The 116993-nt window shown below is 34.5% G+C and overlaps 2 protein-coding genes across 4 annotated transcripts; both read left to right on the top strand.

The window, feature by feature from the left end:
- The first annotated feature begins 31984 nt into the window (after positions 1 to 31984).
- Positions 31985 to 65671, top strand: LOC148944461 (stress-associated endoplasmic reticulum protein 2). Its single transcript, XM_089099747.1, has 3 exons — positions 31985 to 32141; positions 52667 to 52739; positions 65467 to 65671. Exons 1-3 carry the CDS (start codon positions 32058 to 32060, stop codon positions 65502 to 65504), a joined length of 195 nt encoding a protein of 64 aa, XP_088955873.1. The 5' UTR covers positions 31985 to 32057; the 3' UTR covers positions 65505 to 65671.
- A 1590-nt stretch (positions 65672 to 67261) lies between these two features.
- LOC148944460 (DGAT1/2-independent enzyme synthesizing storage lipids-like) lies at positions 67262 to 115758 on the top strand. 3 transcript variants are annotated; one of them, XM_089100351.1, is made up of 7 exons: positions 67275 to 67333; positions 83777 to 83881; positions 87036 to 87272; positions 89043 to 89210; positions 91611 to 91804; positions 113074 to 113277; positions 115544 to 115758. In XM_089100351.1, the coding sequence occupies exons 1-7, from the start codon at positions 67276 to 67278 to the stop codon at positions 115625 to 115627; spliced, it is 1050 nt and encodes a 349-aa protein (XP_088956477.1). In that variant the 5' UTR covers position 67275; the 3' UTR covers positions 115628 to 115758. The 3 variants fall into 3 exon arrangements, with proteins under 3 accessions (XP_088956478.1, XP_088956477.1, XP_088956479.1); XM_089100352.1 differs by lacking the exon at positions 83777 to 83881 and having other exon boundaries at positions 67262 to 67333; XM_089100353.1 differs by lacking the exons at positions 67275 to 67333; positions 83777 to 83881 and adding an exon at positions 76374 to 76410.
- The last annotated feature ends 1235 nt before the right edge of the window (positions 115759 to 116993 follow it).

Here is a 116993-nt window from a genome sequence, read left to right as displayed (position 1 = left end):
TTTGAATGTAATAATCTGAAACTGGTGCAAGACTTTGGAAGTAGAATAATCTGGAACTGGAGCAAAAGTTGCATCAAACAGTTCGTGGAAACGAACTGTATAGTAAGAGTGACTCATCTCAATGGTAACCGAAACTTAAAAACGGAGTTTTAATATCAGTAGATACATCAAAAGAATCGTATTTTTATGCTGATTTTAAATATATAAGTGTCATCAAGTTTACTCATATCCATCAAAAGTTACGAGCCTGAGAAAATTTTATGCTGATTTATCATCAAGTTTACTCATATCCATCAAATGTTACGAGCCTGAGAAAATTTGCCCTATTTAAGGGAAAACACCCCCTAAAAGTCTTAGAATCTTAATGAAAATCACATCATCAGATTCAGCGTATTAGAGAACCTAACTGTAGAGGTTTCAAGTTCCTATCTGCAAAAATGTGGAATTTTGTATTTTTTGCCAGAAGAAAGATCACGGATGCGTATTTATTTGCCCTTTTTTCTTTTCCCAGGAGTGATCAGATCGACCCAGAGGTCCTAAAATTTTGTGAGAGGGCTTATTTGAACAGAAATTAAAAGTTCTAGAGCCCTTTTAATCAAAAACAAAAAAAATTAAAAATAGTATCACTTTTTACAAGAAAACTGCATTTTAGATGTCTTATATTTTCAAAGATATTTTATTTTTTAAGCAATCATAACCATATATGAAGTAATAAGTGACCTGAAGTAAGATCTAACACCGATTGTGTACTAATAACCATATACGATGTAATGAGTGACGTTACGTAAAAATTAAACAAATTGGTTTTTATTTTATTTACATTAAAAGACGATCATTGGAATAACAAACCATTGCATACATTGGACTTAGATAGCTACTTGATTGTTTGAGGTTCGTCTCTTACTATTTCAAAGAGGAAAAAGGCGTAGGCTTTTTCCTGTTTGTAATCAGATTATTATTAATGGTTATTGGTTCAGTTTATGATAAAAGATCCGGGTTGCAGCGGTAGCTAGCAACTTAGTAAGAGACGATCACGTCCAATGTTAAGAAATATAAAAACCCGTAACTCCTAAAAAAGAGTCAGATCAAAACAAAAAGTACACCATTAGAACCACCTTGTTCAAAACCCCTATATATGAAACTTTCCGTCCCTTGGCTTGAACAGCAAGGGAAATATACTTGCTTGAAAATCAAGAAAAGTGGAAGCTACTACAGCATTCTGCCTAAACGGCATCTTTTTTTTTCTTTATTTTTCTCCACAGATAGCATGGCACTGGGACATATTAGAGAGTTGTTCAATGGCTCATTTTTAAGGAAATTAATGGGGTTAAAAACTTTTGTAATTTAAACAAATAATTTTTAAAATAGAATTAATTTTTCTATGAAAAACTGCATATTTCACGTTAAAGTACACAAAAGATCGATACAGTTCAATATAAATGGGCACTATATAAGTTTTATCGGATATAGCTGAAACCTAGTAAAGAACAAACCACGGAACAGAGTAGCTAAAAGTTGAGATAGTGCAAGCATCGCCTCTTACTATTCCAACTAAGAAAAAGCCACAGGTTTTTTCCTATTTGTATCCAGGTTGCAGCGGTAGCTAGCAACCTAGATAGAGAAGATCACGTCCAATGTTAAGAAATACAATAACCCATAACTCCTAAAAATAGTATCAGATCAGAATAGAAGTACACGATTTGAACCGCCTTGTCTGAAAAATACAGGAAACTTTCTGTCCCTTGGCTTGAACATCAAGGGAAATATGTAGTGGTAGCTACTACAGCTTTCTGCCTAAACGGCCTCTTTTTTCTTTTTTTTTCCACAGATAGCTTGACACTGGAACATCGCAGTGAGTTGTTCAATGGCTCATTTTAAAGGAAATTAATGGGGTTAAAAACCTTTTGTGATTAAAACAAATAATTTTTAAAATAGAATAAACTTTTCTATGAAAAACTGCATATTTCATGTCAAAGATTGATCAATAACGTCATAATTATAGGTTGTAGCCAGGGCGTCTGTTACTATTCTAATTAAGAAAAAGCCATAGGCTTTTTCCTGTTTGTCATTTCATTCAGTACAAGTATACATTAAAGGACGACTTATATTAAAAGACGATCATTAAAAGAGCTAACCATTGCATATCTCTTACTATTCCAAAGAAAAAAAAGCCGTAGGCTTTTTCCTGTTTGTAATCATATTGTAAAGAATAATACTTATATTAAAAGACGACCATTATAAGAACAAGTATCAATTAAAAATCATCCCTGGTAATTATAAAAGTTACATTAAATCAAACACAGAAATGATGAGGCTTATTGTTTGAATACTATCAAGTCTGCATCAATCTGGAGAAATATCATCAAATACAGAAAGGACAAGGCTTATTGCCTGAATACTATCAAATTTGCATCAATCCGGAAAAACATTAAATACATAGAAAATGAAGAGTATCATCAAAATTATATCAAATCAGTCTCTTGGAAACGAAGAAACAAATACACAAGTGATGATTTGTATCGCAGAAATTATATTGAATAGGTTACTGTTTACAATATATCCCAATAAAACAAGCCTCCTCTAAAGTTCGCAGGACCACTTCTTCCATAAAAACTTTATATTTCTCCGTGGCATAACTTACAATCTTGGCCCCGAGACTCTGGGGGGCTTTGTCAACCCGAAAGGTCGTGTTGTGTGATCTCTGCACCGTTTTTGGAACAGATGGATATCTCAAATTTTCAGATCAGAATAAAAGTACACGATTTGAACCGCCTTGTCTGAAAAATACAGGAAACTTTCTGTCCCTTGGCTTGAACATCAAGGGAAATATATTGGCTTGAAAATCAAGAAAAGTGGTAGCTACTACAGCTTTCTGCCTAAACGGCCTCTTTTTTTATTTATTTTTTTCCACAGATAGCTTGACACTGGAACATCGCAGTGAGTTGTTCAATGGCTCATTTTAAAGGAAATTAATGGGGTTAAAAACCTTTTGTGATTAAAACCAATAATTTTTAAATAGAATAAACTTTTCTATGAAAAACTGCATATTTCATGTTAAAGATTGATCAATGACGTCATAATCATAGGTTGTAGCCAGGTCGTCTCTTACTATTCCAATTAAGAAAAAGCCATAGGCCTTTTTCCTGTTTGTAATTTCATTCAGTACAAGTATACATTAAAGGACGACTTATATTAAAAGACGATCATTAAAAGAGCTAACCATTGCATATCTCTTACTATTCCAAAGAAGAAAAAGCCGTAGGCTTTTTCCTGTTTGTAATCATATTGTAAAGAATAATACTTATATAAAAAGACGACCATTATAAGAACAAGTATCAATTAAAAATCATCCCTGGTAATTATAAAAGTTACATTAAATCAAACACAGAAATGATGAGGCTTATTGTTTGAATACTATCAATTCTGCATCAATCTGGAGAAATATCATCAAATACAGAAAGGACAAGGCTTATTTCCTGAATACTATCAAATTTGCATCAATCCGGAAAAACATTAAATACATAGAAAATGAAGAGTATCATCAAAATTATATCAAATCAGTCTCTTGGAAACGAAGAAACAAATACACAAGTGATGATTTGTATCGCAGAAATTATATTGAATAGGTTACTTTTTACAATATATCCCAATAAAACAAGCCTCCTCTAAAGTTCGCAGGACCACATCTTCCATAAAAACTTTATATTTCTCCGTGGCATAACTTACAATCTTGGCCCCGAGACTCTGGGGGGCTTTGTCAACCCCAAAGGTCGTGTTGTGTGATCTCTGCACCCTTTTTGGAACAGATAGATATCTCAAATTTTCAAACAGATGCATTTGGGGAAAATATGACGTGTAGGGAGGAGAGGTGGCTTCCCTCCGATCCCTTTGACCATTAAGAAGGGCACTAGAGCTTCCGATTACCAGCCGAATGAGCCCCCTTCAAAGTTTATATGACCACCTTTTCAATAAGAACCCTATATTCCCTCAGGGCACAGCTCACAAAACTTTTCCTGACAGCTATGGGGGGGGGGGTGCCATAAATAATCCAGGTTGCAGCGGTAGCTAGCAACCTAGTAAGAGACGATCACGTCCAATGTTAAGAAATATAAAAACCCATAACTCCTAAAAAAAAGAATCGGATCAAAAAAATAAGTACACCATTAGAACCACCTTATCCGAAACCCCTGAATAGGAAACTTTCTGTCCCTTGGCTTGAACAGCAAGGGAAATATATTGGCTTGAAAATCAAGAAAAGTGGCAATGATAATGATAGTGGTTATCATTGAAGTGATAGTTGAAAATGATAGTGATGATGATTGGGTTTGGGATTTTGATTTTTTAAAATGTCATTAATACTTACCAGGCCTTTGTTAAGAAAACAAAGGTTTGATCATATGTGTTTCATAATGACAAAAGACAAGCCGAGGCAAAAGAAGCAAATTCTATAGGACCAAAGAAACAAAGAAAAGAATGTTTTCTATTATTGGATTTACCAAAAAGGACAAGAAATGAAGAAAGACATGCAATGCCTGACAGGCAAGATGAGAAGAGATACAAACCTTGCTGTGGAAGGGAGTTGTTTCATTAGAAAGAGATCTACATAGAGAATTGGCAGCCCAAGAAACAAAAAGAAGGGTAGCCCAGCCAACAGAAACAGTACCTGTCTTTTCAGAACATTTTTCAATTTTCAGTTAAACCGGGTTACAGCACATCTACAGACACCATTGACAGCCCAAGAAACAAGAAGAAGGGTAGTCCACCCAACACAAATAGCACCTGTCTTTCCGGAGTATTTTCAATGTTGAGTTAATCCGGGATGCAGCGGTAGTTATATTAAAAGTTATTCAAATTATTTACATGAGACAGAAAGAACAAATTATGGACTTAGTTAGCTTCCTGATTCTTTGAGGATCGTCTCTTTCTATTCCAAAGAAGAAAAAGCAGTAGGCTTTTTCCTGTTTGTATCCGAGTTGCAGCAGTAGCTAGCGACCTAGTAAGATTATTATCCATTATTATGTAAAATGCAGTGATGTTTGGGAGATTTTAACAAAAAATTTATTTGTTAACTGAAACTAGAATAATTCCTGGAAATTTTAATCCGGGTTGCAGCGGTAGCTAGAAGCCTAGTAAGAGACGATCACGTCCAATGTTAAGAAATATAAAAACCCATAACTCATAACAGCATTCTGCCTAAACGGCATCTTGTTTTCTTTTTCTTCCACACAGAGCTTGGCACTGGAACATCGTAGAGTTATGCAATGGCTCATTTTGAAGGAAATTAATGGTGTTAAAAATCTTTTGTAGTTAAAACAAATTATTTTTAAAATAGAATCATTTTACGAAAAACTGCATATTTCTTGTTAAAGCTTGATCAATGTCGTCATAATCGCTTACCAGCGGTAAGATTTTAACTCGCGCGTCCGAAGAGACTGTTGGCTAACACCAGCGCCTTGTACCACTCGGCCACGCTGCCTCTCATAACTATGTGAATCCGGGTTGCAGCAGCATTATCCGGTTTGCAGCGGTAGCTAGCAACCGAGTAAGAGTACAATAAAGAAACACTTCTTGCCTATATTAATTTATATAAAACAAATTATATTTAGCTAGGAGGTAGCTAAACTGAGTTTTTCTTTTAAACTTTAAATTTAAGAGATATTGATTTAAGTTCAATATATTAAAAATTCTCTCTGACGGGGAATCAAACCCTGATCTTCCGCGTGACAGACAGGGATACTTACCACTGTGCTACAGGAGACTTGTAATATATAAGTTACATATATAAGTCACGATATTAAATTTGTTAATATATATTTGTACATGTTAATTTTTACATTTTAGTAACCGAAAATCTACAAAATGGAGTTTTGATACCAATACATACATCAAAGAATTGGATTTTTATGTTGATTTTAAATTTATCAAACAGTTTGTGGCAAAGAACTGTGTAGTACGAGAGACTCGTCTCAATAGTAAGCGAAACTCTAAAAAACGGAAATTTTAATATTAATAGATACATCAAAAGAATTGAATTTTTATGCTGATTTTAAATATATAAGTTTCATCAAGTTTACTCATAATCCATCAAAATTTACGAGCCTGAGAAAATTTGCCTTATTTTCAAAAAAGGGAAAAACACCCCCTAAGAGTAATAGAATGAAAATCATGAAAATCACTCCATCAGATTCAGCGTATCAGAGAACCTTACTGTAGAGGTTTCAAGCTCCTATCTGCAAAAATGTAGATCTGTTTATTTTTGTCCAGAAGAAAGATCACGGATGCGTGTTTATTTGCCCTTTTTTATTTACTAGGGGTGATCGTATCGACCCAGAGATCCTAGAATTTCGCGAGAGGGATTCTTATAATCTTATTTGTCAACTGATACTAGAATAATTCCTGAAAATTTTAAATAAAATAATTTTACTTAAGTTTACCTAATATATAAATGATATAAATAATTTACATTCACCACTCTTTTATTATTCTAATAAAAGAGCGGTGAATGCAATATACAAAACGGTATACATACCAATAATATATAGATATGTATGAATGCACGTAAGCTTTGCTTCTTGCAAAGTGCAAAAATATTTCTGGTGTCTGATCAATAATTTCTATTTTTTAATTCAAACCAGAAAAAACCTGAAAATTTTAAAATCAATTTGGCTTTCCTTTTGCTTCAATTGGATCGCTACGCCATTTTTTTACGCCATTAATTTTATTTCATCTTAGTTAAAGTTATTATTGTATCCTGGAACCAAACTTTTTTGGCTTAACCCGTAAAGTACTCTATATTGCTGTCCTATATTTCCAATGAAAAATATTCAAATTTTTTTTTTATTTTAGTGTTTAGTTCAGAATCGCTAAAGTTACGTATTATGTAAACTGCAAAAATATTTATGATGTCTAATCAATAATAATAGTTTTTTAATTCAAACTAGAACAATACCTGACAATTTTAGAATTAGTTCTGTATTTTGTCTCCTGGAACCAAAATTTTCTTTTTTGGGTTAACCCGTAAATTATATATCTCTATATTGTCGTCCTATCAATGGCTCTGCCTTTTTCTATAACACTATAGTAGAAAATGTTACTTTTAATGTTATAAAAAGCATTTAGATATAGGTATGTAAAATGCAGTAATTCTTTTAGGGGTTTTAAGAAATAATTTGGTTTGTGAATTGTAACTAGATTAATTTTATATTAAAAGACGATCATTAGAAGAACAAACCATTGCATACATTGGACTTAGTTAGCTGCCTGATTCTTTGAGAGTCGTCTCTTACTATTTACTCCAAAGAAGAAAAAGCCGTGGGCTTTTTCCTGTTTGTAATCAGGGTTTACATAATATTTGCTAACAAGACCGGCAATTATTAGCAATAAAACTGTGAAAAAACCTTCCCCCGCCTGAACTAAATGTTTTTCTTTCTGTTTTTATAATAAAGAATCATAATAAATAATGAACTCTTGCCTATACTAGATTAGATACTGAACTTAATTATAGGTAATGATGTAGTAATGATATGGTTTTATTGATGGCTGAATTACAAATTAAAAGAAAACGACCCCGGCTGGATTTGAACCACCAACCTTTCGGTTATCGACCAATATTGCTAGCCACTTAGACTATGACGCCATTAATAAAAACTGGTAAAATTAACAATTTGATACATAAATCCAACAGTTAGTAGTATTTCAAAAAGTTCATGGTAACGAACTGTATAGTAAGAGCGACTCGCCTCAATAGTAACCGAAACTCTAAAAAACAGAATTTTAATATCAATAGATACATCAAAAGAACTGGATTTTGCCTTATTTTCAAAAAAAGGGTAAAACACCCCCTAAAAGTCATATAATCTTAACAAAATCACACCATCAGTTTCAGCGTATCAGAGAACCTTACTGTAGAGGTTTCAAGCTCCTATTTGCAAAAATGTGGAACTTTGTATTTTGTGCCAGAAGAAAGATCACGGATGCGTGTTTATTTGTCTTTTTCTTTTTACCAGGGGTTTATGTTAAAGAACGACATTATATACATAATGACGCAACACACATCATTACATTAAGGACAAACTGGGTGAGAGTTTGCTATCCCAACCACTAGGCTATGAAGGATTTATTATTACATTATATAGATGATGAATTTTTCTTAAGAAATCATCATAGGTACAAAATTTCATATACCGGGAATCGAACTCGGTTCAAAAAGGTGAAAGCCAGCTATCCTAACCACTAGACCATATAAAATATATTAAAAAATCTGATGAATGAAGTTTGTGTTAAAGTAACTAACAAGAATAAGGTGCCATGGCTTAGTTGGTTAATTACATTAAGGAAACAATCAATTAGCTAACTAATTCCAATATATGCAATGGTTTGATATTCCAATGATCGTCTTTTAATGTAATAACCATTAATAATAACCTGATTACAAACTGGAAAAAGCCTACGGCCTTTTCTTCTTTGAAATAGTAAGAGACGAATGTCAAACAATGCAGTAGCTAACTAATTCCAATGTATGCAATGGTTTGTTATTCCAATGATCGTTTTTTAATGTAACTAAGAAGTACGGCTCCGTATATTCACTGTGTTGTCGAATATTTTCCATTGCATCTATAAACTGTTCCGCAGTTGCCAATCCCTACCTTGGAAGCTTTTCATTAAACTGACAATATTTCTTTTGGATATTACTATGGAGTTTTTCCAGAGCATTTTTAGCCGACTTTTCAACAGCCGCTCTTTCAAAGAGAATTTTAATCTGTAATTTTGAATGCTTTTTGTGATCCTGGTTAAACATGCGTAAAATGTTTCTCAATTTACGACGATCACCCTTCATTTTTGCCACCTTCTTGTATTTCTGAATGTAATTTTTCCCTTTGTCCTTATGCGTTTTTCGGTACAACCTCGCAGAGAATTTGATTTTTTCATTATAGCTTTTGTTACCCCAGCCATTACCCATTATTCTAGTAGCAATTTTTTTCTTATGTTTGTTTCGATAATCTTTATCATTATCATACTGTTCCCTGCTCTTTTGTTTGGCTGTCTCAATTTTTACTTCTCGATACACCTGGTCGGTTGAATACCTTTGCTTTTTTTTCTTATATTTGATTGGGTGATCTTTATCATTGTGATAACGCTCCTTGATCTTTTCTCTAGCTTGCTGAATTGTTGCCTCTCTATAATCTTCATCATTGTGATAACGCTCCTCGATCTTTTGTCTAGCTTGCTCAATTGTTGCCTCTCTATAAACCTCATCATTGTGATAACGCTCCTTGATGTTTTGTTTGGCTCTCTCAATTTTTACTTCTCGATACGCCTGGTCGGTTGAATACCTTTGCTTTTCTCTTTTCAAGACGCTATTTTTGTTTTTTGTGTAGTACTGTTTTTTTAACTTGCGTGTAGCTTGCTTTAATTTAACCGTTATGTAATCATGAATGAGATCATTTACATCTTTGTCGCTGACTATATAGTAATTATGACGTCATGGCGTAATTAAATTTCATGACGTCATGGCGTAATGATATTATTTCATGACGTCTTCAGAAAAAACAACAACATAATGTCGTGTTTTTCTATTTACACCATAGCTCTAATAAAACTATGACGACATTCATTATTTATCTAGTAGAGTTTCAGACAAGGTGGTTCTAATGATGTACTTTTGTTTTGATCTGACTCTATTTTTAGGAGTTTTGGGTTTTAGTTATGAGAGGCAGCGTGGCCGAGTGGTCAAAGGCGCTGGTGTTAGCCACCAGTCTCTTCGGAGGCGTGGGTTCAAATCTTACCGCTGGTATATACGATTATGATTTATGTACAAAAATCAAATAGATTTATACTGACGTCATGGCGTAATGATATTTCATGACGTCATGGCGTAATTGAAATTTTATCCGCTCTTTTAAAGAGAATTTTAATCTGTAATTTTGAATGCTTTTTGTGATCCTGGTTAAACATGCGTAAAATGTTTCTCAGTTTGCGAAGATCACCCTGCGTTTTTGCCACCTTCTTGTATTTCTGAATGTAATTTTCCCCTTTGTCTTTATGCATTCTTCGGTATAACCTCGCAGAGAATTTAATTTTTTCATTATAGCTTTTGTCACCCCAGTATCTACCCATTATTCTTGTTGCTATTTTTTTCTTATGTTTGTTTCGATAATCTTTAATCAATACCTTTGCTTTTCTCTTTTCAAGATGCTATTTTTGTTTTTTGTGTAGCACTGTTTTTTTAACTTGCGTGTAGCTTGCTTTAATTTAAATATTATGTAATCATGAATGAGACCATTTACATCTTTGTCGCTGACTATATAGTAATTATGACGTCATGGCGTAATGATATTTCATGACGTCATGGCGTAATGATATTATTTCATAACGTCTTCAGAAAAAACAACAACATAATGTCGTTTTTTTCTATTCACGTTACAGCTCTAATAAAACTATGACGACATTCATTATTTATCTAGTAGGGTTTCAGACAAGGTGGTTCTAATGATGTACTTTTGTTTTGATCTGACTCTATTTTTAGGAGTTCTGGGTTTTTATATTTCTTAGCATTGGACTGATCGTCTCTGAATAGGCTGCTAGCTACTGCTGCAACCCGGATTCACATATATATAGTTATGAGAGGCAGCGTGACCGAGTGGTCAAAGGCGCTGTTGTTAGCCACCAGTCTCTACGGAGGCGTGGGTTCAAATCTTAACGCTGGTATACGATTATGATTTATGTACAAAAATCAAATATCTTTGAAAATACTGTAGTATGAAAAGACATACAAAATGCAGTTTTTAGTGTTAAAATTTATTCTCTTTTAGAAATAATTTATTTTAGTTACAAAGGATTTTTAACACAATTAATTTCCTTTAAAATGAGCCATTGAACACTCTACTATGTTCCAGTGCCAAGCTATCTGTGGAAAATAAAAAAAAGAGAAAGAAAAAAATATGCCGTTTGTGGAGAATAACGTGGTTAAAGTCAATTTTCTTGATTTTCATGCCAATGTATTTCCCTTGCTGTTCAACCCAAGTGACAGATAGTTTCCTATACAGGGGTTTCAGACATGGCGGTTCTAATGGTGTACTTTTTGTTTTAATCTGACCTTTTTCTTAGGAGTTATGGGTTTTTATATATCTTAAAATTGGACGTGATCGTCTCTTACTAGGTTGCTAGCTACCGCTGCAACCCGGATCCCTATTTATGTTTCAGTTAACATGGGCTAGGTGTCCTTTTTTATTGTAAAATATAAAACCCTGATTACAAACAGGAAAAAGCCCACGGCTTTTTCTTCTTTGAAATAGTAAGAGACGAACTTCAAACAATCAAGTAGCTAACTAAGCCCAATGTTTGCAATGGTTTGTTATTCCAATGATCGTCTTTTAATGTAACGTCTCTTACTAGGTTGCTAGCTACCCCTACAACCCGGATTGTTTGTTCTTTAGTAATTTTCAGATCGATCCTTTATGTAAAAAAAGAAAAAAGAAAGAAAAAAAATTGCCGTTTAGGCACAATGTTGTAGTAGCTGCCACTGTAGGAAAGAGTTCGTTCTTTAATGTAATTTTAGAAATAATTTATTTTAGTTACAAAAGGTTTTTAACCCAATTAATTTCCTTTAAAATGAGCTATTGAAGAACTCTCTACGATGTTCCAGTGCCAAGCTATCTCTGGAAACAAAAAAAAGAGAAAAAAATATCCCGTTTAGGCAGAATGTTGTAGTAGCTGCCACTTTTCTTGATTTTCAAGCCAATATATTTCCCTTGCTGTTCAAGTCAAGGGACAGAAATTTTACTATACAGGGGTTTCAGACAAGGCGGTTCTAATGGTGTACTTTTTGTTTTGATCTGACTCCTTTTTTAGGAGTTAGAGGTTTTTATATTTCTTAACATTGGACGTGATCGTCTCTTACTAGGTTGCTAGCTAACGCTGCAACCCGGATATGGACTAAAGTTCGTTCTTTAATGTAAAAATTCGATGATCGAGCCTTTATGTAACCCGAATCAAAAAATTGTTATCATATCTTATATGTAAATTTTATTTTATAAGTGTTCGATAGTCTAATGGTAAGTATGGCCACTTGTTACCTGGGAGACGGGGGTTCGATTCCCCGTCGGGTAGAACTTTTAATATGTTGAATTAAAAGCACTATCTTTTCAATTTAAAATTTAAAAAAGAAACTTGTTTATTTACATTCTAGCTAAAATAATGAAGATAATATGAATTAACCACAGTGTTCAGTTTCTTTGGACTTGAGTTCGTTTTTTAACTATAAATACAAACAGGAAAAAGCGTACGGCTTTTTATTCTTTTAAATAGTAAGAGACGAAACTCAAACAATCAAGTAGCTAACTAAGTCCAATATGTGGAATGGTTTGTTATTTCAGTGATCGTCTTTTAATGTAATTCTTTATTGCAAAACTAGCAAAACAGTTTTTAAGTCTGATGAAGATTTAACTGATGTGTCAAAATTAAGGTTGCAATTCGACGATTTTGTATTGGCCTTATTATAATTGGTATGGTGAAATAATAATATGCATGTGGTTCTTAAATCATACTTGTTTTTGGTCCCATTTGGTCTAGTGGCTAGGATAGGTAACTTTCACTTAGGAGAACCGGCTTCGATTCTCGGTGTGGGAAAATTTTTAACTCTATAATCTTCGAACATTCGAACCTTTTATAATTTATAATGATGTATAATATAAATACTGTAATCTTCACTATAGTGAAGTTGCCTATGCAAGTTAGTATAGGGAAGAGTTCGATCTTTATTATAATTACAAACCAAAAAAAGTTTGGTTCCAGGATACAATAATAAATTTGAACTGAGATGAAAAAAATTTTCTTCCAGGAGACAAAAAGCAAAACTTATTTTAGAATTTTCATGTATCTTCGAACATTTGAACCTTTTATAATTTATAATGATGTATAATATAAATACTGTAATCTTAAGTATAGTGAAGTTGCGTATGCAAGTTAGTATAGGGAAGAGTTCGTTCTTTATTATAACCGGATTAGGAACTATGGGTTTTTATATTTCTTAACATTGGACGTGATCGTCTCTTACTAGGTTGCTAGCTACCACTGCAACCCGGATTATAATTGGTATGGTGAAATAATAATATACATATGGCTCTTAAATCATACTTCTTTATGGTTCCATATGGTCTAGTGGCTAGGATAGTTAACTTTCACTTAACAGGCTCGGGTTCGATTCCCGGTGTGGGAAAATTTTTAACTCTATAATCTTCGAACATTTGAACCTTTTATAATCTATAATGATGTATAATATAAATACTGTAATCTTAAGTATAGTGAAGTTGCGTATGCAAGTTAGTATAGGGAAGAGTTCGTTCTTTATTATAATTCTCTTTTAGAAATAATTTATTTTAGTTACTATAGATTTTTAACCCAATTAATTTCCTTTAAAATGAGCCATTGAACAACTCTCTACGATGTTCCAGTGCCAAGCTATCTGGGGAAAAGAAAAAAAGAAAAAAAGAAAACAAAAATATCCCGTTTAGGCAGAATGTTGTACTAGCTGCCACTTTTCTTGATTTTCAAGCCAATATTTTTCCCTTGCTGTTCAAGCCAAGCGACTGAAAGTTTCCTATCCAGGGGTTTCGGACAAGGCGGTTCTAATGGTGTACTTTTGAATTTGATCTGACTCCTTTTTTAGGAACTATGGGTTTTTATATTTCTTAACATTGGACGTGATCGTCTCTTACTAGGTTGCTAGCTACCGCTGCAGCCCGGAAAAATTCGATGATCGAGCCTTTATGTAACCCGGATTAAAAAATTAATATCATATCTTATATGTAACTTTTATTTTATAAGTCTTCGATAGTCTAATGGTAAGTATGCCAACTTGTTACCTGGGAGAAGGGGGTTCGATTCCCCGTCGGGGAGAACTTTTTATATGTTGAATTAAAAGCACTATCTTTTCAATTTAAAATTTAAAAAAGAAACTTGTTTATTTACATTCTAGCTAAAATAATGACGATAATATGAATGAACCACAGTGTTCAGTTTCTTTGGACTTGAGTTCGTTTTTTAACTATAAATACAAACAGGAAAAAGTCTACGGCTTTTTCTTCTTTTAAATAGTAAGAGACGAAACTCAAACAATCAAGTAGCTAACTAAGTCCAATGTATGGAATGGTTTGTTATTTCAGTGATCGTCTTTTAATGTAAAAACATTGAACAGCTCTCTTCGATGTTCCAGTGCCAAGCAATCTGTGGAAAAGAAAAAAAGAAAAAAAATATCCCGTTTAGGCAGAATGTTGTAGTAGCTGCCACTTTTTTTGATTTTCAAGCCAATATATTTCCCTTGCTGTTCAAGCCATGGGACTGAATGTTTCCTATACAGGGGTTTCGGACAAGGCGGTTCTAATGGTGTACTTTTGAATTTGATCTGACTCCTTTTTGAGGAACTATGGGTTTTTATATTTCTTAACATTGGACGTGATCGTCTCTTACTAGGTTGCTAGCTACCGCTGCAACCCGGATTCAAAATTCAAATATCTTTGAAAAGACTGCAGTATGAAAATACATCAAAAATAAATTTTTTTTGACAAAATTGATTCTACTTTAAAAAGTATTTTATTTTTAATAACAAAAGGCACTAGATGTTGCAATTTCCTTTAAAATGAGCTATTATACAGCTATATATGATTTTCCAGTGCCCAGCTCGTTGAGGATGAAAAAAAAGCGGAAAGAAAAAAATATCCCGTTTGTGGAGAATAACGTGGTTAAAGTCAATTTTCTTGATTTTCAAGCCAATATATTTTCTTTGTTATTCAAGCCAAAGAGTGATAAGTTTCCTTTATAGGGGTTTTGGACAAGGCGGTTCTAATGGTGTAATTATTGTTTTGATCTGACTCTTTTCTTGGGAGTTAGGGGTTTTTATATTTCTTAACATTGGACGTGATCGTCTCTTACTAGGTTGCTAGCTACTGCTGCAACCCGGATGATCGTCTCTTACTAGGTGACTAGCTACCGCTGCAACCCGGATTTTTAACCCCATTCATTTCCTTTAAAATGAGCGATAGAACAATTCTCTACGATGTTCCAGTGCCAAGCTATCCGTGGAATTAATAATCTATACTATAATTAAGTGACGTATAAAATTTAGTATTGGCAAGAGGTTGCTCTTTATTATAAAGTTACTATGAACTGAAGTTCGTTCTTTACTATAAAATCAAGACATTACATTGTAGGGTACTTGTCAAATATTCAATTACTATAGGCTATAGTTTATTCTATAATGTAATTTTTCATAAGTCTTCGATGGTACAACGGGAAGCATAGCTGCTTGTTACGCATGGAATTGGGGTTCAATTCCCTGTTGGAGGGAATTTTTAACAAATTAACTTTAAATAAAACTGTACAAGCCTATAATATAGTTGGCTATGCAAGTTAGTATAGGCAAGAGTTCGTTCTTTATTGGAACCAGTGCCCAACTAGCTTAGGAGTAAAAAAAGCGGAAATAAAAAAAGATACCGTTTGTGGAGAATATCGTGGTTAAAGTCAATTTTCTTGATTTTCAAGCCAATATATTTTCTTTGTTATTCAAGCCAAAGGACGGTAAGTTTGCTGTATAGAAGTAATAGAGATGGCTGTTCTAATAGTGTACTTTTTGTTTTGATCGGAATCTTTTTTCAGGAGTTATGGGTTAAATTAGTATTTACTATAGGGCGTGATCGTCTTTTACTAGGTTGCTAGCTACCGCTGCAACCCGGATACAGTTCGTTATCACGAACTATTTGCTTTGATGTATCTGTTAATATCAAAATTTCGTTCTTTAGAGTTTCGGTTACTATTGAGACAAGTAGATATTATTACTATAGAGTTCATTACCATGAACTGTTTGATTGCTTCAAAATTCAAATATCTTTGAAAAGTCTGCAGTATGAAAATACATCAAAAATGCAGTTTTTTTGACAACATTGATTCTACTTTAAAACTATTTTATTTTTAATTACAAAAAAGACTACATTTAGCAATTTCCTTTAAAATGAGCCATTATACAGCTCTCTGTGATTTTCCAGCGCCCAGCTAGCTGAGGAGGAAGAAATAAGCGGAAAGAAAAAAAGATGCCGTTTCTGGAGAATATCATGGTTTTAAGTCAATTTTCTTGATTTTCAAGCCAATATTTTTTCTTTGTTATTCAAGCCAAAGGACAGTAAGTATGCTACAGAACTTTTGGACAAGGCAGTTTCTACAGTGTACGTTTTGTTTTGATCTGAATCTTTTCTCACGATTTTTGGGTAACATTAGTTTTTACTATGGGTCGTGATCGTCTCTTACTAGGTTGCTAGCTACCGCTGCAACCCAGACTTATAATTTTAATTTATGACGTCGTTGTGCAAATGGCTAGCACGATGGGTCGTTAATCAAAAACTTGGTGGTTCAAGCCCACCTGGGGTTGATTTCTTTTGTTCGATATCCAGCTATCAATAAATCCTATTTATAGTATCGATCCTTTATGTATTTTTAAACTTTAAATTTAAGAGATATTGCTTTAAATTCAATATATTAATATATTCTTTCCGATGGGTATTCAATATTCAAATTAATGCATTCTTTTATATTCATATATTCTCAATATATTAATATATTGAATTTAAAGCAATATGTCTTAAATTTAAAGTATAAAAGAAACTTAGTTTAGCTGCCTCCTATCTAAATATAAAACTTTAAAATAAATTAATATAGGCAAAAGGTCGTTCTTTATTATAATTTTCTTAAATCCTGGATCACAAGACATCTTAGTAGCAATCCTTACGCGTGCTCGAGCTTTATTGCGTTTGGTGGCATTTTTATCTCTTTTAAATAAACTTTTCTTATATTTCAGGATGTTAGCTTTATTTTTTGTGTAGTAAAGTTTTCTATTAGTAGAAATTTGGATTGTTCTATTTTGATATTGTTTTTGGTTATTCTTTCTTTTTTTCCACTCGCGTGAGACCATATTTTTTCAAGATTTAAAATTATTAAGCACACAAAATCCCGTGTCGAGTATCTAAAACCTAGCATAAAACAAAACTAATTTTAAAATTTTCAGGTATTTATCTTGTTTGAATTACAAAATTAGTATTATTGGTTAGACACCATAAATATTTTTGCAGTTTAAATAATAAGTTTAGTGATTCTGGACTGAAAACTAAAATAATTGCAATTATGAGACAATAATATGGAGATATGTACTTTACGGGTTACAGGATACAATAATAAATTTGAACTGAGATGAAAAAAAAATTTCTTCCAGGAGACAAAAAGCAAAACTAATTTTAGAATTTTCATGTATTTTTGTTGTTTAAATTAAAAAATTACTATTACTGATTAGGCATCATAAATATTTTTGCAGTTTACATAATAATTTTAGCGATTAAGCCAAAAAAGAAAATTTTGGTTCCAGGAGTTTCGGTTACTATTGAGACAAGTAGCTATTATTACTATAGAGTTCATTACATGGACTGTTTTATTGCTTCAAAATTCAAATATCTTTGAAAAGACTGCAGTATGAAAATACATCAAAAATGCAATTTTTTTGACAAAATTGATTCTACTTTAAAAAGTATTTTATTTTTAAATACAAAAGTGACTAGATGTTGCAATTTCCTTTAAAATGAGCTATTATACAGCTCTCTATGATTTTCCAGTGCCCAGCTAGCTGAGCAGAAAGAAAAAGCGGAAAGAAAAAAATATCCCGTTTGTGGAGAATAACGTGGTAAAAGTCATTTTTCTTGATTTTCAAGCCCAGCGCTGTTCTGTGTTATTCAAGCCACAGGGCGGTAAGTTTCCGTTATAGAGGATTCGGACAAGGCGGTTCTAATGGTTTACTTTTTGTTTTGATCTGACTCTTTTTTTAGGAGTTGGGGGGTTTTATATTTCTTGACATTGGAGGTGATCGTCTCTTACTAGGTTGCTAGCTACCGCTGCAACCCGGATATTTCATGACATCATGGCGTTATGATATTATTTCATGAAGTCTTCAGAAACAACAACATAATGTCGTGTTTTTCTATTCACGTCATATCTCTAATAAAACTATGACGACATTCATTATTTATCTAGTAGGGTTTCAGACAAGGTGGTTCTAATGATGTACTTTTGTTTTGATCTGACTCTATGTTCAGGAGTTTTTATATTTCTTAGCATTGAAATTAATTTCTTTTAAAATGAGCCATTGAACAACCCTCTGCGATGTTCCAGTGCCAAGCTATCTATGGAAAAGAAAAAAAAAAGAGAAAGAAAAAAATATGCCGTTTGTGGAGAATAACGTGGTTAAAGTCGATTTTCTTGATTTTCAAGCCAATTTATTTCCCTTGCTGTTCAACCCAAGTGACAGATAGTTTCCTATACAGGGGTTTCAGACATGGCGGTTCTAATGGTGTACTTTTTGTTTTGATCTGACCTTTTTCTTAGGAGTTATGGGTTTTTATATATCTTAAAATTGGACGTGATCGTCTCTTACTAGGTTGCTAGCTACCGCTGCAACCCGGATCCCTATTTATGTTTCAGTTAACATGGGCTAGGTATCGTTCTTTATTGTAAAATTTTACGAATGTTTTACCGGGATTACGAAAAATATTCAAAATTAAAGAATAAAATTATCTCTGAAAGAATAGATTTTGTTGAAAAGTCAGCTAGAGATGCTTTCGCAAAACTTTCATAGTAATATCCAAAAGAAATGTTGCATGTTTAGTGAAAAGCTTCCAAGGTATGGACCGGAAACTGTGGAACAGTTTACAGATGTAATGGGAAATCTTATGCATCACTGTGAATATATGGAGGCATAATTGTCCTTTACTTAGTTTTCAGCTTAAATTCGATGATCGAGCCTTTATGTACTAACTACATCCAACGACTATGACGTCATTGGTCAATATTGTATATACAAAATTAAGTTTTTCGTAAAAAATAATTAATTTAGAAATAAAATTAAGTACAAATAGCACTAGATCTAGAGATTTCCTTTAAAATGAGTCATTGAACAACTCTCTACGATGTTCCAGTGCCAAGCTATCTATGGAATATAAAGTTTAAATACAAATTTACCACGAACTGTTTGATTGTTTTAAAAATCAAAAAACTTTGAAAAGACAGCAGTACTAAAAGACATCAAAAATAGTTTTTAGTGGAAAAATTTATCCTGTTTTAAAAATAATTTGTTTTAGTTACAAACGGTTTTTAACCCAATTAATTTCCTTTAAAATAAGTCATTGAACAGCTCTTTACGATGTTCCAGTGCCAAGCTATCTGTGGAAAAGAAGAAGAAGAATGAAAAAAATATCCCGTTTGTGGAGAATAACGTAGTTAAAGTCAATTTTCTTGATTTTCAAGCCAATATATGTTCTTTGTTATTCAAGCCAAAGGGCGGTAAGTTTCCTTTATAGGGGTTTCGGACAAGGCGGTTCTAATGGTGCACTTTTTGTTTTGATCTGACTCTTTTTTTAGGAGTTAGGGGTTATTATATTTCTTAACATTGGACGTGATTGTCTCTTACTAGGTTGCTAGCTACCGCTGCAACCCGGAAAATATAAAAACCTGATTACAAACAGGAAAAAGCCTACGGCATTTTCTTCTTTGAAATAGTAAGAGACGAACCTCAAACAATCAAGTAGCTAACTAAGTCCAATGTTTGCAATGGTTTGTTATTCCAATGATCGTCTTTTAATGTAACGTCTCTTACTAGGTTGCTAGCTACCGCTACAACCCGGATTGTTTGTTCTTTAGTAATTTTCAGATTGATCCTTTATGTAAAAAAAGAAAAAAGAAAGAAAAATATATGCCATTTAGGCACAATGTTGTAGTAGCTGCCACTATAGGAAAGAGTTCGTTCTTTATTATAAAAATAACATTTTCATCTAATTAACACTTCTTATAACTCGTATCAGGTATCCATAACCTAACAAAAAATAAAACTAATTTTTAAATTTTCAGGTATTTTGTTAGTTTGAATGAAAAGATTAAAATTATTGCTCAGATATCATAAATATTTTTGCAGTTTACATAATAACTTTAGCGATTCTAAACTGAAAAATAAAATATATATTGAAAAATGTAATTTTTTGGTCTGAAAATACATAGTCAATCCCACATTGGGTAGTTAGAACCTAACCAAAAATAAAACTAATTTTAACATTTTAAGGTATTTTTCCAGCTTGTATTGAAATATTCAAACTATTGCTCGGATACCATGGATATTCTTGCAGTTTACACAAGCTGCAAAGAACGCACAGGCTGATCTTTGTAAACTGAGAAAAATTTTACGAATGTTTTACCGGGATTACGAAAAATATTCAAAATTAAAGATTAAAATTATCTCTGAAAGAATAGATTTTGTTGAAAAGTCAGCTAGAGATGCTTTCGCAAAACTTCATAGTAATATCCAAAAGAAATGTTGCATGTTTAGTGAAAAGCTTCCAAGGTATGGACCGGCAACTGTGGAACAGTTTACAGATGTAATGGGAAATCTTATACATCACTGTGAATATATGGAGGCATAATTGTCCTTTACTTAGTTTCAGCTTAAATTCGATGATCGAGCCTTTATGTACTACATCCAACGACTATGACGTCATTGATCAATATTGTATATACAAAATTAAGTTTTTCGTGAAAAATAATTAATAAAAAAAATTAAGTTCAAAAGGCGCTAGATCTAGAGATTTCCTTTAAAATTAGCAATTTAACAACTCTCTACGATGTTCCAGTGCCAAGCTATCTCTGGAAACAAAAGAAAGAAAAAAATATCCCGTTTGTGCAGAATAACTTGGTTAAAGTCAATTTTCTTGATTTTCAAGCCAATATATTTTCTTTGTTATTGAAGCCAAAGGGTGGTAAGTTTCCTTTACAGGGGCTTCGGACAAGGCGGTTCTAATGGTGTACTTTTTGTTTTGATCTGACTATTTTTCTAGGAGTTAGGGGTTTTTATATTTCTTAACATTGGACGTGATCGTCTCTTACTAGGTTGCTAGCTACCGCTGCAAGCCGGATATTTCATGACATCATGGCGTTATGATATTATTTCATGACGTCTTCAGAAACAACAACATAATGTCGTGTTTTTTCTATTCACGTCATATCTTTATTAAAACTATGACGACATTCATTATTTATCTAGTACGGTTTCAGACAAGGTGGTTCTAATGATGTACTTTTGTTTTGATCTGACTCTATGTTTAGGAGTTTTTATATTTCTTAGCATTGGACTGATCGTCTCTTACTAGGTTGCTAGCTACTGCTGCAACCCGGATTCACATATATATTTATGAGAGGCAGCCTGGCCGAGTGATCCAAGACGCTGGTGTTAGCCACCAGTCTCTTCTGAGGCGTGGGTTCAAATCTTACCGCTGGTATATACGATTATGATTTATGTACAAAAATCAAATATCTTTGAAAAGACTGCAGCATGAAAAGACATCAAAAATGCAGTTTTAGTGGAAAAATTTATTCTCTTTTAGAAATAATTTATTTTAGTTACTAAAGATTTTTAACCCAATTAATTTCCTTTAAAATGAGCTATTGAACAACTCTCTACGATGTTCCAGTGCCAAGCTATCTGTGGAAAAGAAAGAAAAAAGAAAAAAAAAAATAATCCGTTTGTGGAGAATAACGTGGTTAAAGTCTTTTTTCTTGATTCTCAAGCCAATATATATCCTTTGCTTTTCAATCAAGATGACAGAAAGGTTCCTATATAGGGCTTTTGGACATAATGGTTGACTTGGTGTACAGTCTGTTTTGATCTGACTCATATTTCAGGAGCTATGAGGTTTTTCATTTATTAAGATTGGACGTGATCGTCTCTTACTAGGTTGCTAGCTACCGCTGCAACCCGGATGAGCCATTACACAGCTCTTTATTATGACCACGAACTGTTTGATTTAATACTTCAGTTACTATGGTTTACAGTTCGTTCTTTAATGTAATTTTTTGTAAAAAGTGATTCTATTTTTTATTTTTATTTTTGGTTTTGATTAAAAAAGGCACTAGAACTTTAAATATCCGTTTAAATGAGACCTCTTGTGACTTTCTAGGACCACTAGATCGATACTATCACCCCTGGTATAAAAAATAAAAAAAGGCAAATAAACACGCATCCATGATCTTTCTTCTTGCAAAAAATACCAAATTCCACATTTTTGCAGATAGGAGCTTGAACCCCCTACAATAGTTAGCTCTGATACGCTGAAACTGATGGTGTGATTTTCATCAAGATTCTATGACTTTTGAGGGATGTTTTCCCCTTTTTTCGAAAATAAGGAAAATTTTTCCAGGCTCGTAAATTTGATAAATAAGACTAAACTTGATGAAACTTAAATATTAAAATCCCATATGGTCTCATCATAATTAAATCATAATTCATAATTCATAAAATCATAATTAAATATCCCATATGGTCTAGTGGTTTTGAATAGTTAACTTTCAACCGACCGGCTCGGGTTCGGATCCCGGTTGGGTAACCATTTTTAAAACATAATCCGAAGAAACTGAGTAGCTGATTTGACTAGACATTGGTTACTAAGGGCAAGAGTTCGTTCCTTACTATATTTCGGACAAGGCGGTTCTAATGGTTTACTTTTTGTTTTGATCTCACTCTTTTTTTTAGGAGTTATGGGTTTTTATATTTCTTAACATTGGACATGATCGTCTCTTACTAGGTTGCTAGCTACCGCTGCAACCCAGATATATTTCATGTACAAAATTGATCAATGGCGTAATAATCGTAGGTAGTACCCAGGTCGTCTCTTTTATTAAAACAATATATAAAAAAAAAACTCGGAAATTGTAGGAAAATTTATGGTGTTTGGGTCGTCCTTACGTTTGATCGTTTCATCAGACAGCGGGGCACTGGAACACCGTAGAGAGCTGTTTAATGGTTCATTTTAAAGGAAATTGCCACATCTAGAGCCTTTTGTAATTTAAATATGTTTTTTAATACAATCAATTTTGTACAAAAAACTGTACATAAAGGATTGATAAAGTTCATTACAGATGTGACATATGTTAGTGTCATCGGATATAGCTGAAACCTAATAAAAAACAAACCACTGCAAATAGTAAATATAATCAATTTTGTACGAAAATTGCATTTTTATGCAACACTGTAATAGCAAATGATATTAACATCATCTTGCGTATTAAGATCAAAAAAGTATTTTTAACATAATCAAAAGCATTTAGATATAGTTATAACATGCTTACTGCTTACATGCTATAACATGCTATATGTAGATATAGTTACTAATAATATTGTTGCTGCCAATGTTGACATTGACACATCTGACACCGACGCCGCCAGGAGCCCTAATATTGACGACCTGATTTTTGTCAATTGTTTTCTTTATACTTTTTTTCTCTGTCTTTTGTCTTTTTTTAAGACTTTCTCTTCTTTCTTTTTTCTTACTTTTTTAATCCTTAAATAAAAGAATTTTTTTATAGCGTTCATTGATGATCTAATCATATTTAATTAAAACCTCACCTTGGATAAAGGATATGTCTGACGAACCAAGTCTCATGAATGTTCTAGATTTTACTCAATCGAATAAAAAAAACCTATTCCAAACAACTTACATTAAATACTGGATTTCCATAAATGGCCTAACGGAAATATTTTTGGTATTTTGAGTTTTTGAATTTCGATATGCTTAATACTGAAGACTTAAGGAGTAATTATGTAACAGTAAAACCAATATGTATACAAGTACACCAACAAACAACGAAGGAATAGCTATGAGGTGACCCATAGCCCATAGTAACTAAAAGTTAAAAATAAGTTTTGTTAAAAGCTATCAAATGAGAAAAAATTGCCACCAGACACTGATTCAGAAACGGTAACTATTATTTCGCGTTAATATTAAAAATAAAAGTTTATTGCGAAAACAAATTTATGGTGATTTAAAAAGACCTTAAAACCCTGATTAATGCCATCTGATCGGAATAAAAGTATTTCATTGGAATCACCATAATCGAAAGTCTTCTGTAAGAGGATTAAAATTTTCCACATTGAACCGCGAGGATGTTCACTTTTTGGCACTGATTGTCTCCTTTTTTCTACCATGGCTAATGGGCTACCAGAATATCCTAGCAAGACGTTTATGGCTCATTTAAAGTGAAAGTGCTACACATAGAAAGAAAGAAAGAAAGATTTATTAAAAAAAAAACATATCAACAAAAAATTTTTACTTCCTCTCCTAAAAAGCAAAGCTTGTCCGTGGGGGAGGTAGAGAAAACAAGATCCTTAAAACAAAGAACACTTGGCCACCAATACCACTAATACCATCACACTAAACAATAAATACAAAATAATATCATATATTATACTTCCTCTGGGAACATCATATCAAAAACACCCCCACAATCAATAAATCAATCGATCAATCAAAACTCATATTCAGCAAAAAGCAGTTCGTTAATGATTTTTCTGAAAATATTGGGGTCACCAATAGTCTTAATTCAAACTATTCCATTTCCGTGTACCTCTATAAAAAACAGAAAAACTTGAACGGGAAGATATACCTCTAGGTACACAGAAGTCCGCGCTACCCCTTGTATCACGAGAATGAACAGTAGACCTAATGGACAATAAATCATCAAAACAAAGAGGTTGAACATCCTGCTGCAGTCCAAAAATAAACCACAATACATAGAACTCACGAAGGCCTGCAGCCGGCAAAATTTTTAAAGTTGAGTAAATTTCTCGAACAGACATAAGTGGAGTAATACCGGCTAAAATTCTTACGGCATGATTTTGTAGAAGTCTAATTGGTTTTAGGATAGAAGAAAAAGTAGAGAGCCAAATACTCGAACATAAAGTATATACGGATGTATTAAAGAAAAATAAAGATGGCGAAGGACAGACTTGGGAAAACAACGTTGGAGTTTCTTCATTATACCGAGATTTTTTGCCAAAATTTCGCTATTTAAAAGTTACATGTTCCTTAAAGGATAGAGTTTCATCTATTACAATCCCAAGGTATTTAAAAGACGCAGTCCGTTTTACAACGCCATTGGGCATATCTAATTCCTTGATCCATGGTAAAAGTTTGATGATAGCGAGAAAATAATAAAGTTAGACTTAGCCATGTTAATCCTTAGTTTATTTACCCTCAGCCATACTATAACTCTATTAACTGATTCCTTCATGGAAATCTGCAGCAGCTCCTCTGTCTTAGCTGTGCTAATGGCTGTTGTGTCATCAGCAAAAAGTGAAACTGTTTCATTAGTCGGGTTTATCGTTAGTTCATTTATTCTATAGCAAAAATTATTCAGACAATTTGGTAAATCAAATTTGGTAAATGTCCTTTCAGAATTCAAAGTCTTTCCCATTACACTAACTGATTCATCAGGTACACTATTTATTTTTAATCCAGTCACTTCTTTATTATTCCCCAGGTTTTCTTAGGGCATCCTTCGACCTCCATAAACTTTTTCTCTAAATATTTCTTTTTTTCATTTCTTAAAATTGTATTCAACCTATTTCGATAAATATCAAGAATAATATAGGACCGAGAACTGATCCTTGCGGAACACCTACTTCAATACGCTTTTTTTCTGAAGAAGAATCATTTAGTTGGACATACTGATAACGATTACTTAAAAAACTTCTTTAAAAATTTAATGATTTACCCCTCAAACTATACACCTCACACTTCTTAAGTAGAAGTTCATGATCCACAGTGTCGAAAGCTTTCATCAGATCTAAAAATATAGCACCTATTTTAAAACCTTTATCTAATACCTCATTAATAATAGTTGTCAAATAAATCATCGCCTGTTCCGTTGTCCTTTTTCTACGGAACCCAAATTGTGTCTCTACCAGTAACTTATGATCCTCCAAAAAACTCATCATTCTAATACTAAAACACTTCTCTAAAACACGGGAAATGATGGGTAAAACAGATATCGGTCTATAGTTTCCTTGGTCATTTTGAATACCACCCTTATGAATTGGGGTTATACGGGCAACTTTAAAACAGTCTGTGAATTTTCCTAGACGAAAACACTCATTAATTAACCCACATAAAACTTCAGCTATAACAGGAAAAATACATTTAAGTGTTTTTAGAGTAATATGATCGCTACCAGATGAATTACTGCGCAACCTATAAATAATTTTTTTCCTTTCACCAGCTGTTACAAGTCTAAGGTAAAGAGATACATCAATTGGGTCCCTCAGTAAGGACTCGAACGTTGGATCACCACTATCAGGTACAACTGACATAGCTAAATTCAGACCAATATTCGAAAAATAACTCTGAAATTCATTGCATATGTCCTTTTCAGAATTCAAAGTCTTTTCCATTAAACTAACTAATTCATCAGGTACACTATTTATTTTTAATCAAATCACTTCTTTTATTAGTCCCCAGGTTTTCTTAGGGCATCCTTTGACCTCCATAAACTTTTTCTCAAAATATTTCTTTTTTTCATTTCTTAAAATTGTATTCAACCTATTTCGATAAATTTTATATAATTGCTTATTTTGCTGTGTCGGGTTAATTATTTGAGCCCTAAACAATTTATCTCTTACATTTATTTGCTTCAAAATCCCAGGACTAATCCAAGGTTTTTTACTTGAGTGCTTTCTATTAAATGGTTTCAATATGACTGCTTGACTTATCAAACTCCGCAACTTTTCATAAAATAAAACAAACTTTGAATTTGCGTCCTGAACTTCGCCTAAAACATCGTACCAATTCACGTTTTTCTGTATCATTTTTCAACACGTAGTAAACAGTAACCTTTGATTACTGTAAGCATCATCTATATATATATATATCATAATATGAATGCTCATAATATGAACGCACTGTAGAATCCGCTATTGAAATTATTATAGATGACGCTGTTTTGCTTCCAAGCAAAGAGCATAAATTAGTAATGATGTTATAAGGCAACTCCAGGTAAATAAATCTATTCTTCAACACAAATTATATGAGAAGAATTGAAAACTATGTTTTCTTACTGTTCCTGGGATCACAGAATCCAAATCGAGAGCAACCTTGGTTAAAGAATCATGGACGCTCCGAAAAGCGGATGAAGATTTGCTAGATGTTTTCCAGAGAAATTTCTTAAGGATTGTTCTGGGTACCCGGCTGACTGACCCTATTTCAAACAATAGGCTATACGAAAAATGTGGTTGAATACCGCTCTCCAGGGTTATAATGAAAGAAAGGTTGAGGTGGCTAGGGTACGATGTGCGGATGAAGGATGACAGATTGCCGAAGATTGTTCTTTTCGGCCAACCATCTAGGGCTAAACGGAAAGCAGGTCGTCCCCGTCTGGGGTGGGGGGACGTCATAAAGAAAGATTTAAAGGAAAAGTGAACTTTGTGGGCGGGTGTAAAAAGGGAGACTTTGAATAGATTGGGGTGGAGGAAGAACGTGCGTAGCTGTTTTGGCCTCATACGGCTTGGTTCTGCAGTGAGTTGTTAGTAGTAGTAGTAGTATTTCCATATAAATTTGACTTATTTCAAACTTGGTATTCTATTCGCTTTCACTGATTAGAAAGTTACAAAGTTACTATACATATTATGCTCTTTTATAATTCATATAAAAACGTTTGAGGCCCCTTTAAGGGCTGAAGAAGCAATTTCCAACAGAAGCAATCATTGAATTATGAAAGAGCATAAAAAGGCATCAAATGATGTTTTCACTTTCATCCTAGCTAAATTATAATGCTACCTAGAAACTAACCATCTAATGGTAGGCTACAAGGGTAAAATTACAAGCAATTAAAAATTGTGTCTCTATCTTCTTGAATTGTGCACTTTTGGTTAAGAGCTCTATCTTTGCAGTCTGGACGTCAAAGTCACACCTATCGATAAAGAAAGCCAAAAATTACGAATGACATGGCAATTTTCTCGATTTCACCGTCAAACTGGTATTGAAAGCAAAGAATTAAAAATGCAAGAAATTAGATTAAAGAGTTTCAAGGGTAATTTGTGCCCAACTGTTCTTTATTAATGCTAAGTCTTCTTAAGTTTTGTCAAATTCCTCTCCCAGATAGAAAAACCGCTGATTCTAAGTTTCCATCTTTTCTAGTTTCAAAAAGTACTGAAGATGCAATTTGCGACAGAAGTGATTATTGTATTATGAAAAAGCATAAAAAAGGCATCAAATAACGCTTTCACTTTCATCCTAGCTAAGTTATAGTAACACCTAGAAATTTACCAGATTTTTTTCACTATTTACAGCTTCCTTGTCTTCTCTGTAGTAGTCCCCGAAGCCGCGCCACGCCGAAATGACGGCGGCGAATGTGTGATTCAGTATCGGCGGCGGCGCGGCGCTCGGCGCCCTAAAATTTTTTGGCGGCGTGCCACCGATTTTGGACCGGCGGCGCGCCACGGCACGCCGATTTTTCTGATGAAAAATAATAATAAAAATTCCACTTCACCAAGCACGTTCAACCTCGATTTTAGTAAGGATTTTTAAATGGTTGGCTAAAAATATACAAGAACAATATGACAAAACAGGAATTCGTTGGGCCGTGCGGAAAGTGTTTATGTTCACCGTCGATCAGACCAAGTAGAATTCCCATTTTTAGCCACTAGACCCAGGGAAACCTACGTTGTGTTTATGTTTAACATCTCATTGTTCCTATAAAATCCCGTGTTTAGTCATTTCCTTCTAGTTAATGATTTCGGCTAATGTGTGTATAACTTTCAAAGTTTGAAGTTCAAACATCTCCTGTTCATCAAATACATACGAAAAGTAAGTAAAAAAAAAAAAAAAAATAAAAACATCGAAAAAAAACTGTATAAAACTAAGATACCATGGCTTAACAACACCAACAATTTTAAATAAGCGGTTACATCACTTAAGTTAAAATTGATTTAACAAAAGTGGATTTATTCAATCTGCTCGGAGCCATTAATCTTTTTCAGTCACTATCAGTCCTGTCGTGCTAAAAAGCCGTTTAGCTGGGGCACATGTGGCCAGTACAGCCAGAACTTGACGAGTGTAAACTGCCATTCGCGGGATCTCATACTAGTATTGGACCTTGGGATCCCACAGAATACCACAAATGGGCTTCTTCTTTGTATCTGCTGAAATAAGTTGTTTTACAAGGGAGAACAAACCTGCACCTTCCCCATAGGGCTCCTGCGCCCTACACTACAGGAGGAACTAAACTGCACCTTTAACCTCTTTTCTTATCGACACGAAATAACCCTCCTAAATTATTTTCTGAAAGAAGTGGTCAAGTTATAACGTTTCAAGTAAACGTTTAAGGCTACTTCAACTTCAGTGTGCTCTGCTAACTGTGCAAAAAAAAAAAAAATGTAATTCATTTCTATAGATATATTTCTATACTAGCTCTAGATAATCTACCAAGCGGGAAACTACCGCAAATCAGCATCGATAAATAAATGAAACCCAAAATGAACAAAAATAACAATAAATAACTGAGTCAAACTCAAAACGAGCAGAAATTAGCATAAGTTGGGCTCAAGACCCCTATGCCTTCCCAAGGCTAGAACATAATTTTCACTTTACTAAAAAAATATAAATTTTTTTACTTTTATAATTTTAATAAATCAAATAATATTAACATTTTGATTACTAAATATCAGTATATGCATATTAAACTGACAATGCATATTCATTTGTATTTTTGTCAGTAAATTAAAAATTGTGTTCTGGCCTTGGGAAGGTATAGGGGTTTTGAGCCCAACTTATGTTAATTTCTGCTCGTTTTGAGTTTGACTCGATTATTTATTGTAATTTCTGTTCGTTTTGGGTTTCATTTATTTATCGATGCTGATTTGTGGTAGTTTCACGCTTGGTAGATTATTTGATTTTAATTTTGCTCATTTTTGGTTTAATGAAGTTCTTTATTTTTCTTTGAAAACACTTATTTTTTGGAAACAGTTTTTTTAGTTAATTTCTGTTCGTTTCATATTGACATAGTCTTTTCAGGGAAAAAGAAAAATACTTTAAATCTTTTCGTTTTTTTAAGAACTTATAGTTTGGCCTGCTATTTGTATGCTGGAAAACAATTTTCAGCAAAATTTAACAACCCAGACCCTTATAAAAATCTGGACACAAATAGTGGTGTTTAATTTAGTTTCATACCTCCTCTAGTTGACCTGAAATGGAAAACTTGATAATATTCGCCAAAAAAATATTTTACTTTCTTTGATAGCTTGGATACACTTACGCTATTTTGATTTGGTCAATTTTTAAGAGCAGAAGAAGCCCTGAAAGTTTGAACATAATACTCTAAGTCGTTCTTGGGATACTGCTGAGATGCCTTATTGGGAATAGGCATAAACTCAGTGCATTTTGATTTAATCTTAAGGCAACATTTACTTTTTAAACATAATGAGCAAATGGGAGGGTGGGCGTGCGAGGGGGATTAGTTTCCCTCCAATCCCTTTCAATTATTAAAAAGGATATCAGTCCTTTCTATTTTCAATCGAGTGACCCCTTTTCGAAATTCCTACGACAACTCCTTCGATACGAAGTGCCCTGGTCTAAACAACAACAACAAAAAAATGATACATTATACCCATATCGATCTCTACCATAAAAATGTCAAGCCTTCCAATCACTTTCGATTATTAAAAAGGGCACTAGGCTTTTCGATTTCCAAACTAATGATCCCTTTTTGAGTTTCTACGACAACGCTTTCTATAAACACTGTATATGCCCCCCGGGCATAAACAACAACCCTTACCCGAAGGGCTGTGAGGGTGGTTGTCATCCTCTAAGACCTAATTTCCAGAACTTTCAACTACGTTAAACAAAATGGCTATCTCAAAAATTTTGATGTTAGGTGTTTCAAGCTTTGAGCAGCGCTGAAGGGGTGTTAGGGAGCTACAAGACTTTTTTGACTACTGAAAAGGACAAGCGTAGCCCTAATTACCAGTCGAACGAACCCTTATTAAAGTTTTTTAAACAATTCCCTTGTTCCGACATGCCCATGGCCCATGGAAAAAAATAATAAATAATGCACTGTGCCAACATCGTTCTTATATACCTCCAGGGCATAACTACAAAACCCTTGCCCTAAGGGTTGTGGGGGAGTAACCTCCTCAAAAAACATATTTTTTCTCTGGAAATCAGTTGCTCTGAACAAAATGTCTATATCGAAATGTGGATCTTTTGTGCTAAGTGAAACGGGGAATTTAGATGGTTTATCAGATGCTTTACAATCGATTTTAAGTACTAAAAAGGTCGCTAGTTATTCAGACATCCAATTGAATTAACCCTTTTTGAAATTTCAGCGGCAACTACTTCGTTACTAGCTGCCCTAGTATGGAAAACAAAAAAAAAAAAAATAATACATTTTGCCAACATTGTTCTTTACTTAGACAGCTCGATGGCGCTGCCTATGACAACATCCTGAATTGCCTAATGCTCTTTTACCTATCTCTTTTCATCCGAAAAATCAGAAAGAAAAATTTACAGAATTTTAAACTGGAAGGTAGAATTTTTGTTTCAAGAAAAATTTCTTCTTCTCCTTCCTATGAGCCGATATACATGGCAAGCCCAAGATGACAGTATTTATTTTTAAGAAGCAGATTAGCCGGGATGACGGTTGAAGCCCGGAGGTCGATATCGATAACCAAAAAAGAGAGAAAAAAACCAAAAAAAAAACACGGCGGCGTATTAGTGACGCCGCCTCCGATAGAATCAGCGGTGGCGTCAGCGCGTTGATGCAAGCTCGGCGGCGCGCCGCCGCTTTTTTTTCGGCGGCGCGCCGCCGACTTTTTGGCGCGGCTTCGGGGTCTATTCTGTAGGCTAAATGATTTCGCATTTTCTCCCATTTTAAATAAAGTATACAAGAATAGCGTCACTTATCCTCAAGCAATCCTGCTTTTTGTGGGGTTAGCAAGTGAACGTCCTTAGACAAGTAATCCTGAGTGTGTCATTACTTATCGGACTAACCTCTGACGTCACGTCCATCCTCAATCAACTGTAGTGAATGCTCGTGAAACGCTTGGACTGGTAATCCTACTTCTTCAGATAAGTAATGGAACGCTCTATATGATGAAACACTAAATTGTTCCAATTACACCAGCAACTAACAAATTCCTCACATTTCTGAAAGTATAAAGAATGGTTGCAAGCCAAAGAATGAAGGTTGCTAACGAAAAAGCTAGCAAATTCATTACACAACGAGGCAAAGTACCAAAATCTTCTGTAAGTTTTTGTTACTAATGACATTTAATTTGAATTAGAAAGGTTTTCCCTGCTCTGGTCCTCAGCATGGGTGCCCAAAGAGCAGTGGTCACAAGCATGTCTAGCCACCTGTCTAGCCAGAATCCAATGTCTAGGTAGTAAGTTTTTACCAAATCATATTATTGACTTACAAATAAAGTGAATATACCACTTGATGCCTTTTTTTATGCTCTTTCCAAAGATAATAATCATTTTGTCAGAAATGAATTTTACCCCCACCCCTATATATACCAATTCAGAGTATATATTTGCATATTAGGGGGGGCAAATTTTATTTCTGATGTAAATGAGAGGTAAGTTTAAACTTTACCCCTAACCCCCCTAATGTGCAAATAGGCTATATACCCGGAATTGGTATAGGGTAGTCCGATTCACGTGTCCGACACCCAGTAGTCGGACACTTTAATCACTTTGAAAACTTTTTGACATTTAAACTATTCTAATTACTGTATTATACCACCTAGAAACTTAATTTTTGTATCAAAAAATTTCTGAAGAATTTCTGAACAAGTAGATTACTAATTTAAATAGTTTCACTTGTACAGCGCCTCCTATTTTTGAATTTACTAACAAGTGACAATTCTGCCTAAACTCGGACATACAAACGGGTCATTGTAAATTGGTCATTAAAATAGTATAAAAGATTCTGTCCAAGAATAGGCAGGTGGCCGACTACTGGGTGTCTTACCCTATAAGGGTGGGGGTAAAATTCATTCCAACAAAAATGATAATTATATTTAGAAAGAGCATAAAAAAGGCATCAAGTAGTATATTCACTTTATTCAGAAGTCAATAATATGATCTGGTAAAAATTTACTGAATTAATGTTAGGGAGTGGGGGGGGCACTGAAAATTTTAGCTCCCTATTGGTATTTTCACCCCTTCAACCCTGTAATTAGCACAACTTTTGACCTTCTGGGGGATATGTGTCCATAAAACCCTATCCTGGAATCACCCTGGATTGAAGTGTAATTCCTCTCAGTCTATACAACTTCTATTTTACTTTAAGACCAAACATAAACTACAGTCTATTTGACCTGCCATGTCAGAAATTCTGGCTGAATCTAGTTTTCTGTTTGTACTTACATATTATGCTAACCACACTCAGGAAGATAAGTTTAGATAATCATAATGAATATACCAAAAATCTGGTGAACATAGTATACTTTAGGCTAGTAACAAAGTACTTTTGCTAAAACAAAGCAAACATTTAATTTTTATTGTATCTTATTTAAAAAAAAACCTCTGAATGTCTTGAGAACAAATTATGATAGGAAAATTCAGTGGAACTTTTTAGCTTGAGATGGTAGGCCAGTGTCTTCAGCAATTTTCAGTCAACAACAATTTCAAACAACTTTTGAATTACTGCAGCCAAATTGCCCACATGATGATTAGCCTAGTCTATACACATGTCTTCTACACAGGGAAAGGTAGCCTAATTCCCATTTTGAACTCAGCATTGTAGCTTAATATCAAAATAATAGTGGTATAACATTCAATTCCTTAGTTTTATCATGCCAATTATGTCCAAGTACCCCCCCCCACCCCAATTTTGCAAGATATAGCTCTAAGATATATTATGAACAAAGTAAACATGCCACTCAATGCCTTTTTTTATGCTCTTTCCTAATAAAAACAAAACTATGTTTTTATTTTGGTTTGTATCTCAGGTTGCATAATTTTTTTGTAGGCTGCTTATTCCTCATTGACAGTTCAGTTAGGTAATATGCCTACTAGCTCAACAATGCCTTCCCCAGGGCATAATTTAAGCTCTGAACCAACTCCTGAAAGTTTGGTAAATTTTTTGCAAATCACATTATTGACTTACATATAAAGTGAATAAACCACTTGATGCCCTTTTTATGCTCTTTCCAAATACAATAATCATTTTTGTTGGAAAATGAATTTTACCCCCACCCCAATATATACCAACTCAAGGTAAATTTTTGCACATTAAAGGGGGTGGGGAGAATTTTTATTTCTGGTGTTACTTGGAGTTAAGTTTAAACTGTACCCATACCACGCTAACTTGTAAACATATACCCTGCATCAGTATATAGGGGTGGAGGTGAAATATATTTTCGACAAAAATGATAATTATATTTGGAAATAGCGTAAAAAAGGCATCAAGTGGTATATTCACTTTATTTGTAAGTCAATAATATGATTTGATAAAAATTTGCCATCTAGGCAACAACCATTCACAAGTAATATTTGGTGCTTAGCTAATAGGTAGGCCTATAAGTTTAGAATTGTGGCTACTGATAAGGAGACATGTTAAGAAAACAATTCTTACTTTAAAATATGTATAATGATCCTAGATAAAATATTATCCAAGGGGAGAACCATTATCATCAAGTCTTTCCTCTAAAATTCTTCTTTTTCCAGCTTAAAAGAAAAAGTCAAAAATAAACCTCCATGCTAATGAAATGCATAAATCTTTTGAAAATTGCCACTATAATAAATTGTTTTTATAGATACTGTTCATTCTGGCCAAGCTCAACAAATGAGTTTTTTTTGCCACTGCTAATTAAAAACAGAATTAACAATGACCAGGATGAATGAATGCTACCTCTGGAACAACTTATTTGGCAATTCATAGCAGCAATTTCAAAAGATTTACACATTTTGTCAGCATGGAGGTTTATTGTTGACTTTTTCTTTTAAGCTGGAAAAAGAAGGATTTTTAGAGGAAAGACTTGATGAAAAAGGTTCTCCCCTTGGATAATATGTTAACTAGGATCATTATACATATTTTAAAGTAAGAATTGTTTTCTTAACTTGTCTCCTTATCAGGAGCCACAATTCTAAATTTATACCAGCTACAACTACAAATTAAGTTTCAAATTGTCATTTCTAGCCAATCAAGAGAGCTTATGCAGGCAAAACTTTCAAAAAAGAAGGGCTAGGGCAAAGTGATCCACCAAGTTAGATGTTCATGCTATGTCTAAGAGAAAAAATTGTCTGACTAGTTGGATATTATCACTAGTTTGCATGAAGAATTTACTTATCTGTCTAGTTAGATACATATCAGAAGCATTAAGTTAAAGTATTATCCACCTAGTAAGAGTTACTAAATTGGCTCTTATGCTTTATTGTATTTGGCTAGCAAGATAAAACTATTTTTCTTTTAAATTTTAATTATTTTCCAAGTTGGATAATTTCTTATTTGCTTAAAAGGATTTTTCAGATAGCTAACTAGTTGGGTAATTTTGGCAATAACTAAGTATGGTTGGATATTATTTTTACATTCTATAGAATATAAATTTTTGGATATTATCCATTGGGTATACTCCCATGTGGTATGTTTACTTCATTTGTAAGTCAATAATATGATTTGCAAAAAATTTACCTGAAAGGCTTCTTGTTACCTTGAAAAGTTTTTGAGCTAAGTGAGGGAAACTTTCAGGAATGAATCAATGGCCTAAAATGTACCCTGGGAAGGTGGTGTCAAGCTACTATCTTTAAACTCCTGGCAATTTTTTTGTTATTCATATTATTGACTCAAGCATAAAGTAAACATACCACTTGATGCCTTTTTTAATGCTCTTTCCAAATATAATAATCATTTTTGTCAGAAATGAATTTTCCCCCCACCCCTCAATATACCAATTCAGGGTATATATTTGCACATTAGGGGCAGGGGGGGGGGGGTTTAAACTTACCTTTCATTTACATAAGAAATAAAATTTACCCCCACCCCCCAAATGTGCAAATATATACCCTGAATTGGTATATATAGGCAAGCTTGTACCCAGGATTTTTTTTTTGGGGGGGGGAGGGGTTACACACAAAAAAACATCCAAAAATGCATACAAAATTTGTTTATATCCATTTTTGTTACATTTTTACAAGTCAAACAAACATTTCGAGGGGAGGGGGGGTCAAACCCCACTAACCCCCTTTGGGTATGGCCTTGTATATAAGGGTAGGAGTAAAATTCATTCCTGACAAAAATGATTATTATATTTGGAAAGAGCATAAAAAAGGTGTTAAGTGGTATGTTTACTGTATTCAAAAGTCAATAATATGAATAACAAAAAATTTACCAAAATTTCTTTATTTCTAAGCTGTAGAAGACTGTATTGATTGTTAATATTGAGCAGTTCATATTATTGAACTACAAATAAAGTGAACATACCACTAGATGCTATCTTTTTGGCTCTTTCTGAATATAATAATCAATTTTTGGTAAATTTCTAGGTAGCCCTATAATTCAGCTAGGATGAAAGCAAAAACATCATTTGATGCCTTCTTTTATGCTCTTTCAAAAGTCAATAATTGCTTCTGGGGCTAATTGCATCTTGAGCCATTATAGCCCCAAAGGTATTTTATATAAATTATGAAAGAGCAGTAAATATCTAGGTGGCACAATAACTTAGCTAGGATGGAAGTGAAAACATCATTTGATGCCTTTTTTTACGCTCTTTCATAATTCAAGAATTGCTTCTGGGGCTAATTGCATTATGAGCCCTTAAAGGGGCCCCAAAGGTATTTCATTTTTGCTACCACACAAAGAAGTTATCAACACTAGCTAAGTTATTGAAAAGCTGTTAAAAACACATCACTAGTTTATAAATAGGTTGTTCAAGAGTACTATATTCCAAAAATACTTATTTATAACAATTCCAACCTCATTTATTAGGCAACTCAGTATAAACTGTTTTCAAATGCTGTCAACAAAAATAGTGCTGAATTTTGCAATTTGATACTTTGCTGTCAACAATTCAGGGTATATATTTGCACACTAGGGGGTCACTGGTAATTTTTGATTAACTTAAGATTTCTGCCCCAATGATGCCAAGATTTGTCAAAATTTTCTGGATATTTTTTGTCAAACAATGTCCAATGGATAAGGTAATAATTCTAAGGCTATTTTCATATACTTTCAAATTTAAAATACAGTTGCTATTTAAATGTGGGGAATATGTCACTTATATAATGTTGCATATTCTGTGGTAATACTTTGACTTATCCTGTATCTTTACTTAGACAGTGCTGATGTGCTGCCTATGATTTTGGCTTTGGCTTAATGTGGCCTGTTGATATCAATACTATTTATTAATCTAAAGTGGTGAACCCACAAACAAATCAGTTTGATAAATATCATAGATTATATTTAGTAAGCCATGTTTATTAAAGGTTTAGCACAACAAGTTAAATCTTACAGAGTCAAAATCCATTCAAAATTACAAGCAAATCAACAGCTTGGTACCCACAGCTATTAGAATAGAGCTTGTTCCAATTATGAAATAGAGCATCCTGTGCTTGGCATGGGGGTTGTGGGAAGTGGAGGCAGATGTGTACTGCAACATTAGTGGTGAATATGGCTGAAAAAAGCTGAGTATATACAACATTCACCTTTTCCCATCAAAAGCTTGTTTATCCTATACTACTGGTGTCTGCAGCAGTTCATTGCTGACAATTTTAGTAAAAGCTAAGCACCAGCACTTATATTTGTGATTGTTTAATGTGTGTTTATTGTTTATAATGTATTGTGTAATATTTCTAAATTCACCAAGAAGTAAGTTTGTTACATATTTACTTTTCTTCACTACTGCATGAATAGCATCTACTTCAATATCATCCCCTCTTGCCCCCCCCCCCCCCCCCAATAAAAATTCTTTAGCTATGCCCCTGGCCATAGGCTTATCAAGTTTTTTTTTCTGAATTTAACAAGTGTATTTATAAATTCTTAACACTTCATAAGGCAAGATTCATATAAAGGTATAAGGCACAAAACAGTTTCCCTGTGGCTCATTTGAGCCTAGGTCTATTTCTCAGGGTTTCATTTTGGTTCTATTTTAGTGATTAGGCTCCTCAGAAAGAAAAATGTTAATAAAACAATTCTTGCTTCATAATATGTTAGAAATTATGGTTAACACATATTTCAGGCCTTTCCACTTTCATTTACTTTTTATTTTCTTTTTTTTTAGAAACATATTAATATTTTCCTGTTTCTATGAAATAGAGCTACTTCCTAAATTAGGGATAAATAAAAAAAAAAAAAAAAAAAAAAAAATCAGTTTATTTATGCTAATGCATGTAGTTCTGTGCTGTTTGAATAAAACCTCAAAGGATTGATGGTTGCATTTATTTGCTATGTCCTAAGTGGAAGCCCAAACATTTGTTTGTCTATGAGTAGCCTGCAACTAACTGGGTAAAACATACCAAAGAGAATAATATATTTTGAAACAAATCAGATTGTCTGAGAAACTGCCAAAATTTGTTTTTCTCTAATTGGCTTGAAACTCTCACAGTATTTAGACTGGACCAAGAGAGCTCACTAATAATTAGAAAGAAAAATTTGGTTTTATGGATGATAACACAAAAGATTCATTCGTTTTTTCTTTTAAAATTGGCTTAAAACTCAAAGGGCATGTATGCAGGTCCAAGTTAGCCTTCTTGAAGACAACAGACTTGCTTCCAAATGCAATATCGAGGTTTTTATAAGACAGCATAATATAATTCTTAATATGACTTAGATTTTTTTTTAATGCACTAACAAACAGAATACTAAAAATTCTTTTGATAAAATAGTGAATAAAGATGCATCTATTCAAGGGTTCCAATTGTGGGGTTAAGATGACTTCATTGGCAACAGGTTTACTGAGTGCTTATGAACTAGGATTAATGCAGTTGTTAACATTATCCCTCCTGTTATTGTCACTTTTCATTCACTTGGTTATGCAAAGCAAGTGTTTGCTTATAAGAGACAACTGGCCAGATTGAAAGTATTTATGTCTGAGTGCTTAACATCAAAGCACAAACAACTATGGAATTTGTCACATGACAAATTTGGAGCTAGAAATGTGTGGACCAATGAGTGGTATACTAACCAAACCAGTGAACATTTCAGCCACCTTGAATATAAAGTCATTGAATGATTTAATCAAGTGTTCATTAATTTTGAAGTGTGTCTTGGACTCTTGTTATAGGTAGTATGATTGGCAAGCTGGCACATTTGGAAAGTAGACAGCTGTGTGTTGAATTATTCTTTGTCTACTGCTGTTGCAAATGATAACTTCAGTAGAGTATAAACAAGCAAGCTATGAAAAAAAGTACTTATGTAGATAATCAGTTGTTGAAAAAATGGTCAGTTATAGGAATGTATGTGTAGACAAAAAGCTGCTTGAATTCCCATTTGCTGATATTTTACTTACTGGTGGATTTGATCATCTTTTTCTTGTTAGTAAGATAGAGAATTCCTTTAGGATGATATAGTAAGAATGATAAACTAAATTAAAACCATTTTCAAGGTCTAAGGAAAGCTAGTTTAATGGGGGGGGGGGGGCAAATTTTGCTCAAGTGTTTGATTAAAATAACCATTTCTTGCACAAAATATTTTTGTCACATTGCTTACAAAACTATTGAATAAGGCATGCCTTTTACAAGATTATAAGGGGTTATAATAAACCCCAAAGAAATCACTCAGGGTATTTTGAATTTTGTAAGTTGTAAAAATGAACTGCATAAAATATATTGAAATAAATCATCTTTTATTAATTTTCAGCAGTCTAAAAAATACTTGAATATTTTAGGAGAGCTGAAAAATATATTTGTAAGATGAATTTACAAAGCACAAATGCAATATGAAAAAAAAACCAGAAAACAATAAATTGACTCCTAAGGATGTTGCATTTATTTATGTCAATATTTTTCTTATGAGGATACAAAACTATGTGAATTCTCAGAGAAGGGTTAAAAGGGCTTCCAAAGTAGCTCAGTAAGAAATTCCAGAAGACAGTCAATTGGTTTTTAATTCTTGCAATGTAAATGAAGTAGATGTAAAAAATTATTACTTGAATACATTGAATTCAAGCAGTGTGAATGAAATTTTGCTCAAGATTATTAATTCAGCTAAAGCTGGTGTAACAACAATCTTATGTCATATGGTTAAAAATTCAAATGGACAAGGGGGTTTTCTTGGGAGGTTTGAAGGTTGTGAAAATAACTATATTGCATAAAAGAGGTAAGGGAGATGACCCTTCAAACAAAGACCCATTTCTGTCCTCCCTTTTTTTCTAAAGTACCTGGAAAAGTGATTTGATCAGAACTTATTATGTTGAAACTAAAAAAATTATAAATATTCAATTTGGTTTGGGAAAAGAAATACCAGCCAAAATGGCTACTATTAAGTTTACAGATTGGGTAAATACAGTCTTTTTAGTGGGTCTTCAGCTGCTTTACTCCAGGATTTATTTAAGGTTTTCAATACAATTGATCATAAGCAGTTGTTAATTGTGCAGAAAAAAATGGTGTAACTTGAAACATTTTTACATGAGTTCAACTTATCTGAAAGACCAAAAACATGGTGTGGTGAATTGGATTTTGACTCCTGTAACTAGGGGATAACACTTGGAGTACCAAAGAGGTCTATACTAGGTCTTTTTCTACTTCTCATAGATCAGATTAGATATTACTTGCCTGGGGCTGGTATAATCCAATCTGCAGATGATATACTTTTACATGTGGCTCTACCATCAGTTGATTTACTTTTTGGTGGAAATGAGAAAGGCATTTAGTTAGTTTATTGAGTGGGCTGATTTCAACCTCATAACATCAGACTAGAGCTAATTATATTTTTTTTTTTTTTTTAATCCCTAGTGTAGTAACTAATTCAGGTTTAATAGTAAATGAAAATAAAATGAAGGGATTAAAAGTAACAAAGAATTTGGGCTTTATGGATGATGAAATCTATCATGGAAAGCATATTCAGATAATATAGCATCAGAATTGTAAAAATGTCTATCATGAATCAATTCTCTTTAAGAAATTAAAAATCAAATCTCTGCCATGCTACTTAAAAAATTCAAAGAGCCTAAAATAAAGCTGTTAAACTTCAATATCCCAAAACTTTAACCCTGCAATTAATAAATTTTATTGTAACTTTTCAGTATTTCAAGATTGTAAAGTTGGTATTTTGAAATGTAAATGATTGTTTTATCTGCTTCTCTTGCCTTTTGAAATTTTGTCTCCATTGATAGTGACGTTCAAGGTTATGATACATAAAGAGCCTCAAACCTTGTACACCTTATACAAATATTATTTGAAAAAAAACTACGTTTTCTAAAGAGTTAAAGAGGCTGAGTTACAAGGTCGAACCTTAAAACGTACAGGGATTAGGAGGCACAGTTGGGGGGCTGCCGCCCCCCCATACCCCCCGCTTTCGCAGCCTTTAAATAAAAAAAGAAAGTTTTTTTAAACTGAAAGTAAGGAGCGACATTAAATCTTAAAACGAACAGAAATTATTCCGTATATGAAAGGGGCTGTGCCCTCCTCAACGCCTCGCTCTTTACGCTAAAGTTTGACTTTCTCACAACTCTTTTTTTAAACAATAAAAACTTTAGCGTAAAGAGCGAGGCGTTGAGGAGGGCACAGCCCCTTTCATATACGGAATAATTTCTGTTCGTTATAAGATTTAATGTCGCTCCTTACTTTCAGTTTAAAAAAAACTTTCATTTTTTATTTAAAGGCCGGGAAAGCAGGGGGTTTGGGGGGCGGTCGCCCCCCCACAGTGCCTCCGAATACCTGTGCGTTTTAAGGTTCGACCTTGTAACTCAGCCTCTTTAAATCTTTAGAAAACGTAGTTTTTTTCAAATAGTTTCTGCACGTTTTTGTACAGTTTATTACTTATTATTGCTTGACTAACTGTTTGCTGATCGTGTCAGGAGTTATTTAAAAAAGAAACTGAGTTTCTATTTTAAACTGTAAATTCAGTATATAAAAAATTTGCTCTGACGGTGAATCGAACCCGGGTTTTCCGCCTGACAGTCTGGAGTATCAACCGCTGGACTAAACAGACCAGTTGTAATTGTTTTTTAGTAAATGGAAGCTATTTTCGACGCAAGCAAATTCCCAGGAAACTTGATATTTGGTTTTTGGAAAGCAGGGAAGGGGTGATCAGATTGAGCTGAAATTTCGAGGATAAGCTCCCAGGCCCCAGGAAAGCTTATTCTCTAAATTTCAGTCCGATCAGACAACGTAAAAGGGGGTTGTGGTGGGAAAAATTAACATGGGCTATTATAGGAAAACGAGGTTTTTCGTAAATGTAAATTCGGGGGATAATTTTTTCGGTCTGAAAATATCAAAAGGCCCTAACAGGTCGAATTCTGCTTCGGATGAGTCCTCATTCACCCGGATCAGTTGCCAACTGTGGCCTGTAGGCGTGGCTAAGGAAAAAAAATGATGAATTTTAAGTGGCTATATTTGGTTTTTTGAAAACAGGGAAGGAGTGATCGGATTGAGCTGAAATTTCGAGGATAAGCTCCTAGACCCCAGGAAAGCTCAACCTCTAAATTTCAGCCCAATTGGACAACGTTAAAGGGGGGTTATGGTGGGAGGGTCGAAATTTCCGGCCCAGTTTACCCCATGAAGATAAAGTCGGAGGAGGATGTAATTTTGCTCGTTTCTTAGTTTGAGGTTGGGCTACAAAATGCAATCACCGCCGTCTCTCTGCGACCTCTAGGACCTGAAATCGCTTAACATTGTGGTGGGTCGCCTCTTTATAGAGGCACAAGTGTGCCTCCTTGACAACTAGAGCTTCTTTTGTTATTAGAAACTTTGCCCCTTCTGTATGTGATGTAAATCCAGTTGAAATTAAAAATTTGACTAGTTTGGTTTCCTTCAAGGCTGCAGCCATAGTAATGATGCTTGTATTGATGCTGGTGTTCAGTTTTTTATGTAATATTAATGTTTTATGTATATAGAATGTTTGTTATTTATGTATAAATTACATTGGAATCATAAGTAAAATATTCTAAAATTTTACTGCCAGTATTTGTAGAGCAGAGAAGACCACTTTGCCATCTGATGCCAACAAGCCCTTTAGAGTAGTAGTAGGTACTGCATAATTTTTTGTATATGTGTGTAAAATGAAGTAATCTAATCTAAACAAAATTAAATCTAAGAAGGTTCAATTGCAAGGTTCATTGTGCCAAAAGTGTAAAACTGCCAAGCCAATGGGGAACAGACTATAGCATGGCAGACAGAGGTTGAAAGAAAGTGCTAAGATTTTATTGAAAATTGATTGAAAGATACCTAGACCCCAAGAAACTTCCTCCAAGAAATATTTTGACCAATAACATTTAAAGTCTAAGAGATATCAGGCCTCAAAGTTTCATAGTTTAGGGAATCCCTGGCTTTTGAAACTTAGAAGTTTTTTAACATTTTCAGGGGGAATTTGCTTGACTTTAACAATATGTCCATCAGATTTCAAACAGATCTGGGTTTCTAATTGTGAAAGTGGAGAAGGCCTGGCAGTGTATGTCTGTTGTTGAAAAGTGATCCATTTGCCCCAAGGCCCTTGCCCTATAAGTTTCAAGTTGATCAGAGAACTTCTGTAAAAAGGTCAGAGAAAAGGTAGACCTATCTGTAAATAATCAATCTTGTGTCCCATTGGTCCAAGGTACTTGCCCCATGTTTCAAGGGGTTTTGAGAGACAAACATCTATGCTAAAATTGGGAAGGGGTTGATGGGCCACAGCTCACATTCTGCCTCCATTAAAAAAGGTTAAAATGTGCATATGATTTCAAGACAAACAAAGTGCAACATGCCTACCTTTCAGCCAAAATTTGGTATGTGATGGGGTGCTAGAGGATGCAAATTAACTTGTTTTGGTTTCTAATCATACTGATTAAAAATCCTTGCTTGACTCCAGTTATAAAATGATGTTGATTGCCTACCCTATTGCTGCATGTTTTGTTAGATGTGTTGAAGGGGCCACAGGCTCTTTATTGGTTGTCCAATTGTGCAGATCGATTGCTCTTTCATGATTCCAGTTCAGGCAAGATTCACTGTGCATACATTTCTATTCAACAGATTTATGGAGGTACTGAAAGGGGCTACTGGCCTACTTCAGTTTTTAATCATCCACTCTAAAAGTATTCACTGGATTCCAATTAAAAAAAAGTTGCCCTATGTCCACCAAGTTAGTCTTCAGCTTGGACTGAGCTTCTTTTTGCATTGACACAGGACTTCTTTGTATTGTGTCATGGAAATTTTGCAGCATTGACTTGGTTGAAAATAAAGAGAGGATAGGAAGCCTAGACTGGGATGCTCTAAAAAATGTTGGTCCCATTTTTTCAGCTATGAGGCCATTTAGCTGAGCAATCAGAGGAGGGAGTACTTTCAAACTTCATCCTGTCTTATTTTGATTACCTCATATTAATCTGTCCAAGCAGCTTTAATCTAAAGAAAGAGGACTACTTTCAGGATTTCAAAGACCTAACTCTTTGGACCTGTAACCCTTTTCTGTTTTGAAGTCTCCTTTGCCTAGGACACTTGCCCTGCAAGTTTCAAGGTGATCAAGCATACCATATATCTTTTTGGTAAATTTTGTAGTGTGCTGAAATCCTTTTGGCCCAGATTAAAGTTCTGAAAAAATTCTTCCTGCTTTGAGGTCACCTCAAAGCAGTTTCAATTATCAGAAATGTCTGAAGTCCTGTAGCACTTTTGATAAAAAATAATCCAGGTCTGTTAAATCTTTTTGGTCTGGGTTGCTGGAAAGTTTTTCAAGCTTTGTAACTTCTTCTTGTCTGGTCTAATTAAAATTATTCCAAGTCTGTTAATTCCTTTTGATATAAACTCATCAAAAAGATTCCAAGTCCTGTAACTTCTTTTGGTCTAGGCCAAATGAATATATTCCAACCCCAACACCTACTTATGGATTAGGTCAAGTGAATATATTCCAAGCCCAACAACTACTTTTAGTTTTGACTGATTAGAAATATCTCAAGTCTGGTGACTCCTTGGTTCTGGGGGGATTGAATATGTCCCAAATGAAGTAATCCCTTTGGTATAGGCCAGGGGCGGCAATGAAGAGGGATGGGTTGGATGAAGCTTGTTTTGTATTATTGTTGAAATATAGCTTTCTTTTTTATCATTTTCATTTAAAAAAAAAAAGTTGGAAAAATAATAAATTGCTCCCTTATTCGTAGAAAAACATATTCCATCCCCTCTTATAGTTTTGCGAATTGGCGCCCCTGGTTTTGTCTGATTGAAATTATTCCAAGTCTGACATCTGCTTTTGGTCTGTGCTGGTCAAAAATATTCCAGATCTGGTAGCTCTTTTGGCCTGGGCCAATTGAATGTATTTGAGGTCTTGTATTTAGGTCTTTTTGGTCTGGATTATTAGTTTCCTGCTATGTAAGTTTAAAGCAAAAAAAAAAAAGAAATGTATTTATGCATTTACACTCTTTGGCATAACTACCATCTGGGACTAGGCTTTAAGGTGTCGTGGGCCAATTTGTACCTCCAGTCATACAGATTTAGATTCCTTCCAAGATTATGACTTTAACAAGGTGCAAGAAAATCCATCTTGTTGGATTAAATGTTCCTTTGAAGAATTGGGCAATTGCCTCATTCAAAGCCCTTGCCCTTTGGGCTACATCAATCATTCTCCTATTGCTGCACGTTGTTGGACCTTTCAATAAATGAAATAACTGTCTAAAATTTTTGTTCTGATGTCATGGAGGGTGGCAGGGGTTCCTGTGGGCAAAAAGGGCACAGGAGAGAACTTGTTTCACTCATCACTTCTAGTCCTAAAAATACAGTAAAAATGAAATCTGATTCTTTAGACTGTTTAAGTAGGAACCTACACAACAATATAAATTTTTATATTGTTTTATAATATTTTAATATTGTACAACAATATTAAAATTGGGAAAACCAGGGAACACAATTTTTAATGAAAAAAGACTCCATATGCAGTTATGTGGTTAGTAGGTGCCAAGTTTTAAAATCAGGAACCAATGTAAAAAATCAGAAAATGAGCAAAGAAATACTTAATCATGCAGGTCAAGGAAGTGTAACTTTCCTGATTGCTAATGCAATGGACAAATGCTGCCATTAATTGATAGTCAACTGGATAAAAACAAAAAACAGTGATTGAATTTGTAAAATTATATAGGAAAATAACAGTAACATCTTGTTACCAAACAGGAATTGAGAAGAAATGTATATATGTATCATTGAACAGCTAAAAATTACTATGACTATTATTAAAATTATTCAAGATTTAACACTTCAAATCATTAGTTAATTTACATACCTACAAGAATATCTTTTTATAAAACCAGTTAGTCTATCCTATTTTGTTATATTTTTCCCTGTATTTGATTATTGACATATTGATAGAATTCTTATCTTTCTTCTGATTCCAAAAATATCACTTTTATTACTTAAGTTTTACATATTCTCACTAGCCTATATTTGTTCAATAGCAAATGGTTGTAATGCTCTATTGATGTTTGTAATTTTCAACTATAAGATACAGACAGATTGTGCATTCCAACCATTCGTAATGCCCTATTGATGGTTGTAATTTTCAACAATAAGATCAAGGCAAATTTTGCATTACAACTATTTGGTTGGGCTTTTTCTGTGAACAGGAAAGCTTATGCTTGTTTTTTTTTCACAATTCAGGGTGGCAAGAATAGAACACTTTATAAAATGTAAAAGTCTTTGTAATTGTATAACAACCAATAAAATATGATATGATATGACAATACAATATGATTTCTCTATGAATAGAGAAATCATAGAAAATCCCAGTTTTCAGGTATGAATAGATGGGATAAAGGGAGCAAAAAATGTTTTCGTTTTTATTTCCCTGGTTCTTATAAAGGTACTATAACTTTCTGGTTTCTGATATAATGAGCCCCTTCCAAGTTTTTATGGCCACCTCTTCTTTATAAATTGACTGGAAAAAAGACAAAAAATTGAAGACTTCTTACTCTTTAATTAGTCAATGCCCTTGTATTGATTCTAATTTGATTTGTTGCTAGTACTTATATTGTAAATTATGAAATTCTAATTTCGTTTATCCTATATTGATGGCTGAATATTTAGACTTCTTCCTTCTTCTTCTATTTAACAGCAGGCGGGCTTTTCAGTAACACTATTTAGCCCTTTTCCTTTTGCTTCACTCTGTGGGCTACAGAGCTACTGGCTTGATTGCCTCATATTTATTAGATATATTCAGATATCTTTCAGCAGATCTTTCGACTCGAGGAGTTCAAATATAAGATGATAGATGTCGATTTCTATACTCTGTGTGCAGGTATAGTTGGCTAGGCTCTTGGCTGATAGTGGGATTTTGTGGTGTTTGAAGTATTTTAACAGTTTAGAAAGCAAGGTATGTTGTGCAGACGGCAGCATATTACATTCAAATAGGCAATGGTCAATTGTTTCATTATTCATATTACAATGCCTGCAAAGAGGGGACAGGGGAATTGAACCACTTGAATTAGAAAACTTATATGAGAATGCAAGGAAATTTAGTCCATTTGTTACAGAACAAATTCTATGATAAATTTTATAAATATACTTATTGGGAAAGGGTGAAAGGATAGTATTAATCTTATTAAAATTAATATCTGATAGCCTCCATTGGTAAATATCTCTAATTGGAATTGGTCTCCCACTTGACTGGTCAATATTTATAGCATTTTTTGCTATTTCATCAACCTGATGATTACCACTTATGCCAGAGTGGCTAGGAATGTACTGAAAGTAAGTTTTTATGCCACTTGAAGCAAGATTATCAATAATGCTGAGACAATGATAAGTGTCAATGTCCAACTTATATTGAGGAGCTGAGGCCAGCAACTCAAGGCTTGATAAAGAGTCGGAATAGATGATAATATTATTCGAATTTTCAATCAGAGATTGGTTTTGCTTAAGGTGTTCTAATGCCATGATTATGGCATTTAACTCAGCAGACATTATAAATAAATTATTAAATAATCTCTCGCCCATTGCAATTTTCAGGTGAGGAAGGAAAACACCACTTGCAACCTTCTCGTTCATTCTTGACCCATCAACAAATATTTGGAAGTGATTTTTATAGGTAATTGTATTAAGTTCTGCAAATTTTTTCTGGACAAAAGCAATGGGGGTTAACTCTTTATTCCATTTTGAAAATTCAGTATTTATTATGGGAGATGACCAATTCCATGGAGGGGATTGGGGCAAAGTAGGTGCAATAGACTTTGCTGGTACAGGGAACTTCTTTTGAATATTGGCATACTCATCTGCAATACCTCTATACATGGCTGGATTTCTTAACCAATTATGTAATGTGTGTGAGCTATTTGATTCAATTTTTGTAAGATGTTTTATCAAGAGAAAGCTACGTCTCTCCCTTATTGTTGGTAATCCACTCTCCATAAGCAGAAACTTGGTGCTTGTGGGTTTCCTAAGACCAAATATAAGACGTATTATATCATTTTGTGTTGTTTCAATTTTTTGCATCTGGGTTTTTGCACATGCACCAAAGACAATGAGCCCATAGTCAATATGGGGTCTTATATGTGATTTATAAAACTGGAGTAAGGTTTTCTCCTTACAACCCAAGGGTGTGGAAAGAGGTCTTTTTAGTATATTTGCTTTTCTATAACATTTTTTTATTGTGTTTGAAATGTGGAGGTGGAAATTAAGTTTTTGGTCAAGCATGAGACCTAGGTAATTAATATTATTATCTTCTGGAATAGTTGTTTTATTTAGAGTTAGTTTTGCATTAACATTGTTTCGCTTCCAGTGAAATTGGATTATTTTTGACTTGGTGGGTGCAATGGGTAAATCTGAACGTTGAGAGAATTTTTCAAACTGGAAAAGTGACTTTTGCAGATTTGACTGTGCTATCTGAAAGGTTTTGTCAGATGACCATAGCACCAGATCATCAGCATATTGTAGATTCGTGTGGGGTAGGTTCATGTCCCAGAGATATAGGGCAAATAGGAGGCAACTGAGGACTACTCCCTGAGGTAGGCCTTTGGATAGTGTCTTTTGGGGTGAAGAGGCTGGACCAACACAAACAATGAAACTTCACACTTCTATGAAGGAGTTAATAAAGGATACTAGCTTGGGAGGTACTCCAAGGTTTGCAAGTTTATTTAAAAGGATTTGGTGGTTCACATTGTCATATGCTCCTTCAAAATTTAGGAAAGCTGCCACTAGGATATTATTTTTTGACAAAGATTCATTTATTGCATTTGTTAGCAAAATGAAAGCATCTGTTGAAGAGTGGTATTTCCTGAATCCAGTTTGAATGTGTGGGATCTTGTTATTTTTCTCAACAAACCAGAGGAGTATCTGATAAATCTTTTTCTCCATTATTTTCCCCATTACAGGTGTAATCATTATGAGCCTATAAGACTCAGGGTTATCTTTTGGTTTAGTTTTCTTTAGGATTGGTAAAAGAGACGAACATTTCCATATATTGGGGAACCTAGAAGTTGCCCAAGCGTGATTATAACAATTTAGCAGTTTATGTTTGTATGAGGGTGTAAGATTCTTTATCCATGTAGGGTGTATATTGTCATAGCTGCTGCTAGTTTTGGACCTAATATGATGTATTGCATTATTCAATTCCTGGATTGAAAATGGATTAGTTATATACTCGGATCCTGGGCGTGGTTGGTAACTAGGGTTCATAGGAATTGTGGACAGTTTGCTTAGATTATTTGATGTTAGCTTATTAACAAAAAGAGTTGCAAATAGGTTAGCCTTTTCAATATCATTGTCATAATGGGTATTATTATGTATAAGCTCATACAGGAGTGGGCTGGGAGAAGTCTTTTTCCCACATATGTGGCTTATGACTTTATGTATAATTGGCTCATGCGTTTCTCTGGAGAGATTATTTGCAAAATTATTCCAGTATTTATATTTAGCATCTATTATAGTCCTTTTTAGATTAGATTGTGCTTGTAATTTTTTTAAATATGTAGTAGGTGTTGGTTTTTTTATGAATTCTGTCCTAGCTGCCTTTTTTATCCTCCATTTATTTAGGCACTCATTTGTCCACCATGCTTTAGGAATTTGTTTAGGGAATTTTTTCTTAGGTGTTGTCCTGGGGATAGCATGATTAGCTGTATTTATTAGTAAAGATGTCAAGGCTTCAGCATGTGTGTCAACTGTTGTGTTAGAAATGCATGAACTTTGGGTGAAACTTGTAATTTCATCATTTAGCTTATTTTGGAAAATAGACCAATTTGCTTTAGTGTTGATATACTTGGAGGTATGAGATGAAGTTTCAGTAGGTTCATTTAGGGAGCAAACTATAGCAAAGTGGTCTGTACATAGACTATCAGTTTTATTTATGTAAATTTTGTTCAAAAAATTTAAAGACACAATTCGTAGGTCAATTGTGGAGAATTCGCCACTTTTGGGGTTAAAATATGTATTCAGGTTTGGAGGGGTAGCAACAGCTAATTCATTACTATTTGAAGTCATATGCTCAATAAATTTACCAGCTTTATTTGCTGGTTTATTCCCCCACAAAAGGCTGTGGGCATTGAAATCACCACAAATAATGATATTTTTTAACATATTAGAATTATTTATATAATTAAAGAAATCCTTGGCATCTGTAGTTTGGCCATTAGGGTTATAAAAGCTTATTATGTAGGTTTTTAAATTATTCAGCCAAACACTTATACCAATTATATCAACATCATTTTCAACATCTGGAAAATTGATGCCACAAAATTTTATATTATTATTAACTAATAAAGCTACACCTCCTCCTTTTCTCTCTGAAGATCTATCCTTTCTCAGGATAGTGTATCCCAGAGACTTAATTTGTTGATTTTGGGTTAAATGAGTTTCCTGGAGGCAAGCAATATTAATGGAATTATTATTCATAAATGATATTAGTTCATTAACTTATTTTCTGTGAGTGATCTTACATTCCATTGGAGTATAGATAAATGTTGTGTTGTTGATTTATTCTTCATATGACTGTGTATCAATGTTCAGCTTTGTTAAAAGTGAAGCAAGATCTTTTTTTGCTTGAATGAGCATATCATCTGGGATGTAGATTTTTGCCAATTCTGCAATAATTTTTGTTTTCTGTTGTTGATGTATGTTCATGGCCTGAACTGCATTACAGTTTAGAATGAATAAGCATATATTTGGGGATTGCATTTTTGGTAGTGCATCCTGTTTGTTGGTTAAGAGATTGATTCCTGGTAGTGTTTCTGGTTTGTTTCTTCTAGGGAGGAAGGGCCAGGCTGGCCTCATCTCACTGGAAAACGAGACTTGCTGGCTTGGTGATCCCTTCTGATAGGGATTTGAGCTAGGGGGCTTAGAAGATGTTGTTTTATATGGGGTGCTTGATGCATTTGGGGCATTTGACTTGTGGGTTTTGGTTGGTTTCATTACAGGCTTTATTTGGTATTGTTGGGCAGAATTTGCTTCCATTGCTGCAAAGGGGTATGGGATGTCCTTCTCTGTTGATATTTGGAGTGTTAGAGCTCTTTTCTTGTATGCAGGGCATAATGATTTATTTGTAGATTCATGTGGGCCTTTGCAATTGATGCATGTAGGCTGGGTGTTGTTGCAGGTTGTCAGCTCTATAGGATGGAAAGATTTACAATTACTACACTCTTGGAGAATTTCAGTGCATTTGTTTGTCGTGTGTCCCAGTTTGAAACACTTCTGACACAGAATAGGCTTAGGTTTGTATTCCTTGTGTGGTTTGATTTGCCCAAATAGGAATAATTTTTCTGGGCTATAAATTTTATCCTTTAGTGTGAATAAGAAGGATCTATTAGTTTTTAGGCCAGTAGAGTTAGGTTTTCCAAGTTGGGTAACATCCTCAACTGGGATTGTGTTTCCAGCCCTATCTGAGAGGTCTTCTTTTAACTCCTGAGTAGATATCTCTGGGGGAACATTATAAACTCTAATTTTTGTTGGTGATTGTTTTGGGTTCCAATTAGATGCAATAATGGGGATATTCAGAAGGGATTTAAGGTTAATTATTGTATCCGCTGATTTCTGATCTTCTACAGCTATTAGCAGAGATCCATCACGGTTAATGTTAAGATAGAACATTGATTTTAGCAGTTTGAAAATTGCAACTCTTATTGCAGTGATCATTTTTATTTCAAAGGGGGTAGTGGGAGTAATTTTAAGGTAAATTCCTAAGTTTTTGGAGGGAGGATCTTGGGCAGGGAGAGGGGAAATGCTTTTAATTGGGGAGATTTTTTTCCTTTTTTTTAGAGCTTCTAGAGGGGACCTCTTGAAACCCATTATCATCATTTATGTTTTCATTAGGATCTACATTTACCATTGTCCTATTCTCCGAATTTGAGCCATCATTAGAACTTTCAGATAATGTGCTTGACCAGCCAGGATGGGTATCTTTCACTATGGAATTTGATTTGGGATCTGGGGGGACGTTTTTTTTTGGAGGACTTCTAAACATTTCCTATTGGAAAAAGCTTTAAGCACAAATATAAAACTAAAACAAGAAGGGAAAATAGATGATATCAAACCGTCTGCACTATACTATGGGGAGGATAAACACCACAGTATAGCCCTGAGGATGACTTGAGCAGGATAGGTTTGGTACAACTGCTGATTAGAAGCAATAATAATCACAAGAAAATATATTTCGATTTTCTTATAAGGTTGCTGTTGTGTGAATGAGAGTATAGACTATAGACCGATATATAACTATTATCCTTTTTCTTTTCTAGAAAAACAGCGAAAATGAATCCCCAGTTGGACCCTGGCTTTTGGCTCTCTTTGTGTTTGTTGTAATTGGATCAAGTAAGTGAAATTTACTAATGAATCTGCCTTTTGTTATGTGGCATAACTATATCCAACCAATGTAGCATGTACTAAGTGTCTACAAATGCAAGAAATTTAATTGAAATAGATGCTTAAAAAACGCATTGGTTCTTTCCTTACACTGTAAAAGAAGAAAAATTAGAAATTCAATGAAGTCATTTGTGACCAAAATTAAAAAAAAGATAAATTTCAACAGCTCAAAAGTATGGAAAACCCAATAGCTGGAGAATTCAGAAGCTAAGTGGGATTTCCTATATTTTTGAATTTTCTTTTTGTTGATTTCTATTTTGTTGCAAACAGTCAAGTTAAATTTTTTCTACCATTGCTGAATATTATTATGCCGAAGTTTCATTTTGTTTAGTATATTTGAATTCCTAAACGTGCTGGGTTTTCTCTACTATTAATGAATATCTTAAGCTTAGTTTGAACAAATTTTATTTCTAATTAGAGTAAAATATATAACAGGGACGTTTCCCTTGCTAATCTTCTTAAATATTAGATAAATACTTTGTCTATTTGCATGTGAAATATAGATTAAAATACAAACTATGCTATCAATAGGAAATTATGATGAAACAAGGAAATAATTCATTATAAAGAATGTGAAATATAAGAACTTTGTATGCAAACTTAATGTCTGTTTAGGGAAAATATTCTGTAACTGATTTGGCCATTGTATGTGTTCAGACAGATATGAGTGTCACTTTTTGTAACTTTTTTTCCCAAAACATTTCCCACTATTTGAGATTTTTTTTTTTGGGGGGGGGGCTTTTGTTTGGGAATTTTGGAGTACTGAGTAGTGTTTCCTATTCTCCTACCTAAGAGATGTACCTTTCTAATGATTTAAGTTGATGTGACTTAGTAAACTAGTCTTTTTACTCTGTGTCTGTGCCAACATAAGGAATTTTGGGAGAGCGGGGGAACAACTTCAAAAGAATGCCATTAGTATACCAATTATATGGAAAAGCAATCAATTATGATTATCCTTAGAATAAATAGATAAAGCCCATTATTGATATCAGTGGTTAACAATAGCAAACACTTGGCTTGCTGCTCTTCCACTTCAGTCTGTCCATAGTCTCACCATTCACTTCCTTCTGTGACGCTCTAATTCCCTTGAATCTTTTTATATGATTTCTTTTCACAGCATTTAAGGATGTCAAACTTTTGTTTGTTCCGGCAAGGATAGGGGAAAAGCGTGATTTGGTGACCTTCCATCCTTCATCCTTCAAACGTGACCTACTCATCTTAACCTTTCTTTCATTATAGCCCTTGAAATTTCTTCCAGCCTACTGTTTTATATAAGGTCAGGCAAATAAGTACCTACAACTATCCTTACACAATTCTTTGAAAAACATTTAGTATATCCTCCTTAACCTTTCAAAGCACCCACATTTCAGAGCCATGGTTAATCACTGTTGTTACAAGGCTTTGAATATCTTAATTTCAGTACTTACGTTCCTACTCTTCAAAATGTTTTTCAGCTATGGATGAACACTGTACTGTGGCTATTCTACTTTTTACATCTTCAGTAGATTTGCCTTCTATATTAATGATATTACCCAGATGAATGAAGCTATCCTTCTGTTCAACTCCCCCATTTCCTAACATTGTTTCTTCATCCTCGTTTACTTATATTTTAAATTACTGAATCTTCTGAACATAATTTTTCCAAATCTATGCTTGCACTATAAACCCTCTAAGCCTAAAAAAATCATTCGTTTTGTTTGCATTTTATCCAGGAAACTCAAAACACCTGCATAAGCTACCCTTAGTTTCTTCCTTATCTAGGAAACTCCAATCATCTGTATAAGCTACCCTTAGTTCCTTCCTTAACCACAGCAGTATTAAAATTGTTCATTGTGCTAACCACTTGCGCATGCTTATCTAGTATACCATGCAAGGATAGGGCCTTCAAAGAAGCTTTTTGTCAGCTGAATTAAATGCGTGTTATAATGTATCAAACAGTCTGTGGTAACAAACTGTAAGTAAGGATTAACTTGTGCCAATAGTAACTGAAACTCTAAAAAAGTTACTTGGATATCAATTAATAAATAAAAAAAATGTCTTTATGCTGATTCCATATATATAAAATTCATTGTCTAATTTTACCCGTCAAAGTCTACGAGTCCTTTTTTGGGGAGGGGGCACCCTCCCCCTCCCCCCCCCCAAAAAAAAAAATTGGCAAGTGATTTCTATGAAAATCACACCATTAGATTCAACATATCATAGAACACAATTGTGCAGGTTTCAAGCTCCTATCTACAGAAATGTGGAATTTTGTACTTATTCCAGAAGAAAAATCATGGATGTATGTCAATTTGTTTCGTTTCTTTCTACCAGCTGGTGACTGTATCGGATTAATGTCCCTAGAATATGGGGAGAGGGTTCATTTGAGCGGAAATTAGAACCTTTAGTGCCCTTTTTAAGAGACCAAGAAGATTTTGCCACGGGAAGGTGGTGTTTTTTGCCATTTTTGTGGCACCAAACAAACGATTTTGACCCAAAGAGGACCAAGTTGGTATCGATTGAAAACTCTTGAGATACCCAATTTATGTAAAATAATAAAGAAATTATGTATTGAGCTTCCCAGTTGCATAGGAAATAATGCCATACGGTGGTACATTCAGTCCTGAAAAGTGACAAAGTTCATACCAGCAGAGGTTCTAGGCCTGGAAAAGGGGGTGGGGGGCTGCCCCCCCCCCAGTTTTTATGACGTCCGATATTAAATTCATTTTATTTATATTTTTACACTCCTGTGGTATACCTTGTCCTCCTCCCTGATATTATGAGGCTTAAAACCGCTACTGATGTATACAAGATAAATGGTATTATATGTGAACATTTACTTTGTGTGTGACTTAACTAGGTTGACTCACTTGAAATCATGAAATCATATTTAGTGATGTACAATTGTGCATCAGCTGTTATGATGGAAGACGGTTGGTCATCTTGTATGCGGGGGCGGGGGGGGGTTGCTACCAGAAGCCTAAAAGATCTTCTTCCAACACACAAATTGTCTAATTCGCCATGACTCTTCACATAAAAATAGAAAGGTGTATGGGGGGATATGAACTAATCGTTCATGTCCCTTTATTTATATTAAATAAAAATCTCCCGACCTTCTAGGACAATTAGTTCGATACTATCATCCCTAGAAAAAAAATCCACATTTTTGTATACAAGAGCTTGAAACTTCTACAGCAGGGTTATCTGATATGCTGAGCCTGATGGTGGAGGAAGATTCCTTCGCTTTTAGGGGTTGTTTTCCCCTTTTTTCGAAAATTAGGCAAATAGTAGGTTTTGATGGGTAATACTAAACTTGATCAACCTTATATATTTGGAATCAGCAATAATAAGTAAATTCTTTTGATGTATCTATTGATATCAAAATTCCTGTTTTTTAGAGTTGCAGTTACTATTGAGCCGAGTCGATCCTTATTTACAGTTCGTTAACACGAACTGTTTGACTGAGCCATAATAAGTATGCTACAGGGTAGTACCTCCCTTTTTATTAAGTTATTTTGAGATAAACTGACAGGACAAAGTTCTTTCCTAAAGATACGTAGATTTCAGATATGTATTCAGAAACTGACAAAAAAGGATAAAAAGGTAAAATATGCTACTGTCCGCATACGGGGACGCCGCCCAGAAAACACTGTTTCGAAAGGCTTATCGGACACTGAAAGTTCTCGAAACATTCGGGGCACAATGCGACTTTGCATTTTTTGCAGATGAATCTCGGTTTACTCGTGGAGTTCTTTTGCTGGTATTAAGAAGCGTTATTTTTGTCGGACTTGCAAGGACAATGGCCACTCAGACCATTAAGTAGGATCTCATTTGGGACAGCAATGACAGTCCTTTTCTTGACAAAGCCGATTTTTGAAGGCCGACCAGGGCTTGTCCTCATCCACACCATCCCTTTGTTCGTCATGGCTACTGCAACAGACGCTTTGAAATGGAGGAGATCAAGTGTGCCGACAGGGCAGGTTTTTCTGTAGAGAATCCAAGCGCTGACAACAGCAACCTCAAGGAAATGGTGGAAAAGGCGCATGTCCCAACGTTTGTTTCAAAAAGTCGTTTTTGTAAAGTGAAGTCAGCAAATCCATCAAATCCACGCCTCTCATACACATTATATTCCTTTACTGCGTATGGCCTTTCAACCGCCACTTTCGATTTCGCTGTGCTGCACCATCTCTGGACACTGTCAGTTGGGGCATAACCAGCGAAGGATGAATAAACATTTACGAGATTGTTGTCTTTCCTGCGTAAAACCGTCACTCCTTCAGCATACGTAGCAAACGACGAGGTTCCTCGCTTTTTGTTTTTCATTTCGACTTCTGTTATTAGCTTAGGTGCAGAATCTCCAAGTTAATTTGCGCGATGGGTTCCAACACTATAATTCTTTTCCTTTGCTAATGCTTCCACCAGAGATACCGAGGTAACAAAGTTGTAGAAATACACTTTAGCATTTGTGTTTTTGAGGCCACGAGTGAGTTTCACAACCACGTCTCCTCCTAACCCGTACGCTGGTGGGTTGCGGTTGGCACCGCTGCCTTGATATGGCTCAAAATCATACACAAATCCTGAGACTCCAGCCCGAATTCAAATTTTGAAACCCCACTTAGTTGGTTTAGATGCCATATACTGCTTGAGGCTGCTTCTTCCCATGAAGGCGACCACCATCTCGTCTATTGAACTGTATTCTTCGTCGGCCACTGCTGCTTTGAAAGAGTTGTGCAACATCTCCAAATATGGGTGGATCTTTTATTATTTGTCACCATGAGGGCTACTTTTTTGAGTCGTGAAATGTAAACATTCTCTGATCTTTTTGAACCTTTTGCTTGAAATATAATCAGCAATCTGAGGTAGCCTCAGGCTATTTAACCAGTAGTTTTCAATTCTTGAGTATCGAACATAGCTCATTATCAAAAGGCATCCAACATGGATGCGTAGTTCTGCTGATGTCAAATTCAACTCATACCCTTTTCTCGACAATGCGTAGGCGTTAGACTCCCTGACAACCATTGCAGGAATTTTGTCAGAAAGAAGTCCATGAAAGAAATCGACAGAATCCGACTCGTTGCTGAGATTAAGCAAGACCCGACCATCACCTGTGAACGAAGGAACTGACTCTGCTAGAGGATTATCGACATTGGCTTTCCAAATACGTCGTCTGGCCTTGACCAGTTTGGACTTTGGGTTGTCTCGTGGAACTTTGATTTAGGCTGCAATCCCACTGTTAGACTGTGAAAGAGTGGCCTGTGATCTTCCATCTGAAACTGAACTGTTGACAGCAGGGTCTGCTTGCGACGTCCCAAAAAAAGCAGAACTATTGGGCTCCGTGCTTGGAATTTTCCTTTTCCTCGCATAAGTTCTAGCAACACGCTGGAGAGATGGTTCCGTTCGATCAGGTTCCGCTACCTCGTGGTCTACACTGTCTTCGTCTGTAGCTCTCTCTTGCGTATCTCTAGGCGCTGGGCTCGATCCGGTAGCGCGCTGGACGTCCTCTTCTTCACATGGAGGCTGCCAAGTGGGATCTCTGCCATCTTCTTCGTTGGAGGAAAGATCTGATTGGTCTGAATCGATTCCATTGTCACTATCGTCTTCAAACATTATTTTCATGATTTCTTCATCATGCCTGATTTTTTGCCGACTCATCTGTAAAGAACAAGCTTTACTAGTTTGCGAGCACAATGTACAAGCGGGGACAAATGAACAGTAGTGTTACGTGCGGCATTCTACAGAAACTATACGGAACGAAAACTATATAGAAAGCTGGCGCTAATGGGCAATGTCCTTGTGGGGACAGAAGGAAAATAGATGGCTCAACTGTATGAAATATTCAGAAGTTGAAAAAATTACTCGTAACACACTTCTAAGGGTACGAATTCTCTGAGAAAAAATTCCCGACTTCCCCAGGTCAGCGATAATGTCTATAAAATAAATAAAAAGTGGAGTTACCTTGCAAATCCTTGATAAATCTCAAATTACAATTTTCTGCTAAAATGGCAGAAAGAAAGCACAGCTTATCCGGTACACGGCTCTTCAGGGACGTTTATGGAAAATTCGGCAATGAGATGGCACCAGGAAACATATGTTAAAAACTCAGCTTTGGGTAAAGAGGGGGTTACAATTAAGTATCCTCAAAACCAACCAGCGCCCGCGAGAGGGTTAACTAAGCTGATTTGCTTCATGTTCCATAAAATTATATAGTGATGTGTAAGTGCACATTAGCTATTATGAAGAAGGGGCGGTCGGTCATTTTTAGGTGAGGGAGGGTAGATACCGCAAAGAGTGCTTCAGATGAATATAGCACGAGTTTTGGGTGTTGAGGGGGAGGTGCGGATTTATTATTTAATCCCTCTTTCTTCCCTGGAATATTTTTAGGCTACAACTTTATTATTGGTAGGGGGGGGCAATAGTATCCCTCCTATTGCAACAATATTTCTCTATGCAGCATAACATATTACATTCACATGCTTACTGGAACAGAGGTAAAAAGGGTGTAGCGGTTATTAATGAGCCTCGCTCCAATATGTACAATACAATGTTCCAATGTATTTAAACACAAGTAGACAATATATTTAAATATGAGAGAACCATATTGTACAGGTTGCAATGGTTTCAATCGCATAGAACGTCAAAAATAGTGCATAATTCCCATTCCTATGAACGATAATATCCCTCTCCGCTCAACCGAAATTATGTGAGTAAAAACTTTACTAAGAACTTGTTCAACAAAACTACTGTTCATCGAAAATTTCGACTAGATATTCAAATTTTGTCCAATATTTTAATTCTTATGCAGAACAACTGAAAAATCAACTAATCAGCTTACTATTATTGATCTACATAATTTAGCAGCCATAATTCGGGTCTTCGTGGGGCCGGCAGCCCATACCATAACTTGGTTGGGCCTGGGCAAAATTTGAAAAACAGTAAGGAATTAAATAAAAAAAAACAAGTTTTATCATCTGAAAGTAGTGAGCAACACTGAAATTTAAAATGAACAGAAATTATTCCATTTATACGGGGGGGGGGGGACTGCCCCCTAGCCAACCCCTCGCTCTTTCATTTAAATGCCCTAATATCCTAACTCTCGTTGAAACTTCAGATAAAAATAGAATAAATTTTGGGGAAAGAGGGGGGATGCAATATTTTTCTTATATAATCCCCTTTATTCCCGGGAGTATTTTTATCTACACCTTTAATGCTCGTGCTGGCGAAGGGGGGTCAAAGTACCCCTCCCATTGTGACAATATTTCTCTGTGCAGCATAAAATATTCCATACACATGTCTACCAGAATAGAGGTAAAAAAAAGGGTGTGGCGGGAAATAATGAGCTGATAGTGAAGATGAATTCTTTTCCTTAATTCTCGATATAGAAGATAGTGTATCCCAGACAGAACAGACAGGAAAAAAAGCAAAGTCAGCCTGACGCCATTGAACTTGACAGCTCTGTTACCAAGCGACATGAGAAACAGCATTGACAGAAAAAGTGGAGGGTCTTCGATGGCAAAAAAAGAGGAAGACCGAGGAAAATTAATGTGACTTCTGAGGCGAAGTCCAAAAACTAGAATAGAACGCCTGATGATATTTCGCGAAAAATTTTCACTCGTGGTGTGAAAAATATCCCTAAACCCTAAAGCACAAAAACACTTTGACGTATCTGAGCTGACTAGCTCATCTAGTCAGGGAGTCAGGTGTCCTAGAGGACCATCGAAACAATCTCGCTCTGCTAAGACTAGTTCTGGTTGTTCTGTAACGGAAAACCACGCGGAAAAGACTCGTTGAAGCAAAACTGGAAGAAACGATATGAACAGCACTACTGAAACAGCTGCTAACCCCGTGAATTTTGTTCCAAGCGCAAGCCAAGGAGAGTCCCAAAACTACGACAGGACTGAGCTTTTTCAGGTCCAACCTGGGTATGGGTTTATCTTTATGCCGACTTGTATCGGGAACTTCGAGAAATTGATGAGAAAATGATCTGGAGACACAACTTGATTGAAGACGGTAATTGTGCGCGCGGAAATGAGGAGAACAAAAGCACAGATGCTGAGACGAATCTTTCGGGGAAAATAGAAGCCAATCGTGGAAGAGGAGGGCCAAGAAAGATTGTTAACGACAATAATATTTGTCCTGCGAAAAACCTTAAAATGAATGTCAAAACTAATCAACAAACAAATCAGAATCTCAATGAGAGAAATATACCAAAGGTTCCACAGACGCTGAAAAGAGTCAATACTGAGTGTCAAGGGGAACCATAAAAGAAACGCCGGAAAATTAAAACTAGTAAGGGATCAAGAAAAGACATTTCAATGTACTTAGTATCTTCATCATTAATAAGTAAACAGATGCGACAGAAAACAACTTGTAAATGAAAGAAGAGACTAACAGACTCAAAGATAATCGTGAACGAATTGTTTAAGTCTTTGGTAATTAACAAACACCCATCTGCCTTCACTCATGTAGCTGTGCTGGTGATCTTAGTCTCCCCCCCTATTAAGGGTCTGACGTTGATAATACTTGAAAAAATATTAAAAAAAAATGTCATGTTTAACAAAGAAATTTCTCATGTTTAAATAAAAGCAGATGGATGTGTGCGAAAAATTGCTTGTGTTTTTCTTAATTTTAACATCTGTATAAAAAAAAAAAAAAAAAAAAAAAACAGCTTCTGTTATAAGCTAATGTGTAAGACATTTTTTTTATGAATACACGAACTTTTACTAAATATAAATAGTTCATTAGATGGTGTTCAACTTACCTTGGCGATATTCCTTGGTATCCCCAAGGTTTTTGACGCCATAAATCATTCTATGCTTCTTTTCAAAGTAAAGTCCTATGGTTTTCATCAAAAGCTCTTAGTTTTTTGTGTCTTATCTTTCTGTAAGACGACTTGAGTTTGATAAATCCGTGATCATCATTCTGATACTTTCCCTATTAATTCTTCTTCTTTTGTAAATGGCTTTAACTATTTCTTCTTTTTATAAAGGGCTTACGTGAAGCTTTGCCTTTTTGTAAAATTATAATGTTGGCAGATGATATGGTAATTTTTACTTCCAACCCAGACCTATCAGTTCTTTTCCGTTTTGAAAGTATGTTAACTGTATGTGATTCATGCCCTAATAATTAATTTAGTTCGCAACGAAAAAAAAACAAAAACAAAAAACAATGCCAATATATGTTATTTTTGTGAACTGGATCAGTCGTTTCAGATTGGTTCTCTCTTTTTTTTAATGGTCTTGAAGTACAACAGGTTGATCAGTTTGAATACCTTGGTGTTATTCTGGATGAAAATTTATCTTTCGTAAGTATGTAAGAACACTATCTTTGGAAGTGTCCCTAAATACTGGTATACTATCACGGCTTTGCCATTTTTTCTCTGAGAAACATTCTAAAAGCCATGTGTTATTCCTTCATTCATTTGTGTTTCTTTATTGTGTTTCTGTATGGGCTTCTACCTTTTCATGTGTTTTCGGATCTCTTCAAATATTTCAAAATAGGTCAATGAGCATACTTTTCAATATTGATTATAGTTCACCAGTTAAACATCTTTAATCAACTTGCAGAATTTTTTCTTTGGACCAACTGCATTTAGTTTATATTTCAAATGTTTGCAGTGATTATTTGTACGGTATGCTGTCTTTGAATTTTGAGCGATTTTCCTAACTAATTCCCATTAAGATAATTACCCTACAACTCACAGATCAGATTTTCCATGTGAAAATTCATCCAACATCGAGATCGTGTTTCAGTGTTCGTCAGACTGGGCCAAAAATCTGGAACTCAATTCCCGCTAAAATCCAGGAGCTTTCTGAAAGACGTTTGTTTCAGAGACTACTGAAAAAAGTATCTGAACTTTAAATCTACAGGACAATAGTTCCAATTATTTGTCTTTGAATGAAATTGTTCTAATCTAAAAAAAAAAAATTTTCTCAAGCTTAACATCGATAAAAAAAACCTAAGCTAGTGTAATGTCGATTTACCCGTCTTATTTGTTTAGACAGGGGATGGGTGCCCTTCCCTCCTCTCCAAAGATCTTTCCAGCTCTCGCAGTTTTTTATTTGTGTCCTTGTATCTCGTGTGAATAATTTGGATGTTGTGAAGAAACCAAGTTGAATATAGCCGTGCTCTTATGGGTTTTGCAACAATGTTCAAATTCAGTACACTAAACTTGAGAAAATGCAAAGAAAGAAAAACTTCAAGTATTCGTATGGTAGAAAAAAACAAAAAACAAAGGAACTTTGTCATACAGTGTAAAGTTGTTTTTTGGTGAATATAGTCTTTAAATTCAAGATACCAACTCATCGGAATTGTAGGATCCAGGTTACTGAAATTCTAGGTTTCAAAGCAGACTCGCTGTTTTATAGTGATGTGTAGGTCCTCTTAAATTGAGGCTTGATGATTATAATTATACTACTGAGGCTTTTATTTCCTAATGATAAAGCTAACAATTATGGAGGAATAACAGCATATACTAATTTACTGAAGTCAAGTTTTAACTGTATTATATCTAAATTCGAAATTTAATAATTTATATTATAAAGTTCTTTGTTTGGCTATTTGTTGGTAATGGATCCTTAAAGGAATGGGCCAATTTAAATAAAGCTTTCCCGAAGCTCTTCAAACTACAAGGGAAAAAGGCTATTACTACTTGAATATATATATGTTTACGAAAATATTATAACTAAAAGTGGGAATTAGGAGAAGGCCTTCACTAGGGCCGAAGTTCAGAGCCCATTAATTTTGCCTCAGGCTAGAGGGATGAGATAGTTATTGGTCAGGGTCCGGAGTGATTGGAGAGAGGAAGAAAAAGCTAGTGAAGATGAATTTTGCTTTCTTTAAGGCTCGCGAAGTGGGCCTTTTTGACTCGTCCAAAGACCATTAAAAACTTAAATAAAGAGCGAAAAATGAAGCTACTGTCGAGTTAGAAAAAAAACAAAAAAACTCCAGTGCTATCTAGTGTTGGAGACTTTTTTATTCAAAAGCTACTGCATACTTTTCATTTCAGGGGCTTTAAAATGTAAAGGGGGATAAAGAAAGCAAAATTCTTTTGCCAGTAGACCTACCCGCTTAAAGTAAACTGTCTTACAATCTCGGAAGTTTTTGCTCTATTAATTATTAGTATTTATTGAAAACCCGTCTTCATACAAAAAGAAAGTAACGGAGTACTATAAAGAGAAAAAAAAATATCTATGCAACTATGACGACGTAACTAGATTTAATGAAGTCGGCTCCAAGCATGTCTTGAAATCTTTGGATTATATTTTTTCATAAGTTTAGCAACGGCTATAGTAGGATCTGCTATGCACAGACTAGATGAGCTTTGAATTGCATGTCCAAATTAGATATCTCGGTAGGTATTTTGCGAAACGAAAGAAAGTGTAGCGAATTTTCAATTTAACAGCATTAATAAGTCTTCTAGAAGGGTGCAATGTAGAGAATGTGAGGTGAGCAACAGTGTTTTACAGCGTTGCGAGATAACTGTGATTGAAACGAAGCTTAGCAGAGACTACGGAAGCATATGAAGCTGATATGCGGCGTTTGATGCCTTCTGTTAGGAAATGACGAGTATGAGAAATGGTATTTCCGATGGGAATACTAAGGTAAACGATTTGGTCAGAATCTTTGAATTCCCAAGTACAATTTTATGAAGAACTGGGCCTTTCCAGTTAAAAAGCAGATTCTGCTTGCAGTTTTTGGAAAGTTTCAGAAATTTTGTCCTAAGTTCGGCTGATGTTAAAAATGTCATCAGCATAAGTGAATAAGGAGATGTTGAGGCCAGAAAGAACGCAAGACATCTCACACTGGTAATGAAATCATCAGAGGCTACTCTAAGTGGTGCTAATGGTTTTGTATCCCTGCCTTCCCATGTGAAATCGCGAAGATCCACCTCTTAATTAGCTTCCTCATATGGCTAATCTAATAAAATTGTAATGTAAATAGGCATGTTTAATGAACAAAAAGTGCCTTTTAGTTTATGATCGTGAAGAAAATGGGTTTTTCAATATAATACTTGTCAAAACATCTATTTCTAGGCTGAAATTGTCATGTCACAGGACAAATTTGGTGACAACTTTGTTGTATTTGTAAAAAAAAAGAATTTGGAGGTAGAGTTTGCTCAGGACCCAACTCTAAAGTCTTTAGTTTCAATGATTTTTGCTCCAAACTTTGTATAGCAAACTACTGATTTAGCGATGAATTATGATCGAGTTTGACTTCTCAGACATTTTCTGTAAAAAATTGATTTACATTAATCGCACAATCTATTAAAATGACTTCTTCTGTATCAATTGTTCACGTCTGCGGAATCGGTATATACATCCTATTTTGTTTATCCTTAGTTAAAACACGCCTACTCATGTCACATTAGGTGTAATTTAAATTTCAATTACTGAAACAAATTTTAAAGCAGGGAATGTATTTACCTGCCCCCAGGGCTGTTATGGAGACAACCTCAGTCAAAGAAAATAGAATAATTTAGATCCTAAATGCACAGTATATTCCAAACATTTAGACTGGGGATCCTCTATGACTCTTCTTGTCCTGTGCGCTTCTATGTTTTAAACACCTTCACTACGCGTCCATTGGCCAAGCATGAGTAAAAAATATCTGTATTTTTGACAAACCTGAGAATTTAATATTTTTATTTAAGCAAATATTATAATAACGTAAATTGTTTTACTCCTTGTTTATTTTCCAGGTGTCTTCCAGATTATTCAGAGTGTGCGGGCTGCCTAGTCGATGGCCAGAACGTTCTATTTGGTGTCCCTGGTGCTTGGTTATGCTACAAAATTAATATTAAAAAAGCGTTTTATTATTTTGTTTGTCTTGTTTATCTTGTGCATAAACGAATTTTTTTAAAGCTGTTGTGGAATTTGGTACTGGATATTATATTTTCTGGATAATTTGTTTACGCTGAATTAGTTTCGAGACCGTAGGAAAACACGAATATATTTTAAATGACAATGGGCATCAACAATTTTTAGTTTTTGTTGATCGTTTCAGAAAATTCCGAGGAAAACCTCTTTCTGTACATTCCAAGACCACCCACACGTGTTACGGAATTTGGCTTTTTAAAAAGCCAGATTAAATACTCGTTTCTTTTATAATATGAAATTAAGGGGACTCCATACCTCAAAGGATCACGCTATCTCGTCTGCTATAAACTTTTTAGCCTGTGTTGCCAAACTGTTTAGAATTGATTGGGCGCTTATGCCATTGCTTTTGGAGCTCAATTAAGAGATGCGAATAAACGGCAGAAAACTAAAAGCCGACTACCACTTTCCAAAAAATCTTAGAAAAACAATTTAGCTTTTCTCGCTGTGTTTTGGAGGTAGATATATTCATTTTTAATGAAATCGTACAATTAGAAAGTTTGAATTGTGTCTTACTTCGATTAAAATGGGAGCAGAATTTTTTTTTTTTCAGACCAAGAAAGGGAAGTCCCTAAATATGTTCTAGCATACCAGCTAGGAAAACGCTAAAAAGCAGCTCAAAAGAAATATCATTATGGCAGCTTTGGGAATTTCCTATGGTGCTACTCGCTTTGATTTAAAATCTTGCCAACCCAGGAGACTTAAAATTTCATTGTCTTGCCAATCAAATTTCACAGTTAAACTACGGATTCTAAATAGCTTTCGATGGTGGCTGGTCCCCTGTGGGAATTCACTAATGGAACCTTTGTCGTTGAGACAGTCAGCTAATGCTGAAGCTTGCTAAATGATTTTCAAGGTCTCGAATGCCCTTAATACATTTTTATGCTAAAAATAACGAGTGACTTTAAATAGGAGGCGAACATAAATTAAGCTATTAAACTTAAAAGAATGGTAATTGTGATGAACGCTGGAGTCAAGCATAAAACGAATATAGACTACCACAAAGAAATGTAGAACTGCTACTCCCTTAGAGGTAGTCCCCGAAGCCGCACCGAGATGACGACGGCGAATGTGTTATTTAGTGTTGGCGACGCACCGCCGATTTCTCACCGGCGGCACGGTGCGCCGATTTTTTTGATTTGAAATTTAAAACAATTCTCATTTCACCAAGCACGTTCAATCTTAATTTGATTTTAGTAAGTATTTTTAACTGGTTGGCTAAAAACATGCAAGAGCAATGTGACAAAACAGGAATTTGTTGGGCTGTGCGGAAAGTTTTTATGTTCACCGTCAATCAGACCACGTGTGATTCTCCTTCTTAGCCGCTAGACCCAGGGAAACCTATTTTGTGTTTATGTTTAGCATCGAATCGTTCCTATAAAATCCCATGTTTAGTCATTTACTTCTTGTTAATGAGTCGGGCTAATGTGTGTATAACTTTGAAGTTCAAACACCTTCTGTTCATCAAATACATTCAAAAAGGAAGTAAAAAAAAAACAAATAACAACAGCAAAAAACGTGGGAGCCCCCCTTTAGAACGATGATTTACACAACCCGTGTCGGTAGTGGGTTCGCCTAACATGGGAGCTCTTTTATGAAGATGGAGAATTAGATTACAAATTTTGCTTTAGCACATGGACAAAAGTTCTCAATTGCAAAGTAGTATAGGAAGATGGGTTCTGGCTTGGATTGGTTAGTTGGAAATGAATACTTTTTTTTTCTTTTATATCAGTTAAAATTTTACTATGTCTTCCTTCTATTTTTATATCATTTCAAATAAGCTTAGAAAGACCCCCTGCACAAGGTTAGCACATAGGCCTAATGTTGGCCAGTTATGATTAAAAAGTATCTTGGTCAATATATACCAAATCATATTATTGAGTTTCAAATAAATTGAATACACCATTTGATGCCTTTTTTTATGCTGATTACAAATATAATAAGCATTTATATCAGAAATTATTTTCCGCCCCCCCCCCCCTATAGAGGCGAAACCTAACCTAACCCTGAATCGCCATATATAGGGTGGGGGCTGAAATTCATGTCCAACAGAAATACTTATTATATTCGTAATCAGCATAAAAAAAAGGCATCAAATGGTGTATTCACTTTAGTCCTAACTCAATAATATGATTTGGTATATATTGACCAGTATCTTTCCTCTATTTAAACAGCAGGCGGTAAAATTCTACTTGTGGCTATCTTCAAATGGGGCTAAGTTAGGAAAATGAAACTTTCAGGGATGGGTCTACAGGCTAAAGTATGTCCCAGGAAGGTATTTCCAAGTACCTACTTCTGCTCCTTCTCCCTCTAGAGGATCCTGAAATTTGCCTACATGACAGGTCTATTACCATTTGAACTTTTGACAAAACAACATTTTACCTTAATTTTCAATTTTCAGTTTCTTTTTCTCTGGCTTTAGGCCTAGTTTTGAAAATGCAATTCCAGTTATTTAAGTAGAATTTTAAGACATCAAATTTTTTTTCAAATTTTGGAAATGTTTTGCATATCTTTAAAACCTTATAAATCGGGATTGAGCAAAGTTGTGAAGCTGAAAACAATTTTGTTGTACTTCATTCAAGCAGAATATCTATTTCGCAAGGTTTCAGTTTATAACACACAGATTTTTAAAGGTCATCAAAGGTCAGGACCATCTAGAGAGACAAGGAGTGGGGGTAGGTAACCTACTTCAAAATACCTTCCTGAGACATACTTTAGCCTGTAGAACCATTGCTGAAAGTTTCATTTTCCTAACCTAACCCCTTTCCAAGATAGCCAAAAGTAGCTAAAGTAGAATTTTACCCTACAGGCTATTAATCTTGGACATCATACTTATAGGGTTAGACAGTTTTGGTTGACTGATGATTAGCCTATAACTACATCAGTTTCAATTGGCTGACTAGGCTACAATTTTGGAAAACATATAGTTTTCAACATTTGAATTTAAAAAAAGTTTCCTCTACATCCTAGTCTATTATTGGTAAATTTTTACCAAATCATATTATTGACTGATAAATAAAGTAAAAATACCACTTGATGCCTTTTTTTATGCTCTTTTCAAATATAATAATCATCTTTGTCAGAAATGAATTTTACTCCCACCACCTTAATGTGTAAATATATACCCTGAATTGGTATATATGGGGGTGGGAGCTAAAATTCATTTCTGACAAAAATGCTTATTGTATTTGTAAAGAGGCATTGAGTGGTATAGGCCTATTCACTTTATTTGTAAGTCAATAATATGATTTCGTAAAAATTTACCCAATTATTACCTGGTCACCAGTGATTCTTGTATACAATTAATCATCATTCCAGAGCTCTACAAGGAGAAATCCTTAGATGGCTCCTAGCTGCAATTTAATTTAAGGTGTTTATTTTACCAAATCATATTATGATTTGGGTAAATTTTTACCAAATCATATTATTGACTTACAAATAAAGTGAATATACCATTTGGTGCCCTTTTTTTTAATTAATTTTACCCCCACCCCTATATACCAATTCAGGGTATATATTTTCACATTAGGAGGTTGATGGCAAAGTTTAACTTACCTTGCATTTACATCAGAAATAAAATTTGCCCCCCCCCCTTAATGTACAAATATATACCCTGAATTGGTATATATAGGGGTGGGGGTAAAATTCATGTCCAACAAAAATGATTATTATATTTGGAAAGAGCATAAAAAAGGCATTGAGTGGTATATTCACTTTATTCATAAGTCAATAATATGATTTGGTAAAAATTTACCAGGTGTTGTTCTAATTTTAAAGTAGGCATATAAAGGACTCCAAAAATAAATAAACTGATTTTTTAAATTGGTCAAGTGAAAACCATATAAGACCCTGGCACCACACCAACAGATTGACCTAATGCCACCAACAATAGGCCCGGTCAAATGCCACCAAAGTGTTGCAATGCCGCCAGCATCCTGCAGGTGTGCTGCTGCCAGTAAAGGTGGTGGCATTCAGTCAACTTTAAATTAATTTTGCAGCAATTTTTTATTGCATCAACTGCAAAGCAAGAGCTTTTCCTTCTCATGTGGTTTAGTATTTTGATTTTCCTGATTAGAAATCAAGCAGGGCTTGCACTATCCCCAAAATTTTTGTCTCTTGTTACTTTGCATAAAAACCAGACAGATGCAATATGCAATTGCATTGCAAATACTGCAATATACAAAGTTCTTCATATGTTGACAAAAAAAGTATCGTCTTTATGAAATGAGTTTAAATCATTTCAAATCCAGTTTCCCACTTGCAATTCCTAACATCATTCGTAGTCAAGAATTTTATTTTCATGTTGAATAGAATTATAGAACGCAACATTCGCTACAGCTTGATTTTGAAATTGGTAGCAGAAGATCGTTTCTCCAACTGAATGGTAAGTTTGCAGAATTTTGTTTTCTTTTGCTGTTTTTAGATAAGATTGTTGGACGCTCAATTCTTGAACGCTTGATAGATTAAATAAAACACAATATATTTTCTGAACATATTTTACCCTCCCCCCCCCCCCAAAAAAAAAAACAACCTTCTATTGAGACAAACTTTAGCTATAGACTAAGCTATGTACAAGGTTGGGGAATTAAAGATTGATGAAATGGAAGTTAACCCAAAAATATGATTCATAAAACAATTGTAAATTATTTCCTATAGGGGGGGGGGATAGGGGGCTATCATTTTTAAACGATAATACCTCATTTTTATATTGAAAGCACGGATGCCAAAAAGTACAATGAAATCCCGTGGGAGACCAATGAAATATTCTGATAGATCCAGGTCCCCCCCTCGGGACTTCATCATTGTCTGGGGTATTTTTCGATTTATCATAGACTACTGGCCTAATTTGGCTTTTGTGTGTGCTCCCTTTTAATTAGATTCTTTGGATCTCATTGAATGCCACGGCGAACCTATGACTCAGTTTTCCAATAGTTTGAGGTATATCTGGATAATTTTGCCTTTTTTGTTGTTGTCTTCATACCCCTTTACTCATACCCTCAATTTTTTTTCAAGGGAATACTAAGCTGTTTAACATTATTTTGCATGTTTGTTTGAACCATATAGTGACCTAGTTAATTATGAAATAAATTATTTTTTTTTAAATTTAAAGCAGAGATGGCATCCTATCAAGGTGGTATCCAGAGAGGGGGGATTGGGAGCTATCACATTTAAATGATAATACCTCGAATTTTTTTTTTTGAAAGCAGGAATGCCAATAAGTTAATCATTATTTTTTTTTATTTATAGCAGAGAGGGTATCCTATCAAGATGATGGTATCCATAGGGGGGTGGGGGGCATAGGGAGTTATTATATTTAAGTGATAGTACCTTGATGTTTTTTATTGAAAGCAGGGATGCCAAAAAGTCATTTAAAAAAAAATTAAAGTGGAGATGGTATTCTATCAAGGTGCTATCCAGAGGGGGGGGGGGGGCAATAGGGAGATATTATATTTAAATGATACTATGTCAATTTTTTTTTTTAAGCAGGGATGCCAAAAAGTTAATTATTTTTTTTTAATTTAAAGCAGAGAAGGTACCCTATCAAGGTGCATGGTATCCAGGGGGGGGGGGCTTAGGGAAGTATTATATTTAAATGATAATATCTTGAATTTTTTTTATTGAAAGCAGGGATGCCAAAAAGTTTTTTTTTTAATTTAAAGCAGAGACGGTATCCTATCAAGATGGTGTCCAGAGGGGGGGGGGGGGCATAGGGAGTTATTATATTTAAGTGATAGTACTTTGATTTTTTTTAATGAAAGCAGGGATGCCAAAAAGTTTTTTTTTTAATTTAAAGAAGAGACAGTATCCTATCAAGGTGGTGTCCAGAGGGGGGGGGGGGTAGGGAATTATAATATTCAAATAATTTTATTGAAAGCAGCCTCAGTCCACACAAAGTGTATAAGTTGATTTTTATTCATGACAATTATAGCCTTATCCTGCAGTTAGAATAGACTTCCAAGTTTGACTGAAGGAATTTTTTTGACCTGTTGACCTTTAGATTTTTTGTCCCTCCACATTATTTTGAAAAATATCTTTTTTTTACATATACTAATATTTGGACTTTCATTAGTATAACAGCTTACCTGTCATGCATTGTCACAATCTTAAAAGAAAGGAAATTCAATGAGAATACCCCTAAGGAAAATTTCTAAACATTCACTGTCTTAGTAAAAAGTTTCTAATGTCATAATGTTTTCATTTTAGTTTAATTATAATTGAGAAACATATTCGAATCATACAAGATTACATTGAATTGCTATGCATGCTCTTTGAAAAGTGTTCAATTTTCTGATATCATCCATTATATAAATTCATTTAGGTTCAACTAAGCTAATTGGTTGAGACTGACACATTGATTGGAAATTAACTTCTATTTTCCTTCCAGTAGCCTACTGAGGTGGGTCATCCACATTTTGTCATTGGGAACTGATGCTTGATTATTTTTTAAGGTGAAATTTTAAGTTATCCTATTCAAAATGATTGTGGAAAAAACTGGTAGGACAGGTTGATGTTGTGTTTTACATGTATTTCTGCTTGCAATTGTATGTTCTTTTGTGTATTGTAAATATTGTTTTATGTTTTATGTATGGTATATTTCGACAGTTGGATAATGTTTTGAAATATGAATCAACACATGTAAATAAAGAAGGAAGAAGCCAAGCAAAATACTCCATACAACATCTTTGTCCAATCCCTATGATAATTTAAAAATTAACAAGATTTTTGTGAGTTATACTTGATGGTTTTTTTTTTAATTGTTATTAAAACCCGTTTTTAATACAAGGAAGGCTTTTTAGGAACCTAAAAGATCAAAAAAAAACGACCGATATCTAAGTCGTCCATTCCAACTGTTTTAAAGGTGAAAAGGCAGATATTGGCAAAGGGCATTGTGAAAAAAATTAAGTTTCTGAGGTCAAACTTATATTCAAAGGTTTTACCCTGATAACTGACGAATTTTGTGATATGGTATTTGAAGTTTGCAGTAATGCTTGATGAAAAAAACTGTTAATTTTGATAATTATTTATGTTAAGAATACATAGCTAATAGATACTTCAACTATTATGCAAGGGTTCTGAAATGCCACAGCCATTTTGTTTCTACCAGATTTCTACTTCTCTTGATGAATAACAAAGAAGACCAGTTTCCAGCCAGCAACTTGTGAAGTTTTGAACAGATGAATAGGCTTGAATCTGTTGAAAATTTAAGCTGTGATTTGAGAAAGACTGATGAAAACATTAATGTTTTTGGTCAACATTGATCGCGCCACCAACGTCTTACTGGCGGCGCGGCATGCTGTTTTTGAACCCGCTGTTGCCAGTCTTCCCTCATTGGCATGGCGCCAGGGTCTAAACCATATACATCTTAAAAAGTTATGAAAAACCAGGAATTCAATTCTTAATGAAAATGAGTTTCAATTTAAAACTGTAGCCTAGGCTATTCTGGAAGCAAGTTCATAGCAAATTTTAAAACTAAAGAATGTGTGTTACTAATCAGCAAAAAATGAACCAAAAAAAATAAATCAGCATATAACCTTAGAAAATGTTGCTTTCTTGATTGTTCTGGTAAACTAGGAGTTGGGATCTAGTCCAGCAAAGCTCTTTTAGTAAAATTTTTTGCAGGTCATTTTATTGACTTACAAATAAAATGAACATGCCACTCAATGCCTTTTTTATGCTCATTACAAATATAATAATTACTTCAATTGCAGATTCACATTTGTAATAGATAGTGGGTCATATAATTGGTAAATTTCTAGGTGGTAGTATAATTTAGCTAGGATGAAAGTGAAAATGTCATTTGATTCCCTTTTTTATGCTCTTTTTATAATTCAATAATTGCTTCTGGGGCTAGTTGCAAAGGTATTTCATTTTTGTAACCACACAAAGAAGTTATCAATGCTAGTTAAGCTATAGAAAGCGGTTAAAAACATATCACTAGTTTATAAATAAGTTGTTCAAGAGCAATAATCTTGAAAAATTATTATTTATAACAATTCAAACCTCATTTATTAGCCAACACAAATATAAACCATTTTCCTTCTGTTTCAAGTTTTTCAAATGCCATCAAAAAAAATAGTGCTGAATTTTGCAATTCAAAACTTTGCTTTCAACAATTCAGGGTATATATTTGCACATTAGTGGGGTGGGGGGGGGGGGGTAAAATTCATGGTAAATTTGCAGTGGGCCATATTAATTTAGCTAGGATAAAAGTGAAAACATCATTTAATGCTTTTTTGCTCTTTCATAATTTGTATAAAAAATCTTTGGGGCCCCTTTAACTGCTCAAGATCCAATTAGCCACGGAAGTGATTACTGAATTATAAAAGAGCATAAAAAGGCATTGAATGACATTTTCACTTTCATCTTAGCTAAATTATATGTCCCACTAGAAATTAGCTGGGCCTTTTAGCTGTGAAGCAGTTTACAGGTAAACATTGTTGACTCTAAAAGAAAGTATCAAGTTGTAGCCTATATCTACCTCATATCTATTATATAATAGTAGCCTATACTGTTTACACTGTTTTGTTGTATTTAAATACAAAATAACTTTGACAAAGAGCATCAATTACTATCTTGTCATAACATAACAAATTAGATTCAGAGAGGACAGGGGAACCAGGGCTGTTTCCCTGGGTGGCAAGGCAGAAGGGTTGCCTGTTTTGATCAAATTTTTTACTTTGATTTGGCTGCCTGCTTGTGTTTGAGTCAGGAGGGGTCCACTGTAATTGTATTTTCTCCAGGTGCTACCAACCCTAGGAACCACTCTGATTGAAGTTGAACAGTAGATAGTATGTCATTCTGGACTATTTCAAAAGAGATATCTTCTTTTTTGAATAATAAATAAGTTTAACTTACAATAAAGCATGATGGCAGACATTTCAGTTCCAACAATTCTTGACAGGAAATATTTCAAAAGTATAATAGTTCTGCATCCAACTTGTTCCTGTACTTGAAGGTGGTTTAATTTATCATAATAACTCTATGTTGATACCCTAATAGGAATTATTTTACATCAAACAGTTCTTAGTAGAAAACTGTAAGGATTTACAAACTTTCACAAACAATAAAAAAAGATTTTTAATAGAAATTAATACATCAAAAGAATTGCCTTTTGATACTGATTCATAATATGTATATGACATATAAGATTCTTCAAGTTTAATGGTGTCTATAAAAAGCTATAAGCTTGCAAAAATTTGATTAATTTAAAAAAAGAGAGAAAACCCACATGAAGTCAATCAATCTTAATGAAACTCACATCCTTAGATTCAGAATATCAGAAAACCCTATGGTAGACATTTCAAGCTTCCATCTCAAATTTATGGTTTTTCCCAGAAGAAAAATTATGGGTGCATCTTTTTTTGTTTTGTGTTTTTCTTTTGTTTTCCCAATGAGCTATTGTATGAGACTAGTAATCCTTGAATATTGCGTCAGGGCTCATTAGAATAAAAATTGGATCTATAGTGCTGTTTTTGAGCAATTAAAAACAGTGTACAATCACCAAACTGTGATTGTTTCACAAAGAGGACCAAGTTTGCCATTGATTGTCAATTCTGCAATAGCACATCAATTTACAAGCTTTGAAAAATTCGTATTGATCTTCTCAGTTGCCAAGAATGTAAAGCAGCACTCTGGGGCATTTGTACATGAAAATAATGTTGTTTACTCTATATTAGAGATACACTAAGCATAGGCATTTATTATCTTAATCCTTGTCTTAACTAAGCTGATTTACAAGATTTTCCATGAAATTATATGCAGTGACAACTGATTATACATCAGCTATTATAAGAAAACATTGGTGGATATTGTTTAGGGGGAGGGGTATCACATGCCTTATCCCCATGGGCTTTCACATAAGTATAGGTAAGAGTATGTATACATTGGGGACAATGTAGGAATTAATCTCTCATCTCACTCATAGAAGAGACTTTCTGGCTCAATAGGAATGCTGGTTTTTTGGCTTAATAAACAAAAAAATTTGTCTTACATATATGCTTAAACTAAGTGTTCAGACCCATTCCAATCTTTCTTTGAACTCTAGTTAAACAAGAATTAACTAAACCCTAGTTAAATCAGAATTTATTTTTCAGGATATTGATGTACTCTAACAAAAAGCAATATTTGGTAAATTTGCAGTTTATGCATTATGGGGCATTTGTACATGAACACCAATGTAGTTTAGTCCATATAAGAGAAACCTTAAACATAGGCATTTATTATCTTAATCCTTGTCTTAACTTGTTGACACTTCTGAACCCCCACACTGTGAACCTTTTACCTGAATGCCATGTACCTGATAGACATTGTCCTCCATGAAGTGTGTCCCAGCCTATCCCCACCTTATCTCCCATTCCTTTTACTACCTTGCAATAAAAAAATATTTTATCCCCTTTTTTACTGATATAGTAAATAGTTCTTAATTTGTAGATAACCAATTTTATCTTTTATCTTTTACCTGACCTCAGAATTTTGATCTTTTTATTGGACTTTATTTTGTATGTTTTTTTTTTATTGTCTGTTATTGACTCAGAATGCAAATTCAGCCTTTAAAGGCTAGTGAATGTCCATTTTTGTAGTAAATCTTATCTTAACTAAGTTGATTTACAAGATTTTTCATGGAATTATATGTGGTGACTAATCATTATGTATCAGCTATTATAAAGATGCTTGGTGGGTTTTTGCAGGGGAGGAATATCACATGCCTGAAAAAACACATTTCAGTGCCTAAATTGTGTATCTCTCTATGGGCCTTCACATAAGTATAGGTAAGAGTATGTGCATGGGGGGGTGTAGGAATTTATCTCTCATCTCCCTTAATTTTAAACTATATTTATCTTCCCATATGCAAAAAAACATAAAGCTGCACTGTGGGACATATGTACCTGAAAAGTAATGTAGTCTAGTCCATATAAGATAAACACTAAACATAGGCATTCATTATCTTAATCTTTGTCTTAAACAAGTTGATTTATAAGCTTTTCATGAAATCATATGTTGTGACAAATGATTATGCATCAGCTATTATATAGATGCTTGGTGGGTATTGTGTAGGGGAGGAATATCATATGCTTGAAAGAACTCATTTCAATGCCTAAATTGTCTAACTCTCTATGGGCCTTCACACAAGTATAGGTAAGAGTATGTGCACATGGGGGGGGGGGTGTAGGAATTAATCTCTAATCTCCCTTCATTTAAACTATATGTTGATCTTCCCATATGTAAAGAACATAAAGCTGCACTGTGGAGCATATGTACCTGAAAAGTAATGTAGTCTAGTCTATATAAGATAAACACTAAATATAGGCATTCATATCTTAATCCTTATCTTAACAAGGTTGATTTCTAGATTTTTTCATGACATAATATGCAGTGACAAAAAATAGTGCATCAGCTATTATAAAAGATGGCTGGTAGCTATTGTGAAGGGGAGTGGGGTATCAGATGTCTGAAAGAATGCATGTCAATGCCTGAATTGTCTAACTCTCTACAAACCTTCATACTAGTATAGGCAAGAGCATGTGTGCATGGGGGGGCGGTATACAAATTAATCTCTCATCTCCCTTCATTTAAACTAAACATGAATAAGGTTGCACCAGGGTGATACTTCCTATGTTATTATTATCTTACATTTATTTTAATGCTTTTTCTATCTAAACTGATATTTGGTTGATGATATAATGGTTTAATGCCTTTTTTTTATCTAAACTGATATTTGGTTTACAATATAACATTGTATAAGATCATTTTAGCTATTATAAAGAAAGGGTGATGGTGATTTATTAGATGTTGCCTCAAAGAGTACATTTTAATGATCATCTGTAGAAATGTGTAACAATTATATATATATATATATATATATATATATATATATATATATATATATATATATATATATATATATATAGATTTGCACGTTAGGGGGGGGGGGGGTTAGCATAGCGGGTCTGCATGCAAAATTTATTTGGTACAATTATTCTGCATATTAGATAGATAGATAAATAAGTGTATTTTAAAGCCAAATATATGGCCATGAACACAATAAAATAACATAAATGAATATAGTGAATGGGGGGGGGGGGGTGTTTAACCCCGGATAATGTCCCCCTACGAAAATTTTACCTCAAATAGAAAACATGTGGCAATGAGAATAGATATAGAAGCAATTATTGAATTTACAAGAAGCATAATAAGAGGTATCAATTGTTTATTTCCATCTTACATTTTGTATATATATGTATTTCCATCTTACATTTGTATATATATATATATATATATATATATATATATATATATATATATATATATATATATATATATATATATATGTATATATGTATACCCATTAAATGTAAGATGGAAATGAACAATTGATGTCTTTTTTTATGCTTCTTGTAAATTCGATAATTGCTTCTGGAAAAAAAATTTTTTTGCCCTTAATGAGGGCCAAAAGTTCACTAAAAGTTAACCTGATTTTGTTTTGTATGAAATTTTCAACTTATGATTTTTTTATAATGGGTGACTTTTAAAAGATAATATTATCAATGGTCACTAATTGCTTGGTTTAATCTCTGGGTACCTACATGCTATGTCACCCACACCATAGAAGTAAATTTAGGTATAATTCTAATGAAATATACCAAAATACAAAGAAAATATAAGACTTCAATAACATAATTATGGAGACTGCAACCAAGAATTATAGAAAGTTGCCTGCCCAGCATGGGCATCCTGGGGCTCTTTTTGTTGGGGGGGGGGGGATCTTCATAAATTTTACCAGACTACCTGATTTATGCCGAATTTTCTGCAGAAATCAAGAATTTTGCTAAATTTCAGCCGATTTTGCTAAATTTCTGCCTAAATTTTGCAATTTTACTGAATGCTGAAAAAGTTGGGGGGGAGGGGGTAGCATTGCCAAAAAAGTTTGCCAAAAACCTCATATGCCCTCTGGGCATATGAGGTTTTTATGGATAAAGGTGGTTGTATAAACTTCAGAGGGGGCTCATTGGAATGGAGATCAGAAGTTCTAGTGGTGTTTTTTAGAGTCAATGTGATCAGAAGGCAACTAGCCCCCCCCCCCATCTTCATGTCCTCTTTTCCCAAAATGCATCCCATAAAAATTTTGGGACAGCCGTTTTAATCAAAATAGTCTCAAGGTTATATAACAAGGCCTTCAGGGTTTAAACAACCCCTCAGAGCATGGGGTAAGGGTTATAAGTTATGCACTGTGGGCATATAAGGTTTTTTATGAAACGGTGGTTGTATAAACTTTAGAGGAGGCTCATTTAGTTGGAAATTGAAAGTTCTAGTTCCATTTTAAGAGCCAAAAATGATGAAGAGCAATAAAAGCAATAACCCCCCCCTCTCTCAACACCCTCTTCACCAAATGAATCTGATCAAAATTGTGAGATGGCCATATTGTTCAAAATTGGTCTAAAGGACCCAACCCCCATGCCTTTTCAAGACCAGAACATAATTTGTGTTTTACTGAAGTATATATATATATATATATATATATATATATATATATATATATATATATATATATATATATATATATATATATATATATATATATATATATATATATATATATATATATATATATATATATATATATATATATAAGTACAGTGCAAATTTTGTTCTGGTCTTCAGAAGCCATGGGGATTGTCAACCTTACTCATGTTAATTTTTGCTTGTTTTGAGTTTATTGTCATTTCTGTTTGTTTTGAGTTTCATTTATTTGTTTATAGTGGTTTGTTGTAGTTTTATGCTTGGAAGATTATTTGACTTTATCTCTGCTTATTTTTGGTTTAATGGAGCTCTTTACTTTTCTTTGAAAAAATTGTTTCATGGAAAGTTTTTTTTTAAATAAATTTAATATATTCAGATGGTTAGGTATTTAATATAACGCGTTCTGGGCAGCAGGGGCGTCTCCAGGCGGGGGGAGGGCCTTCCCCTGAAATTTTTTGGCATTCGGTAAAGTTTTTGCCAAAGGCAAAAATTTAGGCAGATATTTTGCAAAATCAGCCGAAATTTAGCAAAATTCTTGATTTCTGCAGAAAATTCGGCATAAATCAGGTAGCAATTCGGTAAAATTTACGAAGATCGACCCCCAATAAAATGAGCCCCAGGACGCCCCTGGGGGGGGTGGTTGCCCTTAAATTACTTTTGGCTATTAAAAAGAGAACTCGAACTTTTTATTTCCAATCAAATGAGCCCCTTTCAAAGTTTATACAACCACTCTTTCTATAAAAACCTTATATGCCCCCAAGACGACAAGGGGAACAAGGTGAAATAGTATGCTTAATTAGTCCGATAGTTGAACTAGCCCCAGCAACAGACCTCTTAGCATGAGTTTCTGAATTTTAGTTCATTGTCAATAGTAACACCAAGATCCTGCTCATTATTTACAGAGGAGAGTGGGTGGCTTAAAAAAAAAAACAAGAGCAACAAGGATTCACTTTGCCAAAGTGAATGATATGGCACTTGGCAACATTGAATTCAAGAAGCCAAGCCTCAGTCCATTGACCCAGCAGTTGAATATTACTTTGTAGAAAATGATGATCTTCATAGAACAAGGCTGGTCTGAGAAGCTTCAGGTCGTCTGCATAAAGAGTTGATTTAAATATTGGTAATTATACATAGTGACACTTCTGATGATTAAAAAGGGCACTAACCCTTTCAATTTCCAATCAAATGAGCCCTTTTTTAAGTTTCTATGTGAACTCCTTCCATACAAAGTGCACCAGTCTAAAAAAAAAAATAATACGTCGTGCCACATTGCTCTTTACTTAGGCAGCACTGTTGGGCTACCTGTCATGCTTTGGTAAAATATACCTAATTCATAGTTTTTCTCACTAAGACTTTAGCTAATTATAACCAATTGCAGACAGACAAACTTGATTTTATTGGATCTAACAGAGCAAACTTCTTGACTGTGTCCTGGATAATGCACAAGTACCATAAAGTTTTATTTTGAAAACAAATTTGCAGGAATTTTTTAAAGAGCCAAAACCCCTCAAAAAAGGTATCATTGCAATACAAAAAGTTCACTATTGTAATCTCTATTGTTAACAACCGTTTATAGGAAAAACAAAAGCCCTCACCTTGAACAAAAAGCTAAATCACATTTTTACATGGGCAGCACTGATGCATCTTTTTTCTTTAAGCTAAATTGTACGAATATGTATAAATTTACCAGTGTATGTTACAGGTGAAAAGTACAGGTAAATTCTTTTTTCACTATTGGTCTAATGGAGCAAATTTCTTGCCTGTGTTCTGGATAATACACAAGTACCATAAAATTTTATTAAAGTAATTAAGGGCCCAAAAAAATTTCTTCTGAATTAATTATTGAATTTACAAGAAGCAAAAAAAGAGGCATCAAGTGATGCATTCACTTTCATCCTAGCTAAATTGTACAAATATGTATAAATTTACCATTGTATCTTACAGGTAAAAATTCTTTTTTTTTCACTATTGAGCTAGGATAAAAGTGAACACATCACTTGGCTCCTTTTTATGCTCTTTCCAAATATAATGCTACTTCTGGTGCAAATTCTATTTTGAGCCATTAAAGGGGCCCTAAGTGGTAACTTATCATCATGTGCACATTTTTTAAAGTATGATTTAAGGTTAAAAATTAGTTAAAACTTGTAATTCAATCACTAAATCCACTACATTAAAGTAATATATTCCAAAGGTATTGATTCATTGCAAAGGTATACAATTAAATTCAGTAAATGTTTGAATTTATGAATGCTATTCTAAAATCCTAAACACTGTCCTAACATTTATATGCAAGGGTGTGTTTTCTACATGTTATGGCTTTGAAGTAACAAAATGATATCAAACAGAAAAATTGAGCAAAAATAACAGATTGCCTTCCTTCTACTAAAATGATGGGAAAAAAGCTAAATTACACTGCTTCAATTGAAAAATAATAAAGTAAGAAAAAAAAATGAATACACTAAAGAAAAGCAGGGAACCTTACCTTTGTGATGCAGTTACAAGTCCTTTTACAGCTGAATCCAGCATAGTATTTTGCTTATCTTTTTTTGTCTGCTATTGTTAGGTTATATCAAAGTGTATGAACTGCAGAAAATGAGACACTAGAAAAATATTTGAAATTTTAGAATAACATTTATAAATTTTTGTGGAATTAAATTGTTACAAGCAATACCTTTGGAATATAGTACTTCTGAATAATTGATTTATAAACAATGGTATGTTTTGAACAACTCTGTAGACCTGTTTCTAGTGATGGTCATCTTTTTTGTGTTAAAAAAAAAAGGTTATCTTTTATGGCCCTTTTAATAGCTCAAAATGAAATTTGCATCTGAAGCATCTACTATCTTTGGAAAGAGCAGAAAAAAGGTAGCAAATGATGAGTTCACTTTTATCCTTGCTAAGTAATGGTAAATAGGATAAATTTACCAAATTGAAATTAGTTCCTATTTACTACAAATCTAATACAAACCTTTCACTGTTTATTAATTAAATAGAAAAAAAAGTTTTCAACTGAAAATACCAAGAGCAAAATTAAAACTTAAAACAACCGAGAATTGTTTTGTATATGAGGGGGTGCCTCCTCCTCAAATCTTGCTCTTTATGCTAAAGTCTTGAAGCTCTTTTAAAAATACTTCTCATTCATAATCAATGGTCAAACTTTAGCATCAAGAGGAGGGGTTGAGGAAGGGGAATACATTATGATGATGTATAAGTGCATATCAGCTATTATTAAAGAGGGATGGTAGGTCATTATGCAGGTGAAGTGATGCCTAGAAGGGTACGTTTTAATGGCCAAATTTAAATTTCTTGGAGAACCTCAAATGGGAAGGAGTTATTAGAGATCCACAAATGGGAATAGGGTTACATCAGTGCTGTTTTGCTCAATTTGAAACTGGACTGCCTCCTCTCACCTCCAAGACTTTTATGTAAACTTGTAAAAATATTCCAAGAATTTAAATGTGGTGTGTATTTTAAGTCAACTACCTATTGATAACTAACTATTTATCATACAAGCATTATTTTACGAATGCCATGGATGACAAATTCACAGTTCTTTATTTAAGGCACGTCATGTTTAAATTTGTAGAAAATTTTTACAAGTTAGAGTAAAAGAGTTCACAACATTCAAAATATTCAGAAAATTTTTAAGTATTTATTTCAAAATTATTCTTTAGAACCAAAAAATTTTATTTTTCCTTTTTTAGTCTACTTGTAAAGCGTGGTTTTTAAAAGTTTTCTTTTTGCAAAGTATTTGTTTTTTTTTACATTGTGAAAGTAATAAAATAAATTGTTTGTAATGGTTTTTATTTTTCTAAGTACTAAAGGTAGCAATGTTTATCATTTATATTGCACACATAATTAATTTTGGATTGTCTAATCACTTCTGAAATAGTAGACTAAATTGTGGGATAATTAATTATTTTGCGATTCAAATATATCAGAATATTAAAATGTTAAATCAAGAAAAGCTGTATACAAATTTTGAGCCGAGCCAAATCGGATGAGAGGAAGGGGTCAAAATAAGCATCTCAAATTTTGGCTGCCAGTACCATATTAAAACCACAAAACGCTAATTCATTTCATACAAGAAATATTTACAGGAAATATAAAAAAAAGCATTATGTGAATCTGGACAGGATAATTAACCTTTTATCAGGATGGACTGTGACTGCCCTAAAATCGTAAGGAGAACAGTTCTTCAATACAGTGATTGTAATTCTGTTAATCTTCATAAGTTATAGCATTTGTTGACCACCACACTTAAAAAAGAGGACAAAGAATTTTTTCCTTTTCAATTTTCATTAGTTTCTTGTAGTACATTCAACTTGTGAGTGCTGAATATGAAATTTTCTCCTCCTTTCTCAAACTTTGATTCCTGTTATGAAACTATGAAACAACCCAGATACATCTGGTGGCAAGATAAGGAATTAGCATTGGTTTTATGATAAAATATTTGTTTTCTCTGTTGTCTCTGCTCCATCATGAAAATAGCTTAAAGGCAAGAATGCTTGTCCAAACACTTTTATTATGAGCTGATTATTATCATTAAATTGTGACTAAATTATTGAATTATTAAGTATTTTGAGATTCAAATATATCAGAATATTGAAATCTTAGGTAACACAAAGCTGCATACAAATTTTGAGCCAAATCGGATGAGAGGAAGGGGTCAAAATAAGTATCTCAAATTTTGGCAACCAACAGACAGACAGAGAAAGCAAGTTAAGTAAAACATGGTAAAAAGCCACTTGAAATTACTTTGAATGGAAAAAAAAAACTTCTAATGTGCAACTAGTGGATGGACCCCATTATCTATTCAGTGAACAGAAGCTAATGGCCTGTGAAAGCTATCTTTAATTAAACTACTCTAATGCTCCAATGAGACCAAGATTTTTTTACATTGTAAATATTGATGAATTAGTTTTAAAGTTTTTGGAGTTCGGTTTTTTGTCATTTACAGTTTTTAATTCTGTTAATTTTCATTCTATCTGCTATTTTTTCATGCTGTTAGCTTTTTTTTTAATCTTTTCAATTCATGTTTTTATTTCTTTTTATTCTCCATGTTGTCTGTTTCTTTTTGTCTTTTAATTTTTATCTGGTTTGTTTGTTTGCCTTTTTCCTCAGGAAATGTGATGAGATGGTCCTTTTGTTACCCCTTACAATATCTCATCAACATTTCAAAGTACCAATTTTGTACTTGTTCTGTAGCTGCTCAACTTTGCACGTGGGGGAATTATTTTTTTTGGGGGGGGGGGCGTGAGTTTTATTTAGGAAATGCCTGGCACCATTGTGACACATAAAACAAAACTTGAATTAATACTGCCCAAAATAAGCAAGCAGTTGGTCATATAATAGTATACAATTGAATTACTATTAAAGAATAAATGAAACACAAAACAAATAGAAATTAAATAATCATAGCAAGCAAATATACAAAAGGTACTCATATAAATAAATAAATAAGTTTTAGAGTGAGTACAACTTAAATTGAACATACAATTCAAGCTCAAGACAAACAAAAATTACCACAAACAAGAGATTGGCCACTGTCCCCTTCCCTAACTGTAAAAGTCTAAAACCTACTGTATCATTTGTGCTCTACTCGAAACGAATTATATTACAAATACTTTCTTTTGTACTTCTTACAATATTAAAAATAGAATGAAAATTACAGTAAAATAAAATCTTGAACTGATGAGCTTTCAGGATTTAATGCCATTATATATCAAATATTCATATTTATTTTATTAGTTCTTTCCAAGACTGTGAAACAGGAAAATAGGGAGCCTGTCCCCTTGCTGCAGTTACTCTGGCAATTGAGAACAAAATTTTCACCACATTACCATACTCCTCGAAACTCAGTGACAAGCTTTGAAAAAAAAAAAATCACTGTTTCTTTCAAATCTGAACAAAAAGTTGAACCTTTTTTCAACTCGGGAAAGGATAAAACTGACCCTATACTGGGTAGTGGTGTCTACAGAGTCCCATGTTCATGTGGGAACTTTTTCATTGATAGGACCCACCAACAACTGGGGGAACGATTGCATGAACACAAAATTTCAATAGATGAGTCCCTAAGATTTGAAAATAAAAATGACAACTTTGATTCTGCTTTGGCCCTCCATATCTTCGAAAATCCTGAACATTTTGTTGTTTTTGATGAGGTAACTTTAATATCTACTGTAAATTGCCTACTGCAATCTTTTAAAGAGGCAATTGAGATATAAAAATATATAAACAGAAATTCGGCTATAAATAGAGACACAGGAGATATTTCCTTAAGCCCAAAGTATAACAACTTAATATGAAAAGACTTAATGAATATTTTCGCCCAGTCTAATTTAAGACAACCTGTCCGCATATCTAATGAAATTCGAAGTTACAGACAGGCAAAGTCTATTGCAAGGCAAAGAATACTTGTCCAATCCAATTGGTGAATGCTCTTTCATTTATTTCTGGATTTTTTTTTATTCAGTATCTTGCTAGATCAGTATCTGTGCTTCTTAGTTCTCCTCTTATTAGTTTTTTTTTTTTTTTTTTTTTTTTTTTTTTTTTTTTTTTTTTTTAAGGTCACTAAAACTTCTTATTTTCAATCGAATGATCCCCTTTAAAGTCTATACGATGACCTCTTCCATATGAAGTGCCTCTGGGAAAAAACCCCAACAAAACATGGAAGCCTGATGACTTTTACTATAGACAATGCTGTAGCATTGCCTCTGACTACTTCTTAATGCACTTCACATTGCCCTTAGTTCTCTATTCACCATTAGATCAATATAGCTACCCCATCTATTATTTGACGGAATAAATAGCTTTCAATTCATCTCATGTTCTTCTAGGTATGAAAACTCGTTTAAAGTTTTCAATTTATTACCATTCACATTACAAATTTTCCCTAAATTCCTGCTCATTCCCAATGCTACAACAACTGACTTATCAATATTAAATCTTAGCTTCTTCATTGCTAAATACTTACAAGTCAAATCTAAATGTCTTTGCAATTCAGTGCCATTTTTTCCTACCAATATTATCTCATCAGCAAAAAGAAGGGCAATAAAGATTCATCTGATGATTCCACAACAGGTGGTGCCCTATTCCTAAAGTAATCCTCTATATCATTAATAAATAAAGAAAACAGCTTAAGTGAAAATCCTTGCTTAACTCCTCTACTCAAATTTATTAGTCTATATAAACTATTTTCCAACTTAAACTACTTTCCTAACTACACTATACATTGCTACTAAAATTTCAACAAATTTCCATGACAATCCTAATTGTAACAGACTCTTAATAAGTACCTCCCTTACTACTTCATCAAAAACTCCTTTCAGATCAAGAAAAGCTTCATATAAACGAAGGCTATCAAGAATAGCCTTTGTTTTCTAAATGTGGTGCAGAAACCATTTAGTCCACCAATTGTCTTTTTTATCAGTTTTGTATCACATGTGCAGATGTCTTGTTACTTCAGACTGATTGACTTATTACAGTATAATTATTTTTTTTATCACACACACAAAGACTGGTAGTTGTGTTTTAAGTTACTAATGCATTGAACCTAATATTTGGTGGGGAAGATTTCTATGAAGGTACATTTCTTTTACAATATGGATTATATTTCTTTAAACGTTTTTGAACCTTAAAAAGTCAGACTTATCTCATGTGAGAGACATAGGAGTAAGTTTTGCATGAAATTTACTAGGAGAATTACAGTTAGGTAGTGTACTATTTAGTAACATGTATCTTAAACTCTTTTTCCTGATTTTTCTTTTTTATGGTTCTTTATTTTTTTCTGACATCTTTGTTTATAGTTTTTTCTACTACAAAAACTTTTAAAATGCTCTGTCAATTGCCATAGTAATACTCAAATTTATTTTAGGATTTGAAGATACAGACATTGATTATCTAAGGTGGCTATTTGTCTTATTAAGCCCTTCAGTAGCAGTTTTTGTGCTTCCTGCAATTATATTAATATTGCTCTATATTTCCTCTATTTTGCTTGTTATTACTAAGCATCATAGGAGAATATTTAGGAAAGCAACCCATGACGATCCTTGGGATGGCTGTCGTGGTCTAGCATGTGCTTTTTGGGATGGTACATCCAAGTTTTGGCATGGTATGTAGACTGATTGTTTTAAATTCTTTTTCATTTTCTTATGGATAAAATTCAAAATTCTGTTATTGTTTATTCTGTTTCAGGCAAAATTTTATCTTGAGCTGTAACAGTCATCCAAAAACATTGCTACAAGTCTTTAACTGGAGGAAATTATAAACCTTCCTTGTCAGGGATGTTTACATCTCCAAATCGGATTTTTGAGGGCGATCTTCCACAGAGGGTGGAGGTGAATTTCACAACATTATTTAAAAACGTTCAGGAATTCAATTTATAAAAAGCCAGTTTTTTATTTTCAACGGAAAGTAAGGAGCAATATTAAAACTTAAAACGAACAGAAATTACTCCGTATATGAGGGTGTCTGTCCTTTCCCCAATGTCTCGTTCTGTACGTGTAATTTTGACGTTTTGTCCCAATCTTCTAAGAACAACTCAATCAAGGGTCATTTAATTGGAATGAAAACTTTTTTAAAGTACTAAAAAAACTTCAGCATAAAGAGCAAAGGATTGAGGAGGGAGCAGCCTCCCACACATACGGAATAATTTCTGTTTTTAAGTTTAAATTTGAATGTTGCTCTTTACTTTCATTTGATAGGGATTGTTTTTGTTTTTTATTTAATTAAAAGCTCAAAGTTTGCTTCTCGCTTAGCTAGTAGCTTCTACCTTATATTGTGATGACCTAACTTTATGGTGACATGGGTGTTTTAATAATTTTACAGGATCTCAGCTTGAAGTGAGATAAAGCTTTTTAAGGTTTTTGTGGTTTTGATGAGCAAATCTATGTGAAACTTACAATTGAAAAGTATTCATGTGAGAGTTAAAATTAACATAATGGAGTAAATTTATCGCACACATTCAGTGTCACGGCTACTGTAATTCTTGACATAGTTCTGGCTAAGTGGACGTGCGCTGGGTTGAGATTTCTTTGTCCAAGGGGCACGGGTTCGATCGCTGGCGTGGCCAGTTTCTTGGTTTGGGACGCGGGTCAGTGGCGTGACTCTGTAAGCTTAGCCAGAGTCAACCCGGCCCTAAATGGGTACCTGGAGAAATCTGGAGAAGGTAAGCAGGAAGGGTGCGCGAAAGCACAGGATGGCCGGCCTACAACACACCATTGCACTTCCTGGCTGAAGGGCCACGAAACAGAGATCAGTACCACCGGTTTGGATCTTGAGTGTCTAGTGCCGTCATACTTACTTACTTACTTACTTATATATATTTCAATGTATAATTTTTCTATTTGGGGACACCCAAGAAAGGTTTTACGTCTCGGTCCGCCTTTTTGGTTGTAAAGGTTTTCTTTTTTAAATCTTTAGAATTAGTGGCAAATAAAATTCTTATTTCGTATGTTTATTATTGAAGATGCTTTATTATTGATAAAATACGTATACAAATTAATTCAAAAATGAAAATTCAGAAAAACATTCATTTGTTCATGTTTCCCATCTTAGTGGTCAAGGCCACAGTTTTAGAGGGAGGTGTGTACTGGAATACTGTATCACATGGGTTTTTAATGTCAAAATATCGCATTTTTAGACCACTGTATTTTTTTCGATTTAATAAGAAAGTAAACGTGTAAAGATATTCAATTCATGTGTACTATACAAATGTAAATATTGTAATATTTAAACCGAAGCGATATGCAGTAGCTATGTCCCTCAAATTTATTATTAAATGAATTATATTCTGTTTCTTGGTAGAAACATGATAAGAATAGGTTTTATTTTGCAAATAGTTCTTTGTGAAACTTTTTATTCTCACTCTTAATTTACTTAGGTTACGAAGTAGTTGGGATGGAAAATATTCCAGATAAAGGTGGAGCTTTGTTGATATTCTACCATGGAGCATTGCCTATTGACGTCTATTACATGGTTGCTAAAATATATTTGTATAAGGAAAGACTTGTAAGATCTGTTGCTGACCGATTTGTTTTCAAAACACCAGGTGAGTGTCTCCAAGCTAAGGTATCTCTAACAAAGCTAATTATCTCCATTTTTTCCAAGGGACTGTTAGTTCATTTTCTTAATTTTTTCAGAAGAGAGACACAACATCGAACCTGAGTTGGCTATTCCATTTCTTGTTCCCTGTGGTGTTTTTTATGCTTCTTTTTTTACGTAGGTCACATTTATTTTAATAGAAGAATTAAAAGTTTTGCTTCTTTTTTTAAATGAAAGCTTGTTTTTTTCTGCATTTATTTCCAAGTAATGCGTTTCCGTATTCTAGCGGCAAAGCTTTCCTCACTCGACTATTCTATTATTTGATTACCATGTGACTCCGTCGTTCCTTGAATTTTGCTTTCTCTAAGCGAAATTTAAGCTCTTTCTAAATTTATGTTCAAGGTATGATCACGAAATTATAGTGACAAACCTAGATGTACCCCTCCCCCCTCTTGATCTTGCTGCTTAATGTATTTTGTCCCTTCGTCTGTTGTTGAAATATCAAACTGTGTCCATTGACCTTTGTTCCCTTGTCAACCTTAGTTCTGGTGTTTTTGGGGTCATAGATCATGTTTTTGGTCTCTGGAAAATTACTGTATCAAACAGTTCGTGGTAACGAACTTTAATTAAGGAGCAACTCGGGCCAATAGTAACCGAAAATCAAAAAAAGGAGTTTTGATAACAATTGATACATCGAAAGAATTGACTTTTTATGCTGATTACAAATATATAAAACACATTAAGTTAATTTTAGCTACGAGCCTTAGAAAGTTTTTAGTATTTTTGAAAAGGAGGAAAACCCCCAAAAAGTCACCTTTTTTCACCTTTGTGAAATCACACCATTGAATTCAGAATGTCCGAGAACCTAACTGTGGAGGTTTAAGTTTCTATCTACAAAAATATGAAATTTGTATTTTTTGGTGGGTGAGTGTATCAAACCAAAGGTCCTAGAAGATTGGGAGAGGGCTCGCTCAAACGGAAATCAAAGTTTTAGTGCCATATTTTAGTGACCAAGTAGGTTGAAGGGAATTAGCCCTGCTCTGACGCCCCTTTCCCCCCCAAATGTATCCGATCATAAGTTCGAGATGGCCATTCGATTCAGCATAGTTAAAAGGTTCAATAAATATTTCTCTGGGGGTGACATGACCCCCCAACAGCCCCCTGGAAAAGGGCTGTAACTTATGCAGTTTGCTCATTGTTTACATATAGTACTTGCTATTGAGAAATATATGACAACTTTTTCTGAGGAATTTTCTGGGGATGGGAATTTCCACAAGAAGTATTTTTTGTGAAGAGTAAAGTTGTCGGTGGAGATATTTTCAGGGGAAATTTTACACGGAGGAGGGGGGCGTCCTGGCATGATTAAAACGATCAGACATTAAAAAAAGAAGTTTTTAGATCTGAAAGTAAAGAGCAACTTAAAATCAATAGAAATTATTCATATATGAGGGGGGGCTACCCCTTCCTCATCCCTCGCTCTTTGTGCTAAAGTTTTACTTTTTGTTCCAATTCTTTATGAAATACTCCTGAAACACAAGGGCCGTTGAATTCGAATGAGAAGTATTTTTAAATAACTTTGGTTGAGGAAGGAGCAGTCCCCCTCATATATGGAATAATTTGTTTAAATTTTAATGTTGCTCCCTGCTTCTATATGAAAATTCTTCCCTTTTTTCAAATGTGCTAAGACTGTGAATGAAAAGTGAAATTAAATTTAAAAATGTAAATGTTCTATCAATAAATATTTGAAGACTGCCTATACAATTCAAGAATATTTGTACTGGGAGCTGGCGTTTACCCATACGGAAAATGCCCCCCCCCCCCGCAACTTGTTGGTCTCAAATCACTTTCGACTTATAAAAAAAGGATTAACTCTCAATTTTATAACTTTAAAAACGTATCAAAACGTATAAAGAATAACTTGAAAACGTATCAAAAACGCGAAATTGATATTTAATCCCTCTTGATTTCCCGGAATACTTTTGGTCTACGCTGTTATTATGGAAGTAAAGAGTAACATTTAACCCAAAAATTAGCAGAATTTATTCCATATAAGAGTGGGACTTCCCCTTTCTCATCTCCGCCTCATGGTTGTAGAAACTTCGGAGGATGCTCATTCGATCATAAATTGAGAGTTCTGGTCCTTTATATTTTGTAAGTCGAAAGTAATTAGAGACCAACCAGCCGCGGAGGGTATTTTCTGGGGGGGGGGGGGGTAAACGCCTAGCCCTATTTGTAGTGATTTTTCTGCGATCACATACAAATAATCCTTTATCTTGCTTAGTTTGAAGTGCAAGTAGGCTTGTAATAGTGAAAATAAAAAAGGCATGTAAACATCGATTATTAAAATACGCTGTTTACCACTTTGACAGTTTTGAGGAGTAGAAAAATTACTCCTCTTTATTTATAGGTTTTGGTCCGGTTCTCCAAGCTTTCAAGGTAATACCGGGTACTATTCAATCTTGTACTGAAATATTGGAGGGTGGTAATCTACTAGCAATCGCTCCTGGAGGAGTTTACGAGGCTTTACTAGGAGATCATTATTATGAGCTTCTATGGAAGAACAGGCTCGGATTTGCAAAAGTAGCTTTAAATGCAAAAGTTGTAAGTAACAAACCATGCCTTCATGTTTCCTTTTTGAAGATAACTGAGTCGGTTGGTCTAATTGCCTGAAGAGCTAATTTTAACTTCTTTTTTTTTCAAGCACATTTTCTACCACATCTGGCTCGCTTTTATAAATTTTGTTAGCCAAATTATATTTTTTCTAGTTCAGTTGGAGTTAATTGGCCCAACCTAGTTATACAGGGCTTGCCCCTTTAGTATTGCAAATTATGGTATCCCTTCAGCAAACGAAGTCTTATAATATTTTAGCCGATAGGTTTGCTCCTAGATTCCCAGACATGTGAGTTTCACATTACGTATGGTAAAAAATATTTGAAAACTGTTAGGTCAATCGTTTTTATTAGATATTAATTTAAAAAAAACTTTCCGAAAAATAAGTTTTTCAAGAAAAGTAAAGGCCATTTTAAACTTAAGCTCAGCAGATACACATACCTGTTAAAATTCAAACTCAAAACGACCAGAAATTACTATTAAAGAATAAATGAAACCCAAAACGAACAGAAATTAAATAAACAATCATAGCAAAAAAAATACAACAAGTAATAATATAATTGAATAAATAGATCTTAAATCGAGTAATGCTTAGATTGAATATGAAAATCAAGCTTAAAACGAAAACAAATATTTTGCTATTAAAGTATAAATGAAACTTAAAACGAACAGAAATTAAATAAACAATCAATGCGAACAAACATACAATATATATTAATGTAAATGAATAAATAAATCTTAAAACGTGTGATACTTAAATTGAATATGGAAATCAAGTTTGAATCGAATAAAAATAACTACAAACAAGAGTTTGGGTATCGTCTCACTGCAGAAGCCTTAAACCTACTGCGTCATTGGCACTTTACTGAAAACAATTCTTTGAAATATTTTCACTTTTGTAATTTTAAAAAATCAAAAATTAATTAAGATTTTAGGGAATAAATATCAGCATACGTATATTAAATTGACAATGCACATTTTTTTTCAGTAAACTCATTTGAATTTTTTTCAGTAAAGTACAAATTATATTCTGGCTTTTAGAAAGCATAGTGGTTTTGAATCCTACTCACATTAATTTATGCTCGTTTTGAGTTTGACTCAAATATTTATTTTAATTTTTTTTTGTTTTGGGTTTCACTTATTTATTGATACTGATTTGGGGTAGTTGTATGCTTGGTAGATTATATGATAGTCCGGACGCCAGGTGTTGAAAATGTGAACCCTACTACGACGGAATGGGGCTGCTACGAGAATTAGCCTACCCTCCACCCCCTACATTGATCATAGGGATTCAAAAATACCAATGGCACTAGCTTGCTAGTGGTGGAACACTCCGAAACTTGACATTTTATTATATTTTGGAGTTTCATGCAAGAAAATTCATGTTCCACAAAGTTTGAGGTGCATTTTTCTGCTCAAATAGAAATGCCTAGAAGCCATAGAATGTTTTCATAATAAACTAACACGATTAGTTACAAAAACTGGCAGAGTTAAAAAAATGGCAAAACTATACGAGTCTTGAACAGTCTTAGAAATTATAAACAAAATCAAATTGAATATTAGATATATAATGATATTAATTGTTGAAAGATCAATCAGTTCAAGTTTTTTTTTCACTGTAATTTTTATTTTCATTTTCAATGCTGTAAGAACTGGAAAATGATACATTTGTAATATACAAGTAATTCGTTTTCAGTGAAGCACCAATGACGCAAAAGGCTTTAGGTTTTTACAGTTAAAGAAGGGGGCAGTATCCAAATTTTGTTTGTAGAAAAACTATATTTGTCTTGACCAATCTTGAAAAGAACTAATAAGTTAAACTGAATATTTGATACATAATGATATTAATTGCTAAAAGTTCATCAGTTCAAAATTTTACTGTAATTTTAATATTTATTTTCAATATTAAGTACAAAAGAAAACATTTGTAATATAATTCGTTTTCAGTAAAGCGCCAATGACGCAGTAGGTTTTAGGCTTCTGCCGTGAGACGATACCCAAACTCTTGTTTGTAGTTATTTTTATTCGATTCAAACTTGATTTCCATATTCAAGTTAGGTTTCACTCGTTTTAAGATTTATTTATTCATTTACATTAATATATATTGTATGTTTGTTCACATTGATTGTTTATTTAATTTCTGTTCGTTTCAAGTTTATCTTAAACTTCAATGGGAATGTATTTTTTTTCTTTTTATGCTTGATTTTCATATTTAATGTAAGCATTACTGGCTTTAATATCTATTTATTCATTTATAGTATTACTTGTTGTATTTTTTTTACTATGATCGTTTATTTAATTTTAGTTCGTTTTGGGTTTCAATAATTCTTTAATAGTAATTTCTGGTCGTTTTGAGTTTTAAATTTAAAAAGTATTTTTATATCCAGAGCTTAAATTTAAAAATGCCATTAAATTTCTTTGAAAAAAATAATTTTCGTAAATTTTTTTTTAATTAATTGTTGTTTGTTTTTGATTGCAAAAAGTTTCAAGTTTTTTATGGCATGGGGGGGGGGGTGCTTACTGTCCGATTATTCTTGACTTTAAAAAACAGATCTAGAACTTACAATTTAAATCGTATGAGGCTTTTTTCAAAGTCTATACGATTACCTCTTTGATAAAAACCTTATATATGAACAATAGACAGCTTGCATAACTTGTGGACAGCGATTGACAACAATGAATGGATTGAAAAAATAGCTCTAATAAGGGGGTTTAGACCATTTCACTTGCTGACACATAGGGATCACGATTGTTTGGAATTGACCTAAATAGGAATTTGTGTGCCAAAGCAATTTTGCATCTATCACAGATTATGTATTTTAACATTATAATTGGATAATTATAATAGATTTCTTATGTGTTCTTCCCATACAAAACCCCTTCCCATAAGTTATAAACCCCCTTTAATAAGTTATGCCCCAGGGCATAACTTACAACGCCTACCCCTGGGCCCTGGTGGGCTGTGTCGACACCGGAGTTTTTTGTTATCAGAACTTTGAACTATTTTAACAAAATGTCTATCTCAAAATTTTTACCTAATGCATTGAGGGCGTGGAGGAGGGAGGGGGGCTAGTTGCCCTTCAGTCTCTTTTGACTCTTAATAAGTGAACAAAAACTTTGAATTTCCAATCAAATGAGCCCTCTCGATAGTTTATACGAGCATCCCTTCCATAAGAAATAATATGAAGGATTCGGAGAATTCTTAAATTGCAACCCTCGCCCTGAGGGCTTTGGGGGAGTTGTAATTCTCGAAGACCTAATTTCCAGAACTTAAAACTACATTTAATAACATGGCTGTGTTAAAATTTTGATTGGATGTGATGGGGGAATATGTGGGCGTGAGAGGGGGGTTAGTTGCCCTCAAATCACTTTCGACTAATAAAAAGGGCACTATCCCTCGGTATTTCCAATCGAATGAGCCTTATTTGAAGTTTCTACGACACCGCCTTCTATAAAAACCTTATATGCCCCCAGAGCATAACTTAAAACCCTTGCCCTGAGGTTTGAGGGGGATTGACCTCCTCAAAAACATATGGTGTATAAGAAAATCGACTCCGTTGAACACAATGGCTATAACAAATTGTGGTTGGGCGGGGTTGGGGGAACGACGGTGCATGGGGGGGAGGCTCGTTGCCCACTAAACACTTTTGACTATTAAAAAGGGCACTATCCCTTTGAATTTAAAAGCGAATGTGCCTGTTTTGAAGTTTCTACGACAACGCCTTCTATAAAAATCTTTATGCCCCCAGGGCATAAATTAAAACTCTTGCCCTGAGGGTTGTGGGGGAGTGTCCTCCTCAAAAATATATTTTCTATCTGGAAATCAACTACGCTGAACAAAATGGCTATCTCAAAAGTTTGATTGGATGTGTTTGGGGAAATGACGGGCGTTGGGGGGGGGGGGGCTAGTTGCCCTCCAAACACTTTCGATTATTAAAAAGGGCATTAGCCCTTTAATTTCCAATCGAATGAACCTGTTTTGAAGTTTCTACGACAGCACCTTCTATAAAAACCGTGTATGCCCTGAGGGCATAACTTAAAACCCTTGCCCTGAGGGTTGTGGGGGAGTGTCCTCCTCAAAAATATATTTTCAATCTGGAAATCAACTACGCTGAACAAAAATGGCTATCTCAAAATTTTGATTGGCTGCGTTTGGGGGAATGATGGGCGTGGGGGGGGCTAGTTGCCTTCCAATCACTTTTGACTATTAAAAAGGGTACTATCCCTTTGAATTTCCAATCGAATGAGCCTTTTTTGAAGTTTCTATGACAACGCCTTCTATAACACCTTATATGCCCCCAGGGCATAACTTAAAACCCTTGCGCTGAGGGTTGTGGGGGATTGTCCTCCTCAAAAACATGTTTTCTGTCTTAAAATCAACTACGCTGAACAAAATGGCTATATCAAAATTTTGATTGGATGTGTTTGGGGGAATGATGGGCGTGGAGGGGGGGGGCTAGTTGCACTCCAATCACTTTCGACTATTAAAAAGGGCACTATCCCTTTTAATTTCCAATCGAATGAACCTTTTTTGAAGTTTCTACGAAAACACCTTCTATAAAAACCTTATATGCCCCCAGAACATATCTTTAAATCCTTGCCCTGAAGATTGTGAGGGAGTGTCCTCTTCAAAAAAATATTTCATTTCTGGAAATCAACTACGCTGAACAAAATGGCTATCTCAAAATTTTGATTGGATGTGTTTGGGGAATGATGGGCGTGGGGGGGGGGGCTAGTTGCACTCCAATCACTTTCGACTACTAAAAAGGGCACTGGCCCTTTAGTTTCCAATCGAATGAGCCTGTTTTGAAGTTTCTACGACATTGCCTTCTATAAAAACCTTAGATACCCCAAGGGCATGACTTAAAATCCTTGCCCTGAGGGTGGTGGGGGAGTGTTCTCCTCGAAAACATACATTCTATCTGGAGATAAACTACGAAGAACAAAATGATTATCTCAAAATTTTGAGTGGATGTGTTTGGGGGTATGATGGGCGTGCGGGGGAGGGGGGCTCGTTACACTCCAATCACTTTTGACTATTAAAAAGGGCACTAGCCCTTTAATTTCCAATCGAATGAGCCTGTTTTGAAGTTTCTACGAGATAGCCTTCTATAAAAACCGTATATGCCCCCAGGACATAACTTAAAACCCTTGCCCTGAGGGTTGTGGGGGAGTATCCTCCTCAAAAATATATTTTCTATCTGAAAATCAACTACGCTGAACAAAATGGCTATCCAAATAGTTTCCAATCGAATGAGCCTGTTTTGAAGTCTCTACGACATTGCCTTCTATAAAAACCTTATATACCCCCAGGGCATAACTTAAAACCCTTGCCCTGAGGGTTGTGGGGGAGTTGCCTCCTCAAAAATATATTTTCTATCTGGAAATCAAATACGCTGAACAAAATGACTATCTCATAATTTTGATTGGATGTGTTTGGGGGAATGATGGGTGGGGGGGGGGCTAGTTGCCCTCCAATCATTTTCGACTATCAAAAAGGGCACTAGAACTCTTAATTTCCAATCGAATGAGCCCCCTTTGAAGCTTCTACGACGACCCCTTCCATATGAAGTGCCTCTGGGAAAAAAAAAATAATAAAACATTGGAGCCGTATGGCCTTTACTATAGGCAACGCTACAGCGTTGCCTCTGATTCCATAGTTCTCTTATATCGTTCCCTTTCGGCCGCAAGATACTGTTTGTGTGGCATTTTTGGTACTATTGGTACCCTTTCTAACGCAGAACCTGTGAAACCATAGATATCCAACGTCTTCACAGATTAAAAGTTGAAATACACACTGTCTTTGATTTGTGGATAGTATGTTTTGGTATAACTATGGTATACAAATCGAAGATCTGAAGTCTCTTTCTATCCAAACTATTTAGGTTTGAAATCAGAGATTGTTGGAAAATCTATAAAAACGCAAAGGCCTTTTTCATAGGCAGCGTAATAGCGCTGCCTAAGTAAAGAACGATGTTGGCACAATGTATTATTTATTTATTTATTTTTGGTTTCTTGGTTTTAGACCAGGGCACTTCGTATCGAAGGAGTTTTCGTAGAAATTTGGAAAAAGGCTCATTCGATTGGAAATTGAAAGGGGTTGTGCCCTTTCTAATAGTCGAAAGTGATTGAAAGGCAACTAACACCCCTTCCACGCGCACCATTTCACCAAACACATCCAATCAAAATTTTGAGATAGCCATTTTGTTCAACGTAGTTAAAAGGTCTAGAAATTATATCTTTGTGGAGGGCACTCCCCCCAAAGTCTTCAGGGCAAGGATTGTACTTTATGCCCTGAGGGCATATAAGTTTTATTGAAAGCGTTGTCGTAGAAACCAAAAAGGGCGCATTCAATTGGAAATTCAAAGGGCTAGTGCCCTTTTTAATAGCCGAAAGTGATTGGAGGGCAACTAACCCCCTCTCACGCCCACCATTTCCCAAAACAGATCCAATCAAAATTTGAGATAGCCGATTTGTTCAACGTTGTTGAAAGTTCTAGAAATTAGGTCATTGATGATGGCAAACCCCCCACAGCCCTCAGGGCGAAGGTTGTAAGTTTTTTATAGAAAGAGTTGTCGTAAAAACTTCAAAAAGTGCTCATTCAATTGGGAATTGAAATGGCTACTGTCCTTTTTTAGTCAAAAGTCATTGGAGGGCAACTAACCCCCCTCTCACGCCCACCATTTCCCAAAACACATCCAATCAAAATTTTGAGATAGCTATTTTTCAACGTAGTTGAAAGGTCTTGAAATTAGGTCATTGAGGATGACAAACCCCTCACAGCCCTCAGGGCGAAGGTTGTAAGTTTTTATTGAAAGCATTGTCGTAAAAACTTCAAAAAGGGCTCATTCAATTGGGAATTGAAATGGATAGTGCCCTTTTTTAGTCAAAAGTGATTGGAGGGCAACTAACACCCCTTCCACGCTCACCATTTTCCCAAACACATGCAATCAAAATTTTTAGATAGTCTTTTTGTTTATCGTAGTTTAAAGTCTTGGGAATTAGGTCTTTGAGGATGATAACCCTCTCATAGCCCTCTGGTAAAGGGCTATAAGTTATATTCTGGGGGCATACACGATTCTTTTAGAAAACGTTGTCATAGAAACTTTAAGAAGGGCTCACTTGATTGGAAATTCAAAGGGCTAGTGCCCTTCTGAATAGTCGAAATTGATTGGAGGGCAGGTAACCCCTCTCTCGCGCCCACCATTTCTCCAAACACATCCAATCATAATTTTGAGATTTTTTAACGTAGTTGAGAATTAAAGAAATTAGGTCTTTAAGGATGACGACCCCCCCCCCCACAGCCCTCAGGTTAAGGGTTGTAAAATATGCCCAGGGGACATATAAGGTTTTTACAGAAAGCGGTGTTGTAGAAACGTAAAAAAGGACTCATTCGATTGAAAATAAAGCGAGCTAGTGCTCTTTATAATAGTCGAAAGCAATTGAAGGGCAACAAATAGTTTGAAGTTCTGGAAATTATGTCTTTGAGGATGACAACCCATCCCCCCACAACCCTCAGGGCAAGGGTTGTAAGTTATGCCCTGGGGCCATATAAGGATTGTATAGAAAGTGTTGTCGTAGAAACTTCAAAGGGGGCTCATTCGATTGGAAATTGAAAGTGTTAGTGTCCTTTTTAATATTTGAAAGTGATTGGAGGGCTACTAACCCCCTCTCATGCCCACCATTTTCCCAAACACATTCAATAAAAGTTTTGAGATAATCATTTTGTTTAACGTAATTGAAATGTCTGGAAATTACGTCTTTGAGGGTGAGAAACCCCCCACAGCCCCCAGGTAAAAGGTTGCAAGTTATGCTCTTGGGACATATAGGGTTTTTATAGAAAGCGTTGAAAAATTCTTTTAAATGTTTTCACTTTTATTTAAGAAATCAAACATTAATTAAGTTTTTAAGGAATAAATATCAGCATATGTATATTAAACTGACAATGAACATTTTTTTCAGTACATTCATTTGAATTTTTTTTTCATTAAAGTACAAATTATATTCTGGCTTTTGGAAAGCATGGGGACCCTACTCATATTCTGCTCGTTTTGAGTTTGACTCTGTTATTTATTTTAATTTCTGTTTGTTTTGGGTTTCATTTATTTATTGATAATGATTTGTGGTAATTTTACGCTTGGTAGATAATTTGATTCCATTTTTGTTCATTTTTGGTTTAATGGATTTCTGGATTTTTTTTGTTTTTTTTTAAACTTATTTTGTGGAAAAAGTTTTTAATTGATTTAAGTAAAAACCTACCTCAGTAATACTTCTTAGATATGATCGGCTGTGAATATTGCAGTTGGTATTTGATTTGCCTCTCTCTCTCTCCTTCTCTCTTTCATTCTCTCTCTCTTTCACTCTCTCTCTTTTTACTCTCCCTCTCCTAAGCAGAAAACTACGTCACATTTACCTAATTTTAAGCAACGCTTCTTTTGTACAAGATCTTTTTGATCGAGAACTTGTATGATTTGCGAAAGAATCCTTGTCCACTTGTCTAGCACCTTAACGACATCATTTTTTGCTTTTAGCCCTGAATTTGGTGAGGGAATTGTTTTTCAGTTAGGCTTTTTGGCGTTTAATGTTTTCAATCCTTTTTATTTTGATTGGTGTGTGTGTAACTGAACCACCGTGTAACTGAACCCCAAGCAACTGAACCACCAACTGAACCACCGTGCAACTGAACCCCCGTATAACTGAACCCTCGTGTAACTGAACCACCGGGCAACTTAACCCCATTTAACTAAATCCTCGTGTAACTACACCCCCGTGCAACTCAACCCCATTTAACTGAACCCCCATGTAACTAAACCCCCATGTAACTAAACCCTCGTGTAACTGAACCCTCGTGCAACTGAACCACCGTACAACTGAACCACCGTGCAACTGAACCACTGTGCAACTGAACCACCGTGCAACTGAACCACCGTGTAACTAAACCATCATGCAACTGAACCCTCGTGCAACTGAACCACTGAACTCAGATTTTCAGTTCTCTAAAAATATTAGGCAATATTATTGGGTAAAACACAAGTTAGAATACATGTTCAACCTTTTTGAAACTGTTTGTTTCTTATATTCACGTTGTGAACACCTGTTAAATTTGTTCATGAAAAAGCTTTGTGTCATTTTTACAAAAGAAAAAGAAGATCCGACGTCGCGATCCATTTAAGCTGATTTATTACTCGTTTTTTAAGTGAATCAGACTTTACGTATGTTAAGTAATAAACATATGTGTTGAAAATATTTGACTCCTATGAATCTAGATCATGAATTTGTATCAGATGTCCTTGAGGAGATTGCAACTAAAAAGGACATGAGAGGGGGACTGGTTGCACTCTAGCCTTTTTTTCAACATTTCTTCAACTTGCCCTGAAAGTTTTAACTTCATATCCTCAGGTTTATACCCTTAGCTGTTCTCGACACATTGCAGATACAACGTCTTTTAAAACTGGATGCACATTGTACCTCTTGATTTAGTTGAAGATGCTCCTAAATGTTTTCCAAGCAATGTGACGGCTGTTGCCATCAGCCATTGTAAATGTTCCTGGTATTTCCTTTTCACAACCAATAAAGGAATAATTGCTTTTTGATTGTGTTTGGCATTCTTCTTGACATTTCCCTAAAGTTTGACCATAATGTCCCATGCTTTTTTTTTATTTATAGGACCAAACATGCCCTCTTTTCTTCATAAAAAAAAAAAACTTATATGTTAACAATAGGCAACTGGTATAACTTACAGCCCTTGCACCAGAGGCTGAGGGTTATGAACCATAGTTATTTAACTATGGTATAGCTATTTAACCTTTGAACTGTTTTAAATAAAATGGCCGTCTCAAAATTTAGATCAGATGTAATTGGGGAAAAAATAGGGTGGGGTGGAAGCCCTCCGATCACTTTTAACTCTGAAAAAGTGCACTGGAAATTTTGATTTCCAATCGAATGAGCCCCCCTCCAAAGTTCATACAAATTATTTTCTACATAAACCTTATGTGTTAGCAATGAGCAACTATTTTAACTTACAGCCCTTGCCCCAGATGCTGCTGGTGGGGTTGTTAACCCCAAAGGCATGGTTATTTGACCTTCAGACTATTTTGAACAAAATGTTTATTTTTATTTTGATCGGATGTATTTGGGGGGGGGAATTCGGTTAAGAGGGAAAGGCTGATTGTCCTCTGATTACCTTTGGGTTCTTCAAAATTGAACTTAAACTTTCAATTTCCAATCGAATAAGCCTCCTTCAAGGTTTTTACGACCATTCCTTCTATATAAACCTTAAATTTTAACAATTGGTAACTTGCAATAGCAAACACATTGCTGATACAGGTGTATCAGCAATTTTTTCTGGAACAGCTTAGCGTATCAAGATGAAACTTCTGGGGTATCTACCTGCTACTACTGCTATTAATACTGCTGCTACTACTGTTGCTACTACTACTAATTCAACACTATTATTACTACTACTGCTCCTACTACGACCTCTGCTACTATTAGACTAGCACTATTAATGCTACGCATATTGAGTTGAAAATTTGACAGAATCGGGTATTTGAGGTGGAACTTGAACTAAATCAAAAGACACTATGTGCATGCAGATTTTCAAAATGCCGTATCTCAAAAAGGGATTTGTGTATTAAGTTGGATTTTTCAGAGAGTGCTTAAAGGGAAAGTCAATTCACCACAAGGAAATATGTGCACGCTCAGGCCTGGATTTACCACTAGGTCCCTAGGCCTGGACCTATGGGCGCATAATGCCAGGGGGAGCAATAAATCATTACTGAGTAATTTTTCCTGACAAAAACTGGACTGATGTGATTTATTGCCTCCAGGTACACTCTGCCGCCACGCTGCCTATTCACAGAAAGGTGACTTTAAAACAACACTGGAATTCCATGGTCACTTATAAACTGTCAGATGTCTCCCAAGAATGGTAGCTGAGAGTTCGGTATTACCTCTCTCTTTCATCACTTTTCGCTTCTTCTTCTTCTATTTAACAGCAGGCGGGCTTTTCAGTAAAACTATTTAGCCCTTTTCCTTTTGCTTCACTCTGTGGGTTACAGAGCTACTGGCTTGATTGCCTCATATTTATTATATATATTCAGATATCTTTCAGCAGATCTTTTGACTCTAGGAGTTCAAATATAAGATGATAGATGTCGATTTCTATGCTCTGTGTGCAGGTATAGTTGGCTAGGCTCTTGGCTGATAATGGGATTTTGTGGTGTTTGAAGTATTTTAACAGTTTACAAAGCAAGGTATGTTGTGCAGACGTCAGCATATTACATTCAAATAGGCAATGGTCAATTGTTTCATTATTCATATTACAATGCCTGCGAAGAGGGGACAGGGGAATTGAGCCACTTGAATTAGAAAGCTTATAAGAGAATGCAAGGAAATTTAGTCCATTTGTTCCAGAACGAATTCTATGATAAATTTTAGAAAGATACTTATTGGGAAAGGGGGAAAGGATAGGATTAATCTTATTAAAATTAATATCTGATAGCCTCCATCGGTAAATATCTCTAATTGGGATTGGTCTCCCACTTGGCTGGTCAATATTTATAGCATTTTTTGCTATTTCATCAACCTGATGATTACCACTTATGCCAGAGTGGCTAGGAATGTACTGAAAGTAAGTTTTTATGCCACTTGAAGCAAGATTATCAATAATACTGAGACAATGATAAGTGTCAATGTCCAACTTATATTGAGGAGCTGAGGCCAGCAACTCAAGGCTTGATAAAGAGTCGGAATAGATTATAATATTATTCGAATTTTCAATCAAAGGTTGGTTTTGCTTAAGGTGTTCTAATGCCATGATTATGGCATTTAACTCAGCAGACATTATAGATAAATTATTAAATAATCTCTCGCCCAGTGCAATGTTCAGGTGAGGAAGGAAAACACCACTTGCAACCTTCTCATTCATTTTTGACCCATCAACAAATATTTGGATGTGATTTTTATTGGTAATTGTGTTAAGTTCTGCAAATTTTTTCTTGACAAAAGCAATGGGGGTTACATCTTTATTCCATTTTGAAAATTCAGTATTTATTATGGGAATTGACCAATTCCATGGAGGGGATTGGGGGAAAGTAGGTGCAATAGACTTTGCTGGTACAGGGAACTTCTTTTGAATATTGGCATACTCATCTGCAATACCTCTATACATGGCTGGATTTCTTAACCAATTATGTAATGTGTGTGAGCTATTTGATTCAATTTTTGTAAGATGTTTTATCAAGAGAAAGCTACTTCTCTCCCTTATTGTTGTTAATCCACTCTCCATAAGCAGAAACTTGGTGCTTGTGGGTTTCCTAAGACCAAATATGAGACGTATTATATCATTTTGTGTTGTTTCAATTTTTTGCATCTGGGTCTTTGCACATTCACAATAGACTATGAGCCCATAGTCAATATGGGGTCTTATATGTGATTTAAAAAACTGGAGTAAGGTTTTCTCCTTACAACCCCAGGGTGTGGAAAGAAGTCTTTTTAGTATATTTGCTTTTCTATAACATTTTTTTATTGTGTTTGAGATGTGGAGGTGGAAATTAAGTTTTTGGTCAAGCATGAGACCTAGGTAATTAATATTATTATCTTCTGGAATAGTTGTTTTATTTAGAGTTAGTTTTGCATTAACATGGTTTCGCTTCCGGTGAAATTGGATTATTTTTGACTTGGTGGGTGCAATGGGTAAATCTGAATATTGAGAGAATTTTTCAAACTGGAAAAGTGACTTTTGCAGATTTGACTGTGCTATCTGAAAGGTGTTGCCAGATGACCATAGCACCAGATAATCAGCATTTTGTAGATTCGTGTGGGGTAGGTTCATGTCGCAGAGATATAGGGCAAAAAGGAGGCAACTGAGGACTGCTCCCTGAGGTAGGCCTTTGGATATTGTCTTTTGGGGTGAAGAGGCTGAACCAACACAAACAATGAAACTTCGCACTTCTATGAAGGATTTAATAAAGGATACTAGCTTAGGAGGTACTCCAAGGTTTGCAAGTTTATTTAAAAGGATTTGGTGGTTCACATTGTCATAAGCTCCTTCAAAATCTAGGAAAGCTGCCACTAGGATATTATTTTTTGAGAAAGATTCATTTATTGCATTTGTTAGCAAAATGAAAGCATCTGTTGAGGAGTGGTATTTCCTGTATCCATTTTGAGTTTGTGGGATCATCTTATTTTTCTCAACAAACCAGAGGAGTCTGTGATAAATCATTTTCTCCATTATTTTCCCCATCACAGGTGTAATCATTATGGGCCTATATTCAGGGTTATCTTTTGGTTTATTTTTCTTTAGGATTGGTAGGAGGGACGAACATTTCCATATATTGGGGAACCTAGAAGATGCCCAAGCGTGATTATAACAATTTAGCAGTTCTTGTTTGTATGAAGGTGTGAGAATCTTTATCCATGTAGGGTGTATATTGTCATAGCTACTGCTAGTTTTGGACTTAATATGATGTATTGCATTATTCAATTCCTGGATTGAAAAGGAATTAGTTATGTACTCGGATCCTGGGCGTGGTTGGTAACTAGGATTCATAGGAATTGTGTACAGCTTGCTTTGATAATTTGATGTTAGCTTATTAACAAAAAGAGTTGCAAATAGGTTAGCCTTTTCATTATTATTGTCATAATGGGTATTATTATGTATAAGCTCATACAGGAGTGGGTTGGGAGAAGTCTTTTTCCCACATATGTGGCTTATGACTTTATGTATAATTGGCTCATTTGTTTCTCTGGAGAGATTATTTGCAAAATTATTCCAGTATTTATATTTAGCATCTATTATAGTCCTTTTTAGATTAGATTCTGCTTGTAATTTTTTTAAATATGTAGTAGGTGTTGGTTTTTTTATGAATTCTGTCCTAGCTGCCTTTTTTATCCTCCATTTATTTAGGCACTCATTTGTCCACCATGCTTTAGGAATTTGTTTAGGGAATGTTTTCTTAGGTGTTGTCCTGGGGATAGCAGGATTAGCTGTATTTATTAGTAAAGATGTCAATGCTTCAGCATGTGTGTCAACTGTTGTCTTAGAAATGCATGAACTTTGGGTGAAACTTGTAATTTCATCATTTAGCTTATTTTGGAAAATAGACCAATTTGCTTTAGTGTTGATATATTTGGATGTATGAGATAAAGTTTCAGCAGGTTCATTTAGGGAGCAAACTATAGCAAAGTGGTCTGTACATAGAGTATCAATTTTATTTATGTAAATTTTGTTCAAAAAATTTAAAGACACAATTTGTAGGTCAATTGTGGAGAAATTGCCACTTTTGGGGTTGAAATAAGTATTCAGGTTTGGAGGGGTAGCAACAACTAATTCATTATTATTTGAAGTCATATGCTCAATAAATTTACCAGCTTTATTTGCTGGTTTATTCCCCCACAAAAGGCTGTGGGCATTGAAATCTCCACAAATAATGATATTTTTTAACATATTAGAATTATTTATATAATTAAAGAAATCCTTGGCATCTGTAGTTTGGCCATTAGGGTTATAAAAGCTTATTATGTAGGTTTTTAAATTATTCAGCCAAACACTTATACCAATTACATCAACATCATTTTCAAAATCTGGAAAATTGATGCCACAAAATTTTATATTATTATTAACTAATAAAGCTACACCACCTCCTTTTCTCTCTGAAGATCTATCCTTTCTCAGGATAGTATATCCCAGAGACTTAATTTGTTGATTTTGGGTTAAATGAGTTTCTTGGAGGCAAGCAATATTAATTGAACTATTATTCATAAATGATGTTAGTTCATTTAGCTTATTTTCTGTGAGTGATCTTACATTCCATTGGAGTATTAATAAATGTTGTGTTGTTGATTTATTCTTCATATGGATGTGTACCAATGTTCAGCTTTGTTAAGAGTAAAGCAAGATCTTTTTTTGCTTGAATGATCATATCATCTGGGATGTAAATTTTTGTCAATTCTGCAATAATATTTGTTTTCTGTAGTTGATGTATGTTCATGGCCTGAACTGCATTACAGTTTAGAATGAATAAGCATATATTTGGGGATTGCAGTTTTGGTAGTGCATCCTGTTTGTTGGTTAATGGATTAATTCCTGGTAGTGTTTCTGGTTTGTTTCTTCTTGGGAGGGAGGGCCAGGCTGGCCTCATCTCACTGGACAAGGAGGCTTGTTGGCTTGGTGATGGCTTCTGATAGGGATTTGAGCTAGGGGGCTTAGAAGATGGTGTTTTATATGGGGTGCGGGATGCAGTGGGGGCGTTAGACGTGGGGGTTTTGGTTGGTTTCATTACAGGCTTTATTTGGTATTGTTGGGCAGCATTTGCTTCCATTGCTGCAAAGGGGTATGGGATTGCCTTCTCTGTTGATATTTGGAGTGTTAGAGCTCTTTTCTTGTATGCAGGGCATAATGATTTATTTGTAGATTCATGTGGGCCTTTGCAATTGATGCATGTAGGCTGAGTGTTGTTGCAAGTTGTCAGCTCTTTAGGATGGAAAGATTTACAATTACTACACTCTTGGAGAATTTCATTGCATTTGTTTGTTGTGTGTCCCAGTTTGAAACACTTCTGACACTGAAAAGACTTAGGTTTGTATTCCTTGTGTGGTTTGATTTGCCCAAATAGGAATAATTTTTCTGGGATATCAATTTTATCCTTCAGTGTGAATAAGAAGGATCTACTAGTTTTTAGGCCATTAGAGTTGGGTTTTCCAAGTTGGGTAACATCCTCAACTGGGATTGTGTTTCCAGCCCTATCTGAAAGGCCTTCTTTTAACTCCTGAGTAGATATCTCTGGGGGAACATTATAAACTACTATTTTTGTTGGTGATTGTTTTGGGTTCCAATTAGATGCAATAATTGGGGTATTCAGAAGGGATTTAAGGTTAATTATTGTATCTGCTGATTTCCGATCTTCTACAGCTATTAGCAGAGATCCATCACGGTTAATGTTAAGAGAGAACATTGATTTTAGCAGTTTAAAAATTGCAACTCTTATTGCAGTGATCATTTTTATTTCAAAGGGGGTAGTGGGAGTAATTTTAAGGTAAATTCCTAAGTTTTTGGAGGGAGGATCTTGGGCAGGGAGAGGAGAAATGCTTTTAATTGGGGAGATTTTTTTCCTTTTTTAGAACTTCTAGAGAGGACCTCTTGAAACCCATTATCATCATTTATAGTTACATTAGCCCCTACACTTATCATTGTCCTATTGTCCGAATTGGAGCTATCATTTGAACTTTGAGAAAGTGTGCTTGACCAGCCAAGATGGGTATCTTTCACTATGGCACATTCACTGGAATTTGATTTGGGATCTGGGGGGACATTTTTTTTGGAGGACTTCTAAACATTGCCTATTGGAAAAAGCTTTAAACAGAGAAAAACAAAACTAAAGCAAGAAGGGAAAAAGGAATGATGTCAAACCGTCTGCACTATACTATGGGGAGGAGAACACCACAGTATAGCCCTGAGGATGAGTTGAGCAGGATTGGTTTGGTATAACTGCTGATTAGAAGCGATAATAATTCACAAGAAAATTTGTTTTAATTTTCTTATAGAGTTGCTGTTCTGACAGAAATATCAGCATTGAATGATCAGTTCTGACAGAAATATCAGCATTGACTGATCGCTGATCAGTTGTGTTCTGTTAATTGCTTCCATGAGCCCCTAATTTTTGGGAATAACCCCGAAAATCTTGCAAAAACGCTTGGTTCTTAAGCGTTAAAGCTTTAAATCCGGCCCTGTGCACGCTACTGCTAATGCTATTACTATTTTAATTACATTTACTACTACTGCTACTACAACAACTACTACTACTACTAGCTCGAATGCTACTTCTATTGCAACCACTTGTAAGCTAAAAGTATTATATAGGTTATCAAAAGGATATATCGGCAATGGGATAGCAACAGCTAATTGTATTAAGTTGAAACTTCTAGAACTTGATGAGGAATCGTCAGCTGACCAAAAGGCAATATGTTGGTACTACTGCTGCTACTAGCACTAGTGCTTATTAATACTACTACTAATACTATTACTGGGACTATCGTTACAGCTGTACCTAACGGTAATGAACGGTGTGAAGGTGGAATTTTCAGGGAATGTTGAGGGTGGAAGGTGAACTGAATCACATCACGCCATCTGTATAAAGGTTGCCAAACGGCGCATCAGGAATATCCTAGGGACAGTTTGATGGTGTGTTGGATGAAAATAAAAGGTGCTATGTGCATACTGCTACTAATTCTACTACTGCTAATGCGCAAGCTAAGGGTATTAAGGTGAAGCTGTCAAGGAATATTTCGGCGGATATTGAACTGAATAAAATTGACTATGATTATGCACATTCTCAAAAGGGTTACACAGTAATATCTCAAGAATGGCTTCCATGAATAAGTTAGACCTTTCAGGATAAGTTGTGGGTGGGGGATTTCGAACTATCCAGAAGGCTCCATGTATATGCTACTAATATACTACTACGATTACTGTAACTAATAACGCTAAGAGTATTGAAGTGAAACTTCTAAGGAACGTTTAGAGGATGTTTTAATTAAACAAAAATATTATTTGCACGCAGGTTTTCGAAAGGGCATATAAGCGATGTCGGTACTTGTCAATTAGCTGGAATCCACGCGATATATTATATAGGGAAGATGCTTAAGAAACTAGTCAAACAGGTTTCTTTCAATAGAGAATTGGATTGGAGACTGTGGTTTGTCACTGCGTTTACAATATTTAAACGTTTGTTTTTGGGGTTTAGGGGGGGGGAGGTACCTAGGTTAGGTTGCGTATTTAATATATGCTACGCTTTACCCTCCACCCCTAATGTGCAAATATATTGCCAAATTTTTTTTCTAAATTATTATATTTTCATCCTATTTTGTTGTATTTCATTAACATTAACCAAACTTCACTTCTTGCGTGGGTTCCAGGTAATTGGCATGTAATGCGATATCCTATATATCAGAGGCAACGCTATACCGTTGCCTATAGTAAAGGCCATACGGCTCCAATTTTTTATTATTTGCTATTTATTATTTTTTTCTCCCAGGGGCACTTCATATGGAAGGGGTCATTGTAGAAACTTCAAAGGGGGCTTATTAGATTGGAAATCGAGAGTTCTAGTGCCCTTTTTAAGGGTCAAAAATGCTTGGAAGGCAACTAACACCCCTTCCACGCGCACCAGTTCCCCAAACACATCCAATCAAAATTTTGAGATAGCCATTTTGTTCAGCGTAATTGATTTCCAGATAGAAATTATGTTTTTGAGGAGAACACAAATTTATATATATATATATATATATATATATATATATATATATATATATATATATATATATATATATATATATATATATATATATATATATATATATATATATATATATATATATATATATATATATATATATATATATATATATATATATATATATATATATATATATATATATATATATATATATATATATATATATATATATATATATATATATATATATATATATGGAAAGAGCAAAAAAACAGGCATCAGTGGTACGTTTACTTTATTTGTAAGTCAATAAAGTGAATAACGAAAAAATTACCAAAACTACGTTGTAGTTTTGTTTTAATTAAATATTTAATATATTGAGTTGGTATTTTGGTTAGGTTAGGTTACATTTTGCATGCACTGCCGTTATATTTAAGCCCCACCCCCTTAATATGAAAATATATTGCCCAAACTATATATATCCTATCTATCCCCCAAGCGTCTCGCTTGTTTCAACCCGTATATCTGTAAATTGAATCAACTTGGGGGTTTTCTGAATAATGGACAAATACCTCAAACGAAAACCAGGTTATCAGCTAATGAAGTTGACAGATGTCATAAGGAAATATTTAAGGGAAATAAGAACTTCTTGGGAGGGTTTTAAAAGGGAAGCTCTCCATCGATTGTGATGGAGGAAGAGTGTGTGTAGCTGTGTAAAGACTCTAACTTGTGTTTTACCCAATGTAGGTAAGGTGGTTGAGTTGCACAAGGGTTCAGTTGCACGAGGGTTGAGTTGCACAGTGGTTCAGTTGTATGGTGGTTCACTTGCACGGGGGTTCAGTTACATGGGGGTTTAATTAAATGGGGTTGAGTTGCACGAGGGTTCAGTTGCGGGGGGGGGGGTTCAGTTGCACGGGGGCTCAATTGCACGGTGGTTCAATTGGACGGTGGTTCAGTTGAACGGTGGTTCAGTTGCACGGTGGTTCAGTTACAATGGAACCATTTTGATTTTATCTGTTGTTGTTCTTTTTCCGTATTTTTAGGTTTTTTAATTTTTTTTATTTGGGTTTTTGTTTCTATTTGCTTTCTGTTGTTTGTTTTCGTTCGCGTTTCCGCTAGGAAAGTTTGAACATTTTCTTTGAGACTTTCTCTTATTGTGCTAAAGAAGTGAAGTGGTTGTCCTTCAAAAATATCCATTTTGTTTCATCCAGAATTTTTGTTGGCCTCATAGAACCCCATTTCGTTTTTCTTCTCTTGTGTTTTTATTCTTTGATATAATGGACAAGTAGCGATATAGTTTACAGCATGATTTCTGTCACTGTTGGGGTTCCACCCCTGTTTCTTTTCTTTTTAGATAAATGAACTGTTTTCGTTCTAATTACATTTGCTTAAATTTGCCTATAGTATAATTTGCAATGACAATTTAAAAGTCTCGTTGCTAAGCGATAGTTGTTTTGCAATAAGTAAGCTTTGAACTAAATTCTATCTTTGTACTTCCTGGTTTGAGTCATTGAATAATAGGGCTGGAAAGGCAGAATTGGTTTTGAATGGGGATTGAGATGACTGGCTGGGCCAAGCGAAGGTCCCCCCCTATGATCAGTTGTGTGCAAAATATTATTTTGTTTTTAGTCTGCGTTTAGACTCCGATCGAGGAACCATATTTTTGTGCGATTATTGTGACCCTTTGGAAGAATAGAAGTAAGGTATTTTCTACAAACTGTGTACTAGTTTCCGTAACCCATGCAGGGTAGGAATAGAGCTACGAGGTACCGTCATTTTTATATTGACAGGGGGGGGTTTGTTACCCCCCCCCCCCCGTCAATATAAAACCTCCTTTTAAGGAGGTTTTGCTCAATGTTTCTTGCTCTGGTGCTTTGACTTTTAACCACAGAGTTTTACCTCCAACTGCAGAGATAGTTATGTCATATTATTTGTTTTGAAAGTTAGGCTTTAATGTGGAATTTTGTTTTCTTGGAAGGCTTCTACAAGCTGCTGGTTTGTCCAGTCACTATGAAACCACAATATGAACAAGCTATTTAATAGCCGTCTCTACCAAAGAAGATATAAAATTTACAGGACAAGAAGCTACAATCCGTTTTTTACTTTTGCTTTGCTCTAAGTCAAAGATTCACTTTTGTCAAAAATAAACAATAGGTAAATTTTTGCCTTAAAAAAAAAAAAAAAAAACTAGGTTAAGATGTGCATGCTAAGCTACCCTAACTGTTTTATTTTAATATATAAAAATCAGTCAAAAACGAAAAAAGGTCAGGAATGCTTGAAAAAACCTCACGCATTCAATTGAGATCCAAATGTTAGCAAATAGAAATAAGCTGGTTTTGAATTTGTCTTCCTCTACTGAGCTAAACTGCAATGAAAGTGGATTTCTTTTGTAAGTTTTCTGTACTTTTTGGCTGTTGTTTAAAATGCTGTTGGTTTTGTTTACCAGAATTAAAAATTGTTACTATTGTTGCTCTAACCAAACCACATGCCCTCAATCCACTGACTACATCGTTTTATGAGTTATGCAAGTCTATTTGGCGGCATGATGGCAAAAGTAATGTTCCGAAAATTTTTGTTCCCTGTAATTGAGTGTGGCAGGAATTTCTATCGTAAATGTTCAACCATATTTTAAAAAAATATTTTACTGTCCAACTAACGATCAAAATTTCTCTAATGTTTGTTTTAGAAAACTAGTGAGGTATGTAAGCAGGAAATAATTTTGGATTTGGGGGCATGTTAAATGTATTTGACCTGAATTTGTCAAAAAGACAGTGAAATGGCTAAACTATATGAAAATGTAAGAAAATCTCCGCCTGCATATATCATATTCTTTCTGTTGTCATATTACTGGGAATTGAAGATAAACGGTTTCATATTATTTAAATCGTTAGACTATTTTGAGCTTTCAACATTCCTGTTGTCAAAGAATTTTAAATTTAAGATGTTTGACCAAAGATTAGACGTCCTATGACATTTTTTTTCACGTAAATTTGCATTATTACTAATACCTGTCACCTGTTTCAGCCTGTAATCCCAGTTTTTACCGTCAATGTGCGAGAAACGTTTCGGAGTGTACAATTTCTTAAGAATATATGGAAATGGCTGTACAATCGTACTCGATTACCATTAGTTCCTATCTATGGAGGATTCCCGGTGAAGCTCAAAACTATTGTTGGAAAACCAATTGAACATGACCCAACCTCAGAACCTGAAGAATTGGCAGAAAAAGTGAGAAATTAATTTTCTTTTCTTTCTTTCTTTTTTTTGGGGGGGGGGGGGGCTATATATGAATTTCCGGTGAAGCTCAAAACTTTTGTTGGAAAACCAATTGAACATGGCTCAACCTCAGAACCTGAAAAATTGGCAGAAAAAGTGAGATTTTTTTTTTGGGGGGGGGGGGGCTATATATGAATTTAACTTAAAGATAGTGGTCCCAGCACTCGGCAGGCTTGTATATATTTGATTCTCTAATTACACAATACCATAGTCATGGCGTTATTCTTTAGTTTTAAGTCCTTCCTGCCTGCGTCAAACTCCTTCCTGTTAATGCATAAAAAAATCATCTGTTTTATACGATTTGTTTTCTCTTGGGACTCGTTGTGATTCCCACTGTTGCTTCTCTGCTAACTGTAAATTTTGTTAATGATCCAATGTAATCATTGCTGTCCCATGTCTTCTGGCCACAGATGTCATTGCACTTTATTTTCATGCATATCTTCAGAGCTGTTCGAATTCATTCAAAGTCATGTATCGTTTTGCATGACGTCAAAGATATTTAAAAACTTCTTTTCCAGCTTTTCCCCAGTCGTTATATTTTTGCTTTAATTGCTTTTTTGTATAATTTAGTAACAACCAAGAACTTCCAAATGCTTCTGTCCTCTGACATATCTAAACTACGCATTGGTGCAATCATTGTTTTATTCTTTCGTTTCATGTCATGGTGGTCAATGAGCAATTTCAGTTGAGCTAAGAAATTATGATGTGAATTAATTCCTCCCTCCTGTTCATTCTTTGCAGATGCTAAACTAAGACTTTCTTTATTCCATTGTAATTTCTGAAATTATTATCTAAGATACGCAATAGTATAATTATCGTGTTATTCTTTAGTTTTAAGTAACATTTTTGTTTGCAATCCAATGGGATTTTTGCTGTTTCTTTTTCCTTGCCTTTTCTTTAGCTGTTCGGAGTCATTTGCCATCTTTTGGAATTTCGCATGGCTCACATGCTAAAAACGATACGATCACTCCTGGGAGAAAATGGTGTAATTTATGCCCTTGAAATGGGCTCACGAATATGACTCCTGAAACACATAGATTGTTTGATTGGAATAAAAACATTTCTTTTAAAGTATAAAAATTTTAATGTGAAGAACGAGGGATTGAGGAGGGGGAAGGACCCTTTTAATACAGAATAATTTCTGTTCGTTTTAAGTTTTAGTGTTGTTCCTGACTTTCTTTTGATAAAACTTTTTTTTATTTAATCTAGAAAAGAACGGATTGGAGCTTATTGAGCTCTGAAGCATAGTAAACAAATAAGTAATTTAATAAGTTTCAATAAGCACTTTGACTTCGATTCGACAACCGTAATTGTCTGTTGAACGCCCAATATAGCATAAGTCAATTGCAATAAGCTTATTGAACGCAGAGTACAGTCATCTTCCAAGGGACTTAATTTTGGAGTCAGATGGAATATTTTTCTGTGTGCTGCTATTAGATTTTTTTCGGGTTCTGAATTTTTCTAGTGGTTACTTTTTAATTTCATGTTTAGTTTTGACGAGGAATTTCTTTTGTTGTCTCTCAAAGAAAAACCTTTTATGTTTTAATGATTTACTGAAAAGTCTAGATTCGTTTCAGTTTAGACGTACACATGATCTAAACAAAGTATTGCATCAAGGATTTGGCTATGAAGCTGGTCTACCATATTGGGGGAACTATAAAAATAGTATTATGCATTGTGAGTGTAACGTTAAAAAGGCATTTAAAATTTTAAATTATATGTTTTACAAAACATTTTCTATAGTAAGCAATGAAATTAAAAGGATGGCCTAATATATTTCAAGACTTGTAATTTTGATTGACTCTTATGAATGGGGTTTTGTGTCTAATTGCCCTCTAAAGTATGAGAACCATGTCGAAGGCCCTTTTACCTCTTTGGAATCGTCTATGAAACAGCTATTGTGGTCTCCAGTGTCACGCCAGCTATGACATCTATCTGCATGTGATCTATACATGGTCTAAAAGTTATACCTAAATAATTAATTGTGTTCCATTTTTTAAGTACTGATCCTTTCATTAAGAAATGCTCTTGCTCTTAGTGCTTTATAACGACTGGAATTCGAACGGTTTGTTAATGGTTTACAACTTCTGGAATCACACATTAATAGTTTATGGTAACGAAAAATTTTCCCAGATTCTTCACCCTCCTAATACAGCTATAAAGTATGGGTTCTCTTTAAAAGGTTTTGTGCTATTCAATTTATGCTTATTTTTTTCAGGTTGCCAGCGCAATAAAGAAAATACGAGACGAGAATCAAAAGATTCCGGGCTCTATTTGGAGAGCCCTTTTGGAGCGCTTATAATCTTTACATGAGCTATAATGAATTTGTTCTCTTTCTTTAAGGATCTCATTTATTTGCTTTATATTTATCTCTATTTATGGTATTATTGTAAGGTTTTGCTTTAAATTCTATTAAATTCTCGTCGAAATTAATCATGTATTTTGCATGTATTTGACATCCTCTTTGCATTTGCTTTTTTCTTTAATGCTTTTATAAGTGCAAGGTATTACCTAAACTTTGGGAAGTTCTTGTCATAAATAATCGTGTGTTTTGAATTTTGTCTGTGTTTGGCTTTTCGATGCTTCGACTCGCGTACGATCATTGGCGCAAGCTGGTGCAAGCTTGTAAAAAAAAAACTTCCGGGGTAGAGGTTAAAAAAAAATCCAGAAAACACATCATTTTTTCTCAGTATTAAAAAATTTGCACTTGATAAATGTTGTTCTGGAGTTTATGGGAACTCTAGGGTGCGCTGTATAACGTAATAAATGTGTTTTATAAACGAGAATATAAATACTCACAAAATGAAGGCGCATATTTCTGTAAGTAAACACGACAATGACTGGTCATTTTCACTAGTTTTACAGAGTTTGTTGTGTAAAACTTTCGTTTATCGTTGGCATGTAGCAAAATGACGTATACTTAGTCTGGCTTATAGTTCTGATAAAGGAAGGTTTTCTCGTACCAATGTTAAAATGAGAGGATTAAACTTCGAACAAGTTTTCACAGATAAAACAATAGGCTGCCAATAACAGTGGAGCAGTTCCGCTGTCAAGAACGGAACTAATGAAATTAAGGCACACTTTTGCCTAAGGCATTAAAAGGAAGTAAATCCTGTTATGAAAAAGAAAAGGAAAGGCCATGTCTGGATTTAGCTATTTTCATTGTATGTGGTTTGCTTCAATTATTGTGTGCCAATGAGCGAAATTATAAATCTTAAGGACTGTCATTCAAATTTTTGAAGAAATATCTTTTTACTCTCTCATTTAAAATTTTCTGTCCAAATAGAGCATAAATCAGTCTTAATAAATTTTATCATTTGAAGTATCTACTTTCGTACAAAATTAGGCACTTAACCTGACGAATAAAGGTTAGAAGTAATTTTCCACCAAGTGAGATGGTCGAGTTTTGGCTCCTAGTAGCTGACGAAAAGACAGCAACTGGCGTTTTTCGTCTTTCACATGTTTCATATTCATCACCTACAGCTGATTAATTTGAGGACATAATTTTTTTATGATTTTCCGCATCCATTTTTACGAGAACCTACAGTCCATGTTCTTGTTTGTGCCAAAGAGAATAACTGAATTTTTATTCTGGCGTTGAAATGTCGAAAATGTTATTTAGCTTTACTCTTCGAACCATCTGATTTCCGGGTTTGGTTTAAATGGTC

Source organism: Artemia sp. Qi Xiang Cuo, chromosome 14 (genome assembly GCF_049724085.1).
Source record: "Artemia sp. Qi Xiang Cuo chromosome 14, ASM4972408v1, whole genome shotgun sequence".
Lineage (NCBI taxonomy): Eukaryota > Metazoa > Arthropoda > Branchiopoda > Anostraca > Artemiidae > Artemia > Artemia sp. Qi Xiang Cuo.
The sequence above is the reverse complement of the archived record's forward strand: the minus strand, read 5'-3'. Positions and strand labels throughout refer to the sequence as shown.

What these genes read in the sequence shown, in the direction of transcription:
- LOC148944461 (XM_089099747.1), top strand. Translation starts at nt 32,058, where the DNA reads ATGGTTGCAAGCCAAAGAATGAAGGTTGCTAACGAAAAAGCTAGCAAA. An exon ending in GCAAAGTACCAAAATCTTCT is followed by an intron (nt 32,142 to 52,666) that starts GTAAGTTTTTGT and finishes TTTCTTTTCTAG; the next exon opens with AAAAACAGCGAAAATGAATC. An exon ending in GTTTGTTGTAATTGGATCAA is followed by an intron (nt 52,740 to 65,466) that starts GTAAGTGAAATT and finishes TTTATTTTCCAG; the next exon opens with GTGTCTTCCAGATTATTCAG.
- LOC148944460 (XM_089100351.1), top strand. Translation starts at nt 67,276, where the DNA reads ATGGACAAAAGTTCTCAATTGCAAAGTAGTATAGGAAGATGGGTTCTG. An exon ending in AGACAGACAGAGAAAGCAAG is followed by an intron (nt 83,882 to 87,035) that starts TTAAGTAAAACA and finishes AATTTATTTTAG; the next exon opens with GATTTGAAGATACAGACATT. An exon ending in CTGAAGAATTGGCAGAAAAA is followed by an intron (nt 113,278 to 115,543) that starts GTGAGAAATTAA and finishes TATTTTTTTCAG; the next exon opens with GTTGCCAGCGCAATAAAGAA.